Raw genomic sequence first — 144,179 nt, 5'->3', positions numbered from 1 at the left:
ATGATCTTATTTTCTATTTATCTAAGATCACAATCATCTCAAAAAATCATCTCCCCTTCACTTTATCTATCTCCACTCTCATACTCTTCTCCTTCCCTTGTATCTTAGAGGAAGATGTCTTCTTTTTCAAGGCTTGTATCTACTTTTGCCTTCAATCTCATCCTTTTCCGCTTCCCTGTGACCCTTGCTCCTTCAATTAACTCATTTACTCAGCAATTTCAGCCACTCTGTAGCTTCCACTACTCCACGGGCCCATTTCCTCTTGCATTTAAAAGTAATAGGTTTCCCCAGCATGGTATTATAAAAAGCAGGGATCTGGAATCACTCTAGTTACTTACTCTGATCCTTAGTTTAGTAGCTCTGTCACCATGGGCTAGAAACTACTCTGAGATTATGACACCACACATGTAAAGCACTTCGCACAAGACCTTGGCATACGACAGGCCCTCAAGTTACTTCCCCATCCCCTTCAGTGGCTAAATTTTGTAAATAAGAAATCACCATACACTGGCTCTATTTCCCTGACATAGTTTCATTTTGTAATCTCTCCCTCAGAATAAGAGCCAAAATCAGCAGGTACTATCTCAGATGTACAGAAAAAGTTGTTTTGATACTTCAAATTTTGGGGAGGGGGAAGCAAAAAAAGGCCAGTATAGTGAACTGTGCCTTCTGTCCCTGGATCTTTGGCTAGGCCTCATAAATCAAGCTGTAAACTCCACTAGCTACCCTCAGCAACCCCCAAGGGAAAGGACTGGCTGGCAATATAAACTCAACACGACTAAAACCAAATTACTTTTGCCTGCACCTGAAAATCCCATTCTTTCTTTCGGTTCTCTTCCTACCTCCCCGGCTACTCCCCAGTTTCCACTGCTGGTTACTCCCCTGATGATCCCTTTTTGTCTCATGGCTTTAATTATCACCCATATTCTGGCAAGTCCCAATTTGATATTTCTAGCACAGACTCCCCCCACTGAATTCCAACTTTTTATATCCAGTTGCTTGCTCAAACTTTCCACTTGGATTCTAATAGGAATCTCAAAATTTACATATCTAAAACCTAACTCTTGATTCCTTTTACCATCTCAGTGAATGACAAACCCATTCTACCTGATGTTCAGACTAAAAACTTTGGCATATCTTTAACTCACGTTCTCTCACATCCCGCAACCTATATAGAAACAAATCCTCTCAAGCTCTACCTTCAAAATGTATCCAGAATCCAATCACATCTCACCACTTCCACTGCTGCTATCCTAGTCCAGGCCACCAGCACCTCTTGCCTGGATTATTGCTTACAGCCACAGCCTCCTAATCTGGTTTCCCTGCTTCTAACTTTGTCCCCTATGCCTCCCCTAGTCCCACCATGAGCCCCAATGTAGAACTTTTCCAACATAGCAGGTAGTGATTATGTTAAAATTTAAGTCAGATTAAATCTGTCTTCTGCTCGAAACTCTCCAACGACTTTCTGTCTCAGAATAAAATCCGAATTCCTTATAATGGTCTACAAGTCCCTTGTATGGTTTGATCTTCTTATAACTATCTGATTTCATCTCCTCCTTGACAAATACATCTCTACCATGATAAGCACATTCTCACCTTAAGACCTACCCATTTACTACTGATATTTCCCCTGCCTGAACACTCTTATCCTAGATGGTTGCATGGCTTGCTCTTTTAATTCAGATCTCTGCTCTAAATGTCACCCTATCTGAAAATCCTTCCCTGACCAGTCTATTGAAAACAACACAATCTTCATTTCATTCACTATTCCTTTTCTCTGCTTTACTGTTGCTTCTTTAAATATAGAATTTATGACCACCTGATGTATTATATGTTTGTTGATTTTTTGTTTACTGTCTGTCTCCTCTCAGTAGGCTAAAATCTATCAACGTAAGAGCAGCAATCCTCTATACCTTGTTCACTGGTGCATTCCCCGTGCCTAGTAAACAACAGATAGTCAATAAATATCTGCTGAATGAATGAACTTTTCCCAATCCACCTTCGCCTACAATCTTGAACTCTGTTAGAAGTGTCTCCGTTATGCTAATCTTTCAAGCTTGAAATCCCTACTGCTTAGCCTAGAATAGACTGCTCAGTAAAGAGGTCTCCATTCTTTCTTCCTTCTTTATACCTCTACTCTGTCATCATTTTCAATTAATTCTTACCTAAGACATGCCTCTTCCTTCGCAGTCACACTTTCATGACCCTATTTTAAACTTAGATCTTTTTGTCACATGCTCCTTTCCTCTTCAGTCTTTGTACTTCAATGCTAGATTATATTTCCTTCACCGTTTATACTCTCTATACCAAGCTTTCTTAGCCTTGATTCTATTGACATGCTGGGTCAAATAATTTTCTGTTGTATAAGGCTGTTCTTTCCACTGTGAGATATCTAGCAGCATCCCTGTCCTTTAGCCACTAGATGCCAGTAGTACCTCCCGCCGTTAAGACAACCAGAAATGTTCCACGACATTGCCAAATGCCCTCTGTGGTACAAAATTGTCACCGGGTGAAAACCACTGTCTTTTATCAACGCTAAAACAAAACAAAATAGTCCTACGTAATTTGGTTCTTTTTTATATCTTGGCGTTAGTAAAATTCATTTAGACTCAGAAAGAACAGATTAGGAGCTTCTGTCCTACAGAATAAAATCTAAACTCCAGAGGTTGATATTCAAGGTCCTGGACTCTCTGTGCTCAACTCTTCTACTCACATCTCACCTTTCCAACTTAACTGGGCTTTCAACTACTCAAAGAAACATGGGCCCCATGACCTGCCCCTCCCTCCTAACTTTCCACTCTGCTCCTACATCTCATTCCTCTGAGATGGTGACTTTGATTTCTCCATCTTTTAGTCCTTTAATGGAGACAAGGCAGTGGATATATCTGCAAAACCTTATTTCTTAATTATTTGTATTGTTCAGCAGAAATGATGCCCCTTTCAAGAGGCTGCTCCCACCTTGTCACCATCATCTCTCTAACATTTTCTCTCTGTCCTACAAGTCTTCTGTTTCTAATGTTTCTGAGCAGCATTTCATCAAACAGAATTTTGTAGCTTAATGCAGAAATACATGATCCTTCTACAGAAAAGATATAAATAAGTTAGGATTATGTTAACCAATGTTCTGCGACACTCAGGCCCCTTTCTGACACACCAAAGTGTCGAGAATACCTTTTGTGAAATAATGTTAGACTTCATTCTGGCCTAGAAATCTCTAATTCATCTTTTCTCAAACAGAAACCACCTCTTTGTTCTCACCTGATATCCTGGCTCATCCAACTCTCTCTCTAAATCCTCCAGCACAGTCACCACCTCTTCCCCACTCTGCGGATGCTGTTCCTGGACCCAAGCTTGGAGCTCCTCGGGCAGGATGGTTAGGAATTGCTCCAACACCAGCAGTTCCAGAATCTGCTCTTTTGTATGGGTCTCTGGCCTCAGCCACTGATGGCAAAGTTCCCGGAGTTGGCTCAAAGCCTCACGGGGTCCAGATGTTTCCTGGTAGCAGAACTGCCTGAAGTACTGTCGGAAGACCTCCCTGCTGTGGGTGGTGTTCTTTTGCAGGTTCTGATCCTGTCTGGCGGTATACTTATTTTCCTCCTCCACCTCCTCTTCCTCTATCTTTATTTCCAAAAGTTCATCCTGGCCCTTGTTGGCCTGGATGGACCAAGTAGATGCCATCATAGCTGTGCAAAAGCTTATGAATGCTTCAAGCAAGATCTCCTGTGCCGTCTCTTTCTGGCTGGAACTGAAGAAGAAGCCATCATCATTAACACAAACTACACCATAAACAAAAACTGCAAATTCTAAGAATTTTAAAATGCACTTTGAAAGCCGCCTCCAGGTTAATTTTCTATACGCAGGAAAATACCCTGATAAAAAAGGCTCAAGAATAGACTAATTTAAAGAGACATATTAAGTAAAAGGTGCTAAGTTGTTTCAGGACTCTAAGAAAGAAGAGTAAGACTTGGTAGGAAACATTTCCACTTGATGATAGATAAAAGAACAATTACACGGAATAAACAAACATTTACAGCAAACAATAAAAAGTTGAGACATCCTTGATTAGCTGCTTTTTAAATTTTTTAAATGCCCAGATGTCTGGTGGAAATCATGAAGTCATAAAAGCAGCAAAGTCACATGAATTTATTCCCTCAGGGGCCTAATCTCTCTGCTCCTCATTCTTCATTTATCAAGCGAAAAGGCTGGAGACATTGGTCTTTAAGACTTCCTTCTACCCTCGCGTTCTGTGATTTTAACTCTAAAGGCAGGCCCAGGAAAGAGGCCCTAGGACGCCAGTCAGCGTCTGTGACCCAAGACTGTTCAGAAATGTCAGAAGGCGCATAATTCAAGAAGGGTACACCGCGCGAGACAAGCCCGGGAGGAATGGAGCGCACAGCCGGGTCTCTCCTTCATCCCCGGGCTTCGACCCACTCTCCCAGGGGTCGGGGGTCGGGGCTAGCTTCTGCGTCAAGGAGCTTCTCGCGGATCCACCTAGGCAAGTGAGGCCCGGAGGCCGCCCCACTCCAGCCGGGGCCGAGAAGGCCGTAGCACCCCCGCCCACCGCGTCCGCAGCACAGGATCGCTCACCCGCAGCCCCAGGACGCCAGAAGCGGTTTCTCTCCGGGGACAAGGGGCTGAGGCCTCCAACCGCTTCGAAACCGGAACCCACCAACAGCGACCCACAGAGGCCGGAAGCGGCCGCGAAGTGCGGAAGACCGGTTCACTTCTGCCGCCGCTCTAGGAAGGGGGCGGGAGGGGCTTGCAAATCGGTCGATTTCCCGCGTGCCCATGCGAGAGGACAGCTGAAGACTCGCAGGCCCGCGGTTTCGCGATATTGTTTTCTCCTGCTCCTCTTCGGCTGTTATCTCCACTTCCCCCGACCCGATGGGCGGTCGAGGCTTGGCGAGCCTACCTGTGCTAGGGAAATCCCATGCTTTTTCCACTCTCACTTTTATTTGGGTCACCTTTGATGTTCAAGATGCCTCAAAAGTATGTTCTCCCGAGGTCCTTCCCGACTCAGGAAGGGACCTCTTCTACACACACTTCTCAAGGGTCAACCTGGTGGTTTCTGCCTGCTTTTTCACCTTCTTCGGTTCTCTCTTATACGCTGACGATAATGATTATACATCTGAAAACCCATAGGGTTCAATGGGAAAACTAAAAGACCATTTAGTAAAGTAGCAAGATATAAAATTAACACACTAAAATCAAGAGCCTTCCTATATGCAAATAACCAGTGATAAAGTTACAAGATATAATGGAAGAGAATACCGAATTTACAATAGCAACAACCAAAAAGCAAGCAAACAAACAAAACAAAAAAACAAGAAGAAAGAAAAAATAATTGGGAATAAGCTTAGGAAAAAATATGCAAAACCTGTATGGGGAAAACCTCCTGAAAGGCCAAGTGTATACTTAGACAAATAGAAAGCCATATGCCAACAAGACTAATAAGAGTTTTGGCTCGAAAGACTCAATGAAGAAGTCAATCTTCTAAAATAAAAGTATCGACACGTATTGTTCTAGAATTAGACAAGTTGATTGTAAAGTTCATATGGGAAAATAAGAATAGCCACAATACCCTCTGAAAAAAGAACAATGGTGAGGGACAGCCTAATCGGATATTAGCACATGTTATAAAGCCTCTACAATTAGGAGTGTGATACTGTGTAAAAACAGAAATAGACCTAGGTACCTATGGATATTTAGTAAAAGATGGTGGCATCTCAAATTAACAGGGGAAATGAGAGACTTGTAAATAAGTTGTGTTGGGACAACTGATAGCCATTTGGTCAAAAATAAAATTGAATTAATATCTCCCATCACATGGCACAGTCAGGATAAATTCCAAATGGATCCAAAAACCAAATGTAAAAAAATGTACCTATACATGTATTAGAAGAAACATGAATAATAATTCTAACATCTGGGAACAGGGAAATCTTGTGTAATAGTGTCTCAATTTCCAAAAGCAATAAAAAATTAAATTTAATCAGATAAATCTGACTAAATAAAAATAAAATGAATTGGTTATCAAAAAACACCATAAAGAAAAGTCAGAAGACAAATGACACGCTGGAAAAATGTTTGCAACATATCACAAAGGACTAATATCCCTAATATATAAAGGATTCCTAAAATATTTCCTAAAAAGAAAATAACCAATAACCCAATGGAGAAAATGGGCAAAAGAAATGAACAATTGACAGAATAAGAAATTGTAGCAGCCCTCAAATGTCTGTAAAGATGCTCAGCTTCACTCAAAATATAAACATACAAACTAAAAACTACACTGAGGTGCTATTAGTCATTTTATCTGATTGGCTCAAATCCAGAAGTTTGACAATATACTCTTTATGAGGAAAGAGGAACTCTTATACATTCTCAGTGGGAACACAAAATAATACAACCCCTATTTGGAAAAATAAGAAAATGTAGCAAAAGCACTTACATAAGTTTACCCTTTGTCCCTGCAATACCACTTATAGAAATCCATCCCAAAGACATATTAACAAACATATGAAATGACATGCGCACAAGGTTATTCATTCAGGTATTCAAGCTAAAAGACTGGAAACAAACCTAATGTCCATCAATAGGTGACTGATTGAATAAACTGTGGCATAACTACCTAGGCAACTATAAAAAGAAATGAGAAATCATGATGTACTGCTATGGAATGACTGACAGGTTCTGATAGCATAATACCTGTGGTAAGCAGAATAATGACACCCCCTCCCCCAAGATGTTTACTCCTCACCTAATCTCCAGAACCTGTGAATTTATTATGTTACATAACAAGGGGGAATTCAGGTTGCAGATCAAATTAATCTAATTCTATTCAACTGATCTTAAGGTAGATTTTCTTAGTTGAGGACCAACTTGTTTTGTTCTAATAAAGCTTGATTTCTGGACACTGAAGTTTGAATTCAATATAGCCGTCTCATATCACAAAACACTACACTTCCTTTGGTTTTTTTTAAATTAAATTTTATTTTAATATAATTGTAGATTCATATGCAGTGTTAGAAATAATGCAGAGATCTCATTTACTCTTTACCAGGTTTCCACAAATAGTAATATGTTGCAGAACTATAGTACAATGTCACAACTGGAATATTTACATTGTTACAGTCAAGATACACAACATTTCCATCACTACAATCCCTTTTATGAACACACCCACTTCCTGCTCACTCCCATCTTCTCATTAACTACTGGCAACCAGGACTCTGTTCTCTGCTTCTATAATTTTGCCATTTCATATTTGGTTTTTTCATCTCTGTTTTCTTTTCTTGCCTTCTTGTAAGCTACTTGAACGTTTTTTAAATTGTATTTTAACTTATCTATAACATTTTTGGTATATCTCTTTGTATAGCTCTTTTAGTAGTTGCTCTAGGCTTCACATCATATAGACACAACTTAGCACGTTCTATTGGTGTCATCATTTTACCAGCTTGAGTGAAATATAGAAACCTTACTTCCCTTTACATCCCTTACCCTACCCATTTATAATTCTTTTAAATATTTCCTCTAATAAATGTATTTAGCACATCAGACAATGTTATACTTTTTGCTTCAACAATTAAACATAATTTAGAAAAATCAAGAGAAGGAAGCTTATTGGATTTACCCATATTCTTTCTCCTTTCCTGATTCTTCTATTTAGAGAAATTCCTTTTGCCATTTTTTAAACGTAGGTTTCCTAGTGACAAATTCTATGTCTTACTCAGCCGAGGATGTCTTGATTTTCTCCTTTACTCCAGAAGGATATTTTCACCAAGTATAGGATTCTGGCTTGACAGGTCCTTTCTTTCAGTTCTTTAAAAATACTATGTCAATTCCTTCTGGTCTCCATTATTACTCATAAGAAATCCACTGTCATTTGAATTTTCTCCTATAGGTAAGATGTCATTTTTCTCTGACTGCTTTCAAATCTTTTGTCTTTGTGTTTGGGAAGTTTAATGTGACGTGGTTTTGAATGGATTTCTTTGGGTTTATCCTGTTTTCGTTTTGATCAGCTTCTTGAATCTGTAGGTTTACGTCTCTTGCCAAAACTGGGAAGTTCTCAGCCACTACTTTTTCAAGTACTTTTTCAGCTCCATTCTCTTTGGGGCTTCAATGACATGAACATTACATCTTTTCTATAGTTGCACAGGTCCCTGAGGTTCTTTGTGTTAGTTTCCTTTGGCTTCTATAACAAATTACCACAAACTTGTGTCTTAAACACAACAGAAATTTATTCTCTCACAATTTTAGAGGCCAGAAGTCTGAACTCAAGATGTTGTCAGGGCTGTGTTCCCTCCAGAGACTCCGGGGTAGAGACCCTGTTTCTTGTCTCTTCCATCTCCTGGAGCTGCTTGCTGGTCATGTCTCAGTGTTCCTTGGGCTCGAGGCCACATCACTCCAATCTCTGCCTCCATCTTTCCATCACCTTTTTCTTTGTGTCTAATCTCCCTCTGCCTCTCTCTTACAATGATATTATAGCATTCTGGACCCCCCTGGATAATCCAGGATAATATCCTTGTCTCAAGATCCTTAACTCAATCACTTATTTTGCCATATAAAATAATATTCACTGTTCTGCCACATAAGGTAATATTTATAGGTTCTGGTGATTAGGAAGTGAACATACCTTTGAGGGGCTATTTTTCCAGCCTACTACATTCTGTTCCCTTATATATTTTTTTTCTCCAGTCTATTTTCTCTCTGTTGTTCTGATCGAGTTATTTCTGTTGTTCTATCTTCTACTTCACGGATCCTTTTTCTCCATTCTGTTGTTGAGAATGTATTTTTCAGTTCTCAAATTTCCATTTGGTTTTTCTTTATAACTTCTATTTATTTGCTAGGACTTTCTATTTCCTTACTGAGGCTTTCTATATTTTCATTTTTTTTACACATGTTCACAATTTCTCATTGAAGCTTTTTTTTTTTTTAATCGTGGCTGCTTTGTCAGATTAATTCTAACATCTCTGTCAGCTTGGTGTTGGCATCTTTTAATTTTCTTTTTTCATTCAGTTTGAGACCTTCCTGGTTCTTGGTATTTGAGTAATTTTTTTAATTGAAATTTGGACATTTTGTATTGTTATGAGACTGGATCTTAATTAAACCTTAGGTTTCAGCTGGTTTTCTCTGAAACTATTGTGGCAGGGGAAGTAGGGGAGGGTGACACTGAGGCAATGCCAGAAAAGGGCCAGTAGAGAGTCAGGACTTTCACCATCACCCAGCAATAACAAGTCCGCGCTCACACAGTGTCTGTGGTGACCATGTGGAAGCCAGAACTCCTACCCTTACGGAACAGTAAGAAGGAGCTCAATGTAAATCAGGTGGGGAACCTGGACTTCTACCTCTGTCAGGCAGTAATGAGGTGCTACCTTCCCCTACTTCCCCTGCCACACTCTTTAATGTTTTCTTAGCCACAGAAATTGACGTGGCACTTCCCATTGTTTTGCAAAATTGCGAGAATCACATTATAGTAAAGTACTTTTTAAAAGAGCTAAGCCTCTACGGTACAAATATGTAATCATGACCATTACTATAATGGGTTTTAATGAAAACTGAGAAACTGCTCAGATAAATTCAGGTAAGGTATAAGAAACCATCTTTTAGCCTTAAGGATCCGTCAGCCGATGGACCCGGAGGGTGCTCCCCACTGGTGAATCTATGTCTCCTTCGAGAAGCAAGTAGTCTGCACAGACCAGGCTCTGTACAGCATTTGTGTTCAGTTCTCTGCATCTCTGAAACGTCCGGAAGCAACGACACGGAAAAGAGAGTCGGATCCTGAGGAATCTATGTAAGGCAAGGAAGAAGAACCCAAGCCAGGCCTGGAGAAAGGAGGCAACACCCCAACCTCCAACCCCAAGGTCTCTGCAGAGGTACAGGGCATCCTGCGTGGGGATGAGCCAGATATCCACCTATACCTGACCAGAGTCGGGAAGCAATGACCGAAACGGGATATTTGGGCTACAGCGCACACCAGGAACCGGAAATAAGTCACAACGCTTGACCGCATCTCCGCCGGCTCCTCAGCTGCCTCTCTAGGAAACTTGGAGGACCCGTCATCTCAGTGGTTGATCTGGCAACCTGGCACGCCTTCGCGTGCTTGGCTTCCTCCTAATGGCTCAGGCAGGAAAATCGACGAGGGCTCGTAACCTCTGGCGTCCAGCAGCCACTCAGTCTGGGCTAATATCTTTCTACTCCACTGAGGACACCTGGCCACTCTCACCGGATTCTCGAAACCCTAGGTCCCCTTAGGACCCGGTCCTCTGACGTCCCAGCCTTCAGGGTCCCTCTCCTGCAGTCTCTTAAGGTACCAACTGTCAGTTAACTTCCAGGGTCAGAAGCAATAATCAACATCCACCTAAGGAAAGCGGCAACAAGAGCGGCAGAGGTCGGCTTGCTCTCCACTGTTTTAAATCTTTGCATAATCGGGTCCCTCTGAGTAACCTAACCACTGATTTAGTCAGTCTGGGGTGGGGCCCAGGCAACTGCACTTCAAACAGCCCAGGTGATTCTAACGCAGGTATACACCAAGAAACAGCGGCTTCATCATAAAGCTAAGGTAGCTGGCATGGAAATCTGGATGTGGGTCCAGAGAGACCTAAAAACATCACAGAGTAATTTATAGACTGTGCTCTTCTCCCTGTTCTCCTTTTTATGGAAAGTACTAAAATGAGTGAGGAGCGAAGGCAGTGAGACTATTTTCACTGCTTCAGACTCTGTACCTAAGACACTTGGAACAACTGAGATGGAGGAATTTCTAGTAAGTACTGTGAAGATGAAGCACTTATCTTGGTAGTGCTGTCTCTGCATCTATCTTATTTTTCCTTATCTTTGGTCACCATTGTTGGCCAGAGTTTTGGTGTCTCATTTTGCTTTCTGTCTGATTCCTTTTTATGTTCTCACATTTTGTCCATCCTTTTTCTCTTTCCATCCCATTTGTTTTTTGCAGATGCCTAAAATGTGTCTCAGGGCTCCAAGTCTAAGTGTCCATGAAACTACATATAATTCATGATGATCTTTGTTCATAGTTTTGTTTTAAAAAAACTTAATGTGATTAAAAACTAGAAAGATCACTATAAGTACTTAACCACTTGGGTTTCACTTTTCTCATGTAGGTATGAAATGAGCAAAACTCCAAATTTTCTTTTTAAAGCTCAATATTCTCTGATTCTATAGTAAAAAGCTCCTATCACGCACAAAAAACACTTTTGATGATTCTACACTGCTTATCAAAGACTCAATGCATTAGGAAAGTGTTCAAGGCCCTCTCAATCTGGCCCTCACCTACAATCTCCCACTCCCGCACTTCTTTGCAGGAACTCCGTGACCCAAACTGGAAAACCCCTGGCTCTTGAGCATGTCTTGAATGGGGGTCTTGCCTCACCCTATTCCCTGTGCCAAAAACACTTTCCTCTGTCCTCCACCTCCCTCTGCAAAGAATCTATGTTTCTCTCAATTACTAATTCAACATTTAACCAATGACACATGTATATTCATATATATTTTATATTTCAAAATTCTTCCACAGAAAATACTTCATATTTTATAATAATTTTGACCTACTTTTATTTTAAATTTTCCTCAGAGATAATTTTTGTCTTACTAGAAAAATATAAAACAATCTTCTACTATAAATTATAATTATGTTTTTTCAAAGAAAAGTATTGTCAGATATAGAAAATAGGAGTCATTTCCAAATACAAAATATGGACAGAGACTTGATTCTCCTGTTGTCCTGACCTTCAACTCAAAATTATAGTGAAAGAGAATCTTCAGGGCTCTATCTACAGCTCTAGGCAGGTTTTGGTTGCGAGATACTTAGCCATTTTTTGATGCAGTGTCCACTGTCCTAACAGTGCTCAAAGGGGTGCTGGACTATCCTTCAAGAACCAATAAGGCTATTTAATTGGATTTGAATCAATATTTCTTACACCTTGCTCAACCATAAAACCAAACTCTGCTCTCTCAGATTGGACTTTTCAAAGGGATAGGGAGGGATGGATACTGGTCCAGGGAACACCTGAAATGAGATCAATACTAGAGACTTCATAGGCTGAATAAAAGGAGCCAGGGTGGAAAAGAGAGGAGAAGTGAGGGAAATTTAGAAATATAAAAGGGAGACAACTAAGGACTTCTGGCCAGAAAGACTGGAATAATCACAGAAGAAGTCAAAGTCTACATGCCACTGTCTATAGGTTGAGACAAATATTATTTCTCACATAATGAGGAATGTGCATCCTAGATAAAAGAATTACCATAAGAGAATTAGTACAATTAGAAAACAAGGAAAGTTAGTTTGGTGAACTGTCAGTCATTTTAATTGTGTTAACCATCATTGCATTCTAAGCAGTACATCTGTCTCTACGGCATATATAATGTATTTTGTTTCTTGGCATTTTACCAGTTGTTAAGAAAATTGAGAATTTTTGAGAAGCTGTAAACAAAACAAAACAAAAAAACAGTCACAGAACAAACCAAATATCCAACCTTCAACTGCAAGTGTAAAAACTCAGTCCATTAGAAATTCATCCTCTAAAATACTAATCTGTTCATATTTAAAATCTTTTAAGAGCTGATATAATTGAATTATCCAAACATGCTGCTTCAGCATATTGGAGAAACATTTAAAATACTTATGAACTCAGATTGTAATAGTATATGTACTATATCGCTATATGGAATATATATTTAACTTGAGAAGTTGAGTTTTTTTGAGAAGTTGATTTTATTTCAAACTTATGTCTGCTATATTTTCCTTAACTTCATCCTAAAATCCCTATTTATTTCTCTTGGATATAATTTAAACCTCAAGACAATAAAATATACTCTTGAGGAAATTTAAGACTTTTTTTCTTCTAAGATTGTTGATAATACCTACAATTAGTCACAAGTAGTGACACAAATAGTTTGAAATGTTAGGTCTAAGAATATATAACAGAACAAAATACATGAAACTGAAAAATACCACCTATCACTTCTCCATTCTCCACAGAAGCAATATGTGTAATTCTAGTCGTCCAAACCCTGTTTCCTAGCTCATGTGGAAGTTGTTAGCTTTTAAATAGAAAGTGTTTGACTTGGACTAAACTGGGGAGAAGAATGAAACAATACATAACATTTCAAAGTAGTGATTTTTCATCTGTAGGAGTATGTTGAACTATGGAGCACCAACAAATGAGATATTGTCAACTTGTAAATAGAATAAGGAAGCCCTCTGTTATAATGCAGAAATCTCTAAAGATTATATTGTTTCATGAAAACAATAAGGTATTGAAGAATATAAATAGTATGCCATCGTTCTGTGTAATCAAGGGAATAAGATTATATATTCATATTTTCTTGTACTTACATAAAGAAACACTGAAAGATACATAAGAAACTAGTAAATGACTACCTATAAGGGAAAGATAGCGACCTTTTTTTAGTGTTGTTTCGATATTAGAACCAGGTGAAGAATGAATTTTTTTAGAAAACTCCTTCTAAGTAAATTAAAATTTAAAGTTAAAAATAATCACTCACTACAAAAATAAATAAAATGCCTCAAATGAGAGATAAGTGGGAGGAATCTTTCCTGGAACTCCACTGTAAATTAAATAGGCTGTACATTTATTGAAACATATAGATGGGAGGGTTTGTTGGGCTAAAAAGCAAAACCTCAGTGCCTTGTAAGTCCTCTAAGTTCTATATGGCAATACAGTGCTTCCAGTGGCTTAGTACAAAGAGCATTGCACTAGGAATTAGGAGAGAGGGTTTTAGTTCCAGCTCCATTAACTAGCTGTATGATCTTACACAGTCACTTCCTAGAGCTTCTGTTTCCGTATCTGTCAAATAAGGGCACGTAGAAGTGATCTCTGAGGTCCCTTAGAGCATTTCTATTACTCTTAAGTTAACTGTGTATGTATTTGGTATTCCAATCCAGATTGTTATCACCATAGATTTTTCATTTTTTTGGTCTCCTGGCCTTAGTATAAAGTTTTGTAACAGTCAGTGTTAAGGAAAAGAAATCTTTTTATGTATGACCTTGATAATAATCAATAGGTAGTGCTGAGAGGCATGGAGGTTATAAAAAGCAATCAACATGGAAGACTGATCATACTTTTCTGTCTACTTTTGTATATGTTTGAAATTTTCCATAACAAAAGTTTAAATAAAGAAAAACCCCAAAATGCTCATAAGTCACAGGAAAAGTACAATGAGGCCTATATTTTCGCAATAAGGATCTGAAGTGAGATATCAGATTTTTAGCTAAGTGTCTTGGGCTTTGCAAAATTTAAAATCATGAGCAATATTTGTTATGACTAGCCACTGAGCTACTAATAATATATGGTTGCTTCAATACCTTGGTTCCTAAACTGCAGGCTGAATTACTAAACCTCTACAGGGAGAAGCCTTCTATATATTTATGGGAGGATTCATCTGCCCCCTTTTGTAGGTTAAAAGCAAATTATCCTATCTTATGTGAATGGAAACTAATCTAATAGTTTACATTACAGATTTTACTGCAATTATTTTTAAATTAATTTTTAAATACTCAGTGAACTACCTTTGACATTTTGTATTCAGGCTGCATATAATTTTTAAGACTGTTTTTTAAAAGTTTTTAAAAACTAGGATGAAGGAGTTTTCCTGAAGTACATGTAGAAAATTTTTGGGACAGATGTGTTTGAGGCTATGTTGATGAAGTCAACACAATATTCAGTATTGCAAAGTATGGATGTCACTGACCAAAGAGATTTTGACAGATATATTTAAGATATTATATGTCTCTCAGCATAAAAATAAGGACGTTTTCACTGGTCTTCCTTGGATCTTCCTATACTAGAGGATTAATCTCTTATTGTTCTCTCAGAGACAAAGTAAGAACCAGGACCCTTGCTACCATGCCTAGTGGTCTGACATCATGAAATTTTGCCCTACCTGTTCCAAGGAGCTAGCTGGATTCAGCCACAGGGTGGACTTTCCGATGCTGGACAAGGTTGCAGTGGTAACTGAAGTTCTTGCCACATTCCTCACATTCATAAGGTCTTTCTCCAGTGTGAATTCTCTGATGCTTAATGAGGACAGAACGTCGACTAAAGCTCTTACTGCACTGACTGCACTGGTAAGGTTTTTCCCCCGTGTGGATCCTGAGGTGATGGAAAAGCCCAGCGTTCTGGCTGAAGGCTTTACCACAAACGCTGCACTGGTAGCGCTTCTCCCCAGTGTGGAGTCTCTGGTGCTGGAAGAGGCCTGACCGCTGGCTGAAGGCCCGCCCACATTCATCACACTCATAGGGCTTCTCACCCGTGTGCGTTCTCTGGTGCTCGATGAGGATGGAATTCTGGGTGAAGCTTTTCCCACATTCACCACAGATATAGGGTCTCTCCACCGAAGAGCTTACCCGTTGCCTTTCCCATCTGGCTTCGTGGTCACAGGTCTCTCCACACTCAGGCACTGGAATAATATCACCATTCAATGTTTCAGGTACTTCCACACGAGATTTCGTTTCTTTAGACAGATACCTCTTTGGGGCTAACTCCACATTCCAAGTCCCAGCCTCATCATCTGAAATAATAAATGGATGGCATGAATGTTGTTTCCAAAGAAGAAAGAAAAAAACTGGTCAGGAGAGTGGGTGGAAAGGGACAAGCAACACATTTTCTGTTTACTTTCCCACTCTCAACAATTATACCAGGACTTCAGGAGAAGATGCCCTGTATCGTAACTGCTTGCTTATTGTCTGCCTCTCCCACCAGACTGTAAACTTCCTGAGGGCAGGAACCACATCTACCTTCCTCATCACTGTTTCCCCCGTACCCAGCACAGTGCCTGGCACACAGCAGACACTAAGTAAATGTGCTGAATAATGACCATTCAGGGAATGAGTTAGGCTTCCTGAGGAAATTCTAATCCTCACCAATCTCCTGAACCGGGCACACGCCTCGCAAGTTCCACTGAGGCTGCTCTTCCAAGGTTTGGAGCTGGCCACCTGACGACTCCTGGGCTGCTCCTAGAGTTGCTTTCTCCTTCACAAGCTCTTCCTGTTCATGATCATGGGCTGGGACCTGGTAAAAATCAAGGACAGTTAGGAAGCAAATATCAGAGAAGACATTGCAAGGCCTTCTCAGGACCAGTGGATAGGAAAAGAAGGCTCAAGAAACTGGCAAAGAAAAAAAGGCAGAGAGATTAAGAGCCTATTACAGATCAAGTTAGGCATAAAGAAATCCATCTCTTCCTCCTCTTCCTCTTACTGCACTGAAACCCCATGCTTGATCATATGAGCACAAACCCCTGTTCTCCCATCTTCCCACCTGCTCTCCTGGTTCATCCAGCTCTCTCTCCAAATCCTCCAGCACAGTTACCGCCTCCTCTCCACTCACTGGGCGGTGCTCTCTCACCCAGGCCTGGAGCTCCTCGGGCAGGATGGTCAGGAACTGCTCCAGCACCAACAGCTCCAGGATCTGCTCCTTGGTGTGCATCTCTGGTCTCAGCCACTGATGGCAGAGTTCCCGGAGTCTTCGAAGAGCCTCTCGGGGCCCAGGTGTCTCCTGGTAGCAGAATTGCCTGAAGCGTCTACGAAAGATCTCTCTGGTGTGAGGGTTATCTCTTGACAGGCCAGATTCTTGCCCATAGGCATGGTCTCCGTCTTCCTCTTTTACTTTCACTGCTATAAGTCCCTCCTGCATCTCTGGAGTCTGAAGGGCCAAGGCTGTGGTCATTTGAGGTTTAACTATTCAGAAAAAGAATCTATTCTTGATAATTCCCCCTTGATATTTTCTTCTGGAAATCCCAAAATCTAAAAAATAATTTGCAGGAAAAAAAATATTAAAATGTAGAAAATCTTTTCTGCTGGTAGGCACTGGGAGTATTTATACTAAAATCAGTAACTTCGTCTAATGAAGAACATAAATGCATGATTAATAAGGACTATGCAAATACTGATGAAGGTAATATAGGAAGGCAAACAAAACCAAAACAGCACCACCCCCCGAGTTTTATTGAAGGAAGGGACCATTTTGATTATCCTGAATGAATCAGCTCAAATAAATCAGCTTGGATGTACTGGGTTTCCATTTGAATGGCAAGATACTGGACTCATAGTCAGTTTTTAGTTGAATGGGGGTAAACAAACACTTTGGGCCCAAGTGGTCACAGAAGACACTAAGAATCAAGGAGAAAAAGGAAAGAAAAAGGAGGAGGAAGGGAAAGTAAAGAAGATAAAAAGACACAATGAGGAGCAAAACAAATGTGCTTGGGGAAGAGAAGCAGAGTCCTTCAAATCAGGTGAGGTGTGGAGGAAAGAGATGTATGCTTGGAGTGGGGAAGATCTGGGACTGAGACTGATCTTCCAGGTACTCCCTGCACAGTCTTGGGCTTCATCTTTTGAGCCTTAGTCTACTCAATCTGTAAAATAGGGATCTTAAAGCCAACCTTGTCTACCTTTCTAGGTTGATATAGAAATACAATAAGATCACATATAAAGAGCACAAAGAAGCTGGCAGTTTGGTAAACTCGGAAGTATTATAAATTACCACTATTGTTATTTTTCTTATAAATTTTATTGACAGACTAAATGAATATCCTAGTGATCTAAACACTAAGGTGAAAGAATCAGAAAGTAGTCAACTGGAGTGGTCTTGGTCCACAGATATTAAAATGAAGGAAATATTAGTTCTAATATTTTTAAATCACAGAACTTTAGCTCTTTCTTGCTCTTCAATTTCTTGGAAATTGTTTCTCTTTGAAGTTCCTTGAGGATGGAGAGTGGGCAATCGTATGTAAAATAAAATAAGCGCTAATAAAGAGACAAACATCTATGACCACTTAAATCTTAATCAGGATAGTAATTAATGAAGGCAATTTTCTGAAAGAAAAATAATTATGTGACCTAATGATTTCCAAGCACCATTTTTTTTCTAGTACATACTTTATTTTTTTTAAACATCTTTATTGGAGTATAATTGCTTTACAATGTTGTTAGTATCTGCTGTATAACAAAGTGAATCAGCTATATGCATATGTATATCCCCATATCCCCTCCCTCTTGCGTCTCCCTCCCACCCTCCCTATCCCACCCCTCTAGGTGGTCATAAAGCACCGAGCTGATCTCCCTGTGCTATGTAGCTGCTTCCCACTAGCCATCTATTTTACTTTTGGTAGTGTATATATGTCAATGCTACTCTCTCACTTCGTCCCAGCTTACCCTTCCCCCTCCCCGTGTCCTCAAGTCCATTCTCTACATCTGCATCTTTATTCCTGTCCTGACCCTAGATTCATCAGAACCATTTTTTTTTAGATTCCATATATATGTGTTAGCATATGATTTTCTCTTTCTGACTTACTTCACTCTGTATGACAGACTCTAGGTCCATCCACCTTACTACAAATAATTCAATTTTGTTTCTTTTTATGGCTGAGTAATATTCCATTGTATATATGTGCCACATCTTCTTTATCCATTCATCTGTTGATGGACACTTAGGTTGCTTCCACGTCCTGGCTACTGTAAATAGCACTGCCATGAACATTGAGGTACATGACTCTTTTTGAATTATGGTTTTCTCTGGGTATATGCCCAGTAGTGGGATTGCTGGGTCGTATGGTAGTTCTATTTTTAGTTTTTTAAGGAACCTCCATACTGTTCTCCATAGTGGCTGTATCAATTTACATTCCCACCAACAGTGCAAGAGGGTTCCCTTTTCTCCACACCCTCTCCAGCATTTCTTGTTTGTAGATTTTTTGATGACGGCCATTCTGACTGGCGTGAGGTGATACCTCATTGTAGTTTTGATTTGCATTTCTCTAATGATTAGTGATGTTGAGCATCCTTTCATGTGTCTATTGGCAATCTGTATATCTTCTTTGGAGAAATGTCTGTTTAGGTCTTCTGCCCATTTTTGGATTGCGTTGTTTTTTTTGATATTGAGCTGCATGAGTTGCCAAGCACCATTTTTGGGCAGAGGCTTTCAAACTTATTTGACCAGGACCCTCAGTAAGAAACATTGTATATTGTGACCAGAACACACATACATGTGCATACGAATACATGTTTGTGCATGTGTGAGATACACATATACAAATAATTTTTTTACAAAATACTATGTACCCTTACATTATGTGATATATACTCTTATTTTTTAAATCCTATTTCATAAAATGAAAAAACAAAAAACCCTGGTCATAGCCCACTACATAGATTTCACGACCCACAAAGGGATCATGACCTATAGTTTTAAAATGTTTTTGTTTTAATTTTAAGTAAAATTATTGTAATTCACTGTAAAAATAACCCTACACTATTCTTAAGTATTGGCATGCATCGCAAAATTTAAAAAACCAAGGGTAGATTATTTAAATTATAAGTGAACACTGATCATACTACAACTAGAAGAAAAGTTAAATTCATATTGACATTATTGGTTATAATTATCAAAGACAAAAAAAAACACATTGGTATGGGACAGCATCCTTCTGGATAACCTGTGAACATTATCCCCTCACAAATTTCTAACATCTTTGGCTAGCTTGACTTCTATAGACCACCTTAGGAAGAATGGAGAGGGTTTTTACTCAAAAGATAGGATCCCTGAGTTCATGTTTTCCCCCAACTCACCACCACTCTGACCACCACATTATCTTTTTCTGTCAGAACTTTTCATATTCCACTCATTCATTGAGCAAATATTTACTCAGAGCCTACCACATTCCAGGTACTGTTCTAGGCTACAAACAAAAAAAATTTCTCATCTCAAGGAATTTACATTTTTATAGCAATATAATAATAGCTGACATTTATAGTGCTTTTAATGTACCAGGCACTGTTTTAGATGCTTTACATATATTAACTCAATTAATCCTCAAAGCAACTATGAGTAAGGTACTATTATTACCCCCATATTGCAGATGAGAAAACTGAGGCACAAAGAGTTTAAGTCATTCATGCAATGCTTCACAGGTAGTAAGTGGTGAGGCTGCAATTTAAACCCAGCAAAGCTAACTCTAGAATTTATAGTCTCAGTCACTACACCACTCTCTCTCCTCTATGTGGGGGTAAGAAGGGGACAGGATGAGGAAAGGGGGCCATAGGAGACAGAAAATAATTATATGTCAAGTAGTGATAAATGCTATATAGAAAAATAAAGGTAAAGGAGATAGGCAGTAAGGGAGAAGAAAGGTCTCTATTTTATGTGGGGTAGTCAAGGAAAGCCTTGTTGACAAACCATTATTTGAGCAGAGACCTGAAGGAAGTGAGAAGCAAGTCACATGACTATCTGGAGAAAAACTGTTCCATGCAAAGGGAACACTTGAGTTCTTGGAGGTAGAAGCATGCCTGCATTTTTCAAGGGACAGTAGGTTGACCAATGTGGCTAGAATAGAGAAAGCAAACAAGACAGGAACAGATGAAGTCAAGTTAGGAGCAGACCATGAAAAACCATCGTAGGGCTCTGCCTCATACTCTAAGAGATGAGGAGGAGGTTTTGAGCAGAGGGGTGATAAAATTTTATTCAATTTTAATATAAAAACATAACTGGCTGCTGTGACAAGAGACCACTGGGAAAAGCAGATGCAGGAAGAGAAGCTACGGTAATAATCTAGGGGAGAGATGATGGTAGCATGAACCATGGTCTGCTGAGCTTGTTCTAGGGTGAGAAATTTGGGGGGTACAAATATCAAATAGGTAAATTAAGAATATGTGCTCTCACATTACTCGGTTAACCCAGCATGGGTTCAAATAATTAAACAACCGCTTGTTTTCTCAACCTTCCAGGCCCCTGAAAAATGTCTTCTTCCTATCTGCTGCCTATCCACCTTGGTTTCAAGTCAAAGTTTTTCTATTCACAGACAATGCAGCTGAAGCTTTGAGCTCTGCCAATAGAAAATCATTTCTGGTATATGGTGTTTCAAATCTTTACTCAGTTTCACTAAGATCAATTTCCCTCCATTCTCTGTATATCCTAGGTTCCCTTTTGCTCTCCCTCCCCTGAATTTGCTTTTATCTGGTGGCCTGAATACCCAGGTCTTCGCACCAGCATATCTTAGTTCTTTGAAGCCACTGTCTCTGAAAGGCTTCCCAAGTTTTTTTTTATAACCCTGCCCTCCTGGTCACAAGCATACAGCTACTAATCTCCCATCCAGGATCACCACCCCACTGTATATGCCAGGTACATAATTGGCATAATAATCTCCCCTACCTTAAAAAATACACCTGCATTTTAAAGCTGGTTTCTCCTAGAGCCTTGGCAAGCTCAACACCCTTAAATCTACATCATTCCTGTGGAGCAATGCTCTTTACCAAGGATATGAATGTAGTGAAGACAAAGCAGCACACAATGCAAAGGTGCCTTTATCATAATACATCCCCCTACCCTCACTTCTGATGTCACCATCTATGGCTCCTCACTACTTATCCCAAACTCTCAAGCCTGGCTCAAGACCAATTACACTTCTAGCTTCCACTGTCTGGCCCCACTCTTGTTTTCCTATATTCCACATGCAGAAACTGCCAGCTCCACTTAGGCGTTTCTTCTTTAACCAGGCTTTTCTCGTCCCTGTTCCATGTCACTGGTCTTGCCTTCTGCATTATTCAAACTCTATCCGATCTTTGCAGTTTGATTAAAATCTCACATCCTCCCTGACGTCTTCCTCATCCACCCCAGTCTACTCTTATTAAAACAAACAAAAAACCCCCAAAAGTACAGAATTTAGAATTCCTTCACCAAGTTCTACTCCTGAGAAACAGACACTGTTAAAAATTGGAATGTATCCTTTCTATGTGTCTGCAATCACACACACACACACACACACACACACACGACATAGCTCATATTTTTCCTATTAACTAAGCTAAGTAGAAGATAGTATGAGGCAGCAGAGAACATAGATAGGCAGATCTGGTTGTGAATTCTGACTTACTAACAATGTGATCTTGGGCAAGTTACTTGATTGATTTTTCTGAGCCTCGATCTCATGTATGCAATGAGCACAACTACCCTGCAAAGCCGTTGAGAGAATTAAGTGAGATAACGCTTATAAAGTGGTTTTGCACAAAGAGCACAGCACATATTAAACATGCCAATTAACCACCTTTTAATGAGATAATGTACAATTTAATGTACAATTTTTGGTACAAGGATGGCTTGATCAACAGCTGCTACCTACCTTTAGGGCCAAGACTGTCATCTTTTCTACTGCTCAAAGCACCAACACCAGTGAGTGGGTGGGGAAACACATGTACACACACAAATGAAATGGCTGTTTCATTAGATTTGCAGACACACTCTGACAGACTTACATGTCTTCCGGTATACACCTCTCTCTAATCTTAAATCCTAACTAGAAGTTCAGGATTACTAAGGTAGAAAAGGGGTAGGACCAGATTCAAATAAGGGAACTCACTTACTGGGTTGTGTCTGTAAAGCTAATACAGAGAAAAAGAGCAGAGTCAGCATAGCAAAGGTTTTTAAGAAAATGGACTCTGAAGCCAGACTCCCTGGATTTGAATCCTGACTACACCCCTTACCAGCTGTATCAACTGGGGTGAGTTACTTAATCTCATTTTCTTCCTGGACCTTAAATAAAGGGGGGAGGAGGGAGAAGTTACATACCACCAGTGCCTACCTCATAGAGTTATGAAAAGCAAATAAGTTAATATTTGGAAAGTGCTTTGAAGGGTGCTGGCTGACACGTAAGTGCTATTTAAATATTCGTGTTTTTTTTTTTTTTTAAATCAACAGGTGGCAAGAGCCTTTACACTCTTGAGTGAATCAGACTAAGAGAGGCTGCGGCATGTTATAAAACTATCCTTGCTCGTTGTTTAAAATAAGCCCCCAGTCGAGAATGGTAGACGTGGGAAAACAGAAACCATCCTGGATATCCGAATCTACCCTTACCCTTAGATGCGGGGAAGGACAGTTCCGAGGGGCACGGGGGCTAGGACGGAGTGGTTGAAGGGCTCAGGAACAGACGAAGGGGATGGGGGTGGGGGCAAGGACGCGGACTCAGTTAACAGGGCCCTTCTAGTTTCGGGGGCAGCCTCCTCTGCCTCTCAACTGTCCGGCCAAACTCTGGCCAAGAAGACCCGCTGCCTCCTCCCCACGCCCAGTCCAGAGTCGCAGCGCACAGCCCGGACCTTCCGAAGGCCCTGCGGCAGCCGGACTCCGAAGCTCACCGGGTAGCCGTGGCACCACCTCTGAATCCTTGACAACCGCAGCCCGGATGATGATAGACTACAAAGGCCGGAAGTGCGTCACACCGCGGCTCTCCGGAGGAACAGCGGTTCTGGCCGCGTTCCTTCTAGTAAGCCCGGAGGTTTTCACACCTCTGTGGTCGCCACGCTGAATCCCCTTCCAGGCGTAGTGAGGCGCTAAGTGGCATAGTCTCTTCCAAGGGGGTTAATATACAGTAATAACAGCTAATATAGCGTTTTACGCATACTAACTCATTTACACATGCTAACTCACTCTACATTAACAGTCCTGTAAGTTCGGTATAATTATCCCCATTTAGCAGATGAGGAACCTAAGGCACATTCCTTCTACATTTATCAGTTGCAAAGAAAGTTTCCTGCAAAGAAAGTTTTTGTGCACTTTACTTTCTCGCACGAGATATTCCAGGCTCATTTTACACTTTTTCTGCCTTAGACCTGGAATCCACCATTGCTCCATGAAGCTATGGTTCCTTTTAATGGAGAATAATATACAGAAACCAGGATCTAGATTTTGAAAAATAGATAAGCTCATTGCTACTGGGATAGGTCATTGCTTCCAGGCCCTATCAGTGGACCTTAGAGCTGGAATAAAATATACATATGATAGGGATTTTATATTTCCAATTCAAATATAACTTCACAGATTTTTTTTTTCATTTTCACCGTTGCACATTTGATTTTCCTTTCTTCCACAGTGAACACCCTGGTTCACAGCAGCATCAATATATTCACTCAATTTGCTCTTACAATCTTTTCTTTTTTTAATTTTCAAAATTAAAATATCAACATCACTAGCAACAACACACTTACTATGTACAGTGCAAAATTTCTTTGCTTGCTTTATTTGTTCTTGAATTGTATCCCATTAAGGGAGTATAGTTCAGAGTACATATACGTACCTTATTTGAATTCTTTTCTCTGTGTAGTTATGTTATAAACTTGATATACAGTTAGTCATTTGTTTCTGTTTTAATTTCAAAATTTGCTTTCCTTTCATCTTTTTCATTTCCTTTCTGAACATGCAAAACAGTTCAAAATCAAAATTATATAAAAAGATATATTCAGAGTTTTGCTTCTATCCCTAATTCCTTTATCTTATATATACTCTTGTTCCATTTTCATTAGTTTTTAATTTATCCTTTCCTTCCTACTTCCTTCTCTCATCCCTTCCCTTCCTTCCTTTCTTTTACAAAAATAAGTGTTTACCCTTTTACCACTATAAGTTATATTATACATACTCTTTTGCATCTTGCTTTATAACTTAATAGAATAACCTGGAAATTATTCTAAATCTGTTCATAGAAATATTCCTCTTTTTCTCTTTACAGTGGTATAGTACTCCATTGCGTAGATGTACCATTATTTTTTCAACCAGTCTCTTAGGGATGGGTATTTGGATTGTTTCCAATATTTTGCTTTAACAAATAATGCTGCAATGAACAATGAAGAGAGGAGAGGAGAGAAGTGTCTTTGTAAGGGTTGTATCATTTTGCACTTTCAACAGCAATGCAAGATAGTGCCTGTTTTCACACTGCCTCCCCAACTGTATGTTTTCAGGCTTTTGAATGTTGCCAATATGATAGGTCATTAGGTATTTGTTAAGAAACCGCAAACTGAAAGCTGAAATCCCTGTTTAAAATGAATTCACAGTGCCAAATATTGGCAAGGATTATGGAGCAATGGAAATTTTCATACACTGTTGATGAGAGTGTAAATTGGCAACAACATTTTTGGGAAATTCTTTGGTATATCTGCTGAAGTTGAACATATGCATATTCTATGACCCAAGAGTTTCACTTCTAGTTATATTGCTGCCAGAAATGCATATATATTTACATCTAAAGACACACTTTAGCAGCATTTTTTATAGCTCTAAACTGGAAACAACCCAAAAGTCTATTAAGAATAAGATTGGTACAAAAATTGAACTTTATCCATACAATAAAATACTGTGCAATAATGAAAATGAATGAACTACAGCTACAAGCCACAGTGATAAATTTCACAAACGTAATAATGAGTGAAAGAAGCCAGACACAAAAAGATACATACTTCATGATCCCATTTATATAAAGTTCAAAACAGGCAAAACTAATATGTGTTAGAAGTCACAATAGGGAGTAGGAAAGGAATAGTTTGGGAGGGAATGCAACTGGGGTCTTCTGGGGAACTGGTAATGATCTATTTTTTGATGTTGGTGGTGATTATGTGGGTGGTTTCACTCTGTGAATTTCATTTAGCTGTACACCTGTAATTTATGTACTTTCTACATATGTATACAATATTTCAATAAAGTTTTTTTTTAATTCAAACCATTTTTTACAGCTGAAGAAACTAAAGTTCAGAGAAATGAAGTGTATTGCTGAGGTCAGCAGAACCAGGACTCAAATCCATGTTTCCTGATCAGCTATCTCCCTTGGCTCTGAGGGATCAGTGCCTAGGAATCCTTACATACAGATCCTAAAGGGGGCCTTTTTTTGGTTGCAAGTTTAACACAGTGTCCATTAGACAAAAATGAAGTTATCAGTAATGCTTAAATATATATGTATGACAATCTTCTTACTCAACTATTCTACCTTATGTGAAGTGCATTCCAAATAGAGATAGAGGTGGCCTTAATAAATATAAAGCCTAAAGTGACTTAAAATTATTATACAAGCCATAAGGTGATAACTATGATTATACAGAAACATGGAAAGTTTTTCTTAAATAAGAGTAATTGCTAAAAATAGAGCAGAAAAATTCTAAATACAGAAAATAAAATTATGTAAAGTTATACACCTAATTATATCTATCAATGTCTCTAAATACACAATTTAAGAAATGAAAATAATTCTTAAATTAAGAGGTAGGATTCTAGAGGAATATTTTTCTTTAAAAAAGTTCTTTGATACCATTTAGGAATGGATTTAAACTCTTACTGAAGAAAGCTTAGTGAGTTTAGTGAACTCACTGAAGAAAGCTTAGTGAAACTCCAACTCAGGAGTTTTATCAATTCTCATTCCCCACTTTCCTCTTTTCCTTCTCCTTGTTCTATTCCTCCCCTCTTAATATCCACTAGACCACTATATCTCCTGGTTCTCATTTTGTTCCTTGCACACATTATCAGTCATTCATGCATTCATTCATCTGTTCATTGATCTTTTAGCACAAATTTATTGAGTTGGTACCTGCATGTCAAGATGGCAGAGTAGAAGGACATGTGCTCACTCCCTCTTGTGAGAGCACCAGAATCACAATTAACTGCTGAACAATCATCGACAGGAAGACACTGGAACTCACCAAATAAGATACTCGACATCCAAAGACAAAGGAAAAGCCACAATGAGATGGTAGGAAGGGTGCAATCACAATAAAATCAAATCCCATAACCGCTGGGTGGGTGACTCAAAAACTGGAGAACAATTATACCACAGAAGTCCACCCACTGAAGTGAAGGTTCTGAGCCCCATGTCAGGCTTCCCAACCTGGGAGTCCGGCAATGGGAGGAGGAATTCCCAGAGAATCAGGCTTTGAAGGCTAGCACGATTTGATTGCAGGACTTCTACAGGACTTGGGGAAACAGAGACTCCACTCTTGGAAGGCACACACAAAGTAGTATGCACATCAGGACCTAGGGGGAAGGAGCAGTGACCCCATAGGAGACTGAACCAGACCTACCTGCTAGTGTTGGAGGGTCTCCTGCAGAGGCAGGGGATGCCTGTGGCTCACTATGGGGACAAGGACACTGGCAGCAGACGTTCTGGGAAGTACTCCTTGGCATGAGCCTTCCAGGAATCCGCCATTAGCCCCACCAAAGAGTCTGTAGCCTCCAGTGCTGGGTTGCCTCAGGCCAAAAAACCAACAGGGAGGGAACTCAGCCCCACCCATCAGCAGACAAGTGGATTAAAGTTTTACTGAGCTCTGTCCACCAGAGCAACACCCAGCTCTAACCACCACCAGTCCCTCCCATCACGAAGCTTGCACAAGCCTCTTAGATAGCCTCATCCACCAGAGGACAGACAGCAGAAGCAAGAAGAACTGCAGTCCTGCAGCCTGTGGAATGAAAACCACATTCACAGAAAGATAGACAAAATGAAAAGGCAGAGGACTATGTACCAGATGAAGGAACAAGATAAAACCCCAGAAAAACAATTAAATGAAGTGGATAGGCAACCTTCCAGAAAAAGAATTCACAATAATGATGTAAAGATGATCCAGGACCTCAGAAAAAGAATGGAGGCAAAGATTGAGAAGATGCAAGAAATGTTTAACAAAGACCTAGAAGAATTAAAGAACAAACACCTAGAAGAACTAAAGAACAAACAAAACAGAGATGAACAATACAGTAACTGAAATGAAAAATACACTAGAAAGGGGACTTCCCTGGTGGTGCAGTGGTTAAGAACCTGCCTGCTAATGCAGTGGACACGGGTTCGAGTCCTGGCCTTGGAAGATCCCACATGCCATGGAGCAACTAAGCCCATGTGCCACAACTACAGAGCCTGCACTCTAGAGCCTGTGAGCCACAACTACTGAGCCCACGTGCCACAACTACTGAAGTCCACGTGCCTAGAGCCCGTGCTCTGCAACAAGAGAAGCCACCACAATGAGAAGCCTGTGCACCTCAACAGAGAGTAGTCCCTGCTCGCCACAACTAGAGAAAGGCCACGCGCAGCACTGAAGACCCAATGCAGCCAAAAATTAATAAATAAATAAATTTATAAAAAAAGAAACACTAGAAGGAATCAATAGTAGAATAACTGAGGCAGAAGAACGGATAAGTCACCTGGAAGACAGAATGGTGGAATTCACTGCCGTGGAACACAATAAAGAAAAAAGAATGAAAAGAAATGAAGACAGCCTAAGAGACCTCTGGGACAACATTAAATGTAACAACATTCGCATTATAGGGGTCCCAGAAGGAGGAGAGAGAGAGAAAGGACCCGAGAAAATATTTGAAGAGATTATAGTCAAAAACTTCCCTAACATGGGAAAGGAAATAGCCACCCAAGTCCAGGAAGTGCAGAGAGTCCCAGGCAGGATAAACCCAAGGAGAAACACGCTGAGACACATAGTAATCAAATTGACAAAAATTAAAGACAAAGAAAAATTATTGAAACCAACAAGGGAAAAATGACAAATAACATACAAGGGAACTCCCCTAAGGTTAACAGCTGATTTCTCAGCAGAAACTCTACAAGCCAGAAGGGAGTGGAACAATATATTTAAAGTGATGAAAGGGAAGAACCTACAACAAAGATTACTCCACCCAGCAAGGATCTCATTCAGATTCGACGGAGAAATCAAAACCTTTACAGACAAGCAAAAGCTAGGAGAATTCAGCACCACAAAACCAGCTCTACAACAAATGCTAAAGGAACTTCTCTAAGTGGGAAACACAAGAGAAGAAAAGGACCTACAAAAACACACCCAAAACAATTCAGAAAATGGTAATAGGAACATACATATCAAAAATTACCTTAAATGTGAATGGATTAAATGCTCCAACCAAAAGACACAGGCTTGCTGAATGGATACAAAAACAAGACCCCTATATATGCTGTCTACAAGAGACCCACTTCAGCCCTAGGGACACATTCAGACTGAAAGTGAGGGGATGGAAAAAGATATTCCATGCAAATGGAAATCAAAAGAAAGCTGGAGTAGCAACATTCGTATCAGATAAAACAGACTTTAAAATAAAGAATGTTACAAGAGACAAGGAAGGACACTACATAATGATCAACGGATAATTCCAAGAAGAAGATATAACAATTATAAATATGTATGCACCCAACATAGGAGCACCTCAATACATAAGGCAAATGCTAACAGCTATAAAAGAGGAAATCGACAGTAACACAATAAGAGTGGGGGACTTTAACACCTCACTTACACCAGTGGACAGATCATCCAGATGGAAAATTAATAAGGAAACACAAGCTTTAAATGACACAATAGACCAGATAGATTTAACTGATATTTATAGGACATTCCACCTAAAAACAGCAGATTACACTTTCTTCTCAAGTGCACACAAAACATTTTCCAGTGTAGATCACATCTTGTGTCACAAATCAAGCCTCAGTAAATTTAAGAAAATTGAAATCATATCAAGCATCTTTTCCGACCACAATGCTATGAGATTAGAAATCAATTACAGGGAAAAAAATGTAAAAAACACAAACACATGGAGGCTAAATAATATGTTACTAAATAACCAAGAGATCACTGAAGAAATCAAAAAGGAAATCAAAAAATACCTAGAGACAAATGACAACAAAAATACGATGATGCAAAACCTATGGGATGCAGCAAAAGCAGTTCTAAGAATGAAGTTTATAGCAAAACAATCCTACCTCAAGAAACAAGAAAAATCTCAAACAATCTAACCTTACACCTAAAGGAACTAGAGAAAGAAGAACAAGCAAAACCCAAAGTTTGTAGAAGGAAAGAAATCATAAAGATCAGAGCAGAAATAAATGAAATAGAAACAAAGAAAACAATAGCAAAGATCAATAAAACTAAAAGCTGGTTCTTTGAGAAGATAAAGAAAATTGGTAAACCTTTAGCCAGACTCATCAAGAAAAAGAGGGAGAGGACTCAAATCAATAAAATTAGAAATGAAAAAGGAGAAGTTACAATGGACACTGCAGAAATACAAAGCATCATAAGAGACTACTACAAGCAACTCTATGCCAATAAAATGGACAACCTGGAAGAAATGGCCAAATTCTTAGAAAGATACAAACTTCCAAGACTGAACCAGGAAGAAATAGAAAATATAAACAGACCAATCACAAGCACTGAAATTGAAACTGTGATTAAAAATCTGCCAACAAACAAAAGTCCAGGACCAGATGGCTTCACAGGCGAATTCTATCAAACATTTAGAGAAGAGCTAACACCCATCCTTCTCAAACTCTTCCAAAAATTGCAGAGGAAGAAACACTCCCAAACTCATTCTATGAGGCCACCATCACCCTGATACCAAAACCAGACAGAGATACTACAAAAAAAGAAAATTACAGGGACTTCCCTGGTGGTGCAGTGGTTGAGAGTCCACCTGCCGATGCAGGGGACACGGGTTTGGGCCCTGGTCTAGGAGGATCCCACATGCCGCGGAGCAACTGAGCCTGTGAGCCACAACTACTGAGCCTGCGCATCTGTAGCCTGTGCTCCGCAACAGGAGAGGCCGCGATAGTGAGAGGCCCGTGCACCGCAATGAGGAGTGGCCCCTGCTCGCCGCAACTACAGAAAGCCCTCGCACACAAACGAGGACCCAACACAGCCAAAAGTAAATAAATAAATTTATTTAAAAAAAAAAAGAAAAGAAAATTACAGACCAATATCATTGATGAATATAGATGCAAAAATCCTCAAAAAACACTAGCAAACAGAATCCAACAGCACATTAAAAGGATCATACACCATGATCAAGTGGGATTTATCCCAGGGATGCAAGGATTCTTCAGTATATGCAAATCAATCAATGTGATACACCATATTAACAAACTGAAGAATAAAAACTATATGATCATCTCAATAGATGCAGAAAAAGCTTTTGACAATATTCAACACCCATCTATGATAAATACCCTCCAGAAAGTGGGCATAGAGGGAACCTACCTCAACATAATAAAGGCCATATATGACAAACCCATAGCAAACATCATTCTCAATGGTGAAAAACTGAAAGCATTTCCTCTAAGATCAGGAACAAGACAAGGATGTCCACTCTCGCCACTATGATTCAGCATAGTTTTGGAAGCCCTAGCCACGGCAATCAGAGAAGAAAAAGAAATAAAAGGAATACAAATTGGAAAAGAAGAAGTAAAACTGTCACTGTTTGCAGATGACATGATACTATACATAGAGAATCCTAAAGACGCCACCAGAAAACTACTAGAGCTAATCAATGAATTTGGTAAAGTTGCAGGATACAAAATTAATGCACAGAAATCTCTTGCATTCCTATACACTAACAAGGAAAGACCAGAAAGAGAAATTAAGGAAACAATCCCATTCACCATTTCAACAAAAAGAATAAAATACCTAGGAATAAACCTACCTAAAGAGATAAAAGACCTGTACTCAGAAAACTATAAGACACTGATGAAAGAAATCAAAGATGACACAAACAGATGGAGAGATATACCACGTTCTCAGATTGGAAGAATCAATATTGTGAAAATGACTATACTACCCAAAGCAATCTAGAGATTCAATGCAATCCCTATCAAATTACCAATGGCATTTTTTTTACAGAACTAGAACAAAAAATCTTAAAATTTGTATGGAGACACAAAAGACCCTGAATAGCCAAAGCAGTCTTGAGGGGAAAAAAATGGAGCTGGAGGAATCAGACTCCCTGACTTCAGACTATACTACAAAGCTACAGTAATCAAGACAATAGGGTACTGGCACAAAAACAGAAATATAGATCAATGGAACAGGATAGAAAGCCCAGAGATAAATCCACGCACCTATGGTCAACTAATCTATGACAAAGGAGGCAAGGATATACAATGGAGAAAAGACAGTCTCTTCAATAATTGGTGCTGGGAAAACTGGACAGCTACATGTAAAAGAATGAAATTAGAATACTCCCTAACACCATCCACAAAAATAAACTCAAAATGGATTAAAGACCTAAATGTAAGACTGGACACTATAAAATTCTTAGAGGAAAACATAGGAAGAACACTCTTTGACATAAATCACAGCAAGACCTTTTTTAACCCACCTCCTAGAGTAATGGAAATAAAAACAAAAATAAACAAATGAGACCTAATGAAACTTAAAAGCTTTTGCACAGCAAAGGAAACTATAAACAAGACGAAAATACAACCCTCAGAATGGGAGTAAATATTTGCAAATGAAACAATGGACCAAGGATTAATCTCCAAAATATATAAACAGCTCATGCATCTCAATATTAAAAAAAAAAAAACCCAATCAAAAAATGGGCAGAAGACCTAAATAGACATTTCACCAAAGAAGACATACAGATGGCCAAGAGGCACATGGAAAGCTGCTCAACATCACTAATTATTAGAGAAATGCAAATCAAAACTACAATGAGATATCACCTCACACCAGTTAGAACGGGCATCATCAGAAAATCTACAAACCACAAATGCTGGAGACGGTATGGAGAAAAGGGGACCCTCTTGAACTGTTGGTGGGAATGTAAATTGATACAGCCATTATGGAGAACAGTATGGAGTTTCCTTAAAAAACTAAAAATAGAATTACCTTATGACCCAGCAATCCCACTACTGGGCATATACCCAGAGAAAACCATAATTCAAAAGACACATGCACCCCAACGTTCATTGCAGCACTATTTACAATAGCCAGGTCATGGAAGCAACCTAAATACCCATTGACAGAGGAATGGATAAAGAAGATGTGGTACATATATACAATGGAATATTATTCAGCCATAAAAAGGAACAATATTGGGTCATTTGTAGAGACGTGGATGGACCTAGAGACTGTCATACAGAGTGAAGTAAGTCAGAAAGAGAAAAACAAATATCCTATAACAATGCATATGTGTGGAATCTAGAAAAATGGTACAGATGAACCGGTTTAGAGACATGGATGTAGAGAGCAAATGTATGGACACAAGGGGGAAAAGCGGGGGTGGGGGGGTGGGGGGATGAATTGGGAGATTGGGATTGACATATATACACTAATATGTATAAAATAGATAACAAGAACCTGCTGTATAAAAATAAAATAAAATTCAAAAAAAAGGATACTTCAAAAATAAAATAAAATAAAAAGATAAAGTTAAAAAAAAGAAAAAGAAAAACCCTTCACAAATAATCCATGACCAGACCTGCTGTAAGTAAAAATAGATGGTCACTCACAGCACACACACACACGAGTTAGTACCTGCACTTTAGAACTCAAAATGCCATGACTTTATTTGGGACTGTGGCAGGCTGTTGATTGCCTACTAAATAAGTAGCTCCTTTTTATTAGATAACAGAAATCTAATCTTTTATTTGTGTCCTTTGGCACCTGGAATAAAGATTACATTTCTCAGCTACCCTTGCAGCTGAGTTGTGGTCATGTGACTAAATTCTGGCTAATTCAGTATAAGAAGAAATATATTGTCCTGAGAAGGCTCCGAGAAAGATGCTGACTGATCTGGGAGTCCCTTTTTGGCCCTTCCTGCTGACTGGAATGTAGAATTGATGGCTGGTGCTTCAGCAGCCATGCAGAGGATGGTGAAAAGTGGAAGGGACCTGGATCCCTGATGATTCCATGGAGTAAAAGCAACAACCCTAAACTATCTACCTTTAGACTTCTTTTACTCGAGAAGCATACAGCTTGTGTATTTTTCAGATCTTTATTACCAGTAGCTGATCATAAATTCTGATGTAGGTGTCTGTACTTTGACTCCCTATCTAGGGTTTTCTTTTCCTTTTTTTTCCCTTAAATGTGATGCCATCATCTCTGATTGAACCCACTATCTCTGCTTCCTTCTCTGAAACAATGATACTTCGGAAACGCAAGTTTGGAGGGAAGGCAGAGAATTAGAAAGAAATGATGCCTATGGTATTATAAGTGGTCTGAAAGAAAGGGAAGAGAGATTCCCAAGAGGGTCAATACTATTTAACCCAAGCCCTTTTTTTTTTAGATTTTTTTTTCTTTTAATTAGTTAATTAATTTATTTATTTTTTTGGCTGTGTTGGGTCTTCGTTTCTGTGCGAGGGCTTTCTCTAGTTGCGGTGCGCGGGCCTCTCAGTGCCGCGGCCTCCTTGTTGCAGAGCATAAGCTCCAGACGTGCAGGCTCAGTAGTTGTGGCTCACGGGCCTAGTTGCTCTGCGGTATGTGGGATCCTCCCCGACCAGGGATCGAACCTGTGTCCCCTGCATCGGCAGGCAGACTCTCAACCACTGCGCCACCAGGGAAGCCCTCCCAAGCCCATTTTTAAGTGACACCTTAGGAGTACTGCATACAGCCTCTGGGAGGTTCAGTGCTCAGAAAGCTTGTTTATTCTAAGTGGAGTTACAGTAAGACATACATCAAATTTAACTGGAGAAACAACAAAGATAAGGAGGGCATTCAGGGCGTGAAGGGGGTTAGAATGGAAGACAAAGACATGGAAGCTGGAGTGTACTGGGGGGAGCTGGGGAAAGTGAGACCAATACAATAAGAGCAGAGAGCTCTTGTAGGATAGTGAAGAAAGTAACATTTCTTACTGGGACAAATTTGTAGAGGAGCCTCTTGAATGTCAGGTTGAGGAATTAAATACAGAAGCTTGAAGGCATTCACAAAAATCAATTGTAGAGGTTCAAGGGATCTTTGAGAGAATATATATTCTAATCCCATAATTCACAGATGAGGAATCTAAGGCCTAGAATGTGTGGGCGACTCGCCTAAGATCACACAGTGGCGTAGTGGATACTAGAACCTAGTATCTTTCCTCACCCCATGTCAACCCCCTTTTAAAGCAACATCTAACAAGTTACTAAGGTGTTGATCGCCACACGTAAAGCAAAGGAAGAAAAAGCAAGGAAGAAAAGCAATGCCTAAACCTTTAACTACTCACTTGAGAAATGTTATGGTACTTTCAACTCTGGGTTATGGGTGTGCATTTTTCTCTAAATTTCATTGTGGATAGGATGAAACAGGCCATTTTGAAGCTTTACATTTTAAATTAGTCAGCCTTGAGGCCTAGAAATAGAAAATCTGGATTAGCTCACTCTGAGAATCTAGTCTGTAGATACTTTGATGTCAGAGAAATTGAGACGGTGACAGATATGGAGAGTGCTCATGTAGCTTCTCTGAATTCTACGAGAAACAAATGCTGCTTAACATTCTTACTACAGTAATTAAAGCAATGTGATTTTTTTTTTTTTTTTTTTTTTTTTTTTTTGCCGTGCCACTTGCAGGATTTTAGTTCCCTGACCAGGAATCGAACCTGAGCCCTCAGCAATGAGAGCTCAGAGTCCTAACCACTGGATCACCAGGGAATTCCCAAAGTGATTTTGATTAGTTGTGCTTTTTTTTTTTATGTTGAAAAAGACCTGTTCTCTGTTTAAAGGCTCTTCCACACTTACTACACATAGGGTTTTTCTTTGTTGTGGATTCTCTGGTGTTCAGTAAGATGTAAGCTCAGTTGGAAGGCCTTCCCACACTTGTCACATTCTTAGGGTTTCTCCCCAGTGTGAATTCTGTGATGTCTAGTAAGGTCAGAACTTCCACTGAAGGCTTTTCCACATTCATCACATTCGTAGGGTTTTTCTCCTGTGTGAATTCACTGATGTTTAGTAAGGTTTGAACTTTCTCTGAAAGCCTTCCCACAGTCATTGCACTGGTAACATTTCGTTAAGGTATGGTACCTCTGATGCTAAGTCCTGTGCTGTTACTGAAGGTTTTGCCACATTCATTGCACTCATAAGGCCCCTCCTCAGTGTGATTTCTTTGATGTTTCATAAGGACTGAGCCTTAACTAAAACTTTTGCCACAATGATTACACTGATAAGGTTTTTTGCCAGAGTGAATTATGAGGTGATTTAAAAGGGTTGTATTTTGACTGAAGGCTCTTCCACATTCTTTACACTGAAAGGGTTTTTCCCGTGTGGATTCTCTGATGTCCAATAAGATTCATGATGTGCATGAAGCTTTTCCCACACTGATCACATTTGTGTTCTTTCCCTTCCTCTGCGTTTCCTTCATGCCCTCCAAACCTGTCTTTGCATTCTCAAAGGTCTCCAAAATGAGCCCCCAAGAAAATGTTCCTGCCTCTGAAGATTCTGTTGAGTATCATCTTCTGTGATTCCATTCCTTTGGACACTTCTTGCTTTGCAGTCAACTTCCCAGTCTAAGGTTTGGTCTCACTTTCAAAAATAGGAAATGGATCATTTAAATGTCACTTTCTTTTTAAGCTTTTTATTATGGAAGATTTTAAACATATGTAAAAGTAAACAACAGAAATGTCACCTTTTTGAACTGATGAAATATTAAACTCCTAAGGGATCATTTATCTCTTTTCTAGTCATGCTCCTCCAACAATTAATAAATAGTTCTTATGTTCAATTAAGGAAAATGCTAGAAAGGAAAGTTGAAATAGACATATCCTAGGCATAAATAACCTATGTAATAATTACTAAGGTAGGATTGAGAATAATCTTTAACACCAAAAAGGGGCACTAATTTGTTAAAGTCTAAGTGTGTAAACAGTACTTTAAATTGCATTCAAATACAAGTACAGTTGTCCATTGGTATCTGCAGGGGATTGGTTCCAGGACCCATGCCTCCATACCAAGATCTGAAGATGCTTAAATCCCTTATATAAAATGGCATAGTATTTGCATATAACCTATGTACATCCTCCCATATACTTTAAATCATCTCCAGATTACTTATAATACCTAATACAATGTAAATGCTATGGAAATAGTTGCCAGTGTGTTGCAAATTCAATCTTTACTTTTTGGAATGTTCTGGAATTTTTCTTCTGAATATTTTCGATCCACGGTTGGTTGAATAGGAGGATGTGCGACCCGCAGATACAAAGGGCCCACTGTATAGCAGAAAGGCAAAAGTGTATTTCCTCTATTGCTTGGAGAGAAAACCCTTTGTCTTAATTTTCCCCCACATGGAACATTGCTTGAAGATTCAGTGTAAACCAATAATTCCTTCAAACAAACTAACATCAGTATTGCTTTATGAACACAATAAAATTACACATTCTTAGTGAAATTTGACCTGAAGGAAATAAATTAAATGTCCCATCGAGCTCATTAAAATGGAGATTCCACTTGAACTCAAAGGAAATACTGGAAAAGGACTGATTTCTTGACTCTTCTGGTCACTTTATTGCTTTTTCTGGAGATAGATTCTAAAGGGGATCAGGATGTAAAAAGGGAGACGCTTAGTAAACGGAAAGCACATTTGGCATGTAGAGAATGTGGAAAGGAAAAGGTGTAACAAACCTAGACTGGAGTGACACGTAGGGGAAGCTACTGACATGAAAAGACAAGAGAATTTAATGTGGAAGAGGACAGGAGAAAGGTAGTCAAAGTGAAAGGCTTAAAAGATGACTTTATCACTGATGGGTATAGAAAACTGACAGATACAGGGTAGGATAGGACATTTAGAAGGTCATTGTAAAGGACACTGTAAAACAGAGGTGGTATAAAAAGCAACAGAATGTGATAGTTTAATGCTTTAATGAAAACCAACATGGTATATGAAAACAGATAAAATAAAAATATTTTGCTTAAAAGACCAAGAATAAAGGTTGTACTTTGTAAAGAGAGAGGTAGATGAGCCAGGGAAGATTTCAGGTGAGAGTTAGGGTTAGAAACACTAATGATTAAGTTGTAAAGGATGGCTTTGGTCGGCCAAGTAGGAGCCTGCTACCCTAACCCACCTTCCCAGATAGATTCCTCCCTCTCCTCCTCACCTCTCTCGTAGGAAATGGGGTTTTCATCTTAATACTTTCTATATTTTGTGAATATAGAGTCATGCTTGAGCAGGGTCTCCACGTGCCAGAGCTGACAACTTGGTGACTGTTGTGCAGCTCCCAGAGATATCACCTCCTGCCAGAGCATTTCCTGTCCACCTGCTTGAGATGTGCCCTGGAGACAATTAGGGATCATTGGGCTTAGGAGGAAACTACTGTGAAAACCAGAGCTAAAACCTTAGGAAACAACTCCCATTGACAAAGGATTAGGAAAAAGGACTGAATGGACTTAGCAGGAGAGATGAGACAGAAAAAGGAACTGACAGAAGCAATGACTCCTGACAGGGACAAAAGCTCACTGTTACCCTCACTGCTTTCCTATTGACCAAACTATTAAATATGGTTAATTTAATGGTCTGATTGCCACAGCAGAACATGCTTCCTCTTCCCACCCGAAATTCTGGATCATCAAGTTCTCTCTCCAAATCTCCCAGCAAAGACACAGCCTCATCTCCATTCAATGGATGATGCTCCCGCACCCAAGCCTGGAGCTCCTCAGGCAGGATGGTTAGGAGCTGCTCCAACACCAGCAACTGCAGGATCTGCTCCTTATTATGATTCTCTGGGCTCAACCACTGACAGCAAAGTTCCTGGAGTTGGCTCAGAGCCTCCCTGGGTCCAGGTGTCTCCTGGTAGCAGAACCGTCTAAAGTGTTGGCAGAAGACTTCCTGGCTGGACTGGCTATTCTGCTGCAAGTCAATTTCTTGTACAAAAAAGTTCTCTTCCTCCACCTTTACTATCACAGGTCCCTCCTGGTTTTTTTTCATTCTGAATAATAAGATCTGTAGTCATTTTCTCTCAGGAGAGGGGTCCCTACAGATAGGTTCACACCCCAGGGAGACTCCCCTTTGCAAAATATAGAAAGTATTAAGATGAAAAACTGCCATCAGTTTAAAAACATCCACATGTATTATTAAACACTGCCTATACCACTTGAAGAAAAACACAACAGAAAAGGTTTTTGAAATCTGCCTAACAGTGATGTCGATGATTTGAGGATTTGACATTCTTGGTAATGGAAATTCATATGATTATTTTAGAAATGAAAAGGGTAATCTTTTTCCTATACTCACTCTACTCCAAACCTTTTCTATTTTAGACATGTTAAATGCAGTCTATCTGAGGCCCTTCACACTTGCGTGGAATGCTCTTACCCAGATATTAGCATAGGGCATTCCCTTGTTTCTTTAAAGTATGCTCAAAAATCATCTTCTTAAAGAGACATTTCTAGCTCATCGTATATAAAATAGTTTTCCGACCATTATCCACCCTCCTACTCTACTTTCTTTGTAACACTCACCACCAACTGACAACATATGTTTATTTGCCTTTTGTTTGTTACTCCACAATAATATAAATGCCGTAAGAACAGGGGTTTTATCTATCAGTTTGGTACACTGCACCATTCTAAGTGCCAAAATTATGTCTGGGACATATAAATCATCAATTAACTATCTGTTGAAAAAAATAATGACTAACAAAAGGTATTAACTCTAAGACTTTTTCAACAGCTTGCTCAGGAATTGTTTGCTTTAATACTGTGTGATACATAAACAAACAAGATTAGAGAAATAAGGCAGTGAAAATATTAACTAGAACGGGTCCACAATCCCTCCTCCACAATTTTGATGTCCCCCAGAGTTCTGAAAACCAAGAGTATTTTCATAAGTCATTTGATGGCAATACTCAAAGTGACATAAATTCATTTTGTAACAGCTTGGCTTGAAATGACATGAAATTATTTATAGTTTTAGAGTGAATATTCATATTTTGTTACAGAAATATTGATACTACTTTCTGTAATAAAATATGGGACTGCCCCAGATTCCTGGGGTGTTATGCATTCAATATACTATATACGCACCATGTTTTTTTAAAAATTCCTCAATCTGATTTCGAAAACACTTCTGACCCCAAGGACTAAAGAAAAGTGCCTGCTTTCTATGCGTCAAAGACCCACCAGATTCCAAAACAAGCCACCCATCTTACACTCAGGAGTCCTCTGCTTCTCTGAAACCTCTGGGGCCCGGTCGGGGTAAGAAATCTGGGGTCGGGTCCGGGCACAAAGCCCAGTCTCCCACGTCAGGGGTCACTCCAGGAGACCAGCTCACGGCAGCCGGGGTTGGAAAGGGGGGAAATGTCTCACACTGGACCCGGCCGGCCCGGGTCGACCCCATGCTGCGGAGGTTGACCCCGGCTGCAGCTCTTCTCCCGACGCGCGCCCAAGCCCCACGCACCCGGAAGCCCAGAAAATCCACCTCTCTAAGGACCTGCAGATATCCCGGAAGCCACGCCCCAGAGCCACGCCCCTCTAGGAGTATCCATCTCTATGGCTGGCGCCTTCCAGCCGAGTCCAACAGGTTTCCAAGGTCGTCCCGTATAGCCCGAGAACTTCGCAGCAAACCAACTGCCAAGTCAACACCTGGTTAGTCCAGGAATGACCGCTCGGTATGACGATACTGATTTTTTTCTCTCCTTTCCTCTCCCCCCAAGTTTTATCAATCTCTCTCCATCCACCGCCATCCAAAAACCCAGCACGTTCCCGTTCACACAACGTATGTCTAGTATGCATTCTTCCATATTTTTCTCTCTGCTCATATAATCATGTACAGACATACACATTTATATGCAAAAAAATTTATATGCAAAAGATAGTGTGGTGCTTGAGAGCTTGGTTTCTGAGCTTGACTTGGAAATCTTGTTAGCTTTGTGCAATGGATCAAGTTACTTCATCTCTATGTGCCTCATTTTCCTTACCTGTAAAATGAGAATAATAGCACATACATATACCTAAAAGTTACTGTGAGTATTGAATGATTATCATGTAAAGGACCCCTGAAGCACAGTAGATACCAAACAAATGTTTGCTAATTATGTACATATGTAGGTTTTTTTTGGGGGGGGGGTGCATATTTGACTTCCTCTGTTTGGTCCTAAGTTGGAAGCAGGGATAAAAATGAGGAAGCTGTCAGTTATTAATCAAGTCCTTGCAATTTGGAGCCAACTGTTTCAGAAGTTATTGTTTGGTTTCTGGGGCTTGTTGCTAGAGTAGTGGACTGACTTCCTACAAGTCTGACTTACAGATAATAGGCTGGCTTCCTGGGCTGGTTATTATAGATAATTATGTTGGTTTCCTGGGCTGGTTGCTACAGATTTGGGGTCAGAGTTCTATCTGCATATATGATCTGGTCATTGTCTGCTTGGATACTCAGTGTCTTCATTTTTAAATGAGAAATATAAATATATTTATATTATAAATATAATTCTTATATTGATTTATACTATATCTATCCCATTAACACTCCATTATCTGCTCTACATACTTCAATCTGTTGTCTTCCTCTTAAAGTGCAAGTGTTCTTCAAATGTTTGATACTTTTGTTCTGCAGTTCATATTCTAGAACATCAACAATCTCTGTCGGTAATGTGTACCTGGGTGGAGGAGTGAAATTACAGGTCAACAACTGTTGCCACTCTGTATGGTTATTAACTATCCCAAGGAGTGAAGTGGAGAATGGTACAGACCAGCCTTTCTTACTTTATCTGTTGTAATTTATATCCATCTTTAGCCAGGCTCTGACATCATCCTGGTAGATCCAGTTCTAGACAGGTCCGCTAGAGTGGAAGACTGCTTTTGCTCTTAGTGATGAAGGAGGCAAGGATCCTCTCATGTTTGAGGGCCAGCTTATCCTCTAGCCCTGGCCTTCAAACCTCTTTCTTTAGGGTTCTGTTTTCCTCAAGGTAACAGGACTCAGCTAACTTCTATATTCCAAAGGATTTCTCACACTTAAAAAATATTAGTTTCTGACATCCACCAATTTCTTTCACATATCTATCATATATCCCAGTTTGGGTTAGCAGAAGGAACCAGGAAACCATGTCAGTTTGCAATCTCTTCTGAATTTTTAAAAACTTGTTTGTAAGGGGCTTCCCTGGTGGCGCAGTGGTTAAGAATCCGCCTGCCAATGCAGGGTACACGTGTTGGAGCCCTGGTCCGGGAAGATCCCACATGCCGCGGAGCAACTAAGCCCGTGTGCCACAACTACTGAGCCTGCGCTCTAGAGCCCGCGAGCCACAACTGCTGAAGCCCGCGCCCCTAGAGCCCGTGCTCTGCAACAAGAGAAGCCACCGCAATGAGAAGCCCGCACAACGAAGAGTAGCCCCCGCTCGCTGCAACTAGAGAAAGCAAAGACCCAACGCAGCCAAAAATAAATAAAAATAAAATAAATTTATATTTTAAAAAAAAAAAACTTGTTTGTAAGACTGAGTTTCGTCACATAATGATATATTGCCTATGTTTGCCCGTACGTAAAGTGTCTGTCACTAAATAGTGGTTGCTTATTTCAGGGTATTATACATATATATTTGTTAAGTCTTTATATATTTTATATAGAATAAAACATAATATTGGCTACATTTTAAAGCAACAACTTTACTCTTGATGTTTATTTTGTTATATACATCTTTATTATTTCTATTCATCTTGTTTTGGTCTTTTTTTCCATATATTCAATTGTCAGAAATGTATTTCTCTTCCACAACTATGACAGAAAAGTATTTCATTTTTAATGAAAAGCTTTTTAAATGTTTAACTTCTTGATTCAAATTTAATTTGTTGGAATTTGTGGTATGAAGTATAGACTCAATTATTCAACATACCAACATCTGATAGAATCAATATTGTTTAATAATAGTGCTTCCTTGTCCTGTTGAAATAACTGTGGTTTGATAAGTTTTAGGAATAATTAAATGTACGAAGTCATAAAATAATTTTATATTTTTATCAATGAAAATTTTATACAGTTTTGATAATTATATTTTAAGGTTTTTAAAGTTCTAACATAATAAAACACTTTCCCAGGTAATTCCTTTCAGATTTGTTTCAGAACTTTACATGCCCTTAGCATTTTTCACTGATACTATACTAAAGGTTCCAAAGAATTTTCAAACTAACTTTTAGGGTTTTTTTTATGAAGATGCTTACTTTCATAAGAAAAGTATGATAATAAGAAACATATATTTGGTCTTTATTACCAATTTCTGACCTAGAGTGTCTAAAACCCTTGGAATTTCCTGACTGATAGAGGTGATAGGAGCATCTTTTGTTATTCATAACAAGCCCCTTTCAGCTATATTTGAGTTTATCCTAAAGTGATTCTTGGTGGGCTCCTGTACGGCTTCAGAATGGGGGCTGGTTGCTAGAGGGAAGCATCCATGTGTTTAGAGGGTTGGAACTTTCAGCCCCATCCCCTGACTCTGGGGAGGGGAGGAGGCTGGAGATTGAGTTAGTCACGCACCGCCAATGATTTACATAATCATATGGGAACCTCCATAAAAAACCACTGAGCAATGAGGTTTGGAGAGCCTCCTAGTTGGTGACCACATTGAGGTGCAGGGGACCCATGCCCTGAAAGTGAGTGGAAGCTCTGCCCACTGCCCCTCCCTGTCATATTTTGCCCTATGCATATCTTACATTTGGCTGTTCCTGAGTTGTATTTTTTATAATACATTGGTAAAATATGTGAAATGTTCCCTTGAGGGGCTTCCCTGGTGGTCTAGAGGCTAAGACTCCGAGCTCCCAATGCAGGGGGCCCAGGTTCCATCCCTGGTCAGGGAACTAGATCCCACATTCTGCAACTAAAAGATCCCGCACGCTGCAACGAAGATCCCGAGTGCCACAACTAAGACCTGGCGCGGCCAAATAAATAAATATTTTAAAAAATGTTTTCTTGAGTTTAGTGAGCTGTTCTAGGAACCCTTGACTTTGTAGCTGGTTGGTCAGAAGTACAAGTGGCCTGAACTTGTGATTGGCATCTGAAGCAGAGGTATTAGAGCAGGTAGGTAGCTAGATATGAGCAGAGAAAGGGGGTGGGGGGCACGGGTCAGGTGACAGGAAACCTTACATCTTGAGGCGACAGGGGTCCTAGAGGCAAAGAAAGGCGGCAAAAGGTGGGAATCTCTGGCTTCTGAATGTAACCTTTTGCTTGTTACGCCCTCATTACAATAAAATTAGCCTTGCAGAAAAGAAGTACCCATGATGCACCGACACCATGACACTTACAATCAAGACCAAGAAAGGGCAAAAATTCCTCCTCCCCCGGGGAAGGTGGAGCTGGGATGAAAATCAGGATATTTGACCCCAAACCCCTCCCTCCTCAATGAATATTTTCTGCCCAATCATTTTCATACCCTATGTAACCAGCTTGTCGAAGGAACTCAGAGCAGCTGCTCACCTGAGCCTGCCTGCTCTCCCTCCTGAGAGTGTACTATCACTTAATAAATCCTCGCTTTGCTTTCTTAGCCTCTGTGTCTCATCTCTGAAATCTTTCTGGGATGAGAAAAGAACCTACTCTCCAGTAACAGAGGCAGTTTTGTGGAATTGAGCCCTTAACCTGTAGGGCCTATGATAACTCTGGGTAGTTAGTGTCAGAATTGAATTGAATGTAGGACACCCAGTTTGTTTCAGAGAATTGGTTGTTGTGGGGAAAAAAGCCAACACATTTGGTGTCAGAAGTGGTAAACACAACACACAAAGGTTTTCTTGAATTGACTTTTGAGCATGATTTTGATGGAACATCTATTTAAAGGAGGATATATTTCAGGTTATTGTTGGGCTTTCCCATTCAGAATAAAGCATCATTTTCTTACATTCTTTTGGACAAAATGGCCCTCTTCAGAAGTCTCCTCAAAGCTCCTTTAACATCCTTGTTCCTCAAGGTGTAGATGAATGGGTTGGCCATGGGAGTAATAACGCAGTAAAACAGCATCAGAACTTTGATGACGTCTTGAGGGCTGTCCCCTGAGGGCTGCATATAGATGTAGATGCCAGAGCCATAAAATAAAGACACCACCAGTAAGTGTGATGAACAGGTGTTGAAGGCCATAAGTCTCCCATCAGCAGAAGGGATTTGAAATACAGCTTGGGCAATATAACTGTAAGAGACAAGAATCATGGAGAGGGGACCCATTATCAGGAAGGTGGCCACCACTGTAAGCTCACTGACTGTGGTGTCCACGCAAGCCATCTTAATTAGACTGGGCAGCTCACAAAAGAAGTGGTCCAATTCCTGGTTCCCACACAGGGGCAGCTGGACTGTGAGTGTGGACTGCAGTAGTGAATTGGCCAGACCAATGAGCCAAACAGTGCTGGAGAGCTGCCAGCAGAGCTTGTGGTTCATGATTACAGAGTATCTCAGAGGCTTACACACAGCCACATAGTGGTGTAAGGCCATGGTGCCAAGCAGGACACATTCAGTACAGCCTAGCCAGTGAAATACATAGGCCTGGGTCCTACAGCCTATATAAGTGATGTTCTTCTTGGGCCCCCTCCCCAAGTTGAACAGCTTTTGGGGTAGAGCTGTGCTGGTGAAACAGAGGTCCAAAAAGGAGAGGCTTGTGAGGAAGAAATACATAGGACTTTGGAGTTGGGAATCTATTTGAGAGACCAGAATAATAGCAATGTTTCCCAACAGTGTGAACATGTAGGAGATTAGGAGGGCAAAGAAGAGAGGAAGATCCAACCACGGATATTTGGTAAAGCCCATGAGAATGAAATCCTCTGGAAAACTTTCATTCATGTGCTTCATTGAATTTTGCTGGGAGACACCCGCTAAAATCAAGGAAGAGAAGGGTGATTTTAAAAACCCTGAGTTGGCAGAAGTTTTGACAATAACAGGAAAAAAATACTTTTATGGGGGAGCAATGGGGTACACCCTCAGTAGAAATCATAACAACGTTAATGAATATAATAATTATAATTAATAAGTCACATTTGAAAAATCCTTTCAGTAGAGAAAGTGGTTTCATTTTTTCCCCCCTAAATCAAAGCCCTATGTGTTGGGTTAGTGGACATTCATTATTAGTTATGGCTCTTCTGTATGATTAAAGAAGCCAATGGGAGGTGGTCTTCTCCCAGCTACCTTGCAGCTAAGGGAGTGTGTGACCTAAGAGATGGGGTCGTGGGGAGGTGCTTAGGTCATGAAGCTAGAGCCTTCATGTATGGTCTTAGTGCTCTTATAAAAGAACCCACAGCGATTCCTGTCCTTTCCACCATGTGACGTTACAGCTACAAGGTGCTATCTATTAACCAAAAAGTGGGCTCTTACCAGACACTGAAACTGCCAGTGCCATGATCTTGGACTTCCCAGCCTCCAGATCTGTGAGATAAATGTTGCAATAGGTCTCCTGGTCTCTGGCATTTTGTTATAGCAGCCCAAATGGACTAAGACATATGTCATCAGGGAAATACAAATTAGAACAACAATCAGATTCTACTACACACCTATTAGAGTGGCCAAAATCGAGAACAATGACACCAAATGCTAGCAAGGATGTGGCACAATAGGAACTCTCATTTACTGGTGGGAATACAAAATGGTAGGGCCACTTTGGAAGACAGTCTGGCAGTTTCTTACACAACTAAACATACTCTTACCATATGATCCAGTAATCACATTCCTGGGTATTTACCCACATGAGCTGAAAACTTACATCCACACAAAAGCCTGCACAAAGATGTTTGCAACAGTTTTACTCATAATTGCCAAAATTTGGAAGCAACCAAGATGTCCTTCCGAAGGTGAATGGATAAATAAACTGTGGTATATCCAGACAATGGAGTACTATTCAGCACTAAAGAGAAACAAGCTGTCAAGCTATGAAAAGACATAGAAGAACCTTGAATGCTAATTACTAACTGAAAGAAGCCAATCTGAAAAGGCAATATACTGTATGATTCCAGCTATCATACAGTATGTTTGGAAAATGCAAAACTATGAAGACAGTAAAAAGATCAGTGGTTGCCAACGTTTGGGAGGGAGGGATGACTAAGTAGAGCACAAAGGATTTTTAGGCAGTGAGACTACTCTGTATGATATTATAATGATATATACATGTCATTATACATTTTTCCAAACCCATAGAATGTACAATACCAAGAGTGAACCATAATGTAACTGTGGACTTCGGGTGATTATGATATGTCTGGGTAAGTTCATCAGCTCTAACAATTGTACCACTTTGGTGAGGGATGAAGGTAAAGGGGGAGGCTATGCATGTGTAGGGGCAGGGGTTATATGGGAAATCTCTGTACTCTTGCTGAGTTTTGCTGTGATGTGAAACTGTTCTAAAAATAAAATCTTAAGAAAATTGTGATACTTCCTTACTGAGTGGGATGCAGAGTAAAAGGAATAATTCTCCTGATGGCCCTCTCCATACCCATCAGGTAAACAGGGTTCGATTGCTGCAGGCTCTGCCAGGGCAAGAAACATTACAGGTCCTTGCTAATTTGGGGCAGAAATTTGGAGACTGTATATGGGAATGAATTTTGAGAGCGTTTGACCCAAGAAATTAGATATGAATTTGTCATAATTGTTACCTTTACCAGAGAGACTTGTTTCAATTTACTGGCTGGAGCCATGAGTATGGTTTTAATTGTTTTTTTTTTTTCTCTGTTGTTTTAGTCAACACTAAAACCTGGTCACTTTAAAGTGACCCATCTAAATGATGCTGATTTGTCAGAATTCCCTTAGCATATAGTAGAAGGACCCTGAAGATGTGTGTGGATTATGTAATAAGAACAGACTGGTGTTGAGGACAAGATCCCTTGTCATGTCTCCAAAAACAAACAAACAAAAACAACAGGAATCGTACCATCTGACCATCTGTGAGAATTGAGAAGAGATTTTTTTTTTTAGGTAACCATAGTTCACTAAATGATTCCACTGTGACTAATGTTTATGCAGTCGTGAAAGTGTAAACTCTCCATGCTGATATAACCAAAAAGTATGATATAAGAGTATCTGGAGAGTAAGGCATAGACATTCTCTCTCTCCCTCTCTCTCTCTCTCTCTGTCTCTTGTCCTCGCTCTTTCTCTTTGTAATGTAAGGGTTAAAAGTTCTCATTTTTTATAGTAAGTGATAAATAAGTCATATTTAAAACTAAAAAAAAACCCACAAATAGAATAAAGACTTGTTATTAAGAAGTATGGGTAAATAAAAGAAAACACTGAAATTATTAAAATTGTGTTAACTTGGGAGACCAGGAATTGAGAGTGAGAAATGATGAAGAAGGGAACTGCTATTTTTCATTATAAGCCCATAGTATTATTTTATTTTTTTAACTTTGATCGCATATGTCTTTAATATAAATGAAAATTAAATAAGAAGGAATGGAAGGGATCTGAATATTTGTCAATGATGGTGAAGGCATTAGAGTCGTATACATTGTTTGAAAGCATGGAAAGCACACATCATCACTTACTGCAGCATAGGGTGCATAACATGGTGTAGTGGAAAACCAGGTTGCAAAAATAACTTGGGTCCAGGATATGGAAAATCTTGAACACTAGGTTAAGGAGTCTGATCGAATGAAGATTTTTTTTTTTTCAGAAGAGGTGTGAAATGATTGGAGCAGCATTTAAAAACATTTATTATGGCTGAATAACGAGGGATTCAAGAAGAGACTGGAAGCTGGGAGCTCAGTGGGGAGGCTACTGCAAGAGTCTATGGGAGAGAGGCTGAGAACGTTAGCTCAGATAGTGGCGGTGGGAATCAAGAGCAAGGTATGAATGTAGGAGAGAGGAAGGAGCTGAAAGAACATTTGAAGTTTTAATCTGAGGCGCTGAAAGAATGGAAATTCAATTAAGAGAAAGAAGCATGTATATGAGGATTGATCAGAATACGTGATTTAACTAAAAAAGACCTCCCCAAAAAGATAAATTTAAAGCTTGACCTATAACAATTGGCCCTGAGGGTCCATTCACCAGAGGATGGATTCCTGCTTCATCCAGACACCTCTAGGTCAATTTGACAAACTACACATTTACATCAACCACTTGAATTCATGGCTAGGATGGTTTGTTGCAGCTGTTTAACCACCAAGGACAGGGACGGGGACAGAAAGAGGGAGAGGCAAGGGAGTATGTCTCCAAAAACAGAAAAGATAATCGCCTGCATTTGCCAGGAAGTTCATGCATTTGTGTATAAAATGGCTGAGGAAAAGAGAAAAACAAGATCCCATTACCCCACACCCCACCTCGCAAATCCTCAATATTTTATCATTGGTTATTCTTTATATTGTTTGATCCTCAAATTTATCTTCAGAGTAGTGGCATTTATTATTTATTTATTCATTCGTTCATTCACTTTAAAGCAAAAAGATAAAAACTTTATTACTGGGAAATTCTTGCTGGTCTTCACATAGGGATGTGACAAAAATGACAGAGTGTTGGTTTTAGAGAATTGATTTTTAGTGACTTGACCTGCTTTCTCATTCCTCCCCATCTCCTAGATAATTGGATTTTTTGGACATAATTCTGGGATCAACATGATTTTGAACAAGTGACAACCATTGGTCTGGCATAACGAGAATTCATTTAGCTCATGGAGGCATCTTACCCTGCCTGATATTGCCAAAACTCAGAACCTTCATTTTCTGTCTCAAAACAAAATGCAATACCATCTAGGCTGGTGTGAATAGAAAGAGACATCACTAGAACTTACCTCTTCTTATTTGAATTTGTATTAAGCAAATGTGTTTAGCTATAGAAGCTTAGTCAGGAGAAAGTTTGCAGAAGGGTTGGATTCCAACAGTCCTGAGAGAGGGAAGCAAGTATCATCAGGTCAGCACTTCAATAAAAGCCACCAAAGGTCTTAATATGGCAGGTAGGGTGAATGTGATTCTGGAGGCATTGGATAATCTCTCCTGGTTCCAAATCTGATTCAAAGGCAGATAAAACAAGTTCACACCCAGTGTGCCAGTGATCCCATAGGGGCTGTCACTGGTGAATTAATCTCTCTAGAGACAGTATCTATCTTTTATTTATACTTTTGGTTGTGATTATAGATTGCATCAGTTCTTCCGCTCATTAATCCCATCTTAATAGCAAGGGAGAGCAGGATTTACCCCAATAATTTTCAGAAAGAAAACAAATATAGTGCTATTAACAGTAATGATGATAATAATGGCTTAACACATTCTAGACAATTTATATGAATTGTCTCCTAACAACTCCTTGAGGTGGGTACTATTATTGTCTTCATTTTATAGTTGAGGGACTTAAAGCTTAAAAAAGGTAAGTAATTTGTCCAAGGTTCATAAGGCTTACACACTTCCAGAATTCACACACCAACTGGATGCTCTGCAAATGTCATGAGTAAACATAGGATTTTAAAATATCTGTAGTGTTTGGGGTACGTGCTTATTTGGTCTTTTCAACCATATTGAAAGCTCCTTGGGGGCAAGGTTTATGTCCTCTTTTTCAACTGGCTAAAGCACAGTGCTGATCAAATTAAGATCCTCCTCTTATTTCTTACGAATGCAGGTATAATATCCACATCTCCATCACATGAAGACCATCTCAGAGCAGGTCACTCCTCAGAACAAGGTAGAACTAAAGAAGCAACTGAATAAGTACTTTAAAGGACAAATCCTTGCCTAATTGTCTGACAATGTTTTTTTTTTCCCCTTTTTTATACTTTGTATTTTAATTTTGGGGGGATGTTAATTTTACAATAAAAATTATTTTTATTCATGAAATCGTTCACTCTTTTAAAAAAATAGTTTGTACATTTGGTGCCATGTTGAGAATGGCCTTCTCCACCTCAAGATATTATAAATATTACCTACATTTTGTGCAATATTTTATGGTTTTACTTTAAATATTTTATAACAGTATTTTCTGTTTTTACATAAATATTACATGTTTTTACATTTAAATCTTATTACCTGATACAAAGTGTCTGACAAAACTTTTATCTCAACACTTTCTTCACATCCAAAAACTCCCTTTTCAGGCTGAACTTCAAAAGTTATTAGATGCTGTCATGACTGAGTTGTTACTCAGAGCTAGGCCATACAGTCCTCCCTCTTCCTACTTGTTATGGACTGGATGTGTTCTCCCAAAATTCATATTTGGAGGCCCTAACCCCTAATGTGACTTTGAGACAGGGCCTTTAAGGAGGTAATTTATGGTTGAATGAGGTCATAAGGGTGGGGCCCTAATCCAATAAGACTGGTGTCCTTATAAGAAGAGGAAGAGACACCAGAGCTACCTTCTGCTCTCACTCTCACTCCCATTCTTCCCTTGCACGTACAGAGGAAAGCCATGTGAGGACACAGTCAGAGGGGGCCTTCTACAAGGCACAAAGAGAGGTCTCACCAGAAACCAAGTCTGACGGCACCTTGATTTTGGACTTCTAGTTCCAGAACTATGAGAAAATAAACTTCTGTTATTTCAGCCACCCAGTCTGTGATATTTTATGGCAGCCCTAGCTGACTAATACACTGTGTTTAAATCTAAAGAATCAGGGCATGAAGACAGCATGTCCAAGGCAAAAAAACAAAACAAAAAACCAAAACCAACCAAACAAACAAACAAACAGAGCCTAGGAGATGAAGAAGATTATTTCAGTTTGTTAGTTATATGGCCTGCTCATTTTTTTGTGGAGAACCTCCTACATAGATTTCTGAGGTTTTATTTTATATTTTCCTCCTCCCTAAGTTAAACGAGTTAAGCAACTGTTCACTGGGCTGATTATCTTCTAGCAGAAAACAGACAGTTATCTCAGGATCCCTAACCCCTAGGACTAAGGTTTGAGATCAGTCTAAGTTGCTGAATTTTATTTAGCTCTGCGGCCAATAGAAGACAGATATCATGAGAAAAGCATGGATTCCAGAATCAGACAGACCTGAGTTTGAAATTGAACTTTGTCACTTACTCTGTTACTGTGAATATTATTGAACCTGTTTCCTCATCTTCAAAGAGCTGATTATAACACATATTTGACAGGATTGTTGGGCTGATTAAATGACAGCGTGTCTGGAAACTCTTGGAATGTAGTAGACTTCCAATAATCCTAACTAGATGATAAAGAGGGTAAGTAGATGTTCATGAATTAATACAAAAGTGCTAATAGCATAGCTGGACCTCACTTTCAGTTCTGCTCTGTGTGTAATATTCTAAGCAGGATTTTTGCAAATGTGATTCACTTGCTTCAAAATCTCTTGGAGTGCTTGTTAAAAACACACATTTCTGGGCCTTTCACCAAAACAGAATTAAAACCTCTGGGGATAAGTCCCAAGAAACTGTGTTTTAACTAGTTCCCTAGGTGATTTAAATGTCTACTAAGCTTGGGAATCATTGCATTATAGGATCATTCCGTTTTTTAAATTGCAGAATTAAAGTTCAGTTTCTAGTGGGGCCAATTTATGTATTCCCTTTGGGACTAAAGCCCTTCCTTGAAGACTGAGGGCGTATAAGCAAATGTAAATTACTGTTATTATAATTTAGTAATATTTGGAAAATCATATATAAAACAGATAACATAATGCTGAGTTTCCTAGAATCACTAATAAATTACATGGGAATTCAGAAAAAAGCTTTAAGAGTTGGTACAGAACAGTCAGCTCTACCCACCACCAGAGCCTCCCATCAAGCCTCTTAGATAGCCTCAACCACCAGAGGACAGACAGCAGAAGCAAGAAAAACTACAATCCTGCAGCCTGTGGACCAAAACCCACAGTTACAGAAAGATAGACAAGATGAAAAGGCAGAGGGCTATATATCAGATGAAGGAACAAGAAAAAACCCCAGAAAAACAACTAAATGAAGTGGAGATAGGCAACCTTCCAGAAAAAGAATTCAGAATAATGATAGTGAAGATGATCCAGGACCTCAGAATAAGAATGGAGGCAAAGATTGAGAAGATGCAAGAAATGATTAACAAAGACCTAGAAGAATTAAAGAACAAACAAACAGAGATGAACAATACAATAACTGAAATGAAAACTACACTAGAAGGAATCAATAGCAGAATAACTGAGGCAGAAGAACGGATAAGTGACCTGGAAGACAGAATGGTGGAATTCACTGCTGTGGAACAGACTAAAGAAAAAAGAATGAAAAGAAATGAAGACAGCCTAAGAGACCTCTGGGACAACATTAAACGCAACAACATTCGCATTATAGGGGTCCCAGAAGGAGAAGAGAGAGAGAAAGGGCCAGAGAAAATATTTGAAGAGATTATAGTCAAAAACTTCCCTAACATGGGAAAGGAAATAGCCACCCAAGTCCAGAAAGTGCAGAGAGTCCCATACAGGATAAACCCAAGGAGAAACATGCCGAGACACATAGTAATCAAAGTGGCAAAAATTAAAGACAAAGAAAAATTATTGAAAGCAGCAAGGGAAAAATGACAAATAACATACAAGGGAACTCCCATAAGGATAACAGCTGATTTCTCAGCAGAAACTCTACAAGCCAGAAGGGAGTGGCATGATATACTTAAAGTGATGAAAGGGAAGAACCTACAACCAAGATTACTCTACCTGGCAAGGATCTCATTTAGATTTGATGGAGAAATCAAAAGCTTTACAGACAAGCAAAAGCTAAGAGAATTCAGCACCACCAAACCAGCTCTACAACAAATGCTAAAGGAACTTCTCTAAGTGGGAAACACAAGAGAAGAAAAGGACCTACAAAAACAAACCCAAAACAATTAAGAAAATGGTCATAGGAACATACATATCGATCATTACCTTAAACATGAATGGATTAAATGCTCCAACCAAAAGACACAGGCTTGCTGAATGGATACAAAAACAAGACCCATATATATGCTGTCTACAAGAGACCCACTTTAGACCTAGGGACACATACAGACTGAAAGTGAGGGGATGGAAAAAGATATTCCATGCAAATGGAAAGCAAAAGAAAGCTGGAGTAGCAATACTCATATCAGATAAAATAGACTTTAAAATAAAGAATGTTACAAGAGACAAAGAAGGACACTACATAATGATCAAGGGATCAATCCAAGAAGAAGATATAACAATTATAAATATATATGCACCCAACATAGGAGCACTTCAATACATAAAGCAACTGCTAACAGCTATAAAAGAGGAAATCGACAGTAACACAATAATAGTGGGGGACTTTAACACCTCACTTACACCAATGGACAGATCATCCAAAATGAAAATAAATAAGGACACAGAAGCTTTAAATGACTCAATAGACCACATAGATTTAATTGATATTTATAGGACATTCCATCCAAAAACAGCAGATTACACGTTCTTCTCAAGTGCGCAGGGAACATTCTCCAGGATAGATCACATCTTGGGTCACAAATCAAGCCTCAGTAAATTTAAGAAAATTGAAATCATATCAAGCATCTTTTCTGACCACAATGCTATGAGGTTAGAAATGAACTACAGGGAAAAAAATGTAAAAAAGACAAACACATGGAGGCTAAACAATACATTACTAAATAACCAAGAGATCACTGAAGAAATCAAAGAAGAAATAAAAAAATACCTAGAGACAAATGACAATGAAAACACGACGACCCAAAACCTATGGGATGCAGCAAAAGCAGTTCTAAGAGGGAAGTTTATAGCTATACAAGCCTACCTAAAGAAACAAGAAAAATCTCAAGTAAACAATCTAACTTTACACCTAAAGAAACTAGAGAAAGAAGAACAAGCAAAACCCAAAGTTAGCAGAAGGAAAGAAATCATAAAGATCAGAGCAGAAATAAATGAAATAGAAACAAAGAAAACAATAGCAAAGATCAATAAAACTAAAAGCTGGTTCTTTGAGAAGATAAACAAAATTGATAAGCCATTAGCCAGACTCATCAAGAAAAAGAGGGAGAGGACTCAAATCAATAAAATTAGAAATGAAAAAGGAGAAGTTACAACAGACACTGCAGAAATACAAAGCATCCTAAGAGACTACTACAAGCAACTTTATGTCAATAAAATGGACAACCTGGAAGAAATGGACAAATTCTTAGAAAGGTATAACCTTCCAAGACTGAACCAGGAAGAAACAGAAAATATGAACAGACCAATCACAAGCAATGAAATTGAAACTGTGATTAAAAATCTTCCAACAAACAAAAGTCCAGGACCAGATGGCTTCACAGTGAATTCTATCAAACATTTAGAGAAGAGCTAACACCTGTCCTTCTCAAACTCTTCCAAAAAATTGCAGAGGAAGGCACACTCCCAAACTCATTCTATGAGGCCACCATCACCCTGATACCAAAACCAGACAATGACACTACAAAGAAAGAAAATTACAGACCGATATCACTGATGAATATAGATGCAAAAATCCTCAACAAAATACTAGCAAATAGAATCCAACAACACGTTAAAAGGATCATACACCACGATCAAGTGGGATTTATCCCAGGGATGCAAGGATTCTTCAATATATGCAAATCAATCAATGTGATACACCATATTAACAAATTGAAGAAGAAAAACCATGTGATCATCTCAATAGATGCAGAAAAAGCTTTTGACAAAATTCAACACCCATTTATGATAAAAACTCTCCAGAAAGTGGGCATAGAGGGAACCTACCTCAACATAATAAAGGCCATATACGACAAAGCCACAGCAAACATCATTCTCAATGGTGAAAAACTGAAAGCATTTCCTCTAAGATCAGGAACGAGACAAGGATGTCTACTCTCACCACTATTATTCAACATAGTTCTGGAAGTCTTAGCCACAGCAATCAGAGAAGAAAAAGAAATAAAAGGAATACAAATTGGAAAAGAAGAAGTAAAACTGTCACTGTTTGCGGATGACATGATATTATACATAGAGAATCCTAAAACTGCCACCAGAAAACTGCTAGAGCTAATTAATGAATATGGTAAAGTTGCAGGATACAAAATTAATGCACAGAAATCTCTTGCATTCCTATACAGTAATGATGAAAAATCTGAAAGAGAAATTATGGAAACACTCCCATTTACCATTGCAACAAAAAGAATAAAATACCTAGGAATAAACCTACCTAGGGAGACAAAAGACCTGTATGCAGAAAACTATAAGACACTGATGAAAGAAATTAAAGATGATACCAACAGATGGAGAGATATACCATGTTCTTGGATTGGAAGAATCAACATTGTGAAAATGACTATACTACCCAAAGCAATCTACAGATTCAATGCGATCCCTATCAAATTACCAATGGCATTTTTTACGGAACTAGAACAAATCATCTTAAAATTTGTATGGAGACACAAAAGACCCCGAATAGCCAAAGCAGTCTTGAGGGAAAAAAACGGAGCTGGAGGAATCAGACTCCCTGACTTCAGACTATACTACAAAGCTACAGTAATCAAGACAATATGGTACTGGCACAAAAACAGAAACATAGATCAATGGAACAAGATAGAAAGCCCAGAGATAAACCCTCGCACCTATGGTCAACTAATCTATGACAAAGGAGGCAAAGATATACAATGGAGAAAAGACAGTGTCTTCAATAAGTGGTGCTGGGAAAACTGGACAGCTACATGTAAAAGAATGAAATTAGAACACTCCCTAACACCATACACAAAAATAAACTCAAAATGGATTCGAAACATAAATGTAAGACTGGACACTATAAAACTCTTAGAGGAAAACATAGGAAGAACACTCTTTGACATAAATCACAGCAAGATCTTTTTTGATCCACCTCCTAGAGTAATGGAAATAAAAACAAAAATAAACAAGTGGGACCTAATGAAACTTCAAAGCTTTTGCACAGCAAAGGAAACCATAAACAAGACCAAAAGACAACCCTCAGAATGGGAGAAAATATTTGCAAACGAATCAACGGACAAAGGATTAATCTCCAAAATATATAAACAGCTCATTCAGCTCAATATTAAAGAAACAAACACCCCAATCCAAAAATGGGCAGAAGACCTAAATAGACATTTCTCCAAAGAAGACATACAGACGGCCACAAAGCACATGAAAAGATGCTCAACATCACTAATTATTAGAGAAATGCAAATCAAAACTACAATGAGGTATCACCTCACACCAGTTAGAATGGGCATCATCAGAAAATCTACAAACAACAAATGCTGGAGAGGGTGTGGAGAAAAGGGAACCCTCTTGCACTGTTGGTGGGAATGTAAATTGATACAGCCACTATGGAGAACAATATGGAGGTTCCTTAAAAAACTGAAAATAGAATTACCATATGACCCAGCAATCCCACTACTGGGCATATACCCAGAGAAAACCGTAATTCAAAAAGACACATGCACCCGAATGTTCATTGCAGCACTATTTACAATAGCCAGGTCATGGAAGCAACCTAAATGCCCATCAACAGAGGAATGGATAAAGAAGATGTGGTACATATATACAATGGAATATTACTCAGCCATAAAAAGGAACGAAATTGAGTCATTTGTTGAGACGTGGATGGATCTAGAGACTGTCATACAGAGTGAAGTAAGTCAGAAAGAGAAAAACAAATATCGTATATTAACGCATGTATGTGGAACCTAGAAAAATGGTACAGATGAGCCAGTTTGCAGGGCAGAGGTTGAGACACAGATGTAGAGAACGGACATATGGACACCAAGGGGGGAAAACTGCGGTGGGGTGGGGATGGTGTTGTGCTGAATTGGGCTATTGGGATTGACATGTATACACTGATGTGTATAAAATTGATGCCTAATAAGAACCTGCAGTATAAAAAAACAAACAAACAAAACAACTAATACTAAACTTTCATTGGGTTATTTGTATGGACATATGTGAATATAAATGTTTCAGACATTACATGAAATTTCTAAAAATCTTATATGTTCTGGTATAATGTTATAAGTCATAATCCTAGTTACTACCTTAAAATGTATATCTCAGAAATAACTAATTTTCTTGTCAACTGCATTATTATGAACTTTCATCAAATTTTTAACTGTGGTCATTTTTAAGTCTTTTGTCATTTACAGACAGTTCTGTGTGTACTCTGATGCTATTGCAAATATGTTCCTATAAAAGGGTTTCATCTTTAAGAAATTCATGGAAAAGACTCTGACAAGTACAGGTTTCTGGTAACTGACTGTACTGCTGAACTGAATGAATAAGCAGAACTGAATTTTCAGAACTCTAATGAAAAACTGATGAACTCATAAAAGTGCTAATAAAAGATCAAGATGAAAAAAAATTAATTACATGGGACTGAGTGAACTGATGAGGATGAGTATAATTTTTGTGACTTTCTGTCTGAATTAAAAAAAAAAAATCCAACAAGGACTCAGAGGCAAAGAATATACACATCAATTTTCACTGCAAAGTAAAGGAGCTGTTACAGTGGAGGATTACTGGACTGAATGTCAATATTATGACATAGTATGAGTGTGTTTCATGTTTGGTAATTGCAATCATTGTTGCTTTTGTTGTGGTCATCCATGTACAATGCTTGGTGTCAGTCTATTTATCTCTTGTAAAAATAAAATATAGTGTGTGTGTGTGAAAAAAAAAAAAAAGAGTTGGTACAGTTTTGTTGCCCCCCCCCAACTAAAAAAGAGAGGACAAGGAACTTCAGCAAAGATGAAAAACAGAAGGTCATTTTCTTTCTGTTCCCATAAAGTGACCCACCACCTTTTCCTTAGGAGCGAGAACTTTTGTAGTCACAGCTGCTTTTGAGTGAGTGGATCAGAATTCACAGTACTACTGAGTACTGTGGAGAATTAGTAGTAATGGGGGGTTACTGAAGAATTTGGCTTCCTAGGGAGAAGGAAAAAGCCAAGGCCCCACTGGGACTCGAACCCAGGATCGCCTGTTTACAAGACAGGCGCTTTAACCAACTAAGCCATGGAGCCCACACATGAGCATTCTTTTGTTCTAGATCTGTGCTTACCATGAGATTAAATATTCCTGACGTAGTTTATGTGATTTAGTGCAGCTTATTGTGAGAAAAGAGACAAACTCCAAGAAGACGTTTTGCTTACTTAGATGCGCTGCAGAGCTAATACAAGCGGGAAAAAGTTTCGGGCAGCTTGAATGTTGGGACCAATAGCACTTCAATTAGTCGAAGGATAACCATCAGTAAAAGTCGAGGCTACTCACTTTTTCCAATTAGGATAAAGTCTTCTAAAAGCAAAATTTGCTGTTACTGCACCTCGTCTTTTGTAACTAAGATTCTTCATTCCAATAAACTAAGTGAGGAACTCTAAAAATGGAACTCCACTAGAAGACTCTTAGACCGCCGGACTAGAGCACCTAGTGTCCCTACACGTCACTTGCACTTAGCAAGCAGTGACTTGGAGGGGAAGAATCGGGAGCGGAGAAGAGGGGGCTGGGAGTGTAGAGTTCAGCTACACAGTCAGTCACATCGCTCTCAAAATCCTAAAACGCCAATGTCAAGATCGCTGTAAAGACTCCGATCAGACAACCACAGGTGTAGAGCCCCTTGGAGTGGGGGACGGGGAGAGGCGGAATGGTCCCCTGCTGGCCACAAGGTGTTCCCTGGATCCAGGTACAATCCTCCTTAGGTGAAGAGCCTTACGGTTCCAGAGGACCACCCGTTGAGCACTCCCTGCCCACCAAGTGCCTGATTTCCAGTGCAATAGGTCGTCAACTCGCAAAGAGGGCAACACCTTCTCCCATCTAACCCGGTTCCTTCACTCCGAGATGACCCGCCCTTTCCCCCCCTGTCGCATCCCCCTGAGGAACGAGCAGAGAGCTAGGTCTGAGGGCGGTCCCCTGATCGCAACTGCGGGCCACCTGAACGCCCAGAAGGCTTTACGGGGAGCTGACTGGGGGGATCGTGGTAAGATAAAGCAGGTGACGTTCGCAGATGCGCCTCTGATATTCCCAGGGGTAGGAATCGAAGCTCCTATTTTGTACAAAGAAAGCAGAAAAAGCAAAGTCTATTTAAACATACATACGGAATACAGAACTTTCTTAATATTTTTTGGAAATGAGAAAAACGTTTGATTAAAACGTTTGGAGGTAGTGTGGGAGCCTTCTAGGATGCAGCATTGTCTCTAATTTCTTTAGAAACATTGGTTCAAATCCCACCGCCACATCCCAGCCCCCTCAGGTCGGCAAGTGGAACCCCAGTAAACAAGCTCTTCCTTAAAAGCTAACGGAAAATTCACACTTCGGGGAATTAGTTTAGGTGACAAGAGTTCTTTCACCAAGGGCAAGAACCTAAGGGTGTGGGAAACTCTCCTAATCCAGTCCTTTCCTCTTTCCAATTCGTGGAGCTTCTCAGAGACATCCAAACTACAGAACTACAATGAAATAATATTTTCTACCTAACAGACTGGTAAACAAACAAACAGAAATTGTTTGTGGTAGCACTTGAAGACATTGTATGAGTTTCCTGTGGCTTCTGTAACAAATTACCAGAGCTCAGTGGCTTAAAACAACAGAAATTTTTTTTCCCACAGTTCTAGAGACCAGAAGTTCAAAGTCGGTATCACTGGGCAGAAATCAAGGTGTTGACAGGGTCATACTCCCTTTTGAGGCCGTAGTGGAGAATCTGTCCTTGCCTCTTCCAGCTTCTGGTGGCAGCCAGCCTTCCTTGCTTTGTAGTTGCATTACTCCTATCTTTGCCTCTGTCTGTATTCACGTTGTCTTCTCCTGTTCTGTCTCTGTGTACTCTCCCTATGCTTCTCTCTTGTAAGGACACTTGCAATGGCATTTAAGCTCCACCTGGATAATGCAGGATAAAGTTCCCATTTTGAGATTTTTAACTTAATCTCTTCTGCAAAGACTCCACCTTTTTTTTTTTTTTTTGGCCTTATAAGGTAATATTTACAGCTTCCAGGAATTAGGATGGAGATATCTTTTGGAAGACCATTTTTTAGTCTACCCTACAGTATTAACGTCTTGATTCCTCCACCCACAAGCAAGAGATTAACTGGTTATAACTTCAGTTTATTTCTCTGTAAAATGGGAATAATAATATGACTTTCTTATATATTACTGAGAATATAATATGACAATGTAAAGAACTATGACAATATCTGGGGCTTAGTAAGAAATAAATGGCTGTTAATTCTCATTGTCACAGGAATGCTCTGTGCTGGTCAGGGTGTCAAGGAAACAGTCCCCTCCTTGGCTCTATAGGAGGATAAATTAGTAACATTTAGGGAAGACTAAGACAAGAACCACCGAAATTACCATCACACATATGATTTGATTTAGCAATTGCACTTTCAGAAAATTCTCTAGTACACACCCTTATGAAATGCAGATATTATTTATTTGAACATTGTTTATATTGTTAAATGTGGCTGGTTAAATTTAAGATATATCCATAACATGGAATACTTTTGAGACAAAAGAAAAAGAAAAGAAGCTCTTTCTATGTTGATATGAAAACCACGGCAAAATACGAGAAGTAATAAAGGCAAGATGCAGTAGAATAGGTTTGAAAAGTGCAAAATGTGAGGAAAATAATAGACTTCTACAGGCTTGCATGCAAAAAGTATACCTTCAAGGTAACTCCAGGCTCTAACATGTTTGCGTGAGGAACCAGAATCCGGTGCTGGGGGGAAATGAAGTGGGATGAGGGTAGACTTTCACTGTGTATCTATTTTAGTAATTTTGAACCATGTGGAAGTCTTATTTATTTCTGTACGAACATTTAAGAAACATTTAAAAGAATTCCCTTCGATCCTAAATCCTGTTCTTCGATACAAACAATTGGCAGTCAGACTTTTTTTTCCCCTTAATTACCCCTGAAGTCGGAAAACAAGGTTCTTCCGGCCTCAAGCAATTGTTCCAAAGAAACGGGTTAAACAACAAAGCTGGCAGCGGTGGGATTCGAACCCACGCCCCCGAAGAGACTGGAGCCTTAATCCAGCGCCTTAGACCGCTCGGCCACGCTACCACACCATCGAGTTCTTTAAAACTCTCCTTAACACTTTAAAAGACACAAGTCTGTTCTCGCGTGTGTTATTTTTTTTCTACAGCATTTGCCCCTGCCCCCCCCCCCCGGACAACTGTCATCCCAACTACCAATAAAATCTGCAAATAGATTCCTACTTCGGGAGACACACTTTTGCCTCCTATGCTATGTTTGTGATACTGGAAAGTAAAGGGGGAAGCTGCCAATGCATAATATCCCTCAAACGAAGAAAATCAGTCGTTACAAAAAATGATTAGAAATCACCACCGCCGATGCAGCACCGGAACTCTGAGGACGCAGAAATCAAGAGTCTCCAATTTGTCAACTGCGTTTGGGGGTCAGCAGCGGGAAGTTATTTTTAATGTCCTCACCTAGAAAAAGGAAGCTCCCCTTCCCACTCACTCGGAACTTGAGTCAGGTCAGGGTTTGTATGTCTGTGTGTGATTTCTTATTGAAGGAAACAACTGCGCAAGCAGACCTACTTTTTGCTGAATGTGATCATGGTCTTAATTTACAAAGTTCAGGGAGGGAATTAGTTTGCTTTTGGTGCGGGGCGTCCCATCCTCTCCAGACCCAGAGAGGACGCGTTCTACCTGCTCCAACCCCAGCAACGCGAACTGGGCGAGTCCCTTGGTCTTTTTTCCTCCGGTCTCTGCCTGCAGGCGGCTCATCCTCTCGCTGACCGGCCTGATCCATTATATGCGGCACCGTTTAAGTGAGCCCTAGTTCCACTGTTTCACATCGACTGAGTAGCCACAAGCCTACTGGCAAGTCACTTAAACTTATTGGGTCTTACTTTTCTCATGCGTAAACTGGAGACAATAATAAGACTCGCCTAAAGTGATAGATAGGTAGATAGATAGGTAGGTAGGTAGATAGATAGACAGATAGATAGATAGATAGGTAGATAGATAGATGGTCAATACATGTAAGATACATATAAATTGCTTAAAAGAGTGCCTCGCCCATAATAAGCACTTAATACAGTTTGCTATCATCATTTGTATCACTTACTAGTATTCATTGAACAACTTTTTTGTGTGTGTCAAGTGTTCAGTCTTTTAAATAATACTGTGAGATATTATCCCATTTTACAGATAATGAAGTTTTTAAAATTGACATATTCCCAGGAAAACCAAGTGAATTATTTTTCCTAACTTAATAGATGGCACATACAAGATTTACACTTCAGTCCTACAGTTTCAATTTTGGGACCGTTTCTTACTTTGCCGGATTGAAATCCAGTATATTCTTTCTCCATTCTCAATCATCTCACCTCATCTCTTCCACCTTATCTCGCCTCTATTTACATTATTCTGGACTTCTAGCCAGAAGAGAAGGGCCTTCAGGTCATGGTCATGGTCATGGTCATGATCAAAGACATCGATTGTAAGAGGAACACTGGCAGGCAAGGAAGCTCCAGAGCTAGATAAGGAGACAGCAGCTTCGCCCTCAGCAGAGCTAAGCATTTTTGTGTGTCCCTCATTGTTGCAGTCTGGAAATCTTCATGCCTGTGGACCCAGCTCAGGCCCCTCATATCTGTATGTCACTTTCTACACATGTTGTGAAGTGGGGCAGTGTGAAATCTAATGAAGTCTAATGTCTCCCAGCAGTAAGTAGTGTTTAAGGCATAATGGAAAAAAAAAATTCACCATGTGGCATATTTAATCAAGGATAAAATCCTGAAATACTTTTGATCAATCACTGTGACATACTCGGAGCAACGGTAAACATATGCCCTAGCACATACTCTTAGTTTGCACTCTATTCGAAAAATATAACTTCCTAGAAAGTTCGTATAAACATGAAAGAGAATCGATAGTTCTACCGAAATCGATATAAGCCAGTGCCTTCTTAGCGCAGTAGGCAGCGCGTCAGTCTCATAATCTGAAGGTCCTGAGTTCGAACCTCAGAGAAGGCAAAAGAGTTTTGTCGCTTCCACATACTCTCCTTTGAGAAAGAAACAGGGTAACAAATAAAATTATCCCACTGATCGAGCTCTGCGGTGTGAAATCTAGATACCAGGACTAACTCCCAGTCAATCTGATGTGATTATACATGGGGCTGTAGTCCTTCAAGAAATTCAGCAGGTTTCTTTGGTACCAGTTTCCTTTGGCAGCAAGACAGTTTTTCAATACGTTGACTACAGTGCACACCCATACCATAAATCTGTATTAACTGTCTATTTGCTGCCCTAGAAAATTAGCAAAAATATACCACCTTAAAATAGCATAAATTTATTATTTATCAGTTCTGGAGGTCAGAAGTCTGAAATGGGCCTTAAGGCGTTAAAATCAAGGTGTGGCAAAGCTGCCTTCTTTCTAGAGGCCCTGGGGAGAAATCATTCCTTGCTTTTTTCCAGCTTGTAGACGATGCCCCTATTCCCTGGCTCATGTTCACATCACTCTGACCTCTGCTTCTGTTGTCTCATCTCCTTCTCCGACTCTGACCCTCCTACCACCCTCTTATAAGGACCTTATGATTACACTGAACCAATCCAAATATCCAAGATAATCTCCCTATCTCGAGATTCTTAACTTAATCACATCCCTTTTGCCTTGCAAGATATCATATTCACAGGTTTTAGAGATTAGGAAAAGGACATCTTAGTCTACCTGCTGGTCCCCAAAGATTCACACTCATCCCACATGGAAAAATATTAACCCCATTCGAATTTCCCCCCAAGTCTTAACTCATTTTCAGCATCAACACATCTAAATCTCATCAGTTCAAAAATTGCAAATATCACCTAAATTTGGAATGAGTGAGGCTCTGTGTATAATCAACTCTGGGCACAATTTTTACTTTATTGATTGCTTATTTATATGCTAGATATCCTTCTAAAATATTTTATGTGTATTTACCCCTCAAGTCCTCCCATTAACTCTATTAGGTAGTCCTATTACTATTTCCGTTTCACACATGAGCAGTGATGACCATTGAGATAAAGCAATTTGCCAAAGGTCCCTTAGCTAATAAGTGGAGCAGCTGAGGTTTGAATACAGACAGTGTGAACTAGTTCAATAAAGCCCTAATCAAAATGAATGGAGGTGAGATCCAGGCATTGCTGGGAGTCAGTTTTCTGATTATTCAGTATTGCTACTCATGGTTTTTAGAGTAATAATAGTAGCCACTTTGTAACTATTTCTCATTAAAAAGTTAAAAAATAATTTTTTAACATTTGCCAGTGATTTTACCAAGGGACAGGATGACACTCTTTGGTTACTCTGCCTCTACCCTGTGCTCTCCCCATATTCTTTCACTGCTTTATTTTTCTCTGCAGACTTCACCAGTATCTTATATGCTTACTTATTTTACACACTCATTTCTTTATTTTTTGTGTCACCCCCCACCAGAATGTAAGATCCATAAGAGGAGGGCTTTTTGTTAGCTTTGTTCGCTGCTGTATTTCCTGCCCTTAGAAATATGCCTGGGGTGGTTACCAGAGGCGTGGATTGGGGGTGGCGGGCAAAATGAGTGAAGGTGGTTAAAGGTACAAACTTCCACTTATGAGATAAGTAAGTCCTGAAGATGTAATGCACACATTGGTGACTATAGTTAATGATACTGAATTGTATATTTAAAAGTTGCTAAGAGAGTAGATCTTAAAAGTTCCCATAACATGGGGAAAAAAATGTAACTGAAAATAAAAGGAAAGAAAGAAAGAAGAAGAAAGACAGAAATATGCCTGGTACATAAAAGACCAGCAGTTTACGCTGTTGGATTAATTGATGAATGAATAGGAGACAAAAAGACACAGAAGTTCCATAAATCTTTAGGGCTGAAACTCAATTGCTTTAGATATCTGGCAGAATTCTCCAACTTGCTCTTTTCTCACAGCAACTTTGTCCTAGCTCTAGAATGTTTGTGTTTAGGACATTTTTCCTTCCAGCTGATCATCATTCCTGAAGTATTCTAGTGTTTTCCTTAAGAGAAATAACATGGGAATATACTGTTCAAAATGGCAAGCATGCCCCTGCAAACATCCTAATTTTTCTTTATTGCTAGTAGTGGATTCATTGTTAATGAATGAATTCATTAATTTATCTTATTTAATGAAATCAATTTTAGAGCTGGAGATTGTTAGACTCTAGAGAGATTATACATATCTTCCTGTTTGGGTACTTTAAACTGTAACACATTGTAGGTGCTCAAAAACATCTTACCACAGTTCAATGCAAAACCTATTTGAAAAGTGATTGAGGTAAAGTCACATTCAGTATTCTTTGGAGGTGGTTTGCATTTGAATTGTCATCTCCCTAAGAATCTACTTCTCTTCAAAAGTAAGGAATATGAGCAAATTGCAGTCGAATGACTTGTAATGTATCTGATTGAGTTCTAGCGCTGTACGTTTGGTGAGAATTTGTGGGGGATTAGTAGGAAGACAATTAACTCGCCAACATAAAATAAACGTTTAGGAAGAGTTGGCTTCCGGGTAAAACTCAAGGCCCTACTGGGAGTCGAACCCAGGATCTCCTGTTTACGAGACAGGCGCTTTAACCAACTAAGCCATAGAGCCACCTGGAAAGCGAAAGCGGAGCCGAATCTACCCCATTTTACTTCCATTGGGTGAAAGAAATGACTTTACACTGTCCAGTGTTAATCTGTTGCCTTTAGAAAATATGCCAACTCCGGGGAGATGCTTCACTTCCTCAGAACGCACTAGAGACAGAAAAATACGAAAGGAAAAGTAATAGGTAGGTGTAGCGTTAGACAAAGGATTTTACTGTCATCCCAAGGAAAAGCGTTACAGAAAGTCGAGGCTAGGAAATAAGTGGTAAAGACTTTTACAAGGAAATATGTCTTTTAAAAACTATATGTAATCTTTTAAAAACCTTCAAGGATTTGCATGAAATAACTGGCCATATGTGACAAAGTAACTCATTTGAGGTACCTGAAGGTGCCGGATTGGTGAGAGGAGGAACGTGCGTCTCTCGGGTGGAGCCGAGGAGGCTGGGCGTTAAGGCCATCTTCCTTCAGCTACAGGTGTCAGCCCGTTTAGTTTCCCTCCAAACCCCGTGCTGTCATTCTCAAGAGCACGGCCAAGATCTGTTGTAACAACCTTCCACTTGGAGCCGCTCAGGGGGTGTGTGGAGGTGGGAGTGCGGACAGGGAGGCAGGAACCTCTTCAGCTTCCGCCTCAGGAAATTTGGTGAGCATCTGAAAAAATCCAACCAGGAAAAAGGCTGTTTACTTCAGTTCCCCCCACTTTTTTCCTCCTCTGTTCTTCTCGGACTAGGTTTTCACACTCAGGTAGTTCTGAAAATCAGCTCGTAGAAGAGGTAACGCCTTGTCCCCTCTAACCCGGTCCCTGCACCCCACGGTGACCCCCCCTTCCCCGCACCTCCCAGTCGCATCCCCTCGGGGACGAGCAGAGAGCAAGGCTGGTGGCCTCTGGACCACTTCGCGGCTGCGCGCCCCCAGAAGGCCCCGCGTGGGTGGGGGAAGGGCCGTGGGAGTCGGGATGAGTCTGGGGGCCCCCAGGACAGGCGGGAACTGAGACCACTGAGGTGATGCGGGCAGGGAGGCCGGGACAGGAGAGGGGAGACCCGAGGACCAGTCCAGACTGCGTTCGCAGGGTCAGAACCCGCAGGACCCGGGTGGGTACGAAGACGCGCATCACGGATCCCAGCCCTGAACTTTGGGAATTCAGGCCATAAACATATTCAGCAAAAACGTGGGTCTATCGCACAGATGTTTCTTTCCATATCTTTTACAACAGGGTCTTTATTAAAAGGTCGGGGCTCGAAGTCCAGGTGGTTAGGGATGCGGGGGCAGGGAGTGGGGAGGGGAGTTAGTCTGCTTTCCGGTTGCGGACAAGAAATATAACTTCTCTCCGCCGACGCCTAAACTCAGCCGGCAAATCTGAGACTCATCTCAGGGTCGTCACAGTTCCAAAGCCAGGTCGGCCATGGTTATTTTCAAACGTTTTCTCGATGGTTGATTTTCCTAGACTCTAATGGATTTATTCTCTGTCGACCTCCTCGTTCTCATGAGAGACCGCACCAGAGGCGAAACTCGGGGCTGCTGGGTCCGGGTTGGACGGACAGAGGGGCGACCACCCGAAACCGAATTTTGCTCTTTCTCGGTAGCTGGGAAGACTCATTACAGCGCAGAGAATCAGGGAGGATGGAGCACCTGATACTTGGTGCGTGGGAATCTAGGAATAGTCTGAGCATACAATTTTAACTCTAATTTTGCCTGCTTGAAGGACGTGAAGTTCCCGACGAGTGTCTGTTGAAAGGGAGTAGAGAAGGTAATATACACAAAGTTCACACTGAATTTACTTTCTTTATATGTCTTTTGAGCATTAGAAATAGCTGTAAAGTAATTTGCTTTTTTTTTTCATGTACATAGAGGTAAATTGCCTAAGCGATCCAAAGCGTTGGGGGAGGGCGCTAGTCTCGTGGGGTACGGAGATTCAAATCTCACCCCTGCCAATCATTTTTGTACAGACCTTTCCATAAAGGGGAGAGAGCCCTTCCAGTCGCTTTTTTGGGAGTTGATAATTTGGCAGAGACGTGTTTAGGGAAGAACTTTGTCTTACCATAATAAATTAAGGATAATTAAGGTTCAGTTTTAAAAGATTTTATGTTGTATATGTAACATTTTGACAAGTCCCAAACCTGAAAAAGTGTCAAACAGACCCTCCTTACCCCTCACCACCGTGCCCCCGCTCCCGGTCCCCAGTCTCCCACCTCACCTCCACCTCCCAGAGAGGGAGCCTTACAGCCTTACAAGACAGCTTGTCAGCCTTACAGACACACATACTCATTTTTGTGTTTCCTTCCAAGGACAAGTGCATGCATATAGCATTAACCCACTTTTTACTCAATGAGAGTGTACCAAACACACTCTTGTGCACCTTAATCATTTCTAATATCTTGGAGTGATTCCACAGAGAAACATAAAGAACAGGATTTTTGCTAAAGACAGGCCAAGGTAGAGGACTAGTAGGGAAGAGGGCTCAGAGAAGCCTGACTAAAGTTTGGTCAAAAAGGAAGTCTGCCAGGTAATACACCTTGAATTTGGACCCAGGTGGAAACCACAAAGGTCAGAGACTGAGGAAACAGAAAACCAAGGGCCTGAATTGTCCATGTCAGCCCTGGGGTCCTAGGAACACCTAATGGCTGAGCGGGGGAGGCACTGTAGCCATGGTCATGCAGAGGACATGGTAGCCACATGGAGTACTAGAGAGATTTTCCTCATTCATCCTTTGTCAAAATTTCAATACCTTCTGCTGATTCTCCATTCCCTAGAGCAGTGGCCTTCAAATTTTAGCCTGTACTAGTATCACCTGGAAGGCTTTTTAAAACACAGATTGCTGTTCCCACCCACACCCCGGCATCCTCACCCTCCCCAACCCTCGTTTATGATTCAGTAAGTCTGAAAGTGATCTAAAAACTGCATTTCTAACAGGTTCTCAAGGGACTCTGTTGGCTGCTGGTCAGAGGACCATGCTTTGAGAATCAACTCCCTAGAGATAGAAGGCAAGAAAGAGAAAATGTTGACTGAGTGAGGACCTCTATTGGGGATTCCTCTGAATAATCAGTTGTTCATGGAGGGTAGTAGATGGTCTCCATGGCCTTATTCAGATGTGCTTGAAGGATTGTCCATCCATCCCTACCTGCCCTGAGTGTTGGCTCCTAATGGCCCATAGCTGTCCCTTTTTCAGAGTATTACCTTCAGCTGCCATATTCTTCAGAGAATTTCCTTCAGCCAAAGGGAGCTGTCTCACATCGGTTATGCCCCTGGGGCTCAAGGGTGAGCCCATAGCTAAGGATTGACAGACATGAGTTACAAAAGGCCATCTCTCTTCCTTCAAGATGGAAATAATTATAGTGCAATTTACCTGAAGCTAAACTCCATCAGGAATTGCATCCTTACTTCTCTCTTTACCCTGCCCTATTCTGCTTCACTGATTCCCTCTTCTGAGACCACTCTCTCAGTAAATTATGTGTACCTGACTGCTAGTCACAGCTTCTGTTTTCTGAGACCCGAAGCCAAGTCAAGGAGTATTCACGAGACCACAGAGCAAGATTTGATGTGCTGGCTATGGGAGGGACTTTGGCTACTCTTTATCAGATTTGGGGAATCCAGCTTCCAGAACTAACATGGGCACTCTCAAAGTCCAACAACCACCAGTGTCCATGCAGTTTACAGGGAAGATACTACATCTATGCAATAACTGTCATGAGGGAGACAGTATTGGGGCCTTACTTCCAGGGATGGGTTGCTTAACAAACTGGGAGTAGGATGATTAGAGAAGGTCTGAGTCCTGGTTCTCTGAACTTTAGAACATCCCTGTCCTGTCCAGGGACTCTCCTCAAAGGTTTTGTGATTAACGGAGCCTTAGTGATTTTAGATGCCTGCTAGGTGGTTTGTAGGGGTAGTAGATTTATGCAACAACACTAGTCTTAGATTCAATTAGCTCAAGTCTATCTAATTTAAATGATAAATTGTGGGAACCTCTGGTTCGAAGAAAAAATTTGCAGCAATAGTAGTGCCAGTAATGATGATGATGATCACCATGATAGTCACTGTAAAGTTGTTTTTTTTTTTGTTTGTTTGTTTTTTTTTAAAATAAGCTGTGGGGTTTCCCTAGTGGCGCAATGGTTAAGAATCCGCCTGCCAATTCAGGGGACACCGGTTCGATTCCTGGTCCGGGAAGATCCCACATGCCGCGGAGCACCTAAGCCCGGACGCCACAACTACTGAGCCTCTGCTCTAGAGCCCGCAAGCCACAACTATTGAGCCCGTGAGCTACAACTACTGAAGCCCGCGAGCCTAGAGCCCGTGCTCTGCAACAAGAGAAGCCTGCGCACCGCAACGAAGAATACTGGCCGCAATTAGAGAAAGCCCACGCACAGTAACGAAGACCAAATGCAGCCAAAAATTAAAAAAAAAAAAAAATCTGCCATCAATTTAATTAAATTAATTTATTTATTTGGTCGTGCCACGCGGCTTGTAGGATCTTAGTTCTCCAACCAGGGATTGAGACCGGGAATTGAACCCAGGGCCACAACAGTGAAAGCCAGAAATCTTAATCACTCGACCTCCAGGGAACTCCCTCATAGTAAAGTTTTAACTGCTATAACAGACTAGCGTTCGAGACCCTCCTGGGCAGTCTTCCCCTCCCAGAATGTTCTGCCTGTGACTTTCCTTGGGGACTAGAGTCTGTTACATGTATTGGTGAGGAAGGGAGAAGTGGAAAGCTGTATCCCTTGATCTTCTCTTTATAAATACTTTATCATCATCATCATCATCATCATAATCTGCAACATTCTGATTAGGACTGCTGCTTCCACACCTGCCCCTCACCTGCACTCACCTCCCAGTGCAAGGAAGTTTGTTTTTCATTTCTCTGTTCTTGGCTCTCCCCAGAACAAACTTTCTTTTCTCTTCAGGGCAGCCACTGGAGGGCACCAGGAATATGACACCTGGATTTTCCAGAGCAGTGGCAGGACTGAGATCTCTCCTGACACTCAGGCATAATGCACTCAGGTTGAAGCCACAGTCCTCCACCTTCATCACTTTAGGTCTTTACTGTGGAACAGATGATATTATTCCCCTGGAGAATTCACTTTTGTCCAGCAACTACAGTTTCCTGGTTTGGGCTGAACCAGTATCTTGAGAGAATTCTATACATTGGGTCATCCCATCCTCCTCCACCCACTTCCTGCACCTCGAGTATTCTGATCTGAAAATAGTAACAGATTGGGAACCCTTCTGAGGACTGTTAAGGTTCCTGGAGGTTCTCAAGAACTGCAGAGATTTCAAAGAAACTAAAACATGAAACACGCATTTCTCAACACCACTGTAACTGGTTCTGTAATCCCCTCACTGCCCTAACTGCCATAGTGCCTAGTAGAAGACTTATGACGTCTCAAATTCTGTGGGTTATGGCCAAGGACAGCCAGGCTTTTTCTTTTCTTTTTTTTTTTAATCCATTTTTTTCTTACTAGATTTTGAGTTCAAGAAGAAAAAACATCCAAATATTTTGAAACTATTTTCCATTTCTCATGTGTGTCTATCACCTATGAATTTTTAGAGTCTTAAGAATCACTTTCCTGGTCATTTCTGGCTTAGTCTGTCAATTTTCATGTTGCTGTATGAAGATTGTCAGGGACCACATTTCTGTTTAGGTACAAAACAGGATTATAATGTTTGACATTACTCACCGATATTTAAATTCTGTGTACTTTTTTTAGTGCAAAAAAATCTTTAAGTGCAAGTACCTATGTTCATAGTAATTTGTGAAAAGGAAAAGAAAAACACCTATTTTATTCCTCATGCAATCTTCTCTTTCCTGTTTCTGATATTCTGAAATCTGTCTTCATATAAAAGACTGAACTTTAATTATAAAACAGCATGGGCTAGATAAGGCTTCCAGCATGTTCTTTACTCCTGTGATTAGGAGTGGGTTTTTTTATGCTTTTCTTCTAATTTAATGTGATTTTAGATTTTTAACAGTGAACAGAAATTAATTTTGTAAACAGAAATATATGCATATTTGTTGAGAGAGAGAGAGGAGAGAGAGAGACTTTTTAAGAAGCAAGGATTCCTCTCACATAGGGGTTCCCCAGGAGACCTGAATGGGGGGAGGGGTACAGGGGGCTGACTCCAAGAAGTCTGTGTTCATGTCACAGCAACTCTGTGAGCAGCCAGTCCCACCCAGTGTTCTTGGATGGGCCAAAAAAAGGTCTAGAGCACTTTTGTGAAAACCAAAATACTAAAGAGCTAGGTGAGGTAGTCAAGGAAACAGAAACAAAGTGAGAGAGGAAGTGGTATGACTCCACACAAAATATGGGACTGGGAAAACACCAATGGGAAGCCAGATGCTGCAGAATTTTTTTTAATTTGAGATAGTGACAATGATGAGTTTAAAGGGTGAGGAAAAAGCCCATCATTCAGAAAGAAGGAACATCCCTGCCCAGGTGCCATGACCTGAATGCACTAAGGGACAGGCACCAAAGAAGGTTCTGGTAGGGTCCGACCCACAGGGGCTTTGGGATCCACCATCATGGAGATGCCCCTCATTTCATGTGAGTTGAGGTTTCTGCTCTCACTCTGCCTTCAGAGATCCTACAAGAGAACTACAGGGTGTCAGGGAACTAAAAGAAAACTAACTAGGGAGAGGAAGAGTTTAAGGTTGCATGCCTGTCTTGGAGGAGGGAAGAGGCTGTTAAGGAGATCTTGAGAGTCTTGCTGCCAGTTTCTGTTTTCTTTAAACCTTCAGGATGTGGAAGGAGGGTGTCAGGACTGCTGGGGGTTACTTTTTTAGGGACATGGGTAGTCCGAACCATCTACCTATAATATGATTTTCCTTTGGAATGGAGTGGAATAAACTTGATACTTTGGGATCAGACAGTTGGGAGATAGGTTTTCTTTCCCTTAATCTCCACACACACACACACATACACACACACGCACACACACACACACACACACACACACACACGTATTTGGGCCGTACAGGATGTTTTGGTCATGTGGGAGCTGGGTAGGATGGAGTCTGGAGCAAAGATAGATCCTTAAATGTGTTCTTCAGGTAGGAGGCAACTTCTGATGATGTCTGGCCCTTCCTATTTGCTTTTGAACTGCTTCATGTACTCCAGGATGTCTGACTTGACTGTGCTGATGGAAGCCCGGTGGAACCAGCGCATGATAGGGACTCCATCAGGCCCCACCAGGAACTTCTCAAAGTTCCAGCGGATGTCATGGACCTTCATGGGCTCCCAGAAGAGTTGGCTTGATGAGCCCAAAAAATCAGAGGTTGGAGGGCAGGAGTTCTGGAGCAGAGATATGGAAACAGCAAGACAGTTTTTCTTCTGCTTCTGTGTGGTCCAGTCTTATCCCTACCCCTAGAAATTCTACTCACCATTATATATCTCAATATATTAACTACTTGACATGCTCCTAACGAACCACAGACATTTCAGTACATCACTACCAGTACAATCAAACAACCAAGAGCTAGAGAGTATGATAGCAAATAGAAAAATTTCCTCCTTTCCCTGTCTCTCCCTCACTCCCATGATTATATCATGGTGCTTCAATGAAAGACTATCTTCTGTTTTCTTTGGTAAGTCATAACATTTCTTTAGCTTCAGTTTCTTTACCTGAAAAAAAGGGGTCCTTCTATTCTGGGCTTATGTGGTTCTAACACTCTGTGACTCTAAAGTTAATTATGACATGACACTCTACATATCTGTTTCTATATTTGCCTCTCTGATTAGATATGAATTCCTTCAGGGAAGAGATTATGCCCTATTAATATTTGTTAACTCATTGTGCAGCACAGTTCTTGCACATAATCAGTGATTTTATAAATGATTGTTGAATGAATGAATCATTACCATTCTGTAGGGAAGGTCAGTCTATGTTAGAGCAATCATATGTTATATGTTTCCTCTACTTGAAGCTAAAGCCTCACAACAGATATTGCCATGATCTGTGAACTGAGCATTTCTTTCCAAGGAGTCCAAACTCAATCGTAGACTTGAGCCCCACACTTTCAGGGCATCTCTACCTACCTGACCAATCCTTGCCAGGTTTATGTTTGCTTACCTTCAGGAAGCTAAAGACCTTCTGTTCTTTTTCTCCATTCACGTCCCCTTTCTCAAAGAGCTGAAAATTGGGAACAAAGCCACCACCTGGACGTACATACCTGCAATGAACCAGAGTGTTCCTGAGAGGACCCAAATTAAGAAAAGGATGGATAATAATGGCCACCACAACTTAACCACAAAAGGAAATTAGAGGTAAAGAAAGAGAGGCCGTAGACAGGGAAGGTGAGGAAAGAGGTCTTTGGGAATCAGGACTTCATGCACAGGCTTTAGGGAACCAATGGAGAATTCCAAGAAAATTGGAAGGCAAAAATTACTCAGCCATAAAAAAGAATGAAATAATGCCAGTTGCAGCAATGGATGGACTTAGAGATTGTCATACTGAGTGAAGTAAGTCAGACAAGTAGTCAGTGAAGTAAGAGAAGGACAAATATCATATGATATCACTTATCTGTGGAATCTAGAAAAAAATTATACAAATGAACTTATTTACAAAACAGAAATAGAGTCACAGTTGTAGAAAGCAATCTCATGGTAACTGGGGGGGGGGGATAAATAGGGGGATTGGGATTGACATATACACACTACTATATATAAAATAGATAAGTAATAAGGAGCTACTGTATAGCACAGGGAACTCTACTCAGTACTCTGTAATGGACTATATAGGAAAAGAATCTAAAAGAGTGGATATATGTATATGTGTAACTGATTCACTTTGCTGTAAGCAGCAACTAACATATTTTAAATCAACTATACTCCAATAAAAATTTTAAAAAAAGAAAATTGGAAGGTTAGGATTCTTGATTCATTTCTATTTCCTGTATCTTCTCCTTTTTCCTGTGCTTCTTTTACATTAGATTTCCCGTAGTCTTACCATTAAAGTACTGAAAGGTAGAGAGAATTATTGAGCACTGCCAGTTGGGCAAGACTGAATTCAAAGCATCATAATGATGTTCTTGAACCCATTAATCTGTCAGTCACCCCAGAAGTCTCCAGAATAAGAAGCCTCTAGGTAGAATGTGGAAGGAAAATCCTGACAGGGTCTTGCAGGGTCCCAAGCAGGCACTTACTTGAGCCCCAAAAGGATCTCTGAGTTTTTTGCTGGTTCTTGTTTTCCAAATTGGTTGCAGGGAAAGCCCAACACAACTACACCAAAAGGCTTCAGCTCCTCCTGTAGTGCATTCAGTTCTGTAAGTAGAGAGTGAACTGCATGGATAACCCGGCCAGCAGCCCTACCTTGAGCAGTAAAAGACCACTGATTTATCCATTTATCACATGAGTAAGCTGAGGACTATGGAGGGAAAGGTTCAAGATTACAGAGATTGAGGAAACAGAGCAAAAAGCTAGAACACAGGTTTCCGGAAGCGCATCCCAGTATCTGCCATTTTTCTTGTGCAATAGCTCCCATAAGTGGCTCCACTTCATCACCCAATAGGAGCCCTCCTTTAAAAGCACAGATTGGTTAGTACTCTGTGTGTGTGTGTTGGCAGGAGGTGGGGTTCTGCTTGATTCTGATTCAGACTTCTGAAGAGAAGTCCATTGCCTTCCTAAGTTGATGGATTGATTGATTGATCAAAAATGTTTTAAGGAAAGGCAAACAGAATGGACATGCTACCCCCTTCCTCCTACTATGCCCCATGATGACACAACCTGACACTCCAGTCACCTTCCCAGGAGCACTCTTTGGTGCTCTAACCTGGGAGTTGCTGAGGGAATCAGTGAGATGCTAAGCCTAGCTCCAGAACATTCTCTACCTTTCTGTCAATTCCAGTGACATAACTGATGCCATTTCCCTGGAACACTCACCGGGATTCTAGGCTACAAACTCCAACTGTTCTTTACCACTGCCAGGAAGCTTTCCAACTCTCTGTCTGGACTTGTACCATTATTTCCAACTTTAGCCATTTTCGGTTCAGATTTACTGATTCCATGACCAGCACCAGCCAGTTTTATTCAGACTCGGCTCTATCTGCTGGCATCTCCCCCAAGGACCTCTTCTTAAAAGAAAGTGCCTTCTTCTTTTTATATATTTATTCAGTTACTATCTCTCTTATCTTTAGCCATCAAGAATATTTCCTTCCTGTTGCGGAAATACCTAGCAAACTTTGGTTCTAGTCCTTTGGCAAGTTCCTTGAACTCTCAATGTCCTCATCTGGAGTAAAATTTGAATGAGATGCTCTTTATAATTCTCATGAACTAGTTTAATAAATTATAGCACAGCAATACAATGGAAAACTATATCCTTTTTTTATTCTTTTTTTGGTCTTGTTTGTTTTTTGGCTGCGTCACATGGAATGTGGGATCTTAATTCCCCATCCAGGGATGGAACCTATGGCCCCTGCAATGGAAGCACAAAGCCCTAACCACTGTACCACCAGGTAATTCCCTGGAAAACTATATCTTAAAATGAATGAGGAAACTCATCATGTGGTGATACGGAATAATGTCAAAGATATTTTATTATGTTAAAAAGCACTGTGCAGAATCATTTGTGTGTGTGTGTGTGTGAGAGAAAGAGAGAGAGGAGAGAGAAAGAGAGAGAGAGAAACTGATTTGCTTGCATATGCATTAAAGATTTATGCAGGGACTTCCCTGGTGGTGCAGTGGTTAAGACTCAGAGCTCCCAGTGTAGGGGGGCTCAGGTTTGATCCCTGGTCAGGGAACTAGATCCCACATGCATGCCGCAACTAAGAGTTCACATGCTGCAACTAAGGAGCCCACGTGTCTCAACTAAGGAGGCTGCTTGCTGCAACTAAGACCTGGCACAACCAAATAAATAAATAAATAATAAAATAAATATTAAAAAGAAAGATTTATGGAAATGTACACCACAAACTGATGACACTGGTTGCCCAAAGGGAAGGGACTGTGGAAGATTTCACTGTAAAGCCCTTTTGTACCTTTTAAATTTTGAATCTTGTGACTGTATTACCTATTCAATAAGTTTAAATTAAAACTGAATTAAATTAAAACAGATTTAAAAGCAGATTTACATTCCGTGGAACTTCTGTTTACACCTCACAACTTTTTAAGCTTACCATATTTTTCAAGCTTAACTTTTTGAAGGGAGGAGAATCTCCACTTGCTAAATGATACTAAACTGTTGTTTAGGCTCTTATAATTAGATCCTGAGATTTTTATAAAAATTTTAAAAAGTAGTCTTTAGCTTTTCAGGTTTTCCCTAGAGTTGATTGTACATAAAAATAATAAATATAATGTGACTCCCAAATTCTTTTAAATGTCTTGATCTTTTCAAAATCTGTAATTTGAGAGTATCTTTTTATGCACAATTTCAACATTAAATTGAAAAGGTCTTTAGCTTCTTTTGGTAAATGTGAATCATTTGGTTTTTGTTGTGCTTTGGTGGAGGGGGTATTTTAATATAATTTTTGCCTGAATCAAGCAGTCCCCACTGTCTTAGTCCATTCAGGCTGCTAAACAAAATATCAGACTGGGTGCCTTGTAAATAAATAAATGAGAAATTTATTTCTCGCAGTTCTGGAACTCGGAAGTCCAAGATCATGGTGCCAGTATGGTAGGGTTCTGAACAAGACCCTCCTCTAGGTTGCAGACTGCCAACTTCTTCCTGTGTCCTCACATGGTGGAAGGAACTGGGGAGCCCTGTAGGGTATCTTTTGTAAGAGCATTAATCCCACTCGTGACGGTTTTACCCTCATGACTTAAGCACCTCCCAAAGGCCCCACTTCCTATTGCCATCACATTGGGCTTTAGTTTCAATATATGAATTGTGGCGGGACACGAATATTCAAACCGTAGCACCCGCTGAATGTTAATTTTCAAATATCAAAATTTGGTGAACCGGGACTTCCCTGGTAGTCTGGTGGGTAAGACGCTGTGCTCCCATTGCAGGGGGCCCCGCGTTCGATCCCTGGTCTGGTTAACAGATCCCGCAAGCATGCCACAACTAAGGAGCCCACCTGCCGCAACTAAGGGTCCGAATGCTGCAACGAAGATCCCACGTGCCGCAACTAAGACCTGGCGCAGTCAAAATAAATAAATTAATTTTAAAAAAATTTGGTGAACCATATATCTTAGAAGTGAGATTGCAATATGCCTAAATTTAAGTGGTGTTTAAAAAGGAGAAAATTGTTGGATTTCTTATTATTGGAGTGCCATTAAGACAAATTAATAGGACTTTATATTTTTGATCAGTTGACTAGATACTGATGTCAATATGTGAAAAAATTTCTTAAAATTCGTTCATGTATTTTTTGATCCATTTTTTGGTGGCACTGGTATAATTAATCTTTCGAATTTATCTTGAACTTTTAAAAAAAGCTGAAAATAAAGTTCTTGGCATGTCAAAAACTCCATCTATCTCTAGTATAATCCATCTAAAACTTTAACCTTTTCTGGATCAGCAGGAATTCCAAACTCGTCCCCATGAGTGCACAAAGAAAATGGAAAATCCACCTCAGCCACCAAAGGTTGAGCCAAGTTTGGAGAGATGAAGCATTTTCCCAAATAGCTCTCACTCCAGTTAAATACTATGTAGATAGTAAACTACATTTCCACTTCTCTGCCATTTGGAGGTGCCTGCGGAACCCAAGGGTGTTTTCCAAAAGATCAAAGATCAATCCTCTTTCCTGTTACCAGAAGTCACCAGTGAGAAAGATAAAATCAGCCCCTGAAAGCTAGATTCTCGCCTGGGAGTCACAGCTAGGGTTTGGTGTTCTCCTGTTGAACATAAACAGTTTCACAGAAGACCAATATCATACAAGTGACCATGATGAATCAAGACAAAAACAAGGACCACTCCATAATCATGTTTCTTTTTTTTTGGCTGCGTTGGGTTTTCGTTGCTACGCACAGGCTTTCTCTAGTTGTGGCGAGCGGAGGCTACTCTTCGTTGTGGTGTGAGGGCTTCTCCTTGTGGTGGCTTCTCTTGTTGCAGAGCACGGGATCTAGGCACGTGGGCTCCATAGTCGTGGCTCACGGGCTCTAGAGCGCAGGCTCAGTAGTTGTGGCGCACGGGCTTAGTTGCTCCACAGCATGTGGGATCTTCCCGGACCAGGGCTCGAACCCGTCCCCTGAATTAGCAGGCAGATCCTTAGCCACTGCGCCACCAGGGAAACCCCTTAATCATGTTTTAACCACACAAAACATGAACATTATCCAGATCACAAAAATGACCAAGCATCATCCTATTCTTACCAATCTAAGTGATTGCTGTTTCTTTACCCTTGCTTTATTCCTCCTACTCTGTAGATATGATTTATTAAGATACCCAGTCACTTACCTGTGCCCATTTCCTGACAGCATCCAATCCAGAGCAAAGCTTCAATTCCTTGAACCCTTCCCCAAATCACCTAACACAAGCCGAGATCCTCAAGTCCGTTCTAACATCTTCTTACTAAGAGCCCCATGGTTGCCTACAGTATATGTTTTCCCTCAGAACATGGAGCAATAAACTCAACTACAGATATGTTCCTGGTGGTCTTTGACTAAATCTTTGGGAGAATCTTCGTTCTCAAATCTGGAGGTAATTCTCCTGGCATTCTAAGGAGCAGAGAGCAGTGGCAGGATTTAGGGGAATAGTCACATGATCACCTATCTCCCCCCCCCCATCCCCCTGCTTCCTCCTAATAACAAAGTAGCAAAACCTTCTGGAATTAGAATATGGTCATCTGACAAAGCTAGTTCCAAGAGAGGTGAAACATGAGTTCTTACCAGGATACTGAGCTGCCAAGCCTCAATAGGTGGCCACATTGACAAAGAGGACATGCTTGCCCGCATACTGCTTGAACTGGATATACTCCTCGCCATTGAGGGCGAGGGCTCCATACTCATAGATGGTGCCTGTCACCCCCTTATAGCAATCCACCTGGAATGTGACAAAAATAACCATAATGATGCGATGATAAGACAAACGATAATCCCCAATATCTGTGGACTTTTTTTAAACTCTAAGAACTGAAGAGAATTTTCCAAGTGATATTTTTAGTTATGGCTAATGCCACAGTTAGAACTTATATCTTCTAGCTTACAATCTTTTTTTTTTTTTTTAACGGTGCGACAAGCACTTTATAAGCCTCTTCCCATTCCTGGAATATTAACACAATTTACCTCCATGCTCCGCTCTACAATTTACCTGCACTCTCCTCCACATCCTAACACCGCCTTCCAGTCATCCCACCCCTTCTCAAATATTCTTAACAGATTTTGGCAGAGTTTCTCATAACAGAAATATGTTTTACATAAATTTCTCATCTATATATTCTTACATAGTAATTTCCTTCCCCCAGAGCCCAGCAAATAACTTGTTCCTGCTCTGGATCCCACTGAAGGCACTTTCCAGAGTTTTGTTGGTGGGGGCTCACTGGTACCTACAGAATTCATCCTCGACACCCCTTTCTTCTTATCTCTATGTGAAACAGGAAGCAAAGGGAAGAGACTTCCTACCCAGAAGCATGCCAAGGGAAAGAGCGGACAGGACCTGGAGCAAAAAGCTAAAATACTGTTATCTGAGGAGAGGGACTCCTGGAGATGTGGAGAAAAGGCATAGAATTTTAGAGTAATTTAAGTGAGTTTCAATTACTCTAAAATTCTATGTACATAGATGTCTGCCCCATGCAGTGAAGGAATTGCTTGTGGGTGAGCTCCTGTGGGGAGAGTGGGGCAGAAAACTCTTTTATCATTTTCTAAGCCTGTTAGTTCTGTCACTAGGATACCAGGCATAGCTCCCCCTTCATTATCCTTGGAGAGAAGGAGGCTGACGCAGGGCAGGCACGTTCCCTGTGTTCCATACTTCCATACACATCTGTGCACAAACATTAATCCAAATATTTGAGAGTATTAGCCTAAGAAAGCCACCATGAAAGGGTTGTCATCTATGTGCCTGCATTCTCTTTTGCATTCATGCTACCTCAGCTCTCTGATGAAGAGTTTCTAGCATTTGCCTTTCTTTCTAGTACAATTTTTTTAAAAAAGTGGAAATCACCCTGTGAGCTGTCATTTGTGTGCCTCCATTTTCCTTGTCTTCATGTTGCCTTAGCTCTGGGCTCAACAGCTTCCAGCTGTCTGTCTCACACATGGATATCAACCTGTGATCCAAGCTTGTTTCCAGGATGTCACATCACCTCCCCTGAAATTAAAATTGGCCAGCAACTCTCTGGGCCTTTTGTGTTTTATTATTCCCTGACAAAAAAGAAAAGAAAAAAAACCCTCTCCCAACCCTAAAACTCCTTAGGGCACATTTCAGCACCAGCTTCTTTTCCACCTGGCCCGGGGTTTCACCCTCCCCAGGAGCAACCAGTTCAGCTTCCCTCTAATCCAGTTGCTACTTCATGTCCTCTTTCCCGGACCCGCAATGGTGCCTGAGGTTCCAGACCAGAGTGGAGGGGACGGGCTCTGGGGTATCAGGCGGCCACCAGGGGAAGTGGCAAAGCGGAACGCAGCGAGAGCAGCCTGCGTCCTTCGCCCACTTTCGGCCCAGTGACCCACCAGGCTCAGGGGAGACGATCCACGTAAAGAGAGTTTAGAAGAGGCTCTGCCTCACAGGACAGCAGTGGCAGTGGCAGATGTCAGTTTGGAAGGGCTGAGAAGACGGATCTCGTCCTTCGTAGAGGGGGAGAAGGGAGAACTCCTTGCATCCTTGGCGGCCAATTTAGTCATCACGTGCTGAAATCCGCCTGGGTTCCCTGCGGGGCACTCACCTTCATCTGTTGCTGTTTCGGGGTCGGCTGAGCGAAGCCGACCAGGAACAGTGAGAAAAGACAGCAGGCCCAGAACTGCGGGATCATGGCTCGGACTAGGAGTTCTAGGCGAGCCTCAGGTCCCCAGGGATCTCGGCTCCTTTTGAGACCCTGGCACAGACCAGTTTGAAGATGCGCTCTCCAATCGCAGAGCAGCATTAGCACACGGGCAACCCCCCCCCCTTCCCCGCCACCCCGCTCTCCCTCCCCTTTCTTCTTCTTCCCTCTCCCCAACCTCCCCCTCCCCCTCCCCCTCACTCCTCCGCCCACTCCCGCAAGCCCTGAAGGCTCAGCGCACCCAGTGCCTCCGGGTCAGGCCACCCGCTGGTGTTCTGGCGCCCGTGCTCTGGCAGGTGGAGGCGGAGGCTTCCCTCTTTGGAACTTGAAGTACTGTCTCTACCTTCTCCAGGCAGTTCCTAGGTGCTGGCTCTGCATCCAGGAAGTAAAGCCACCACCACTGAATCAGAATCTTCTTTTTAAAATTAAGATCCTCATGTAATTTACACGCAAGCTGAAGTTTGAGAAGCATTGTCCCAGATAACTATTAATCCTTTGTACTGTCCCCTCAGACTTTCATCAGTTAGTCAACAGCACACTGTATTTTCTAATTATGAAGTCCAGATGTGGGGACCTGCATGTCTCAGACCCTTTGCCCTGAGATCTGTCCCCTGGGGAAGGGCTTGTTAATGCAGGAGTAACACAGATGATGGATACACATTCACAAGGGGAAGTTATCCAGGAGAAAGATCTAAACTGTGCATTAGGGAACTGCCTTGGGCTCGACTGAGCTTCATTCTCTGTAAATTATTGTAATCATCTCTACCCCACTTACTCCATAAAACTATTTACTGTGAGGTCCTAATAAGGTAACAATCTGAAAGTTGTTGCAAAGTATTTGAATCGGTGAAGAGTCAGAGTTGTTTCTCCCACCCCTCCTCCCTCCCATCTGCTCCCTTCCGGCTTTTCACTGCCAGCTCAGCTTTGCTAAACTCCCTTGTTTATTGAAGTGATAACGTCTTCCTTTTCAGTTCTAAGCCCCTTGACATCCAGTCCCCTCCATCTGCCCTGCCTCTTCCAGGTTTGCACAAAAGCCTTTCTCTGCTCCTGAAACTTAAGTCTGGATGGGGTTGAATTCTCATGAACTCTGTTGGAAGATAAGCTTTCTGTTATCTCAGATTTCTTCTCAAAGGCCTATAATCTATGGCCTGATGGCTGATACCTGATCCAGCCAAGCAGGTCCTCGAGGCATTTAGAGCAGTCATGCAGAAGCCGTCCCTCTTTTGGCACAGACCTACACACATTCCCAAGCTCCTTGGCCTCTCGCCATTCTCATTTTTAAAAATGGCTGAACCTTAGACTGTGAAGCTATAGCGACCATTGAGTTCAATACCCATGATAAGGGTATTGACTAGCTCCTTATCTCAGAAAAAGCTAATGTCTCTGTACCTTAGTTTTCTTACCTGTAAAATCAGGGTAATAATAGTGTCTACCTCCTAGGGCTGCTTTGAGGATGGAAAAGAACTCAGCCCAGGGCCTGAAACATGTAAGCAACTGGAAGTCTACTTATCATCCACATGTTCATCTTTATGCATCAGAAAACTGAAGCCCACAGAGAGAAGGGACATCTCAAAGGTCACAGGTTAGTAATGGTGAAATGAAAGCAAATTCCTGATTCTAACCATAGAAACCTTGCTCTGGTTCCACATGGATCATCAGTTGTTGTGACTAAATCTTCTTTGTCTGAAGCGATTTACTTTTGCTCATCTTGCAATAACTAGCCCTTGAGTGGTGAGGAGACACTTCTGAATAGACCTTATCAGTAAGTCAAATAGTCTAAAACCCCAACTTCCCATGTTTCTATTCCAATATCCCTAAGTTTTTGAGCACCTTGGGTCCTGGCCTCCAGTGATGAGAAGTGAAGGTACAGAGCACACACTGAGCAAGAGGAAAGGGGCAGACATCTCATGTCCCTGATCCCCCTGAAGGTATTTCAGGGCTACAATTTCCCTTCACGCCTCCTCCAGAGCCATAGTTCACATCCCTATTAGCTCCTTCCAGGAGCTTTGCTTTCATCCCTTAGTTTGTCTCTTCACTTCCGTTGAAGCCCAGGGCAGGCCACCCCAAAATATGCCTTAATGGCAGACTTTCCTGGTGGTGCAGTGGTTAAGAATCCACCTGCCAATGCAGGGCAGATGGGTTCGAGCCCTGGTCAGGGACGATCCCACATGCCGCAGAGCAACAAAACCCCTGCGCCACAACTGCTGAGCCTGCGCTCTAGGGCCCGCGAGCTACAACTACTGAGCCCACATGCCACAACTACTGAAGCCCGGGCGCCTAGAGCCCGTGCTCTGCAATGAGAGAAGCCACCACAATGAGAAGGCTGCGCTCCGCAATGAAGAGTAGCCCCTGCTCTCCGCGACCAGAGAAAGCCCACACGCAGCAACGAAGACCCAAAGCAGCCAAAAATAAATAAATACATTGCTGTTGTTTAAAATATATATATTTATATGCCTTAATGGCATGTTGATTATTTTGAATTAGTTACTTAAGAAATGATTGATGCAAGAGAGACACTTTGACCCTCCTCTCTGTCTCCCTGAAAGCAGGAAATAAATCTCCCATGTGAAAGGTACATTACCTGCCTCTCGAGGCATCAGGACACGCTTATCATCAGAGATAGGGAATTCCAGCAGAGAAGCCTGTATAAACAAACCTTGTTACTTCTTTAATTTACTACCCCAAGCCCAAACTCTGTTTAGATTTTTCACTAATTAAGCACCCAAAGCCTAAGTTTCTTTGTCTTGTCAAGTCCTCACATATTTATTGGTCTTTGTCTAAAAAGTATAAAAGCTGCCTGCTTTGACCACTTTTGGGGACCCATTTCTATAAGACCTCCATGCACACAAATTAAAATTTGTTTCTTTTTCTCCTGTTAATCTGTCTTGTGTTGATTTTATTATTAGTCCAGCCACAATAACTCAAGAGGGATAGGGGGAAATTTCCTCCTTCCCATACTTCCCAGATCTTCTCCAGTCTCTCTTCCTCCACACTTTGCTTCTATTCTATTACTTTTCTAAAGGTCAGTCTCGTTGACATCGCTCATATTAAAAATACTTTGATTCCTCCCTAATTCTTACACTTTCAATTTGAAATTCTCCCATGGGGCACTCATCCTTCCTGATTTGACATTAGTTAAATTTTCAGGTGTACCCTTCCCTCCATAAATGTTATGTTTCTGGCAGATTGAACTGTTTTCATCACTCAAAATCCATCTATCTAGGTATTGGTTCTTGACATTTTAGGTAAAATCTGGGCCAGTACTTTGGGATCATTCCTGAAAGATTTTTTGACACATTAATTGCATGTTTTTATTCAAAATGATGGGACACAATTATCAAACAAGACCTCAGAGGTAACTCTCTGAGGCCTGAGTCACAAATCAGGGTTCTAGTGAGCTTGATGAGGCCTTGAACTGGACTCAAGGTCAGTCTTGCTGCCTTTCTCAAATAGCCTAGGGCTAGGGCAGAGGAGGATGGGAGACTCATATCAATTTGTCTCAATCACTATTTCTTTGACCCAATCAGGATGAAGCAGTTTAGATGACATAGACAGGATTCCTAAGAAGAGAAATAATTTGTACAAGGTCACAGGATGTTATGGGCTGAGTTATATTCCCCCCCAAAAGATATATTGAAATCCTAACCTGCAGGACCTCAGAATGTGACTTTATTTGAAAGTAGGATCTTTGCCAATGTAATTAGTTAAGATGACATCATAACTGGAGTAGGATGGACACCTAATCCAATATGACTGATATCCTCAAAACAGATGGCCTTGTAAAGGACGTAAAGAGATTGGAGTTGTACTGCCACAAGCCAGGGGATGTTTGGGCTTACCAGACTCCCAACTCTTCTCAGTTTAAGGGCTCAGTTTCACAAGATTGCCCCCACTTCAGGGACCAGTTGTAAATCCCAGTATGGGGGCACCCATCTACTAATTGATTAACTATAAATTGGGGGTTCCCACGACCTTCTCTTCACTTTTGATAATTTACTAGAATGACTCACAGAATTTGGGAAATCACTTTACTTACATTTACTGGTATATTATAAAGGATGTAACTCAGAGACAGCCAAATGGAAGAAATGCAAGGCAAGGTATGGGGGGGTGTGTGGATATGGAGTTTCCATGCCCTTTCCAGGTATGTTACCTTCCCAATGCTTCCAGTGTTTATCAACCAGGAAGCTCTCAAACCCTGTCATTTAGAGTTTTTTTATGGAGGTTTCCTTACAAAGGCATGATTGATGAAATTGGTGACCACTGGTGATTGAATTCAATCTCCAGGCCTTCTCCATTCCCTGGAGAGAGGGCGGGGCTGGAAGTTCCAATTCTCTGATTATGACTTGGTCTTCCTGACTAGCAGCTTGCATCCTGAAGTTATGCAGGAGCCCCCAGCCACCAGTCTTCTCATTAGCACGCATCCCACTCAGGAGATTTCAACAGCTTTAAGAAGCTCTGTGCCAGGAAGTGGGGACAAAGAGAAAATATTTAACTTTTGTTCTACCACAAGGGTCAGACACCAAGTCCTAGGGTCCATTCGGTAAGAGTCTGCCTACCTTAAGCTATGGTCTGAACAGCATAAACAGCTTGTCCTTACCTCTTGGTAAGGACAAACTAGAAAACACCAATCCACCCGACAAGCGTATGCAAGGAAATTAGGGTTCTCCAGAAAAACAGAACCCATAAGAGAGAGATAGATAAGGAGATAGAGCTATCTCTACTGGTTCTTGTTTCTAGAGATAAATAGTTACTAGATCTATCTATCTATCTATCTCTCTATCTAAAAAGATTTATTATAGGGAACTGGCTCACATGTTATAGGCTGAGAAGCCCCAAGTCAGGAAGCTGCAGTCAACAAGCTGGAGACCCAGGATAGTCAATGGTAGGCTGAGTCTCAAGGCTTGAGAGAACCAGGAGAGCTGATGATATAAGTTCCGCTCTGAGTCTGAATCCAAAGACAGAAGACCAATTCAAAGACAGGCAGAAAGAGAGAGATTTCTTGCTTGCTCAGCCTTTTATTCTATTAAACCTTCAGTGGATTGGATGAGGCCCACCCTCATTGTGGAGAGCAATCTGCATTATGCAGTCTATCAGTTTAAATGTTACTCTCTTTCAGAAACACCCTCACAGACACACTCAGAAATAACTTTAACCAAATATATGGGCAGCGCATGGTCCAATCAAATTGACACATAAAATTAACCATCACAGTAAATGCATTACTAAGATTGACCATGTAAACATCTTTCTCTTTATATATTTAGATAGGTAATATCTATTTATGTTTAAATATACCAGTGATATAACATATAATTATATAATGTGTAAAAAATTAATAAACAGAAACCTCAGTTGAATAGAGTTAGGAGACCAGAAGGGGGAGCTCTCACAGTCTGTGACCATAGCAGAGCCCAACAGGAAGAAGAAAAACTTCTTTTCTGGCAATTGAACTCAGCCAATGAAAAGCCATGGATTCTTTGTTTACTGTAGCCCTCCCAACTTCCTTTTCCTCTCTGTAAAAGCGGTCTCTTTCCTTGCCTGTGGGGACTGGCATGTGGCTCACCACGGTTGCAGACCCTGAAATGCAATTCTCTGCTCATCCTGAATAAACTCATCTTTGCTGGAGAAATATCTGGCAGCCTATTTGTTTCAGACCAACAACTCATATTTTAAACTCACAGCAAACTAAGAATACAAGAGACCTTTTCAACCTGATAAAGAGTATCTAACACAAGTCTACAGCAAATATCATACTTAATGGTGAAATATTTAATCATTACCCCTTGAAATAATATTCAAGGAAAGAATGTCTCTACTACTACTTCAATTCAATTCAGTGTTGTATTGGCAAACCTGGCCAGTGAATTGAAGGCAAAAAAGGGAAATTTAATGTACAAAGATTAGAAACAAATGAAACTACCATTAGCATACCTTATGAACATATAATTTAAAAAGAAACTAGCAATAAATTATTATAATTATGTGGATTTAACAAAGTTGCTAGATAAAAGAATCAATACAAATTTTATTATATTTATATATTTTCAGAAACCTTTAAAAAATTAAACTTAATTTTTAAATTACATAAAATAATCAAATACCTAGCAGTAAACTCAGCAAAAGATGACTAGATCTTTATGATGAGAAATATGTCTTAACTGGCACAGTTTTGAAGAGCTCTAAATTAATTCTGAGGTATATTATCTTAATGGATTAGAAGAGTAAACACTGTAAAAATGTCAATTCTACCTAAACTATTCTATAGATTCAATACAATCTCAACCAAAATCCTAACAGACATTCCTGAGGAATTTGGAAAAGATGCTTAAGAAACTTAAGTGTAAGTGCAAATGGACAAAAATAGTCAAGACGCTTTTGAAGAGGGTGGGAGAACTTGCTTCATAAAATATCAAAATTCATTTTTAAAACTATATGTTAAAATCTACCTTAAACATGCTTAGCATTTCATAAATATTAAGTTCTCTTTAAATATTTGGCTTTAGGCTATTATAAACATGCCAATTCAGATTCAAGACTAAGTTATCTCAGATAATCAGTCACCAATATCAAATTAGTAAGGTCAAACAAAAAGATTAGCTAAATGAACTGACCTTCATAGTCTGATGGGTATATATCCATTTCCTCCTGTGTAAATGTTTCTACTTCTAAAAGATCATCATCAATATCTACAAATTCTTTTTCACTATCATCAGTAACAGAAATAATTTCATCATTGGTTCCTTTTATTTCGGGATTTTTTACTTCAGTTGGCATTCTACTGACAAAAATGAAGCAGCTAAATTATAACTCATTCTTGGGAACAAAGAGCTTGCTTTCAATTGATTCAGTTTATTGAAAAAGAACAAACTAAGCTTTCATATTTATAAAGGCTTTGTTTTTTAACCTTGTATGGCACATAGTAGAAGCTCAATAAAAGGTTGTTCAATGAAAAAAAAAAGTACATTAAAAGTTGTTTGTTTTAAGAATAAACAAATAGAACAATGGAAAGAAATAGAGAGCTCAGAAATAGACTTGTGTGTGTAAGGACTCTTGATTTAAGACAAAGTACAATGCAAAGTAATAGAAAAATAAAGGATGGTCTTTTAAATAAATAGTGATGATTCAATTGGATATCCATGGGAAAAGAAATTAAAACCTTACTCCTACCTTATACGGTCAGCCATCTGCAGTTGGTTAAATCGATGGATACAAAACACGTGGATACAAAGTGCTGGCTGTATCCGTTGTATTGTGCTATTTTATATAAGGGACTTGAGCATCTGCAGATTTGGGTATCCATAGGGGCTCCTGGAACCAATCCCTGGCAGATACTCAGGGATGACTATAACATTCACAAAATTCTAGTCCATCCAAGTCTTTGACCTCACTTCCAAAACAAGAAATATAGGCACACCTTAGAGATACTGTGGGTTTGGTTGCTTCCAGACCACTGCAATAAAGTGAGTCACACAAATTTTTTTTTTTTTGGTTTCCCAGTGGGTATAAAAATTATGTTTATACTATACTATTAAGTGTTTAATATAGCATTATGTCTAAAAAAACAATGTACATACCTTAATTAAAAAAATAATGCCGGGACTTCCCTGGTGGTGCAGTGGTTAAGAATCCACCTTCCAATGCAGAGAACATGGGTTCAAGCCCTGGTCCGGAAAGATCCCACATGCCTCGGAGCAACTAAGCCCGTGCACCACAACTACTGAGACTGTGCTCTAGAGCCCACGAGTCACAACTACTGAGCCCACGCACCTAGAGCCCATGCTCCGCAACAAGAGAAGCCACTGCAATAAGAAGCCAGTGCACCGCAAGGAAGAGTAACCCCCACTCACTGCAAGTAGAGAAAGCCCACACGCAGCAACGGAGACCCAACTCAGCCAAAAATAAATTAATTAATTAATAAACTAAAAAAAAATAATGCTGTTGGAAAAATGGTGCCAATAGTCTTGCTCAACTCAGGGTTGCCACAAACCTTCAATTTATAAAAGTGCAGTAAAGTGAAGTGCAATAAAACAAGGTCTGCCTGTGTAGGGGAAGAATGACACTGTGAGGAAAAAATGAGATGACTAAAAATGTGGGATATTTATCAGGACAACTGGACTTATAACTTCAAAAATGCCATAAAAGAGAAACCTAGTGGGACTGTTCTAGATTTAAAATAAATGATACGAAAAAGACATAATCAATATCAAAACATGAACCTTGAATGAATCCAGGTTTGAAAGAGAAGTTATAAAGTCAGTTTAGGAACTATTGGATAAATTAGTTGTTCTAAATCTGATCTGACTGTAACAGGGATAGAGACTGTTGTAGGGGCAGAGTTGTGGCTGTGTCTAGCCCTGGTCTTGTGACTTGGACGAGGCAGTCTCTCCACTTTACTGAGCATCTTCTTCTCATGTATACAGTTGTGGCCTGGGAAACACGAACCATAAGAAACACTAGAGCTTAACATTTGTAAAATTTCTGGCTTCCTACTCTCATTTCCCAATCTTCTAGGGGTAATAACTGATCAAATCAGTTTTAAAGGTGACCAGAATCGTTCAAAACTGAGAAAATAAACGAAGAATGTCAGCCTTAGAAGGGACTTTGGTGATTTTGATATTTTCTCAATGTCCCACAGTTGTATTGAGTTGGTGATGGCTTGCAATGTGTATTGGTGAAATGGGCATATTTATTCTTTCTCTGGGAGCAGCAAGGGCCTGAGACACAGACTGGAGAATTTCCAGGTGGGAGGGCATCTGGGTTTGAATGGTGTGGGTTACTCAAATTCCTGTGGTTGTGCATGGACACAGAGCTCTCTCTCCCACTCCCTCCCCCAAGCCCATTAAGACTGAACAGACAAGAACACTGCCTAAGAGAGTACACATCCTTCCTCTCACTGCCTCCCCCTATCCCCCTCCCCCAACCTCCAAGAAGCAGAATTCTTCCTGTAGCAGGTTGGAGGAGGAAAGCTTGGCATGAGTGACAGACACTTCAGAAAATCTGTGTGTCAGGACCAGCTGTTTCAGTGAAGGCTCAGGGCCAGAATCAGCCTGGACCAGAAGTGAGCTTCCTTATCATGTTTGGGGAAGGAGGTCAGAAGGTTAAGAACACATGAGGATGAAAATTAAATGCAAAAGGAAAGTGGTCTCTCTAGAACTTCCCTTCATTTCCAAACATATATTTTATTGGGAGTTGAACCTAGAGTGGAGAGAAAAGTGGATTTGAAATAAAAACTCAGGTTTATGGTCTAGGTCTACACTATTAATGAGACTTTGCTTGTCACTTCTCCTCTCTGAACCTCACTTTTCCATTGAAAATGTGAGCAAATAATGCCTGTTCTACCTTTGTAACTGGCTGATTGTGAAGGCTAAATGAAATCCTTGATGTGAAGGAGATTTGTCAACTACAAATTCTATGTAAACATAAGCAATACAACTTTAAAATGGCAGACTTAGGAGTAGATCCTACGTTTCACACTTGTAACCCACACTTGCAACACAGGAAAATCCTGGAGACCTGGATGGGGATCCCAGATGCCGATGGAGATTGTCTAATTCAGGGAAAATATCCAAGTAAAACTAAATGGTGGACAAAAATCTCTAAATCATATTTGGGTGGTTGTAGAGGCTGTGATTGAATCTGGGGTGAAGAGGTGGACTACATCTCAGAAAAAACTGAACCTGTTTCCTCTATGATCAAAGGAACTAACACAAGAAACTTGGTGCTGATTTTTAGGTAAGATTAAGTCATTAACAGAGGCTAAGACAGAGTCTGAAAGGCTTTATTTGACTTTAAGCTGCCACCCACTAGCTGTGGGCAAGAAAGTTATCCTCATAAGAAACCTACCTCAAGGAAAAACTGGAGTCTGACTGGGGAAAATAGGCAGTGCTTGAGACATGTTGATTTTTGCCGTTCTATTTAAGATTATGGACTATTAGCAATTACAAGATTTTTAAAGTCAGGAAGTGACAGTTCTTATTGTTTAATTTAAATCTGGACTGGTTTTCAGACTTAATCTATGGCTCAGGTGACAAACATTTCAAACCTAAAATCTTGTTTGGTAAAATTGATAAAATTTCATTCCCTGTCCTTTCAATGGAAATAAATATATAGATAATTTGGGGCAGGGAAGGTGGAATCCCCAAGTAATCAGTGTAATTGACCTCCAAGATCAAGAACCTAAATCCAAAGTGTTTCAAGGAATGGAGAGTATTTAGCTTGTCTGAAGAATGAGATTCACAGGAGGAGCTACTGAGAGTTAAGACTGAGAAGGAGGCTGAGATCACATCAGGAGCAATTTGGATACCATGCTGGAGATTCTGGATTTGATGCTCTAATAAATTAGTTAGCCTTATTGGCTCACTGTCGGTGGAGGGATATCATCAGACAAGTGTTCAGCAGCTCCAGTGGCAGCAGGTGAAGGAAAAAAAGCATTGAAGGGGAAGAACTTGGAAGAGAGAACACATGACAAGTAGGAAATTATTTCAGCATTCCAGAAGGGAAATGACAGGAATTTGACATGTGGCTCTGGTAGAAAGTATGAAGAGAAGGCAGCAGTTATACGATACAGTCAGGTAGACCGTGACAGGAAGTGGCTCCATGTGGCCCCCTGCTGAGCATGAGCTCTTAAACCTTTTCTTCTCCGGGTCAGAGCTCTTGTTTCCAGGGAAACTAAGACAATGGGACACAGAGACTTGGGAAGGCAGAGATTTTAGGTCACTTGACCTGATGAAATTTTCTCTTCTACTCTAGGAGTTAGTTATTGTGTGATGAGCAAACATTAAGTGATTAAGAAAGTAAGGAATTTATAACAGCGAGGGAGAAGCAATGTGTAATTCCACGTAACTTTGGATAAGTCAGTTTTTCTATTTGAGCATCAGTTTCTTCATCTGTTAAATTAACGATGGGTGTTTACCTTGGGCTAAGTCCAGTGCTAAGAGTTTAAATGAATTATCTCCTTTATTTTTAAAATTAGTCCGATGAAGTTCATATTATTCTCCCAATTTCACAAATGGGACCAGAGGCACAGAGGGTAACTTGCCCAAAGTCACATATCCTGGGAAAGATGAAGGAATTGAAGTACACTATTTTTGAAGCTTGATATTTTAATCTCCATAGTTCTTGTACTGTAGCTGGGCAAAGTATCTGTGGGTGGGAAGGGACCACAAAGCAGAAAATCTGTATAGCTGCCTTAAAGGGCTTTGAGAGCTTTGTGGCTGGACCAGCAGTCATTGTTTTGGGCTCCTCCCTCTAGATTAGAGGCTTCTGAGAAGAGATCAGAAATCTGGGATAACAAAAATCTTCTGTTTTCCAAGAGAATTCAAGAATACCCAGATTCCACCAGAAGCAAGAATTAAACCCTACTCAGACCTCAGTTTTAAGGAAGGGGAGGCAGCTCCTTATGTGAACCTGGAAGAGGGAGGGGGCTGGTTGGAAATGAACTGAGAATTGGAGGGGAAGTATTTATCGTTTCAATAAACGTGGGAGTAAAGCTGAGCTGTCAGCCCAAATCCTGTGGGAGGAGGAAGAAGAGTGTGGGAAGAGTGGTAAAGGCAAACAAACCCGATCCTCTTCAACTAATCCAAATATTTTTCAATATCTCTTTGTTAGTTATCTCCTTACAGCACAGTTAGTTGCTGAATTCACCCCTTGTAATTTCAAAGCCCTAGGGACCGCATTCATCCTTGTTTTAGTCATTTTGCCTTCTAAGTCATCAGGCAACAGTTTCACCAAATGTTTTGTTGCAACAGAACAAATGTTGCCAACTTTCCAGTCTGTAGTAACTGTTTCCTTGCCCCTCCTCCTCTCTGAGAGGTAGGAAAATGAGAGTGGACTGGGGACAAAAAAATTTTTTAATTAATATAAGAACAGAATCATTGCACAGCCTAATGATGATAAAGTGCCATAAATTTAAAAGTTTGATTAATTCAACCCTTTAAATCTGAGATTTAAATGGAAAAAAAACCCAAATAATTTTTTAAACTTCAAGGAGCTAATAATCTGATGAGGAATATACAACTGTTCCAAGAATAAGAACACTATGCATATTAAACATATTTTACCTATATGGAGAGAGGAATCAAAAATCAATGAAGTTTGGGTATGAATAATAAATAAAACAAGAGAGGAAACTTACAAGGACAAGTAATCATGAATTTAGGAGTATGATTAACTCAAACCTTAGCACTTGAGGTCCAGAAAGTAAAACTGTATTGTAGACAAGAGAAAGTTACTGGTCAGCCCCCCCATGAAGTTGGTGGGATTTAAATATGTTATTTATGTGAGAAACTCAGCAATTCCTAGGGCTCCAGGTCTGCATCATCAACTCATCTATTCTAAACTTTTGGCTGAGACTATTGAGCAGTGGTTGGAAACTGTTGCTGAATGGATGGGGGTTCTTATGATGGTTGAGAGGCAAAGCATTTTTATCCTTAGAGGAACTTGAGTCTCACTTCCATTATCCTTCTTGGGCCTTCAGGCTTCCAGGAGATTAAAAGAAGTGTTTGCAACTTCCTATACATTTATAATTATTTCAAAATTTAAAAAATTTTTTTAAAGTTATTTACTTAAAAAAAAGCATCACATTCAAAATGGCAGATTATCCTCCAGAAAGTTGTCGGCTATTAGTAGTCCTCCCTGCCCCCACCTGGTGTATAAGAGCCTCCTACACCAGACTAACACGGAGACTGGGCACCTCCATTCCTTTGAACTTTGACCAATCTGATAAATGCAAAATGCAACTATTCTTGTTTATACCTCTTTGATTATTGGTAAGGGAGAACATTGTATCCTAATACAGACGCCACTTGGTTTACTGTCTGGTGCCCATGTTTCTCTTGGACTGCTTGGTTTTTCTTACTGACTAGTAAGCACATGAAAGCATTTGTAAACATTTGTACAGTGAACATATTAACGTGCAAATATTTTTCCCTTCCTCAGGCCCAGTTTCCTTCTAATGGATCACATGTGGTCCATTCTTTGATTTTTTTTTTTAACTTACATAGTAATATTAGGATTAGTATTTGGAATGTCTAGTCATGCCTTTTTGCAGTGACTTTACTGAGATGTCTGCACCTAGATACGGCTATCCACTCAGAAAAAATAGACAATAGTCTTCAAGGACTGTGGAGCGCTTGCCCTCACCTTTTCATAATTCTGCCAGAATTTATGTGAGTCCCGGGTCCTCATCGCACTAGTGAGCTCTGAGTGCTCACAGGGGTGTGTGTAGGTGAGGATGTGGTTTGAATTCTACGTCCTCTTGCCCTACTCACAACCCAGAAATCCTTGCCACCCTGAAACTGGCCTGCATAGGCTTGGGCTAGTCCCTGCCAGGGTATCAAAAGGCTGCCAGGTACCCGACAACCTCAGACTCTCAGACTAGTGATCTACAGATACTAGTCATGACTGTACAGTTAAGGGCCTCCTATCTTTTCCCCCTTTTCCTAGCTGGCTTCATGCAGTCAAATTCTAAGCTGGAGAAGGTGAGTGACCACCAGAGAGGGTGGGACAGGGCTCAAAGGTGGAGCCTTCTGTCCTGCTCCCAAATCTTGCCCTCAGTCCTTCTTGTAAGACTCTGACCTCTGCTTTCTCCCTCTTTGTGGGTTCCCCTAAACCTTTCTTCTCTTCTCCTTGAATTTTCTTCACTCCTATGAATGGGTGTTCCTTGAGTTGAATATGGGTAGGGACGAGAGTGTCTTTTTACTGTGGTCCTTTCTCCCCTCCTTCTCCACGTAGAGGTCGCCTGGATACCCCTCCAGCCACATCAGTCTGTGCATCAGAGCTGGGTCTGAGGCACGGGGCAGTGGTGGGCATCAGAGTGGATGGGGACCAGGGTTTGGAGGAGAGGCTGAGTTGAGTCATCTCAGACCAGCTAAGCAGGAAACCCACGAAGAGGTGGAAAAAAACTAATGTGGAAGTTTTAGGGATGGATAAAATCAGAGAGTTATCAGAGAAACATAAAACATATGGAAAAAAATAATTGGAGGCCTAAAACAGCTGGATCTGAAATCAGGAGTCTTGGATTCTGGCCTCAGTTCTATTTCCAATTCATGGCTCAGTTGCCTTATTGATGAAAATGTTTGTATGGCAGTGGCAGGAGCAGTTCAGGGAAGAATAGCAATGAACTAGATGACTCAGAAGCAAAAAGGAATCATGAAGTTAGGGGCAAGCGAACTCTCATTCACATAGTGGGTTATCACTTTTGGCCTTAGACAAGTCAACTCACCTCTGTTAGTCTCTGCTTTCTCATCATAAATGTGTGTGTAACAGTATCTACCCACCTGCTCACCCAATTACTGGGTGGGTGAGCAATAATTATTATGCATATAATGTGTTCTATAAAAGACAACTCTAGTAAGATTTTCCTCCCTCTTGACTAGATAGCCTCCTGAGTGATTTCCCTATTTTTGAGAGTTGATATGGATTTTATGTTATCCAGTGCTGTCTACTTGGGTGTGGAGATTCTGGGCTGTAGAATTTGTTTAATAAAAGCTGAGTCTGGAAGTATTTGAGACATATCACACAGACTTAAATAAATGTGAAACAGCAATGAATACCAGGAGTAAGCTGGACTGGACTAAGAGGAGTCTTCAAGTTCAGAGTCTAAGTCCCCACATTCTGGTACCCTACATGATTTTCAGTAATTTTCATTGCAGTAGCACAGGGGGGAAAAAAGGAAAATTCTTAAAAATGTTTAGCTTGGAACCAGGCATCAGGGAGATAGGAATGGATGCTATGATACAATGTTCTCTTTATACATGTCTCAGTTTTGCTGGTGTGTGTATATGTGTATGCATTTAGGCAAAGGTGGGAAAGCCTGTGTGGAGAAAATGCCTCTCTCCCCAGGAGCAGAGCCTAAGTAGCTACAACCTGGTATGCTAGGGATAGAATCAGTGGTAGAGTTTGGTTTGGTTTTGTGTTGGATCACTTCTTTAGGTGGGGGCAGATGGTGTTTGACTAAAATCCTTTATAGTCCATTGCATTTCCAGGAAGTCTGGTTTAATCCCGGTTTAAGTCTGGACCTTTCTTATCAGATTATGTCCTTCCCTCCTTTCTCTGGTCAGTACCTCTCTGCCTTTTTCTCACTGGGTGGTTTGGACATTAGCTTTCTTTTCATAATTCCAGATTTTACATTCCCTACATTCCAGAAGCCATTTGTAGTGGCTTCCCCGATATAGGGAGAGAGATCAGGATGTGCTGGTGAGCACCGTGGAGTCGGCACACTTTGGGTACTGCATGCACCCTGCATGGATAGAGACAGTGGAGGGAGAGGATGAGATCTGCCTGTGGAAGAATTTAACCTAAGAACAGGCAGTGGTGATTTCACGTGGAGCTTATTTCTGTTATGTGGAAATTTGCTCAGATATGTTCAGGACATTTGGTAAGGTATAGGCTAGATGGAGCTGATGATGAAGGCAGGTATTAGATACCTCGAGCACAATGGGTGAGGAGCTGGGTATGTGCTAAGGTGGATGCTGCTAGGCAGATTTTAGTGACCTGTTCACAGATGCATTTTTGAGCTCTCCATCTCCTTTCTTGGGAGCTACAAAAAGTTAGAATTTCACAGTATTGGCTAGTGCATTGAGAGAGAAAACTACTCAAGGTGGGGGTAATATTAGATTCTAGAATGTTAAACCTGGAAGGCCCCTTGAGGATCTGATAGGAATCTAGACAAATGTCTTCATTTTACCAGTGGGGAAACTGAGGGCCAAGGATGAGAATTGCCCAGGTCCATAAAGAAATTTAACAATAGAGCTGGCTTCTAATTCCCCAGTAGAGCTCTTTCCACTCCACTATGCTGATGAGTGGGGTAAGAAGTCAGAAGACCTAGGGAAAGTTAAAGAAGTAACAAGGCCATCCTTAAATACTTAGGCAATTTAAAACCTTCCCTTCACTGAAGGAGTCAGGCAAGATGCCTTCAACACAGAGACAAGGAGTAGCCTCATTTTCATAGAAGCATGAAAGGCAGTGCGCTTTTCTGTTTGTCTCCACTTACTTCCAGGCCATCCCATTCCAGCTCATGAATCTCTGCTCTTTTCCATTCATCCAAGCAGTTCCTGGTATCTCACCTCTGCCAGGATAATAGAGAGACTTGACTGATTGTTGCTCAAAAAACCATTGACTTTCAAGTCACAAGACCTAGTTTCAGTCTTGTCATTGACACCTTAGACAACTCTTATTTGTTTTCTGGGTCTCAGTTAATATATGCATTATTCTTTGAGTGCTTTGAAAGGTTATACCGATGTTAGGAATTATTGTTACTAATATTACGATTTTTAAAAATCTTCCAGATGGATTGCTACAAATATGTGAAAGGTACCATCTATGATTATGACGCTTTCACTCTTAATGGAAAGGAACACATTCAGTTCAAGCAGTATGTGGGCAAGCATGTCCTTTTTGTCAATGTGGCCACCTATTGTGGTCTGACAGCTCAACATCCTGGTAAGAGTTCATAACCAAATCTCCTTGGGGATAAATTTTCCAGCTCATTATATTCTAAGTCATGTTGGAATTATATTCTAATTCTAATTATATGTATCAAAATAAATACTCATGATCAAGTGACTTTATTCCCTGATGTCAGGAGTCAGTAAACTATGGTCCACAGGGCAAATCTGGCCAGCCTACTTTTGTAAATAAAGTTTTATTGAACATAGCCATGCTCACTCATTTACAGATTGTCTGTGATGGATGTTAAGCTACAAGGCAGAGTTGAGTGGTTGTATGAGTGATGGTGTCAGAGACCATCTGAAATTACTATCTGGACCTTCACAGAAAATGTTTGTTGACCCCTTCCTATGTCCTGCCTCTGTTTTGCTCCTGAGATTTCCAGGAGAATCAATAATGTATCTGACATCTAGGAGCCTCCCTGAAGATTCAAGTCTCCTTGGTAAATACAGGAGGTAGGATTGATGTTTTTGAGACTTTTCCAGGGTTTTACATGTAACTTACAAAGACAGGGAAAAGGGGAAAGGGGCTTTATACCTGGAGCACATTTGACTGGAGCAAGGGCTGGTAGAGGAGGCCATAATAGAGGCAAACACTCCCTCTCCAACCTCAACGCCTCCTTTAAGTGTAGTTTTTCCCTCTCTGTACATTACTCTGGGCAGAATTTTATCTTTCTCATATCTTAGGCCATGTTGTTTGAAAGCCAATAAATAATGAACAGGATTATTTTCTTTCAGAAACAGATGCACTTCTTATATTTGAACTAATTAAGAACTTCGATTTTAAATTCTTGGTTATGTTATATTTTTACAAGGTAATATATTCACAAGGCTCAAAATTAAAGGAATAAAGAAGTTTAGAGTGAAAAGTTTTTTCATCTCTTTCCCCTCGCTTCAGATGACCAATATTGTCGTTTACAAAATATATAGGTATTCTTTTTTTTTCTTTTCCCCCACTTGATAACATATTATAAATACTATTTGCCAATTTGCTTTTTTAAATTAATAAGTTACCTTGGAGTTTAGACCATTGCCTCCCTCTTTTTTAAGACTGAAGAATATTCTACTGGACCATACTTCATTTTACCAGTTTATAGGGACTTTAAAAATCAATTTATTCAGTTCCCACTCTGTACATAACAGATGAGGAAACTGAGAAATAGCTACTCAAGGACTGGTAGACATGTTTCCTAATTTATTGTCTCTTTCCTAGAGGAAGTGATTACCTACAGTGACTAAAGACAAGAGTGGAGGATGTGGGGAAAGGTACTAAGGAACCATTTGGAAACAGGAAAGCAATCTCATATTGCAAAAATAAATAAATAAATAAAAATAAAAGGACTAAGAGGAGGTATCAGTTGACCCCGTTGGCTGAGCAGAATCTGGGTGGGACTGGTTAGTGTTTGCTAGGGGACTGAAAGTATCTAGCTCAGAAAGGGTGAACAAAGAAGACAATTATAAAAGTCTGAGGAGACAGATTGGAAAACTTGGGGAAGAAGGCAGTTGGAAGCTTGTGTTTTGGCATATCAATGAGGGTTTTTAGGTAGAATGCATCTTTAACATCCTGAAGACTGTTGAAGAACACCAGGAAGCTCAACTTGGAATTTCTCTGGTTCTCTTTGCCCCTGTCAGATTTACCCACACTCCACCCAGGATGAACCAGCTTGTGCAGAGGAGAGAAGCACATTCTCATTGTGTGTGTCTTTTCCTTTTAAAAAGAGAGATTCAATCTACCAATTAACCAACCAGGGAAGGCAAACTGATGAGAAGTGATGTTTAAACGTAGTTTTGTTTAAAAATCACCTGATGAGCTTTTCATTTTTTAATTGTGGTACAAAAAGACATGACATAAAATTTACCATTTTAACCATTTTTAAGAATACTGTTCAGTAGTGTTAAAAATATTCATTCTTGTGAAACAAATCTCCAGAACTTTTCCATCTTGCAAAACTGAAATTCTGTACCCATTAAATAACAGCTCTCCTTTTCCCCTTCCCCCCAACCCCTAGTAACCACCATTCTACCTTCTGTTTCTATAAATTTGACTACTTTAGATACCAAATGTATTTGTCTTACCTGCAGTATTTGTCTTTTTCATGACTAGTCTATTTCACTTAGCATAATGTCATCAAGGTTCATCCATGTTGTAGCATGTGACAGAATTTCCTTCCATTTTAAGGCTGAATAATATTCCATTGTACGGATATACCACATTTGTTTATCCATTCACCCACTGATGGACATTTGTGTTGCTTCCACTTCTTGATTTTTATGAATAGTGCTCCTATGAACATGGATGTGCAAATATCTCTTTGAGGCCCTATTTTGAATTCTTTGCATATATACCCAGAAGTGGGAATACTGATCTATGGTAGTTCTATTTTTAATTTTTGGGGAAACCTCCATACTATTTTCCATAGTACTTAAACCATTTTACAATCCCACCAGCAGTGATCTGGTGAGCTTTAGAATAATAAAGGTGACTGGGGAGCCATCTCAGAAGAATGTAATCAGAAATTTTTCTGGAATGGAACCTGGGTATCCCTATTTTTAAGGGAAGGCCCCCACCTGATTCTGATGTGCTGCAGATTTGGGAAATACTGCACTATAACATTTTGAATACATGTTTGGAGATCCAGTATCTAATTTCAGCCCTGCCACGAACAGTCTTTCTGACCTAGATTTTTTTTTTTCCTTCCCTGGGCCTCTGCTTTTTTCCTCTGTAAAATGGGTATCTCTAAGGATCTCTCTCTACACAAGGAGGCTCTCTAGCCAGGCCGCCATATTGTCCCTTCTCTACCCATAGAACTGAGTGCACTTCAGGAGGAGCTGAAGCCGTTTGACCTAGTTGTGTTTGGCTTTCCCTGCAACCAATTTGGAAAGCAAGAACCAGGAGAGAACTCAGAGATCCTTCCTGGACTGAAGTAAGTGCCTGCTTGAAACCCTATAGGGGTCTCTGTCTACCTTTCCTCTGTTTCCAGAGGCACTTCCATATTGGGGACTTCTGGGATGGGTAGTGGGTTAATAGGCTTAGGGGCATCTGCAAACTGATTTTAACTTTGGCCTCTGCTGATATGAGTCTGGCAGTGTCAGACACTCTCTCCCCCTCTCTGGGAAGTGAGAACTGGATGGACCACGGAGGAGCAGGAGCACAGAAATAGCTCCTGGTATTGCTGGTACAGAAACAGTGCAGGGGGAGACAGTGATAGGATGTGGAATAGGGAAAATAAAGTGAATCAGGGAGCCCAAAGTTTAAAAATGGCCTTATTTTCCCTTCCCAGCCCTGTTTTCTATACCTCCACCTCTCTCTCCCCTTTCTCATGACCTCAAATTCTGGTACCCCATCATAACTTTCTCTCATATATTCTGGAGCTCCCTGGGAACATTATGGTTCATTGCAGGTATGTCCGTCCAGGAGGAGGATATGTACCTAATTTCCAGCTTTTTGAGAAAGGGGATGTGAATGGCGAAAAAGAGCAGAAAGTCTTCACCTTCTTGAAGGTGAGTTAATCACTGACCTAAGCCTCTTCTTCCCAAATATTCCTAGCATAGAGTTGGTGTGGTGGAAATGGATCCAAGGGCACCTGCCTGGAGGTGGGATTGGACTCTTTGGAAGAGATCTCCAGATTAGCATAGGGATTGGGGCTTAATTTGTTAGTATCTATGATGCTCTGGCTTTGTGTGGTGGAGAGAGTTGTATAGAGTGGCACCTTTCACTGGGACCACCCTCTTTTGTTCACTGACATTCATTCATTTATACATTCAAGGTATACTTGTTGAGTGCCTGCTATCTATAAGGCAGTTTTCTAAATAATAAGGGTATAAAGATGAATAGAAACAGTCCCTATTCCTTGATGATTTCATACTGGAGAGGATGACATAGAAATCAGGTATAATACAATGTAGTAAGTGCCTTTTATGAAACACTGACTCTTAGATATAGAGAATGTGAGAGCTGAATGGGCCCCTACAGATCATCAATCAGAGTTCAGTGTTCTTAGATGCTGAACTGTGGGCCAAAGCTGGCCTATGTTGAGATTTTTATATATTCTCAGTAAATTGAAAAAATAGGACAATATAAGGAGGATTTCATAAACTCAGCTGATTTATAGGGCTACCCTTTATTCTAAGATTAGTACCTATATGTAATTTATTCTTATAATTATCTTTTTAAAACTAAATGGTGAAGCAATGATGTTTTTAAAATTTTCTCTTATTTGACAAAACAAAATGTTGGAACTCCTATTGATCCCAAAAGATATTTTTGAAATGTTACTGGCCCATGGAGTATCAAGACTTGGGAAACTACATTCTAATCTAAACCATTCACTTCACAGAAAAGGAAACTGAAAGCTAGAGAGGTGACATATCTTATTCATAGCAGCAGGATTCTGTGATGTGGTCACAGGGAGAAACAGAAAGAGGGAATAGACTTTTGCTATAATATCTACAACATTCTTGGTAGTTGGTATCTTTGTGATTCAGAGAATATATTAGTAATCAGAGGAAATGAAAATATCTTGATATAAGAGGGAGCAGATTACCTGTGGGTGAAAATAGCCTGAATCATCCAAGAGCAGAAATGATACTGTCATTTCTCTTTTCCATCTCTCTCCTTCAGCAATCCTGTCCTCACCCTTCTGAACTTATGGGCTCAATCAAGCATATATCCTGGGAACCCGTCATGGTCCACGACATCCGCTGGAATTTTGAAAAGTTCCTGGTGGGACCTGATGGAGTCCCTGTCATGCGCTGGTTCCATCAGGCTCCAGTCAGTACAGTCAAGTCAGATATTCTGGCATACTTGAAACAGCTCAAAACTGAATAGGAAGACCAAGTTGGGGGCAGGAGCCATCCTGCTTCTTACCTGAAGACCTGTTCAAAAAAAAAAAAAAAAATCCATCTTTTCACTACACTCTCTTCCTAAATGGCCTCCACTTGACTAAATCACCTCTATAGTGCCAAAATTCCCACTCTCTACCAAGTAGATTTATATTCAGAAAGCTACTGCTATTTCCCCTTGCAAGAGTAAGTGGGTGAAGAAAAAACAGAATGGAAACCCTAAATCCTCAGACATCTGTTACAAATTTAATAATGCATATCCATCAAAGGAAAATCATCCTTCCATGAGGAAGGTTCAGTTTGTCACAATATCCTGAAAAAGAACGTTGCTACACATTCTGATTTCTCCTTCTCTCTCTACCCTAAAGGTGTAGAAATAGCAATGGGGTGTATAGCCATACAATTTAGGTTCCACTTCATAACATATTTCCTTCCCCAGGAGAAACATGAAATGTCAATTTCCAAACATTTTCGGATCAGTCTTTATCTGTGACACCCCACCCACCCCTGCCCCCACTGATCTGTCACTCTTCTGTAGGAGCCCTAGGTCGAGTGGGAGCAGGAAATTGCCTCACATGAAGTGAAGGGCATCTTCACAATAGTGGGAACTGGAGCCTCTTTCTAATTTGGACCCTACAAAAACTTTCCTATGTCTGATCTTTACTGCATTCAGATTGTGACACTTGGGCAGAGCACCCTTTGAAGGACAGTCTTTCCTCTCTCAACCTTAGATTCCTCAGCTTCAGAACCAGCCCTGACCCTATCTCCAATCAAATGTTTTCTGCAGCAACAGGGATCAGTGTGGTGGTTTTTAAATCCTATCCTGTGCTCAAACTCATCATACCTTTCTCTTCTTCCTCACTGTGACTGTCACAGATGGTGGATTGACCAAATTACCTGAACCCCCTGGACAGAAGGATTTACCATCCCAGGTCCTTGAAAGGTTGTTACCTGATGGCTCTCAACTCTCATCCCTCTTTAGGACTTGTCTCAGGTCAAGGTCACATTTCATTTCCGGAGGCAGCCTGTATGCAATTATTGGTCAATGAGAGGTATAACAGCCACGATCTGGCTTCTCAATTTAGGACAACTCTGAAGGACCCATTCCAGTGGTGGAGACCCCCAAGGGGTAGGCAGTTGCCCTTTTGCACTTGTACTGCAGCCCAATTTTTCCCTCTGACAAATTCTGATTCTCTTCATTGCTTCTCAGGTGTTGACCCTGAGGTAGTGCCCCAGTAAACTTTCTGAATGCAAATCCCCATCTTGGAGTCTTTCCGGGGAACCCAACCTACAACAGTTAGTACCAAAAGTGATCTGAGAAAGAGGATGATAAGGTGAGATTTTTGAAGCTGAATTACCCACCATCTGGTTGGTAGTGAGGGGATTGATGGAGCACAAACAGCCACTGGCAAAAAGTAGCAGTTTTTAAAACTTTCACCAAACCTGAACTGAGATGCTACACTGGTGGATATGCACAAGAAGATGTGATGTATCAGGTGCTTGATAAATATGGGAGAAATGGTAATAATAATGTAATAGAATTGTATAGTTGTTATTAGAAGAAATTGATGCCTTGGAAAAAGATGATTAAAGGCTGAGGATGATATCTCATCAAATAAAGGCTAACTGTGAAAGCCAGAGTGTCTCCATAATAGGATATAAAGAACCTCTCATATCCTGCAACTCAAGAGCATAAAAAGCTAAGTTTCAGATCCAAGATTTAATCATAAGAATAGTAGAACTCCAAAGTGGGTTAAATTCTCAAACTAGATTATCTTCTATGCCTAGGTCATGGCCTTGATTGGAAAAGAATAGAACCTTGAGACATTGAATGGAGTCATCTGGTGGGAAGCACTAGAACATCTAAATCTCCAGATTTCCCAAGATCCTTTGAGCCTTTTAGAAGTAACCCAGTCCTCCTTATTAAGGGTTCTTCCTTGAGGACAATGCAGAGACCTCTCCTCTGCCAAACACATGCCTCTGCCACTCACTCAGCGTCTTTCCCATATAGAACTAAATTCTAAGGGTTCTGGATCAAGAAGAGAACTCAAAGTTAGCTGAAGTAGAGTTTACTGATACTGAAGCATTCTCCAAAAGTACAGAATTTTTACACACTGGCAAGAACTCAACATACTATTAGGATTCTCCTGCTTGAAAAAGAAATGGCTCTCACTAAATGTGGTAAGAATGCCATGACTCTTGTGATTGATGGCACAAAGGAGGGATCAAAAGCTCAGAAAAGTGGGCATGCTAGAGTGGATTTATTGGATTTACCATGTAATGCTGGAAAACCCACTAGATGAATGTGTCACAAGAGGGCCAAAGGACATTCTGTTTTAAAAAAAAAAAGTAATATGCTGGGGAGAGGGGCACCAGCCTCACTGAGAAGTTTTATGATGAGTGTCCTCTACTGGCGCTGGGCTGATGGTATGAGATTCTGCTACAGAAGTAAATTCACTGACAGCAATGGGGATTATAGGATCCTGAAATAATTCAGGCCAGAGATAGCAGCACTCAACCATCAGAATCCATGAGTGTGTGTGTGTGTGTGTGTGTGTGTGTGTGTGTGTGTGTGTGTGTGTGCAGTGCATCTGCATGCCCCAGGAGTGTGTGGGTGAAATTACTGTAATGAGAGACAATTTCAGAGTGGTAGCCAACTTTGCAGAGTGTTTGAGATAATTAATAAAATACAGCATCTCTAGAAGCAAGATAGATGGGAAGTCAACAAGCATATCACTGTCTACACAATCAGAAGAAATTGAGGATAGATAATCAGGAGACTGAGGGCAGCTGCCCCAGTTAAAAATAAAATCACAATACCTTTCTCAATTTCTGATCTTAAACCAGTTTTCAGACCTGAAATTTTTGACTAAAGGAGAAGCCAAGTCCTGAGGACCCTGCAGTGCCACTGCAAATATGTAGCATATAATTCCCCCATTCCTTTCCTAAGGGGACTTATGACCATTTACTCAATAACCATAAACTCAAGAAAGAGAAATACCCTCACATTTCAAGGACTGTTGGAAACAAGGTCCAAGTTGATATTGATACGGAAAGACCCAAAGTGTCATCATGGCCCCCCTGTTAAAATGGAGGTAATAGGGACCAGGTAACAAATGGAGTTGTGGCTCAGGTCTGGTTCACAGTGCGTCCACTTAAAGCTTGAAATGAACTACAACAAATATAAACATAGATTTCTCTGAGTATGAGACTTCAGAAAATGTTCAAGTTATCTTTTTGTTTTTCTGCATTTCCTTAGTATGTATTACATCTGTACATTTATAACAGTGGTTTTTCGAAAGGAAATATTAGCTCTGAATGTTTCAGGATAACAACGTATTTTAACATTTTTAGGTTAAAAAACAGCGAGTGATCGGGTCGGGGTGGGATAGGTGGCATCTGAAGCAGAAGAAAGGTCAGTCGAGCGGAGCTCAGAGTGGAGACGGGAAACTCAAGAAAGTAGAACCGCTGAGATGGAAAGTCCGCGGGAATCCGGAAGCAATGAAAATGCACTGGTTTCTTACAGATGGAATACACACTCCTAAGTGGAAAGCTTCCTGCCTTTGTGGAACCAATGTAATTTTTTTTTTCATTCAAATGCTTTCAAATAACAGTCTGAATTTAGAGAAGCCGTGGGAATCTGAGCGGAAGATCAAGATAGAGATAACTGCGACGCTCAGCCCCGGCAGCATCTCTGTACTGTGGGGGAAACGGCTGCAGATCGGCAAATACCAGGGATGCCTTGATTGCTGCTTTTAATCCCATTTGTGGAAGCCCCATATCAGAAGGTGCCATTTTGTTCATAACATTTAATACCTTTAACAAAAATACCGCCTTCATCTGTGAAAGTATATTCACTTATACCTTCCTAACGAAGCTCCAGTGGCGCAATCGGTTAGCGCGCGGTACTTATAAGACAGTACACTTGTGAGCGATGCCGAGGTTGTGAGTTCGAGCCTCACCTGGAGCAACTTTTACTACTCTCTAGCCCATACAACGAGACAGGCCAAATTTGAGGTCACCCCCCGAAGAGATCAACTGTTATGATTTCTGTCCTACATCTTGCTTGTGATTTGTCTTAAAATTCTCTCTTAAAGTCACGCATAACAAGTACCATCCTGCTGAGTGTGGTGCCTGCCTTCTTCCAACACTTTGGCAATTTATCATTTGACACTTGCCAAGACGACTGTTCACAGTATTCAACTACGTCTGATTTGTCAATTATGTGAAATGCGGACGATCTTGGTTTTTCTTACAAGACTTTCAGTGGAAAATTTCCTGTCCTTGAACTTGCTTTCCTCCGTTTCTCCACTCCTCTGGCTTCCTCTGGGATGCTTATTACTCTTTATAAGTCCATGCTGCCTGTAGATATATTGGCGACACAGGTATTCAGTCTCAGAAAATGAGTTGAGTCAGGAGACTATGTGTGGGTCACTTAATCTCACCTGGATCTTAAACATTATCAGAGTCATCCTGAGACACGGACATGGAGCTCTCCGGCTTTACAAAAGATTTATAATTGCCCGTGCGCAAGTGCTCAGCACTATCAGTTCCTTTTCAGCTGCTGCTACGTTTTGGAGTGCTTACGTTCTCCCCGGCCCCACCGTGAGCTGCCCACCAGGTACATGTGGGTTCGAAACGAGACTCACAGACCAATTTAGATTACCGCTGGTAAAGAAGTGATCATGGATAACTTACTTACCAAGATATACAATAGACATATCAATAGGGGCTATTCAGAGTGTTGTTTTTAGTGTTAAATGAGATAATAAATTATTGATTGATTAATGGCCACAAATTCCTCCCATTATACATGTCCCTTTGCAATGTGGTTGTGCAGCAGCTACCATTAAGAGGCGGAGTCTATTTCCCTCCCTCTTGTATGTGAGCTGAACTTGTGCTCTGGCCAATAGAATGCTGTGGTAATGGTGTTGTGGAAGTGAGATTGTGAGAGTTCCAAGATGGCCTCAAGAGTCTTACAACTTCTCCTCTTGTTGTCTTGGGACCCTGAGACACCATGTGAAGAAATCCCACCTAACTTCCTAGAGGATGGAAAATCATGTGAAGAGTGAGTCCCTGCCATACCAGCCATCCCAGCCACACTCACCAGACTGTGAGTGGGAACATTTTGGACCATCTGGTCCCAGTCAAGCTGCCAGGTGACTGCAATCAATGAGTGACCACAAGCAAAACCAGCAAAAGTATTGCCTGGTTAAGCACAGCCCAAGTTGTTGAACTTCAAAATTGCAAACAAAATAAATAATTATTGTTTTAAGCCACTAAATTTAGGTGAGGTTTGTTACAAAGATGTAGTTGACTGATAATGGCATTTAGCATGGAATAAGAGTCTATAACAAGCAAACAGACTGATTTAGTAAAAATTACCCACAAAGAAAAGCCCAGACATCTTCACTGCTGAATTCTCCCAAACATTTTTTTTTAACATCTTTATTGGAGTATAATTGCTTTACAATGGTGTGTTAGTTTCTGCTTTATAACAAAGTAAATCAGTTATACATATACATATGTTCCCATATCTCTTCCCTCTTGCATCTCCCTCCCTCCCGCCCTCCCTATACCACACCTCTAGGTGGTCACAAAGCACTGAGCTGATCTCCCTGTGCTATGCGGTTGCTTCCCACTAGCTATCTATTTTATGTTTGGTAGTGTATATATGTACATGCCACTCGCTCTCTTTGTCACATCTTACCCTTCCCCTTCCCCATATCCTCAAGTCCATTCTCTAGTAGGTTTGTGTCTTTATTCCTGTCTTGCCACTAGGTTCTTCATGGCCTTTTTTTTTTTCTTTCCTTAGATTCCATATGTATGTGTTAGCATACTGTATTTGTTTTTCTCTTTCTGACTTACTTCACTCTGTATGACAGACTCTAGGTCCATCCACCTCACTACAAATAACTCCATTTCATTTCTTTTTATGGCTGAGTAATATTCCATTGTATATATGTGCCACATCTTCTTTATCCATTCATCTGATGATGGACACTTAGGTTGCTTCCATGTCCTGGCTATTGTAAATAGAGCTGCAATGAACATTTTGGTACATGACTCTTTTTGAATTATGGTTTTCTCAGGGTATATGCCCAGTAGTGGGATTGCTGGGTCGTATGGTAGTTCTATTTTTAGTTTTTTAAGGAACCTCCATACTGTTCTCCATAGTGGCTGTATCAATTTACATTCCCACCAACAGTGCAAGAGTGTTCCCTTTTCTCCACACCCTCTCCAGCATTTATTGTTTCTAGATTTTTTGATGATGGCCATTCTGACCGGTGTGAGATGATATCTCATTGTAGTTTTGATTTGCATTTCTCTAATGATTAATGATGTTGAGCAGTCTTTCATGTGTTTGTTGGCAATCTGTATATCTTCTTTGGAGAAATGTCTATTTAGGTCTTCTGCCCATTTTTGGATTGGGTTGTTTGTTTTTTTGTTATTGAGCTGCATGAGCTGCTTGTAAATCTTGGAGATTAATCCTTTGTCAGTTGCTTCATTTGCAAATATTTTCTCCCATTCTGAGGGTTGTCTTTTGGTCTTGTTTATGGTTTCCTTTGCTGTGCAAAAGCTTTGAAGTTTCATTAGGTCCCATTTGTTTGTTTTTGTTTTTATTTCCATTTCTCTAGGAGCTGGGTCAGAAAGGATTTTGCTGCGATTTATGTCATAGAGTGTTCTGCCTATGTTTTCCTCTAAGAGTTTTATAGTGTCTGGTCTTACATTTAGGTCTTTAATCCATTTTGAGTTTATTTTTGTGTGTGGTGTTAGGGAGTGTTCTAACTTCATACTTTTACATGTACCTGTCCAGTTTTCCCAGCACCACTTATTGAAGAGGCTGTCTTTTCTCCACTGTATATGCTTGCCTCCTTTATCAAAGATAAGGTGACCATATGTGTGTGGGTTTATCTCTGGGCTTTCTATCCTGTTCCATTGATCTATGTTTCTGTTTTTGTGCCAGTACCAAACTGTCTTGATTACTGTAGCTTTGTAATATAGTCTGAAGTCAGGGAGCCTGATTCCTCCAGCTCCATTTTTTGTTCTCGAGATTGCTTTGGCTATTCGGGGTCTTTTGTGTTTCCATACAAATTGTGAAATTTTTTGTTCTAGTTCTGTGAAAAATGCCAGTGGTAGTTTGATAGGGATTGCATTGAATCTGTAGATTGCTTTGGGTAGTAGAGTCATTTTCACAATGTTGATTCTTCCAATCCAAGAACATGGTATATCTCTCCATCTATTTGTATCATCTTTAGTTTCTTTCATCAGTGTCTTATAATTTTCTGCATACAGGTCTTTTGTCTCCTTAGGTAGGTTTATTCCTAGATATTTTATTCTTTTTGTTGCAATGGTAAATGGGAGTGTTTTCCAAACATTTTTAAATTGATATTAATTCTTCACAAACTCTTTAAAAATTGGGAAAGAAGGCCATATTACCCTGATGCTAAAACCAGTCAAAGACATAATGAGATAAGAAAACTATAGATCAATATCTCTTATAAACATGGACACAAAAGTACTCAACAAAATACTAGCAAACAAAGTTTGGCAACAAATGAACAGGGATTACAAAAGGGCATGAGGAAACGTTTGGGGGTGATGTCTATGTTCATTATCTTTATTGTAGTGATGGTTTCATGAGTTATAAATATGTCAAACTATAAGTTTAAATATATGCAGTTTATTTTAAGAAAATAGTGCCTCAGTAAAGCTGTTTATGAGGTACATTCATGGGAAAAAACTCATTGCGGCATTCGGCAAGAGTAGTTGTGGATTTTTTTTTTCTTTCTTTTTTTATCCTATACTGTGGAAGAGTTGTGTCTGATTAGATTTATTTCTGCTTTGAATATTTTAAAGAAGTCCCTGGTAAACGAAAGGATGTGGAATTTTCTCAGTAGGAAGACTTGACAACTAATTCAAAATATTTCATAGTTTAAGACTATTTAAAATTGCGATTCCTTCTTGAATCTACTTTGATACGTCATATTGTTCTATTAATTTGTCCATTACATCTAAATATTTAAATGTATTTGGCCACATTCTTTCCACTTGTGTAGAGGCTGCTCCCTCTTCGTCCTAATTTGCGTGACTGGCCTCTTCTCATAGTTTCAGGTCTCTGTTTCAACCCTGGTTCCTCAGATATTGCTGAAAGTCCAACTACTTCATCCCACACCGTGCGGGAGAACCCACAGGAGGTCTCTGCAGAGGCCAGAGAAGGACCGCGCGCCTCTCGGGAGGCAGCCACCTGAATCAGGGGCGGGTTTTAGAACATCGTTTCTCTAGCGCCTCTAAAATGTGGCAAGTTTTCCTTTCGCAAGGGGGCGACATTTAAACTGACTTCAAAAAAAATCTCTCAACATAAAGACGCGTTTTCAGCGTCAAATTGCCGAGAACCAACTGAAAACCAATGGAAGAGTGAGGGTCGTCTCACGCTAAAATAACAGAGACGTCCCGGCACTGCCTGACCAGCGAGCAAAATTCCTTGACATTTGTGCCCTGTCGCACCCACCTCGTTCACTGTGCTCACCCAACCCACTAAAAGACGGTCAGAAAGACCAGGGCTGGCGCTTTTCCCTGTTCCCACACCTGTGTGCCTGTCTGGCCAAGGACTTCTAAAGTACGAGCGGTTGGATGCAGGGGGCTGGCGCCGAGCCCACTTACTGAATCAATCATACCAGAGTGGAGATCTCTGGAGTGCTCAGATGCTATAATTTGGAATCTGAGAGCTGGGACAGTGATGTCTGGGAAAAGCGAACCGGAGCGTGAAAAAGGGACTTACAACCACGAAGGGATTCGAACCCTCAATCTTCTGATCCGAAGTCAGACGCCTTATCCATTAGGCCACGTGGTCCTCCAGGCTCCCAGCTCTGAAAAATTTTACAAGTGTTGAGAATCTGGACTATTTCTGTATTATTTAGTATTGATATAATTCTTACGAAGAGACGTCTTCCTCACTAATCTTATTTAAAAGATGGTGTCATTGATACAAAAGCCAAGTAACTTCTCCAAGAAATTACGGTAAGAGGCTAAGGCAAAATGGAAATTCCGCTTTTCTCCAAACTCCTGCCCTTAGTTTGACACCAAATTTCTTCTCTGAACAAAATTTTACACTTGCATTGTGATGCCTCTCTCAGCCGATTGCATTAACCTGTAAAGAAATAGAAGGAGAAAAGGACTGAATGTCCCTCTGTAATCACGGCTACAAACGCTCGGTTTACCTTCAGAATGGATACAGAGTCAGAATTAAGACCCTCCGGGAATAAATGAAAATCACAAGAAAGACCCCTCCTGCCACCCTCTCAGCTGGGCGCCCAATCCTGCCAAGACTGCTTCAATTAGGATTGAATCGAGAAGCGTCTTCCTAGGCCTGGCCCCTCTTGGAAACCACGATGAATAGACCCGCTGAGTACCCTCCAGGGAGACCTTTGTTAAAAAGTCCAACAGTTGCACTGAGCGAGCAATTAGAAAATGGCCCTCCTCTTGTGCAGCCACTGGGTTGCGGTGTTGTGTGGCTCAGAGGTAAGGAGCCAGACTTCAGGTTAGAAAGGCGGGGTTTTGAGTCAATTTGTGGTGCTCGTGTATTTTCTTTCCGGCACCTCATTTTCCCAAGCCGCCCTCATCTCAGTGGATCCCGATCCCCCACTAGCGATGGCGCGGGCGAGGAGAGCACACGGGTAGTGGGAAGGTGCGCTCGAGGCTGGCCGGGTTACTCAGCACCGCCTGCTTTGGACACTCTTCCTGGGGGTGCTGTGGGCGTGGTGAAAGCAACCCGGTTGGAACCCGAGGCATCTGGGGGACTTCATCCCCCATTATTAGGAACTGGGAGGGTCGGATTTTGGTCTTTATCCAACCTGCCTTCTCAGCACATTCTGGCTCCCGGCCCCCCAAAGTCGGTTACATAGGTTTTGCACAATTTAGAGGTGCTGGAGAAACAGTGTTTTCTCAAAAGCTCTTCTGAGCAGCGACTGAACCCTGAGGAGGCTGAGCTCTTTCTCTTGCTTTCCAGGAAAGCACCACCCCGGTTCTCTGGGCCACATCAGGTCAAAGTGACAGACTGTCTGGGGTCTATCCTTAACCCAGCCTTCAGTAAGCATTCCAGGAACTGAAATCTAAAAGATGAGAAAGGTTAACCAAAAAAACCGAAAAAAAAAACAAAAAACGCAGAAGAAGAGTATTCCAGAAGGTGGATCAGAATGTGCAATGGTGTAAAGAATTTTGCCCAATTAATTTGAAATTTTAAATGAAACAGCAATTTTGAAAAAAAAAAAAATCAAAATTTTGTTAAAGAAGAAATAGCAAATATGAATAGTCCTAAACCATTAAATGTATTGAATAAATAGTCAAAATTTTTTCCACAGAGAAACTCCAAACCCAGATATTTTAATCTGGAAGTTCTATAAAACATTCCAGAGACAATAATTTCAACTGGACACAAATACTTCCAAATATAGTAACAGAGGGAAGCCTCTCCATCTCATTTTATAAGCCTACTTTCATCCTAATATCAAAACCAGCATATCAAGAAATTAAAGGAAAAAGTTTTGTTCACCTCTGTACAGGCAGAAAAAAGCATTTAATAAATTTCAGTGTCCACTAATGGTACAACAATTTGGAAATAGAAGGAAACTTCTTTAACCTGATTTTTAAAATACAAAAATAATCTGCAGAAAACATAATACTTAAGGGCAAAAAATTCAAAACATTCTGTTTGAAATTGGGAACACGTGGAGTAAACCAGGAACTGCCACTTCCATTCCCTACTAGACAAAAGGAGAGTAAAAAAACATGTAAGGAAGAAAGGAAGAAACAGAAATGTTTTTTTTAAACAGATGGTATGCTTGTGTATAAAGATCAACCAAAAAAACGTATTATAGTGTCAGTTTTAACACATTTTCATGACAGCTATAAAAATTTACAAAAACAATTATACGCAATAAAGAAAAACCTAGAAATCACACGGAATGAGATGTTAACATAATATTTCAATAACAAGAAAACATTCCAAAACAAATACAACATGGTATCATCTATAGAAACCACAAACTAAGCATACTAAATAATCTAATGTTTTACGGATACATATATAAGTAGTAAAGCTATTAAGTAAAATCAAGGGAATGATTATCACAAGCATTAATACTGTGGTTGTCTTAGATGAGAGAGAGGTGTAAAGTGGAGGGGGGCAAATGGAACTTCTAAAATAATGGCAATGTTCTCTTTCCTAATTGGTGACTGTTTTTCTTTTTAAAGCAAACTACTTTTTTTAATTGAAGTGTAACAAACATTCAGGAAAGTGCCCAAACATGAGCATATATAGAATACTTATATTTATGTAGGTATATATCTGAATATATGTGTATTAATGTATCACTGAATATTTGCAAAGAGAACATATCTATGAACTCTCACTCAGATCTTTTGTTCCAACTTATTGCCACTATTTCCATCAAATGGGATCCAGAATTAAGTTTTGTCACTTAGGCTGTCTGTGTCAAGAAATAGAACATTACCAGCACACCAGAAGCCCCTCTCACGTGCCTCCTAATGACTTTCCTCATAAGCGTAACCAGTCTTTTGACTCTGATATCATCTATTAGGTTTGCACATTTTAATAACATATAAATAGAATTATACAATAAATACTCTTTTATGCCTGGCTACTTTTGTGCAGCACTATGAGATTCATCCATGTTTTTGCATTTAACAATATTTTTTGTTGCCATATATATAGTCATATTGTATGAATATGCCACAATTTATCCATTCTAGTGGTGGATGTATGGGTTGTTTCCAGTTTGGGGATATCATGAATAGGGCTGTTAGGAACACTGTTGTATACGCTTTTTTGTGGACTTGTGCACAAATTCCTATTGAGTATTGTAATTAAGAGGTTGACTCCATTTTTGATATTTACTGACAGCTTTCAAGACCCATCACTCTCACTCACATCTAAGCCAGCCCATAAGAAAGTGTTTAAGCTCTCTCAGAGAAAAGATCAAACCACACTAGTCCTGGTTCTCAGGAATCTTCACCCCCCAGCCCACCCTCTAACCCAATAAAAGCCAAAGCCCATCACCCTTCCTTGCTCTTCCAAGCTGTTTTTGGACTTACCTGTGAGCCTCCCCTGCTCGCCCCAGAAAGCGTCATTATGTGAGTGATAAACATTTTCATATCCTCTTGGTGCATGTGTAGCATTATCAGTCTTGCCATTCGAATCATTTGGGTACAGTGACCATTTCATTTCAGTTGAATGACTGCAAGACAGATGTGTACTTAGGAGTGGACTTAACTGGGTCACAGCAAGTGACTTTACTACAAACACTTTTGCAAGCAGCATATGTGATTTCCATATATCTGGAATTACATGTAAAAGAAATGGACAAACTGAAAATGGGAAAAAATATACAACAAACTAGATAAAAAGATAGATGAAAAACAATTATCTATAACCCAACAAACTCAGCTGTTGAATCCAAGACTCTATTTCAACACTATAGAAATGCTAGTGCCAGTGGGGCTAATGAAATATTTTTTATGTTGAATTCAGGTTTTCTTTTATTTATGGAAAGTTTTTTTTTTAATTGAAGTATATTTGACCTACAACACTATATTAGTTTCAATTGCACAATGTAGTGATTTGATATTTTCATTATGAAATGATTACCATGATAACTCGAGTTACCATCTGTCACCATACAAAGATATTGCAGTATTATTGACTATATTCCCCATGCTGTACATTTCACCTCCATGACTCATTCATTTTGTAACTGGAATTTTGTACCTCTTAATCTCCCTATTTCACTCATCCTTCCACTACCCTCCCCTCTGACAGCCATGGTCAATCCATGTTGTCGCAAATGGCAAGAATGTGCGTATTCGACACCTCTCTGAACCCCTCCCGGGACAACCATCCCGTATTTCCCCAGAAAACGACCCTCGCAAGTTCACTTGCCTTTTTGTGATGGGAAGAAGAGAGTTGCGGAAGTTTAAACTAATTTTTAGGGTTCTGACTTTTCCGGGGTTGGGAGGAGGCAGGGGGTACTGTAGTACTGTTATCGGACAATTTCTTCATCCCTTCCCAGGGATACAGAAATGTGCAAAGGAGGCCCTACTGGGATTCGAACCCAGGATCTATCCTATTTACAAGGCAGGCACTTTAACCAACTAACCCACAGAGCCTAGCAATGAGTGGGTTTCAAAAGTAACTTTATTGAATTCGTCATTTTTCTTTGTTCTTTTGAGAAATATCCTCATATCTTCTTTTTCTGTCTTATTCATATGCAGTTTGTGCGCATTTCAGTGACTGAACAAAGGGCTTGACAATGTGATGATTACTATGCCTCACAGCAACACAGAAGCTAAAATGATGCCACAGACACCAGGTCTGAGTCCAGACTTTGAGTGAAAATATTGTAATACCTTACATTTCTGTAGTACTTTAGAATGTGCCAAAAGCTTCTGAATTTATTTCCTCTTTGAACACCAGTGACAATCCCAAATGTTGAGCATATTATCATCTTTCATATTCAACTCCAAAAATGTTTAAGGACTTGTTCAAGTTTGTTCAGATAGCGAACCACTGGAGTTAAGACGAAGTCATTTTCTGATGCTAATTCAATCACATTGTCAGTACAGCATTTTCGCAGTGCTGCAGAAACAAACGACCCCAAGAATAAAAGTGGCTTACCGTAACAGATACACTGTTCCTGCTATTTGTCCATCATGACTCCACCCAGGATAACGGAGCCACCTCAACCTGAAACACTGATGGCCTCTTGACAGAGGAAGAAAAAGAAATGGCAAATCAAGGACTGTTTCTTGTTTTGTGCCCAAAAGTAACATGTCAAGTCTGCTCACATTTCATTATCCAGAGTGAAGTAAATGAGTCAAATCTGATATCTGTGGAGTGGGGCAGTATAATCTTACCCCAGGAAGAGGCAGTAAATACTTTTGAATAATAATAATTTATCACAACTACCATCCAATATTGTTTCTCATTTGCCAAACTCGGGATTTTTCTTTTTTCTTCTAAAAAACATCTTTATTTGTTCATTTCCTCCTTGTCTGTGTTGAAAATGTTCAATTTTGTGGCTTTTAAGCTCATAGTTTGGGAAACATGAGTATCAATTTTGGTAAAGATAAGCTGGGCTAGTGTGGGCGCTGTGGAAATTCAGTCAATATAATCTATTGTTGCTATGTATTTGGGATGAGGAGTAGGAGAAAGGATGAAAGATGAAATTGCAGTTAATTAAGATGAGTAAGAACAAGGTAGTTCTTGACAGCAGTCTCCTGTATACCCAGATAACACTCATCTGGGACTTTGATTGACAACTTTGCATATGGCTAATAGTAAACACCACCACAATCAAGATGGAACATTTCATCACACCCCAGAATTCCCTCCACAATAACTCATTTTTATTACTGTATTCTAGTTGTTGAATAAACACAGTACATTTTATTCTGTGAACGGACATTTGGGTTGTTTCCCATTTGAGCTTTTATAAGCATTGATGGTTTTCCCCCACCTTACCCACTTAAACACTGCATCTGAACATGCACCAACAAAACAAACTTATTATCAACTTCCAACCAAACCACCCAGGATCAGTTTAACAAACTTAACATCTTACTGACCCCTTCCCTTGCATTCAAATTCTAATTCCACCCCTTGAATTCACTTCCCTTCACTGATCAAGTCTGTCATTTCAAAGAAATTATTCCCCTCCTGAAGTCATCCTACCATCTTAATATTCTAATAAAATGCAATAATGAAAAGACATACAAAATACAAGACAAAATTTTTTAATATTAGAATGAACAGATTTAAAATTACATCTTAATAAATATAACAAATATAATGGGGAAAAATAAGAGAATTATAAAAACTGTACACTTTTGTTTACATATAGGCAATTTATATAGAGAATTGCCAATTTAAAAATAACTTTTCACACTTCCATAATGCCTATATGTATACTTTGAATTAAAACCTTATAAATCAGTATTTAAAAAATTTAATGTGATAAGTGAGCTTGCTTCTTGCTTGTTAATTTGTCTAATCTAGGTTGGATTGATGACAATGCTACTCTCAGGGGATAATGTATATTTAAACTGTTTCTATGTTTTGTTTTAATAACACTTAATGTAGAGAACCCAGTCTCACAGAGGTATGTTGAGGGGAACAGAAGAAGAGATTTTAAAGCAATCTCAGCAAGCTCAGGATATTCATTTTTAACTTTTATCCAAAATGAAGCAAGTGATGCTGTATTTTCAAAATTCATTTTCAATCCTTCATCAGTAGCCAGCTTCAACAACTTATCCTGTAGGGTTATAGTTAAATTTAAATTATCTTTTGATGTAAGAAATGGATTTTGTATCCATGAATTTCCTATGCGTGGATCTTCTTTTGATGGACAATACAATTCAAAACAATCTAACAAATTTGTAAGATGTTCATTGACAACTTTTCGCAGATATGCAATATCAAGATCATTACCTGCTTCACTGATAACTGTTGTTAAGTTATGGAACATGTCATAACAATCTGTAGAAACTCTTTTTTTCCAAGCTTCTAACTTTTGTTTTTGTCCTTCAATCTTATCTGCCATTGAAAAACATGTTGCATTCTTTCCTTGCATGCAAACATTAAGATCATTAAAAATACTGAAGATATCAGATAAATAAGCAAGTTTGGCTGTCCAATTCACATCTTTGAAAAGTTGGGACCAAACTGGTTTCTTGCTTTGCAGAAATACTAAGAGTTCATTTCGTATTTCAAACATTCTTGATAGAACTTTTCCCCGTGATAACCACCGTATCTCAGCATGCAATAACAGTTGCTTATGATCAGCTTCCATATTATCACATAATAAAGAGAATAATCTTGAATTTAACGCATTAGATTTTACATAATTCACAATTTTTACTATGTCAGTAAGCACACTATTTAGTTCAGGTGATATTTTTTTCATAGCAAGACTTTCTCGATGAATGATGCAATGTGTTATTTTACATTCTGGTGCAAGTTCTTTAACCTGGGTAACCACTTCAGAATGTTTTCCTGTCATTGAAGCTGCACCATCAGAACACACTCCTACACAAAACTTAAATTCTAAGCCACATTTGTTGACAACATAATTCTTCACAGCTTCATACAGTTCTGAGCTAGTTGTGTTTGTTGGTAAAGAGGCTGAAAAAAAGAATTCTTCCTTTATATCATCATCATGTTCAAACCTCACATATACTAAAAGAATTATCATGTTAGCAATATCTCTGCATTCATCAAGTTGCAGTGAAAAATACTTGGCTAGTTTTATTTGTTCTATGAGTTGGTCTTCCATATCATTCGCCAGTTCCTGAATACGTCGCGCTATGGTGTCATTGGAAAGTGGTACTTGAGCTACCTTCTTTGCTGCAGATTCACCCAACATTTCTAAGCAAACTTCTTTGATGCAGTCCTTCACTAGTGTCTCAGCAATTGTGTATGGTGCTTTAGACTTAGCAACCGGAAGTGCTACTTTATAAGAAGCCCGCAAAGCACTAATGTTTATGTGAGAAACACTGAACACCTGCTTTGGTTGGTTTTTCAATTCATTACTCTTTCTTTCAAAGAATTCTTTTGGCTGTGAACTTATTTCTTTATGTTTTGAATATAGATGCCGCTTAAGTTTTGATGGTTTCATTGCTTCATTAGCCAGTACATCTCCACAAATAATACACTGTGGTTTCAGCACTTCACCATCAATTACAGCGACAAAACCAAATTCAATATATGAGGGATCATACTTCCGAGTAAAGCTAGTATGAACTCTTTTGGTTTTCACTTCCTCAGGATGACTTCCATTGTTACCAATTCTTTTACTACTACTGCCATATTCAGAAAAGGTATGTCTTTTCTTCACAAAAAAGTCCAGTGAAGCTTGTTTTTCCATCTGCAAATTAGAATTAAAAATAAGTAATACAAATTTTACTTTTGTCTTTAATAATGTTAAACTAGAAATCAAAAACTAGGCTCGCATCATCAAAAAGCCTACAAATAATAAATGCTGGAGATGTGTGGAGAAAAAGGAATTCTCCTACACTGTTGGTAGGAATGTAAATTGGTACAGCCACTATGGAGAGCAGTATAGATGTTCCTCAAAAAACTAAAAATAACATATGATTCTGCAATCCCACTTCTGGGCATATATCCAGAGAAAACTCTAATTCAAAAAGATATATGCACTCCACTGTTCATTGCAGCACTATTTACAATAGCCAAGATATGGAAGCAACCTAAACGTCCATCAAAAGATGAATGGATAAAGAAGATGTGGTATATATATATATATATATATATATATATATATATATATATATATACACATATACATACAATGGAATATCACTCAGCCATAAAAAATAATGAAATAATGCCATTTGCAGCAACATGGATGGACCTAGAGATTATCATACTAAGTGAAGTAAGCCAGAGAAAGACAAATACATGATATCGTTTATATGTGGAATCTGAAAAAAAAAAAAAAAGATACAAATGAACTTATATCCAAAACAGAAAGAGACTCACAGACATAGAAAACAAACTTATGGTTATCAAAGGGGAAAGAGGAGGGGAGGGATAAATTAGGAGGTTGGGATTAATATATATACACTACTATATATAAAACAGATAACCAACAAGGTCCTACTGTATAGCACAGGGAACTATACTCAATATTTTGTAATAACCTATAAGGGAAAAGAATCTGAAAAAAGAATATATATATAAAACTGAATCACTGTTCTGTATACCTGAAACTAACGATATTGTAAATCAACTATACTTTAAAAAAATTTTAATAACCCCAAAACTAGGCTTGATTAAAAATATAAAATGATTTTTAAATTAAGTTATAAAGATAAATAAATGCTTACATTTTCTCAGAGTTTTATACACTTTTCGGTTACAGCTGACAAGCTAATCATAGCATATCACACATTTTAATGTGAACCTATTGTGCTTGACTAATGTACAGCTGCTACCACATGTGACTCACCTTGAGAGTTTAACACCCAAATTGAATATTCTATTTGAAAAGATGAGTTCATCAATCACGTGCTTGGGTATTGCAGCAATGTCAAATTGTTGTAACTTTCCAAATACTCTCAATTTGTGTACTTACCTAATTATGGACTAGTATAAACAGTTTGCAGACCAGCACTGGTCTGAAGAACAAACTCTGAGTACCACTGGCCCAAATCATGTGTAACCTTCACATTTCAAAACACTTACCTGAACACATATTAGCTCTACTTTATAAGACCTACTGATTGAAAATCTCATTGGTCTTATTTCACACTCTGCATTTAAATCAGAAAACCAAACTCTTTCCCAACACAAATCCATATCTCCCAACCAAACTTATCATCCCCTGCCCTTCCTAAATATTTCTTCACTTGACCTGAGATGCCCTTTCTTAGCTTACCTCTCAACCCAAACTCACATATAATTAAAACAAAGTAACATTAAATTCATCTGTCCCCAAATTTATCCTTCTATAGAAACATACCATCATGCATACCATTTATCCCCTGGATCCTAGCTTTCTCATTCCGCTAAGAAATGCCTGACATCAGAAATAAGTAAGAGATACTACTGTTCTTCACCCCAGAACAATAAACAAAGCAGCATCCAAGGTTATAACTTCCAACTTGAAAAAAGGAGTGGAGGGAGGACATTAAATGTAATTGGCCTTTCTTTGGAGAAAATATATCCAAGATGGCCATAATTGTGCTTTAGTATGCCATGTCCAAAATTTCTCACTCATCATGGTCACAGTAAAGTATGAGGCTCTCCCCTGCTTTGATCTACAGCAGACACTCAAACTCTTACCCAGTCTCCTACTTTGTCTGATGAAAATGGTGTCTCTGATGGCTTTAACATTTTGGAGGGTTGAACAGTCAAACTTCTTGGAATCTCATCATGTTTCCTTTTCATTGTAGCGGTCTCATAGCAGAGACTACAAGTTATTCTATGGTGATAACCATCAGTCTCATGTTGAGAGGGCACTCCACAGATTGCATGGACGTTTCTATCACATGATACACAACTACTAACACCTGTGCCTTCTTTTTCACAAACTACACAAGATAAACAATTCAGTCTGCTTTCAGGAGGAGTTTTTTGGGCTATCTTAGGAGTAACAGAAAGATTTTCTTCAATATCACTACTATCTGTTCCAGTCTCAATATTGTCTTCATACTGGGCTCCTAGAGTATTTTCTAATTCCTTGTCGGCCTGTTCCAATTCATTTTCTGTGTTCAGGCTGGCAACAAGTTCTTCAGTTAGCTGAGAATGAGACAAGCCCAGCTTAGCTGCAGAGCTAAATGTACCCTCACATGGAGTCTGTCGCATGCCTCTGTGATAGGGTTGATTTTGGGTCATCTGAATAAACCACAAAAATTCAGCCCAGTGTGATGAATTGTTAGTTTGCATCCAGGAGATAATCCGATTTTGGATATCCTCATTAGTTTGATTTATAGAATTTAGACTTCGGCAGGGCTGAGGTTTCCCATGGACAATTTTTAGTTCTGGCCAAATATAACTAAGTTCACTGACAATCTGGCTTGAAAATTCCCTCCCATTGTCAGACTGTAGAACACTGGGTGCTCCAATAATTGTAAAAATATCTAAAAGAGCATGTGCAACCTCTTTAGGCTTTTTAGATTTTAATGACCGCAAAAAACTCAACTTTGTACGAAGGTCTTGATAATGCATAATAAATTTATACTCCCCATCAGGATTCAACTGCATGTCTATAAGATCTACTTGGCATCTTGAGTTAACTTCCTTAATTGGCTTCGATGTTAGAACTTTCTTGAGTTTTGAATTTTTCTGTTGGCATGGTTTGCAGAGTGTCAAGTATAGCATTATAACTTCTTTTGTGATGTTCTTGTATTTTGCTTGTAACTCTTTTTCCATGCGGGTACGTCCACCATGTCCAATGCTGAGATGTGTGTCATGCAGTATGTCAAATAAATCCTCACTGTGTAAATAATACCGCACTTTATCTGTTTCCCCATTTACAGCCTCAATCAGCTTCTCATGTCCTTGTACCAGGATCACATCAAATCTAGCCAAGCGACGGTAGTCAACTGATTCTTTTTTTGCCTTGGCCTTAGCCTCTTTCACTTCCCTTATTAATTGACAGTACTTTGCTTTAGAAAATATCTTGGTATTATTACTCTTGTTTTCCAGTAACACTGCTAAGCTTCTGAAGAACTTTTCTCTCATGTTTTCTGGTTCGATTTCTGCTTCATTAGTATCTAAGCTACTAAAGTTATCATCACCCATGGTTTGAGACATCATGGAAAGCCACAAAAATGACCCTAAAATATAAAGAAAAAAATCAGTTAGACGATTTGGGAATATAATTTAAAATATGTATATTGCTCAAGTAGCCACTAGAGAGAGCTGGGAGTACAAGTAGATGCTATGGACACACAAGACGGGGAATACAATTTTGGTTAGTGAGTCTCCCTTTGGAGGAATAGAGAGGGTAAATGAAGAACTCTACCCAGGAACAAAGAGTTCTGATATAGTAAAGAGTAGTAAGCCAGGATGTGACTTTCCAGAGCAGTATCCAGGGTTAGTCTTAAAGTAAAGCACTGTTTTATGTAAAACAGGGAGCAAATTGATGTTATTATTTTTTCATTTATTTATTAATTACACAAGAACATTTTTTTTTGACTAGAGAAGTCTCAGAAATACAGTCATAGATATTTTTAAAGCCCCAGACTATACCACACTTTGTTTTATTCAGTCAGGTTAGCTGTTATAGCAACATTTGGGGCTGAAGTTTCAACATCATATATTTGCATGAGCTCCCTTTCGGTGCTTGTGAAACTATAAACCCAATACCAATAACCTTATTACTGATTTTAATAAAGAAAGAGTAGCAGATGAACCTGAAGTAGTGAAAAAGCTCTGACTTAATATAGCATATTAAAATAAATGTTTAGAATATTCATAATAACAGAAACACTTAGAATAACTCAAATTTGGCTAGTCTTTTCTTTTTTTTTTTAATTTTTATTTATTTATTTATGGCTGTGTTGGGTCTTCGTTTCCGTGTGAGGGCTTTCTCTAGTTGTGGCAAGTGGGGGGCCACTCTTCATCGCGGTGCGCGGGCCTCTCACTATCGCGACCTTTGTTGCTGCGGAGCACAGGCTCCAGACGCACAGGCTCAGTAGTTGTGGCTCACGGGCCTAGTTGCTCCGCGGCATGTGGGATCTTCCCAGACCAGGGCTCGAACCTGTGTCCCCTGCATTGGCAGGCAGATTCTCAACCACTGTGCCACCAGGGAAGCCCCTGGCTAGTCTTAAGGAAACTATTTTGAAAAAAATCAAAAAAATAATTTGGAATTAGCATATCACCTCTAAAGTCTTACAGCTGCTTGGAAAAAATACTTTTTCTCAAGTCAACATTGTTTATACTACCAATTTGCATAAAAAATATTGAATTGGTAAATTTAAATCATTCTCAAATGTTCATAACTTCCAAAACTTCAAATTAATATGTTACTGTGTGTTTTGGCCTCACTTAAGTCTCAATGGTTCCAACAAGACTTCCTTGATCATTTAACTTAAGCTTACAGTGAGTTCTCCTTTCTTGAGGACATAATTTATTCGTAACACGAACTAGCACTGTAGCACTTTCTTCTTTAACTGTTTCATATGTAGAACAAGATTGTAAGTTTCTAAAGAAGCAGGGATCACTTTTTCCTCCAGTATCTTTTCCATTATCTAACACATTACTACATAGAAAAGTGTCAGATAGGGAATTCCCTGGTGGTCCAGTGATTAGAACTCAGGTGGTTTCATTGCTGTGTGGCCCAGGTTCAACCCCTGGTCGGGGAACTGTAAAGCCAAGCCTCGGGTGTGGCCACAAAAAAAAAAGTGTTGGATAAAAATTTGTTAACTTTATAATGAGGATGACAACACTCATGATAAGTGGTATTTCAAAATGTGACTGAAAAGACCATTATATAGATAGTATTTCTTTCCACACTGATACATTTTGCATCATGCTCTGGAGCCATGAACATAATGGAAGGTAAACAAGGATAAACTGGGGGGAGGAAAGAAATACAGGGCAATGTAAATGAGAACCAGAGCTTCAGAATATGTACAATCTGAGAATATGAGCTTCAGAAATTAGTACAATCAATGTTAGTAGGTCTAGGATAAGCAGAGAATAAGGAGTTGCTAGGGTTATAAGAAAAGAAGAAAATTATATCAATTATACTTAAGCCTTTGGGAAAAGACAGCTGCTCCACAACTAGGCCAGCCTGTGCTGCTGCCTCCACCACACTGTTAATAGTCCTTAGATCTCTAGTGGACATAGACTTCAGAAATTCCATTTTCTTCAGTAGAATTTCGAAGTAGTATTTCCAAGTCTTAAACAGTCATATGTAACAAGAATTGGGGGCAGAGGCTATAGAAATGGGACCCATGGCTACATTGACAAGTGATCAGCATTTATATACAGAGGCATCTCTGATTTATCTATCCACAGGTACTTAATTCCATTGCAAAATATCAATGAAAAATCTTGTGTTCAACTATTTTTTACATTATTACATGACTGCTTAATTCAACTTCTTTAATAGCATTCCACTACACTCATTGACCTTTCCTTCAGCCATATTCAGTAGAAGCTGCAATGGAATAAAATTTGATAAGCTTTCCATGAATGGACCCTTCCCTCCTCCCAAATCTCATTCTCTTTCCAAAGGCTAAATTATCCTCACCATTATCTTGAAGTGCATGTGGCTCTGGAGATTCACATTCCATTCCGTCCTCTATAGTCTGGAGATGGGTACCTAAGGACGCCTTTGCAGTATCTAGAAGAGTCATTTCTTCCATAGGAACTTCCTGCCCATATGTGCCCTGTGGGACCTGGGGATAAACAGGTACATTTGGAAACTAATATAATATTAATCACATCACTGCACAAACCATAGCTAAACCTCAAAACATTCTTCTATTGAAATAGAATGGATATAAGAAGGAAAACAAGTCTTCACTGAATTCTTAAGAGGAGTGCAAGATAGAATAAGGAGAGAAATAAAAAGTGCTGGGACGAATAAAGCCAGAGCCATACAACAGAAACTGTCTGCATTGAACAGGAGTTGATATGCATCCTTGTGGTTTCTGTTTTGGGGAATAACAATGGAAGCACATTAAAGGAATCTTTCCTAATTTTCCTTCTAACCAGAAGAAAATTGTAAATGAGTTTCAGTGTGAGCAATTAAAAGTAAATATTTGGGGGGTATGCAAATTATCTAATAGGAACTAACTGAACTGTTAAACCCAGGAAGAAATCTGACAGTTGTAGACCAAATGTGGAAAACATTAGCCCAATGTGTTATGGATGGGAGAAAAAAAAAAAAGCCAATCAAAGTGGATAACTGTTGGGTGAAAAGAAAACATTTATCTTTTCCTTACACCAATGATCTAGTACTCTGTTTATAATTAAATTTACCCAGTTGTCTCCATACATACAGTTAACCTTTGAACAACATTGGTTTGACCCTTGGGTGACTATCTATAGGCGGATTTTTTTAAATAGTAACTATTACAGTAAATACTACACGATCCCTGGTTGCTTGAATCCGCATATGCAGAAACGGATATGGAAGAACCATGTATAGGGAGGACTATTTTCAACTGTGCAGAAAGTCGATGCCCCTAACCCCTCACCCCCATAGGCGTTCAAGGGTCACCTGCATTTTATGTTTGCTTTTTTTAAGTCCATGAGCCATTCAATATTTATACATTGTTTTTGGTTATTATATCTATTTTGCTTCTTTTAATCTAAAATCATTTCCTGACTTTTTTATGACATTAAATTTTGAAAAGTCAGGGCTACTTGTCTTATAGAATATCGCACTGGGGACTTAGGGACTTACCGCACTTAGGGACTTGCCTGATTGTTTCTTCACAAGTAGATTCTAGTTGAACTTTTTTTTTCTCCTTTCTTTGTTTTTTGAGGAACAAGAACCCAGTATTTTTAATTTGATCATTTTTTCTTGCAGAGCAGTATTAATGTCCATTACACCTCCAGGAGCAATGCCTTCCTCGGCCAAGGAGATGAGTTACGGATGGAGCCGAACCTTGAAAGCACCCGAGCCTCAGCCTCCGCGCGACTGCGCGGCAGCAGGGAAAGAACATTTTTGGAAGAATACCACGTAAGTAATGTGTACTTACTGTGTCACATCACAGGTTACATTAAGTTGTCAAGTTATTTTATTGTAGATAATGCTAAATTTGATTACTTAGTTAAGGTGGTAACCACCAGATCTATCCATTCAAAAATACACTTTTTCCGACTGTAATAAATAATAATTGGTAATAATTTGGAACTATGCAAATATCTTATTCCCCAATGGTTTTAACATTCATTGATTTCTGCTTGAATCAATTTTTATACTGGGGGTTGTAAAATGGTGACTTCCTACTTTTATAATTCCTTCTACATTTAATAGCTAGCAATTTTCTGTAAAGAGCTTTCTGTCCATCCTACTTTGGGGTCTGTCTCTCTTTCTGAGTATCACTATAGACTTATTTTATAATCCATTCCATCCTCACTCACTTTGATGCTCCAATTGTCTCTGTCTCAAATTTGGCCAGTGGGAGCCCCCTTGATCTGGCTCCTGCAACATTTTGACATGACCCCACTAGTTTTTGTTTTGGTTTGGTTTGGGTTTTGGCACATCCAAGCTTTCTAGAATAAACAATACAAGGACCACATTGTATTCTCTCTGTCCCAGATCTAGTTCAACTGTTTTTTTCCCAAGAAATTTTGATTCATTTTAGAGGACAACAATGTTTAGTAGCAAAGATTGAGTAGTAGTAGGCTCATTTTTAATAGGTGTCATCTCCTCTAAGCCCTTTCAAGGATAAAGCTGGTAAATATATTTCATAAAATAACATGAATTCAACTCAACTTCAATACCTATAGAATTTTCCTCACCTTTCCATCTTCCATATTAATATCTTCCTTCTCCCACAGTTTAAAAAAAAGCAGTTCATAACAATGTATATATATTTACTCATTGGCTCTAAACTACAATAATACAAAAGAGTTTCAGAATCACCATGCTTTGTGTTGTAGAACACTTCCAACAACATACCTACTAAGTAAAGTTCAATATATCTTTGCAGCTTTACAGGCCCATAGACAGTATCCCGCTAAAAGTATATGGTCAGAGTACTGTGGTCAAGCCACCTGAATTATTATTTTCCTCTGTATTACTATGTTAATTTGATATATTGTTGAGTTCATTTGTTTCTGTTTTTATCACTTTGAATTTAGTATTGTTTTTTAAATACTGAAAACACTTACGTGATATACAAAAAATGAAATATGTATTCAGAGAAGTCTTGCTCATATTCACATAGCCTGCATTCTACTCTCCCCCACTACCATAAGAAACCATTTTTTGTTGTTGATGCTTTACCCTGTTTTTTTTTTTTTTTTGCAAAAATAAGTAAAAACATTATACATATGTATATACACACACATCTGCATGTATATATTTGTGTATATATAATATATATACAAATTAAATGCAAACGTGTGTATACTTATTTTTTCATACTGTATAGTAGTTTACACCTCCTTTTTTTCACTTAATATAAAAATATTATCTGGAAATCATTTCATACCAGTTCATAGATATCTTGCTTATGCTTTTTTTGTGTACATAGTACCATTATATTGATGCACCATAGTTTATTCAATCACCCTTATATGGATGGGCATTTAGGTTGTTTACAATATTTTGCTTTTACAAATAATGCTGCAATGAAAAACTGTGTCTATGTTGTTTCTTACTTGTATTTTCCAAGTAAATTCCCAGAAGCAGTATTGCTGGGTCAAATGGTAAATGCGTAAATATGTGTTAGATGGTGCCAAAATCCCCTCCATAGGGATGGTACCATTTTGCACTTCTACCAGCAACATTTGAGAGGAACTGTTTCCCCAGTCAGGCCAACAGATTGTGTTGCCAAGCTTTTGAATTTTTGCCAGTCTGATAGGTGACAAATGGCACCTCAGTATAGTTTTGATTTGCTCTTTTTATGATTGAAGTCGAGCATCTTCTCATAGCCATTTGTTTGTTTGTAAAAAAAAAAACTGCTCATGTCTCATGATCACTTTTATTGCATTTCTGTTGAGATTCACTTACACCTATGACATATTTTGCAAATATTTTCACTAATTTATTATATTGATTTGCTTGTGGGGTTTTTTGTCCTGCATTTAAAAAAATATTTCATGTAGAAAAAAAGGTTTTTGATATTACTTCTAGATTTTGAGTAATTCTATACATTCAGATTATTTTAAGAAGTCATTCTTGTTTGCTCCTAGTTCCTGGATGTTTAAAATTTTATATATTGATCTCTGACACATTTAAAGTTTATTCTGGTTCTGGAATATGGTATGAGGTATGGGTTTCATGTGTTTCTTTTTGAAATGGCTCTTTTTGTCCCAACACCATTTACTTAAAACACCATTTTCCCCACTGTGATTTGAGATGGCACATATATTGTGTACTCAGTTTTCATATGTGCTCCAGTCCACTTTCATACTTTCTATTGTTTCATTGATCCAGCTATTCATGTGTCAGTACCACAATTTTACCTAAAGAGGCTTTATGGTATGTTAGTATCTAATGAGACTATTCCTCTCTTCCTTACTCTTCAAGTTTTTCTTATCGATTCTTTCACGCTTATTTACACATATGAATACAGTTCAGTGTTTTAATCCTTTTCAAAAGTAAGCAATTAGTTTTGTTTTCTCCTAACACAGTAGATAGAAATTCATTTTCTATTGTTTTCAAGTTTTGGGTTCTAAGCAACACAGATATCTTCCCTGGCTATAGATGAACCTATAATATAGTAATATCTCATTGTTATTACCTCTTAAGGTAATCCCCTTAGAATTCGCTTCTATGGACATTGGCTGGTTGGCTGTGTTCCTCAGCTTCCCTGGGTTCTGCTTGCTTACTTCTTTATGTTACTTACCATTAGCGGGTGAGGGCTCTTGGACTCTGCTATGGTCTGAAAGTTTGTGCCCCGCCCCCCGCAAATTCACACGTTGGCACCCTAATACCCAATGTAATGGTTTTAAGAGGTAAGGCCTTTGGGATGTGATTAGAGCATGAAGGTAGAGCCCCCATGAATGGGATTAGTCCTTTATCAAAAAGATAGCACAGAGCTCCTTAACCACCTTCTGCCATGTGAGGTTGCCAACGTGCAACCCAGAAGAGGGCCCTCATCCAACCATACTGGCTCCCTGATCTCGGACTTCCAGCCTCCAGAACCATTGCTTTTACTTGTTTATAAGCCATCCAGTCTGTGGTATTTTGTTATAGCAGTCTGAACAAACTAAGACAGAATCATATTTTACTAATGGTATGGTTAAATAAGGAAAATGCTGAATAGAAGAGGACATCAATGACCACAAATAGGTTATCTGGCAGGAATATTCAGAAGTTTTTGCCACTGACTTTGAATAAACACTGTCTTTAATATAAAAGCATGTTTGGGAGATCCCCGGTGGTCCAGTGGTTAGAACTTGGCGCTTTCACTGCGGTGGCCTGGGTTCAATCCCTGGCCAGGGAACTAAGATCCTGCAAGCTGCATGGCATGGCAAAAAAAGAAAAAAAGAAAAAAAGCATGTTTACCTCCAAGTTATCCATGTGACACTTATTATGCTGGTATTTGATTAGGTTTCATTTTCTTGGGAAACCTGAAGGACCTATTTAAAGCTTTAATGTTATCCTTCCTTCAGTCTTTGTGTAAGTTAATTTACTAAATCTTCGTAAAATATGAATCTGTAAATTCAGTTGTCACACCATTCAATAGGTATGTTTTCCTGGACTGTGTTACAGTCTAATATCTGATGCTGCTAAGGCTATAAATGATAGTCAGTGAACAATAGGGGAATCTTGTAATAATCCAGGAAGGTGGCTAATGGCTAACTGTTTGGCACATTTTCTTAGCAGTAATCTAGATTGCTCCTGTCTGGCATTTCAATCATTGTAACACTGTATTTGTGTTATCAACTTACTATAGCCTTTACACTGAAACAGTGTCTCTGCCTGTAACTTTCCAGATTAAGTCTAAAGCATCAGTGCCATTCACCAAAAGAAAAAAAGAAAGTAATAAAAGTTGTGTTATAGTGTGTTATACTATTCCAGTTTAGGAGAGCTTTCATTGACTTGTAGACCTTCTACTCACTTCTACACATGGATCTTTGTTAGTCATTTAAGCAACAGGTAAACTGGGAATAAGACACGTTAGGTAGATTCTATTCCACATCTCCACCATTGTGAAATCTAATGAAAATAGATTCATTAATGAAAATAAGTATTCAACAGCCAATAACCTCCCAAAGCTGTCTTAAGAGAACAACAGCCTCTGGGATTAATCACATCTCCATGGTTAATTCTAAAACTGAGCAAGAACGAAAGTTACAAAAAAAAAAAAAAAAAAAAAAGGCTGTTACCTCCTGAGAACCAGAATTCTGATTTATACTTATTTATCAGTAGCATACCTTAAAGTGAACAGAACACAAATAACTCTTCAATTGGAGGCTTTGAGTATGGCACCTGATTCTAATTCTTTAAGTGTGCCACTTTCAGTGGAAGTGGCCTGGCCACTTCACATCCCTGCCAAGACTGCTCTCTGCAAATAGACTGGTAGAAGTCATACTGCACTCAAACAGAACATTTCAGTAGTTTGCCTTGCCTGATATTCTTGTTTTCTTGTTTCAAAGAAAACAATTTGGTCGATCAATATATAAGACCCTAGCATGGAAACCTAATCAACCCATGCTTGGCAATACACCTAGCATTAATTGCCCATCTCTTCATCTAACTTGCAAAATCCAAGTAAAAACTTAGCTTATCCTCTGGTGGGCATTTATGAACTTGGTTAATTCGAAAAATTTCTCTCATTGGGCCTTGGCTTTACAAAAATAATTTCTCACTCACATGACACATGAATCTAAAGATGTGCATGTAATCAAAAACCCTAGCCTATCATTCAAGAGACATCAAATTAGAAAGAAATTTTTTTCTTAATACAATTTTTATTGAAGTATTATAAACTTAGAAAAAAGTGCATAAGTGATAAGTGTAGAGCTCGATGACATCCCAAAGTGAACTACTCATGTCAAAAAACAGAACATTAACAGCATCTCAGAAAGCTACTTTTTCCCCACCCTCTTCTCCCAAACTACTACTCTGACATCTATTACCACAGATTCATTTTGCGTTTTGAACTTTATATAAACAGAATCATATAATATGTATTTATTTGTGTCTGGTTTATTTTGTTCAACATTAAGTTTGTGAAATTCATTCACACTGTCGAATGTAGTACTTGTTCATTCATTTTCATTGTTGTATAGTATTCAATTGTACAAATATACCATATATATTCATCCGTTACACTTTTAATGGGCATTTTTGTTTAGAGTTCTTGGCAATTACAATAATGCTGCTATGAATATTATTTTACATGTCTTTGAATGTGTTTCTATTAGATATATATCTTGTAGTAGGTTTGCTGGATCATGGAGCATGGTTATACATGGTAGATATTTCCCAAGTGGTCATAACAATTTACTCCTATCAGTAGTACATAGGCATTCTAGTAGCTCAACAGCCTTACCCAAATTTGGTCATGTCAGCACTTTTAATTTAATAAAGCAGTTACCACGTGTTGTTTTAATTTGCATTTTTCTGATCACTAAGATTGAGTAATTGTTTTGATTTTTATTGGCTAATTGATTATCCTTTTTTTGCAAAGTGCATGTTCAAGTCTTTTCTTAATTTTTCTGTTGGGGTATCTCGTTTTTTTCTTATTGATTTGTAGTACTTTATACATTCGGATATGAGCTTTTTGTATGTAGTTTGTCTGGATCTAGCATGGGGAAAATAAATAAGTCTGGAAGATTTTAGGAAAGTGATGCTTTCACTGATGTCTGAGCTAGTGTTATTTTCAATGCAAAGCAGTGATAAATTAAGCAATGGAAAACAATTATTATGACAAATTGAACCAAACCAAGCATGTTTTTTCTTAAAAGCTTTTTATCCATAATGATACTATAAAAAAGGACACTGCCATGAAATGAGTACAAAAGTCAATTATAATGCACATATAAATTCTAAATACTGCCTTAGAAATGTTATTCATTGATTAATCTAAATCACAAAAGTCCTGAATGAAGTTGTGGCACAATCCAAATTGCCATAATATACTGTTCATCTCCACGTCCTGATTTATTTAAGCTGATTGGCTAATTCGCCATTTGCATACACTGAAAAGAAATACTAGGTTAAATAATCAAGGGTTAACCTATAATTCACAATAACACATAGAATTAACTAATTTTTGCTGGATTAGGAAAGTTAATATAGGTATTAACTTGTGTATTAGTGACATCCCATCATTTCCTATGCTAAATGCTGTTATGATTTTTTCTCTTCAAAAATTAAAAAGAAAAGAAAAACAGAGGCCATGCCAGTATTCAGGTGTCTGCTAGTGAAAATGTTATGCTTTAAAATGTACAGTAGATTACAGATAATTTTATATTCACCAGCAATATCCATGGAAATTATTTTGTTTCTGGAATTGTCATCCCAGTCTCTCAAAATTATCCTCAGCTGAATAATGAAGTTTCTGAAATGATTTTGGTGTGCACAGTGATTAGGATTAAGAACATAAAAAACATGTGGAGAAAACCTTCCTGATCCACTTAACATTAAGCCATGATTAGTTTAGATTTAATGACAACAATGTTGATCTTTTTCTTACCCCCAATTCTACAGATCAATTCTACAGTAATAGAGAACAAATACTGTCAGAACTATGAACTCTAATAATTCATATTCACCAAGCAGAACAAGATACTCAAATAAAGTAAAGTAAAAGGTGTCAGTGGATGTCAGTATTCTGCTGGATGGCTTGAAAATGTCCATGGATATTGAACCCAAAGTGTACATAAACCAGAATATTCCAAAAGGAAATAGTCAATGATATATGAATGAAAGCCAAGAGGTATTATAACGTCATGGTGGGATTTAAGGAATTTATGTGTTATGCTTTTTCGCCCAGGCTGGACACCATGTTATAAATTTACTCCCTCTTCTTAGACTGCTCAAAGTATATAAGAAACCAATTTTCTTTTAAAACAAAATTCATAAAATGGTTGAGTCATTTCCCTTTGGTAAGTTTTTCCCTTCTCTATCTTAAGAGTAAGATATCTTATGTAGAATGCTTTGTATGATATAATAGCATGCATTTCAGGTTGCCCAAATCTTTCCATAACTGGGGGAAAGAAGGTCCTGGAGTGAAAGATATAAGTCATCTGGGAGACAGGGTAACCTGTTTATAATTTAAAAATCATATCAATTCTGTAAAGTTGGTATAAGCACAACCAGAGCAACTAAGATATGAAACAAAATATAGATATGGCTCATTGTGATGCATTTGCCACTGACTCCTCCTCCCCCACAAGCATGCACACACACACACACACACACACACACAGCCTAGCCTCTTGATTCCTCTACATTTCCATTAGAGGGACTAGTCCAAGGTAGGTGGGCCTGGTCTTGGAAGGAATAGGAGGAATTCCACTCTGCCTTTACCACAAAAGTGTAAAGGGTGCCTCTGGATGGCAAAAACAAATTACAAAGCTGAAATTACTTCAAACTGGTTATGAAAGTCATTTGTCTTTCACTATATAATTCCCAGATTTGATTTTTTAAGATTTCTAATAAGAAATTTTGGTCATAAAATAGTGGAGTAAATATGACTGTATTCATTAGAAATGCATGTATTTCCCAATTAATTATAACACCTAATTATAGTGGCTTAAACAAATAGGGGTTTATTTTTGTCATATGCTAAGAAATCCAGAGGAGGGCAGTTGCTGGCATTGATTCACATACCTAACAGTTCTGTAAGGGACCCGAGTTGTCTTTATATTTCTGCTCTGCCATTCATAACATATTGGTATTCATCCCCATGCTTATCATCATGTCATGGTCACAAGATGGCTACCACAGCTCCAGATATCACATCCACGTTCAAGACAGGAAGTGGGAAAAGGCAGAACTAAACACATCTGTGCCATTTTATAAGGAAAATTAAAGCTTCTCCAGAAATTCCCAGAAAATATGCTTATTTCTCTCTGGCCAGACTATGATGCATGGCTAACTCTAGCACAAGGAAAGCTGAGAAGTATTAAGTTAGGTACATAGCCAACATGAACAAAATCAACATTTTTTAAGGAAGAAAGAAGGGGTGTACAATAGATACTGGGTTGGCAGCTAAAAGTGTCTGCAACAATGGCATTTCCCCCTCCCTTCAGAAATCACACAGAAACAAGAGAAATGAGAAACATTTATGCAAACTTGACATTCAATAAGACTAGGAGATTTCTATAACCCTGAGTCACATGAAAAACTATCAAGTATGAGCAGAGCATACCCATTACCCATGGATTGACAAAACACCAAGTCCTACCAATGGTTGCATTTTTCAACAAAGCTAGAAGAGGAAAGTTTTAAAGTAACAGGTACATCCTAAGGGAAAAAACTAATATTGTTTATTTGAAACAAAGAGAAAAGGTGTGCTGGCTAGAGATAAGAGACTGCCTGTACAGGCATCTATGCAGTAACATATGAACTTATGAAAAAACATGCTTTCTGCAAAACTGCACAAAAAATAACAGGATTTATGGAGAAAATAAAGTTGTAGGGTAGACTATTTAAATTCTACACAACTTTGTCAGGAGAGCATTAATAAAACTACAGAAATTCCAGTAAAAATACAAGTACAGTCAAAAAGACATTAAATAAAGAAATGTTACATTAAGTATAGGATTTTACTTTGAAAGGTGATGGTATCTTGTTAGAAAGAGGTGTAAGGAAAGGGTGAGGCAAGGGTAGAGGATATCATCATCAGAAGTTCAGATGGACAAGCATTTGCACACTTTCAAAGAAATGTAGTGATATTACAAAAAATATAATGACGGTTCTGGCTCATCATCTTGTTTTTATTTCTTTGATATTGGCTTATAAAAATATATGTAGTTTTTGCTGCTTAAATATTTTCTTTCTTTCATAAAGAAGCTGCTTACATGGCTCCAAATAGGACCTCATGCCACGAAGTAAAATCCTGCTGTGTTCTGCATCATTATCTTCTAACCACTGCAACTGCTTCTCTATCATATTTAGAGCAGAAGATAACTGAGAAGTGAAATGCTCTTGTGGGGTAGCTTGTTGAACTGCATCATCCTCTTATACGCTTCCATTTGAGCCTCAGCATCTAACTGTTGTAGCTCTGCATGAGATTGCAGCAGTTCCTCAATATCTTCACTCTCAACTTCTTCAAATCCAACCTCCTTTGCAAGAGCAATACAGCTTGCTTTGATTTGAGGGAGCTCTTCTGAAGGTTCAAAGCCTTTAGAATCATAAATTAAATCGGGGAGAATCTTACATCACACCCCATGCAAACAGGCTTTTGTGACATCATTCCAGGCCTCTACAAGAATATCAATTGCAGGTTTAATGCTCTATCAATTCCAGAATTAAAAAACTGTGTGTGCATTGTCACCCCCTGTTGATCCAATAAACACCTTGAATGTTATCCTTAAATAATAAGCTTTAAAGACTGTGATCACACACTGATCAGGGAGTAAAGTAGTTGTATGAGGAGATAAATAGAGAACTTTAATATCTGAAGAAAGTTCAGCAACTGTTGGAGGATGGCTTGGTATATTACTGAGAATTATAAGAATTTTGAAAGGCAAATTGTTCTTCTTGCAATATTTTAAAAAATCATCTACAAAACATCACCTAGACGATAAGTAAATACCTGCCCTGTCATCCAGCCTCTCTTGCTTGACTTATAGTAGTCACCCAGGCTAGTCTTTACAATTCCTTTTAAAGCTTGTGGGTTGGCAGAGTGATAAATCACACAAGCTTTAGCTTTAAATTCCCACTGGCATTCCCACCCAGCATCACAGTCAGTTGACCTTTTGTAGCCTTAAACACCGGATCTTATGATTCCTCCTTCAAGATACAGGCCCTTGAGGCCATTCCAATAGAGATTAGTTTCATCAAAATTAAAAATCTGCTCCAGGTTATAGCCTTCTTTATCAAATTTCTTAACACTCGGGGAAATGTCTTTGCAGCTTCTCTGCACTCACAGCTTCACCAGAGATCCTAATATTGTGGAAATCATAGGAGTTCTTGAAGCCACTAAACCAGTCACTATTTGCACTAAATGAAGGCACTTCTGCAGGATCTTCCACTTCCTTCTTAAGGTCTTCATGTATTGCTAACGTCTTCTCTTTAATTTTGAGAAAGGTTACCTCTGATTGCTTCTTTCTTTGGTATAAAATCCAAACAAATGTTCCATTTCTACCATTTTCTTATGCCTTGTTCCAATAAATTTTGTAGCAATGGAAGTTGTTCCAGCTAGATAACTTTATTTTCCCAGCATTTTCTCTAATTGTTCGTAAAATTGACTCTTTTATTTCAGTTGCACACCCCGTGTCACATGTTCTTTCATTTATTTCAAAACATTTTATAATTTCCAGCTTTTCTTCAGTTGTTAAATCTTTTCTTCTTTTGTGCTCACTAGCAGAAATTTTATCACCAGCATGCTTCTATGGCACTTGCAAACCCCCTTCCTTGCTCATTTTCTGGAATACAAAAAAGTTTAGCAAAAAATGCACCAAAATGGGAGGGAACTATGCACATAAGGGCTTCCAAAACAGAGACTGGGGCCAAGAGAGCCAAGAGGAAGGATGTGGAGGTGAATGGACATTATGCACTGTATGTCTTCACAACTTGCTGCACTCAGCTATAGTCATATACTTTGCATTCAGCTGCTCTTACTTGGTGGCCCAAAACATCAACTTTCTGGGAAAACTCATATATGAGCCGGCACAATTTCAGCATTATATTGACTTATTTCCCTATTTACCAATCTCATATGAAAGATTTTGCATTCCAGAGAAACATATTTTAACAGATCAGACTGTATACATACAACGTTCATATTCAAAAAGAGTTCAGATAAATGTATAGATAGTAACATTATAGAAATGTAACAGTGTTTGGCAATATCCATAATGTTCTAAAATTACAGTCATAGAAAGCAAGTATATTCTCTTAAAAATAACCTCTAGTGTAATGGGAAAAGACAGAATACTGGCTCACATACCAACAACTGCAAGTACTGAAAAGTATCTAGAAAATGATGCAATTAATCTCTTCACTGTACAGATGAAGTCATCAAAGTCCAGAGAAGGTGTGTGCCCAAGATTATACAGCTAATTAGTGACAGAGCCTATCATAGGACCCAGATCTTATGATTCACCATTTCCTGATATTTCCATTAAATTAGACTACTTTTCTATTTGTCTCTCCTAGAAGGTATTCCTTATATTCCTGCACTGATTTGCTTTCATATATGGTAAAAGTAGCGGGGATCGTAAGAAGAGATAGCTACTTTAATCTCAGTCACTAAATAAGAGATATTTTTCATTTGCAAGCAATAGACCAAGGTTTCCCATTTGGTTAAACCATCTCCTTATTAGGATCAGCTATCACTGACATGAAAATTGTTATCCCAGAAGCATGAATCTATTCATCTACACCAGTGATCAAATAATAATGCCCAGAACCAGAATCTGCAGCCGTCAGTGTGAAGTTAACCCCACTTACTCCACCTTGGACCCACGCACTCAAACTCTTCACAGAAGATGGCCCCTCCAATTTCTCACCTGCTGTCTAGGTTCATCAAGCTCCCTCTCCAAATCTTCCAGCACAGTCACCACCTCCTCTCCACTCTCAGGATGATGCTCCCGCACCCAAGCCTGGAGCTCCTCAGGCAGGATGGTCAGGAGCTGCTCCAGCACCAACAATTCCAGGATCTGCTCCTTAGTGTGTATCTCTGGGCTCAACCACTGACGGCAAAGTTCCCTGAGTTGGCTCAGAGCTTCCCTGGGTCCGGGAGTCTCCTGATAGCAGAACTGCCGGAAGCGTTGACGAGAGAGTTCCCTGGTATGAGACAAATCCTTCTGTAGACAAGATTCCTGATCCCAAATAGGGTCTTCTTCTTTAACCTTTACTTTGATAATCTCCCCTTGTTCCTCTGAAGCCTGGCCAACCAAGGCTGGGAGGGCCCCCGGGGCTGCCGCCATCCTTAGCTTAGCTTGGAGAAAGGCTCGCTCCAACAAGGGTCTAGGCAGATTTTCCTTGAAGGCCCCACTCAATTCTTGGTCAGGAAAGTTTTCGATATAAGAAAACCCTGTTGACACAGAAAAATTACAGAAGCAGCTAAAAAAATTTTGTTTAGGTGACAACAGGGCAGTTACTCGAGCAATTCCATTGAAAGTGAAGCCATTCTCTGACAAGACGGGAAATTGTGAGCACTGAACTACTCACTAAAGCTCCAGGACCACAGATTGAGCGGCAGGTTACTTGCGAGACAGAAAACTGAGGAGACTTTGGCCCTAAATAAAGCCTAGATATACGAGCTCCACCAAGGAAACCAGACAGGTCTCTCCGAAACTGGCGCTCCCTGTGGCTCAGGCCCGGGTGGAGAGGGCGAAGGGCTCCTGCCACACGGCTTGCCGTCTGCGGAGGAGACCCGATTGTCGCCGCGCAGACACAACCTTCCCTCCGCCCGCGCTTCCCCTCAGAGAAGCTCGGACTCTCTCGCGCCACGCCAGAGAAACGGGCCGCGGGCGACACTCCCGGCCGACGCAGCTGCTCCCGCGTTCCCGCCACGCCGGGAGAGCTGCGCTCACTTCCGGTCCGCTCTAGGATTCCAGGTGGTGCAGTCATCTCGGTGGTCGTGGTAACGTTGGTGAACTCTGTAAACTGTACAGAGACTTAACTCCCGAGTTACCCAGTTCCCGGGTGAAAAGAGTTTCACGGTGTGAGTAGCGCTAGTGTAGAGGCTAGGCTACTCTGGGTTTGTTTGTTTTTTGTCACGGTGATAAGCCGTCGCTGAACTCAGACCCGCAGTACTCACCGCCGCGTCCTAAAACAGACATAGAAGAGCATCCCTGAGCGAATGCCAAGTCAGCGAATTTGTAGGCTCCACCCGGCCTTTTCTCGTTAGATCTGGGCCACTGTTTCCTTTCCCAGTCACCGTAAATCAGACTCGAAAAAAGAAATGTAAGATCTAGTTCCTTCTTTCCATTTTATAGATGGGAAAAATCAAGATCCATATAGTGAGCTTCCCCCCCTAACGACAGAAGTAGCTATTCCTGTGAGCCATGCTGTAAACAATCCTGTGAAACTGGCCCCAGAAACCTAACAAGGAAAATCTGAACGTATTTTCAGAGTCTAACAAGTCATTACAGTTGGACAACCAGGAAATTCCCACCTGGCTCATGCTTCTTCAAGGCAGTGTGCTCTGCCAGGCAAGGTATTCGAAGATGCACGGAGCAGGCAGTGCTAGAGTGGATGCAGGTAAGCCAAGAGAAAACGCTGTTTCAAGAGGAAAAGGCTGTGGCACCGGTGGATTCTGCTGGAGGTCTAGAAGCCCAGGAATCATTGCAAGTGCCAGCCTTAATTCCTCTTCCTCCTCCCCACCCAGCCTGCCCCCACGGCCTTGTTAAGAGTGCTCAATAAATAATAGATGTCTGAGGAATATTTGTTGAATTGCTGAATGGCTCCCTTTCCCCATTCTCTCTCTGCTTCTACTTTGGTCCCCGTTAAATTACTCACATTTTGGCATTTCTGATTCAAGAGACTTTGAAGGATCAGAAGGTCTCTTTTAGAGATCTCTAAATCAAAAATTCTTACCCTTGAGGTCTGTAAATGGTCTTGAGTGAGTCGCTAAACCCAGTGAAACTGTATATAAAATTTTTGTCTATGTGCCCGAGTCATCAGATCATCAAAGGGACTGAGATGGAGCTCCCCATTCATTTTCCTAGCCACTATTAATGTGTTGCACTTATCTTTTGTGGTTTCCCCCTAACCAACTGTTAATCCTTTGCAGTCAGGGATTCTATCTTCTACATCTTTCATTTTCTGCATGCTGTGATCACCGCCATACTGAGCACAGTAGGCAGTCAGCATGGAGTAAACATGACTTATAAGTCCTCTACTGAAGGGCGTTAATTTTTTTTTTTGTAGATTTTTCACTTTTAATTTCTAAAGTGACTATATCTCACAAAAGTGAACACGACAAAAAGTGAGAAACTCCTTGATTCCCAATTCCGCTTCTTAACCTATTTTAAAATGTATATATAAACTCACAAACTATGACTTACAAGAATTAGTTCATGCTATATATTACAATTCAGCAAATTTTCTGGGTTTTGTTTATTTGTTTTAACCTTAGATTAAATCCTCTCCAGAAACTGCCAAACCAACATGTGGGTACCTACATCTATCCCATTCTTTTTAGTATATTATTTCCGTTGAATGGATGGGCATATTTTCAAGTTTCTGATATTGCAAAATATTACAGTGAACATCCTTAGACATATATTTTAATTTTAAAATTTTTTGTATTTCTGTAGGATGGCTTTTTTAAAGAAAGATTGCTGAGTAGAGATTATTTTGATAGATATTGCCAAACTGCTCTTCGGCGGGGTATTTATCATGAGTTTCACTAAGTGTGTCAAGACTGCTCTCCAAGGCCCTGGAAGGGGTCGCCCTGTATGAACATATGTTTTTGTAAAACTTGCAAAAGTATATTATAATGGAAATTAGTTAAGACTGCGGCCTCTTTTTATTCCAATTTTTCCTCAGATACGTTATATATGCTTTAGAGTAGCTGTATCTGTTGAGAATGTCTATTCTTTTTCTTGAAAAGGACCCCCTTGTGTCCTTTTTAAGAAACTTGTGTAAGTTTCAGACTTCACAAACTCTGGATCCGCCTCTGCTAGTCTTCCGAAAATTAATTTATGCTCCCAACAGAAGCAGAAGACAGAGTGCTCGGATTGCCCTGAATTATATTTTGCCCAATGCCTCTTCCCCAGCGACAATAAAGCGTCAGATTTCATTATCAGCGTGGTCTCACTGAAGCTTGACCTAACTCTTCTGGGTTAGAGCTATTGAAAACTTATGAAGAAAATATTTAACTATGATTACAGATGGAGATTTACCTTCTCGGTTGGTCCCATGGTGTAATGGTCAGCACTCTGGACTTTGAATCCAGCAATCCGAGTTCGAATCTCGGTGGGACCTCTCTCAGAGGAACATTTTATAGTTCTTGGGATCACATCTGAACCGGAAAGAAAGCGTTCCTCTGCTTTACACATTTGTGGTCGTGTGCAGTAGTATTGGATTCTACGACTCTGTTTAAACAAAAGGACAGAGTACTTCTCCTGGGAAGTAACGGATTCTTTAAAATTAAGCTTTCCAATCGCACAAAGTTCAATAGCAAGGAGGCTGATTAGAAATGGTCAGCCTCCCAGCAACCTCATGAACTTCTCAGGGCTCGGGCGGAACCGCTCCAGCAGCGCAATTGCTTGATGGAGACCGCATCTCAAAACCTCCAAGGTACCAAGGCCTCCTCGCCGCGCCCGCTCCTAAGCCTAAAACCCCACGTGCCGAGTCGCCGAGCCTCGGCCGGGAGCGCGCTTTCTCCGTCCGGGGTCACTTCTCACCTCCTCTTCCCATTCCCATTTCACCGAGACAGTTCACTCTCCTCTGCCTTCTCTCATTCCTTCTTCTCATTCTCATCACCCACCCCAAATGCGAAGCCGGCTTGAAAACTCCTCGAAAGCCTGCAGCCGCGGAGCGCGCAGTTCCTGCCGTCCAAGCAGAAAAACTCACGTCTCTCCCCGCGTCTCCCCTCTCCCGCCGCTCGGGCCCGCGGGAAATGGAGCGAACCTCTGAAAGCAACCTCCTCAGAAAGTGCCAAACACCTGCACCCGAAGCACCCGGGAAACGGTTCTCTGGAGCTGAGGCTCAGGGACAAGAAATGTCCCCCTGAAAAAGTACTCTGTGTGTAGACAGAGACCAAGTTGGAGACAAAGCTGATCAAACGTAGAAAGTCCGGTTAGTTCTAGATAGCCACTCATTTGCCATTAGAATGAGAAACGTAGGCGAGTGGGAGGAAAGATTTCCTTCAGCTGGACAGGAACTAAATTAGGAGGAGACAGGTATCTATGTTCTGTACAAATTAATCTCTTCTATGTCATAATAGGCAACCCTTAAATCCAGTGATCTATCTTCAGGTTCCTTCTTGCTTCAACATTTTAATGTTCTCATATGTAACCAAAAACTAAATCAAGTCCTACTCTCACCAATTCCAGTAACTCACTAAACTATAAATATTTCATTGACTCATATTATGAATTACCATTGGTTACACAGAGACTTTGTAACAAAGTAAGGTTACTAAGTTTATGAAAACAGATTCTTTTGTTTCCCACTATGAGCACTTGATTGTATCTCTACTTAGATGGTCTGTGATGATGCTAATAGCAGGGGGAAATAACATTTTCTGCTTGGAGTGTTGCCTTAGCAGGTGTGGTCCTGTCTTCTTTCAACCTTGTTGATGCTAGTATGAGCAAAAGTATCCTCCAGAGTATCCTCTCTCTTCTGAACTGGCCTGATAGCCTTCCCGGTGTGGGGAGTTTCTAACTGCATTCCCTCCAACCAATGCCACCTCCAGCCTGTGGTTCTCAGACATCTGCAGCACTAACATCCTAACCCAAAGTCAAAACCTCAAATAGACTCCAGAGTTCCAGCCACCCTCCTGGAACTTTAGGAAATGACGTAACAAAAGGGAGAACCACTTCATCTCAAATACTGAGGGAGAATTAATGACATAATCATTATGGTCATATTTAGCATCAAGGACCCATTTGTCCTAGCTCAAATTCAGTAACTCAGACATTATCCCAAGCATCTAAATTACAGTAATGAAACATACCTGGCTGGAGGAGGTACCTGCACTCAAGTGACCCAGGGCTGGAGAGAAGGCCAAGGAACAGCTGATATAGGGAGGCAGAACCAGTAACAGACACATGAGAGGCTGGGAGAGCATGTGGACACTTCTGTGGGAACCTTACCTGGTCTGTGGATCTCCCATTCTTTAAGGAAGCTGAAGGAATCTCCGTGGATATTAACAAGGACTC

General features: G+C 39.8%; 5 protein-coding genes and 1 long non-coding RNA gene across 14 annotated transcripts in view; 1 reads left to right on the top strand and 5 right to left on the bottom strand.

Moving 5' to 3' along the window:
* Nucleotides 1-4,886, bottom strand: part of ZSCAN12 (zinc finger and SCAN domain containing 12) — a 19,364-nt gene extending 14,478 nt beyond the window's left edge. For 6 of the 7 annotated variants that reach the window (XR_014232568.1, XR_014232569.1, XR_014232570.1 and 3 more), the window contains exons 1-2: nt 4,588-4,886; nt 3,259-3,745 (exon numbers count right to left, since the gene is read on the bottom strand). Coding sequence is in view for 2 of the 7 variants with exons in the window: in XM_082346880.1 (XP_082203006.1) it covers nt 3,259-3,745; nt 4,588-4,790 (690 nt within the window). In the remaining 5 variants the exon portion in view is untranslated. The remainder of the gene's footprint in view (nt 1-3,258; nt 3,746-4,587) is intronic. The other variant, XR_014232572.1, reaches the window with a different exon arrangement.
* A 66-nt stretch (nt 4,887-4,952) lies between these two features.
* On the bottom strand, nt 4,953-37,923 carry ZSCAN23 (zinc finger and SCAN domain containing 23). Of its 3 annotated transcripts, none has more exons than XM_082346975.1 (5): nt 22,872-37,923; nt 16,293-16,777; nt 15,899-16,046; nt 14,920-15,546; nt 4,953-10,360 (listed from the first exon to the last, which is right to left on the bottom strand). In XM_082346975.1, exons 2-4 carry the CDS (start codon nt 16,698-16,700, stop codon nt 14,933-14,935), a joined length of 1,170 nt encoding a protein of 389 aa, XP_082203101.1. In that variant the 5' UTR covers nt 16,701-16,777; nt 22,872-37,923; the 3' UTR covers nt 4,953-10,360; nt 14,920-14,932. The 3 variants fall into 3 exon arrangements, with proteins under 3 accessions (XP_082203101.1, XP_082203102.1, XP_082203100.1); XM_082346976.1 differs by having other exon boundaries at nt 4,953-9,789; XM_082346974.1 differs by having other exon boundaries at nt 4,960-15,546.
* Nucleotides 37,924-41,905: 3,982 nt separating this feature from the next.
* On the bottom strand, nt 41,906-51,298 carry LOC309607882 (olfactory receptor 2B11-like). The gene has a single exon (XM_082347021.1). The coding sequence runs from the start codon at nt 45,248-45,250 to the stop codon at nt 44,309-44,311; it is 942 nt and encodes a 313-aa protein (XP_082203147.1). The 5' UTR covers nt 45,251-51,298; the 3' UTR covers nt 41,906-44,308.
* A 20,892-nt stretch (nt 51,299-72,190) lies between these two features.
* On the bottom strand, nt 72,191-81,769 carry GPX6 (glutathione peroxidase 6). The gene is made up of 5 exons (XM_082347035.1): nt 81,600-81,769; nt 79,615-79,768; nt 74,994-75,111; nt 73,922-74,021; nt 72,191-73,143 (listed from the first exon to the last, which is right to left on the bottom strand). The coding sequence occupies exons 1-5, from the start codon at nt 81,684-81,686 to the stop codon at nt 72,937-72,939; spliced, it is 666 nt and encodes a 221-aa protein (XP_082203161.1). The 5' UTR covers nt 81,687-81,769; the 3' UTR covers nt 72,191-72,936.
* Nucleotides 81,770-88,794: 7,025 nt separating this feature from the next.
* Nucleotides 88,795-112,701, top strand: GPX5 (glutathione peroxidase 5). The gene is made up of 5 exons (XM_082347086.1): nt 88,795-95,176; nt 97,985-98,138; nt 100,950-101,067; nt 101,545-101,644; nt 102,765-112,701. The coding sequence occupies exons 1-5, from the start codon at nt 95,096-95,098 to the stop codon at nt 102,969-102,971; spliced, it is 660 nt and encodes a 219-aa protein (XP_082203212.1). The 5' UTR covers nt 88,795-95,095; the 3' UTR covers nt 102,972-112,701.
* A 2,937-nt stretch (nt 112,702-115,638) lies between these two features.
* On the bottom strand, nt 115,639-139,913 carry LOC309607942. Its single transcript, XR_014232590.1, has 4 exons — nt 138,852-139,913; nt 125,785-125,932; nt 121,866-123,361; nt 115,639-119,925 (listed from the first exon to the last, which is right to left on the bottom strand). It is a non-coding gene; the product is annotated as an uncharacterized lncRNA (long non-coding RNA).
* Between the last annotated feature and the right edge of the window lie 4,266 nt (nt 139,914-144,179).

The sequence above is a fragment of the Balaenoptera borealis genome, assembly GCF_965194805.1.
Source record: "Balaenoptera borealis genome assembly, chromosome: 12".
Lineage (NCBI taxonomy): Eukaryota > Metazoa > Chordata > Mammalia > Artiodactyla > Balaenopteridae > Balaenoptera > Balaenoptera borealis.
The sequence above is the reverse complement of the archived record's forward strand: the minus strand, read 5'-3'. Positions and strand labels throughout refer to the sequence as shown.

What these genes read in the sequence shown, in the direction of transcription:
- GPX5 (XM_082347086.1), top strand. Translation starts at nt 95,096, where the DNA reads ATGACTGTACAGTTAAGGGCCTCCTATCTTTTCCCCCTTTTCCTAGCT. An exon ending in CAAATTCTAAGCTGGAGAAG is followed by an intron (nt 95,177 to 97,984) that starts GTGAGTGACCAC and finishes AAAATCTTCCAG; the next exon opens with ATGGATTGCTACAAATATGT. An exon ending in AAGTCTTCACCTTCTTGAAG is followed by an intron (nt 101,645 to 102,764) that starts GTGAGTTAATCA and finishes TCTCTCCTTCAG; the next exon opens with CAATCCTGTCCTCACCCTTC.
- LOC309607882 (XM_082347021.1), bottom strand. Translation starts at nt 45,250, where the DNA reads ATGAAGCACATGAATGAAAGTTTTCCAGAGGATTTCATTCTCATGGGC.
- ZSCAN23 (XM_082346975.1), bottom strand. Translation starts at nt 16,700, where the DNA reads ATGACCACAGCCTTGGCCCTTCAGACTCCAGAGATGCAGGAGGGACTT. An exon ending in TGGATGAACCAGGAGAGCAG is followed by an intron (nt 16,047 to 16,292) that starts GTGGGAAGATGG and finishes GATTTTTACCAG; the next exon opens with GTCCCAGCCCATGATCATGA. An exon ending in GTGCCCGGTTCAGGAGATTG is followed by an intron (nt 15,547 to 15,898) that starts GTGAGGATTAGA and finishes TTATTATTTCAG; the next exon opens with ATGATGAGGCTGGGACTTGG.